Here is a 123,425-nt window from a genome sequence, read left to right as displayed (position 1 = left end):
CAGATAGAGAGTGTGGGGTTTAGGGAGGACAGATATAAAGTGTGGGGTTTAGGGAAGACAGATAGAGTGTGGGGTTTAGGGAGGACAGATAGAGTGTGTGGGGTTTAGGGAGGACAGATAGAGAGTGTGGGGTTTAGGGAGGACAGATAGAAAGTGTGGGGTTTGGGGAGGACAGATAGAGAGTGTGGGGTTTAGGGAGGACAGATATAAAGTGTGGGGTTTGGGGAGGACAGATAGAGAGTGTGGGGTTTAGGGAGGACAGATAGAGAGTGTGGGGTTTAGGGAGGACAGATAGAAAGTGTGGGGTTTAGGGAGGACAGATATAAAGTGTGGGGTTTAGGGAGGACAGATAGAGAGTGTGGGGTTTGGGGAGGACAGATAGAGAGTGTGGGGTTTGGGGAGGACAGATAGAGAGTGTGGGGTTTGGGGAGGACAGATAGAGAGTGTGGGGTTTAGGGAGGACAGATATAAAGTGTGGGGTTTGGGGAGGACAGATAGAGAGTGTGGGGTTTGGGGAGGACAGATAGAGAGTGTGGGGTTTGGGGAGGACAGATAGAAAGTGTGGGGTTTGGCGAGGACAGATAGAGAGTGTGGGGTTTGGGGAGGACAGACAGAGAGTGTGGGGTTTGGGGAGGACAGATAGAGAGTGTGGGGTTTGGGGAGGACAGACAGAGAGTGTGGGGTTTGTAGAGGACAGATATAGAGTGTGGGGTAGAGGACAGATAGAGAGTGTGGGGTAGAGGACAGATAGAGAGTGTGGGGTATAGGACAGATAGAGAGTGTGGGGTTTGGGGAGGACAGATAGAGAGTGTGGGGTTTGGGGAGGACAGATAGAGCTTGAAACTTGAGAGGCACCCGGCTGAACGTCCTTTGTATGCTCAGCACACAGTGCCGAGTGCAGGCAGGGATACTCTCAGTCCTGTTTACACTCTTGGACCCAGTTATATATTCTGCTTGAAATCAAGCCATCACAGTCAGAGGCTGTACGCACAGCAATGACTTCCCCCACCATGGCCCTGTAGCACTGCAACAGCACCTGGGTTCTCCTGCCCACCATGGCAGCTCTGCCCGGGGTCCCATCACCCCGAAATATACTGCAGACAGGCAACATGAACCATAACCACAAATCAGCAGAACCATTATGTTTCCTGATCCTAGCATGCATTGCATGCACACACGCAGACACACACACACATACAGTACACACACACAGAAGTGCACGCACGCACACGCACGCACACACACACGCACACACACACACACGTGCATGCACACACTCACAGCTGCAGGGATGTACGTGCTGGACTAATGCGGACCCAGTGCATGCACAACTCTTAACCCTCTTGTCTCCATGGTAGAAGGGACTGGTTGGGTAAATCAGTGGTTCTCAAAGTGGGGTCCGGAGAGACCCCCAGGGGTCCTTGAAGGGGTTCCATGGGGACCCAGCAAAAAGGGGGATAATTTATTTTCCCTATTAGTTCCATCCAACACAATGACAATGTATGACTATTTTAGTCATGCTGGCTTTCATACACTTTCTGTAATAAAACATCTAAAGGCGAAAATCTTATCAGATGGGGGACCCTGGGACAAAATCTTATCAAATGGGGGTCTGTGGTCTAATTTGTGTCAGATTAGGGGTCCTTGATGATGTGGGGGGAAATTGAGAACCACTGGGTCAAATTTATCTGTAGAAAAACAGACATCATTTGAGGTTTCATTTGCTGGTTGCAGTGGTGATGATGAGGATGATGATGATTATGATTATGACAATTATGATGCTGGTGGTGGAAATCATCTGATATGGTGCAGAGTGATGGCATATCATGGCCTCACTGTCACCAACTGCACTCCAGCAAATGCCAGATTCAGTCAGAGGAAATCACTCAGCCTGATCATCGGGAAACATGAACACAAGTAGGCCCACAGCAAATAGCCTACATGTCCTAATGCTAGCCTCTTTGACTACCAATGCATTTTATCAGCTTGATTTGACCCTTACCTGTGTCAAAGTGGGAACTGAAGGCAAAACTGGGATTGAAAAATGCTGAAGACATGGCAATCACATGTAGGGCAAAGACCATCCTCTTCGTTGTGTTGCAGTAGCCTACACAGCAAATACAAAAAAAGTCAAGAAAAATTCCTGACTCAGGGGCATGTAAGACTATGGTAACCCAGTAGTGCGCAGCATTTTGTTCTGTCACACCTTGGTGAGCACCCCAAAAAAATCCACCTTCAGCTCAAACGGATCTAGAGACAGATGTTGACAGTCATTTCCATTTCCCTTTGGTATTTTCACACCCCCTACTAGTTCACTTGTTTGGCAACGATATCCTGCCTCACGCCTTCTTTCAATTTGAGCAGATAACGTTTAGTGTACCTGGACTTGGTCACTCGGTAAAGCGCATCCGCTATTTATATTTTTTATCTCGACTGCACCAACCATTTGGCAATCTTCCAGTTGCATTCCTTTCAAAATACACGTCTGCTGTGTCCTCGTCCCATGCTAAATGTAACATGCCGAGATTATTAGATCAGCTTTATCGTTTTAGAGATGCGTCGGTCTCTGCGATGCGCATTTGCGTTTCAGCCTCTATCGGTGTCGAAAGACTGAGCGACATCTTGCACCAGTGTCAAAACAGAGAGAATAAAAATAGCTCTTCCGTCAGGACTTTCAAAAGAAAACCCTTATGGGCGAAAATGGCGAAGATGCATTGCAGTAAAATGTTTTACTTTGAAGGCAAAATCGGAATACTCTGGATATCTCTGGCTAACTTGACGCAACTATTTCTAGCAGCGGAATCTGTAGTCTCTGGTCCCTCGATCCGTGTGGGCGGGGATGACAGAGAGAGTGACAGGGGTCCCCGTTCCCTTTTAAAATCCCGTTATTGTTGGTGCCCAATCTGAGTTTTTTCTTGCTGAATCTGATTAAGTAACTAGCCTATAAAGACGAGTTGTTCTACTGCAGTGTCTGGAGGTAGCCTACATTTTAGTAAATTCAATAATTATAAAATCAAACTATTCCTTCGGATATGTTAGCCTACTTGTGTGCCTGCCCTGTCCCCGACTAGTAGCTACTATGAACTGAGGAGGTGGAAGCAACAAGTAAACTGTGCACAATACAACAATTTGCTGTTTAGATCTGTCAATATGCATCAGAACAAACATTAAAATCAATTTCTTCATTCTGCTTTAGCTAGGCAGTTTTATTAGGCTATGTACATAATAGTAATCCAGATATGGTTGAAGCAGGTCTAGAAACCATCAAAAAGAAGATTCAGGGTGGTGATTTGATTATTGCCACTAGAAACTTTTTAAATGCAGGCCACAGCTGACTAAACGGAGATTTTTTTTTGTAGTTGTTCAGTATGCATCCTGAACTGTTCTGATGCACATTGGTCTGGTGCTTATCGCTGTATTGTTGTGTTCTGTCTCATCTGTACACAATCTTTTCCAGTTTTGTTCCCTTTTTCTATACATTTTGTAGAGCCATCTAGTGGTCATACTTTGCATTTGTCACCTGTGAGTTCATTGGCTTTCTGCTCAGGTGTTTGCATTGACATTATCTTGTGTACTGAGGGGGCTACAAAGGCTGTTGTGCTGCTGAGCAGCTTGTATCACAGCTCTATTTTAATATGCACAAGCTGCTTTGTCTGTTTTTAAGAATGTCACTGTGAAAGAATCATCTGAATAAAGGCTTTTTGCCACAAGAGTGCCTTGGACCTTTCTTCTTTTTTCTTTGTAACTTTTGTGTCCTCTACCAAAGCGCACCTTCATCATACCTGTTTGAACTTCCAAACTCTCCAAACCTTTTCTGAAGTTACTTGTGGTCACATATTCCACTGACTACTGGTAGTTCAATTCCCTTACCCTTATTCATCAACCATTGATCATCATCACTATGGAGAAACATAACTCCCTCACCTAAACCTAACCCTCATTCTGACCTTAACCTTAAACTCAAGCCGTAACCCCTTTAAAAGAGGGGAATGGCAAAATGTCACCAACCCTTTTCCCTGATGAGGATATTTATTTTTAGTCTTATAGGAAAACAAACAAACTAACTAACAAACAAACAAACAAACAAACAAACAAACACACACACACACACACACACACACACACACACACACACACACACACACACACACACACACACACACACACACACACACACACACACACACACACACACACACACACACACACACACACACACACACGCACACACACACACACAGTTTGCTATAGCAAGGCCCTCTGCTGGTTGCCAGAGGTAAAGCAGATATAGACTGTAATAGTGAGCGCCACCAGTATTGGTTTGCAAATTGATAATTGTTTTACAAAATGAATCCTCTGATTTTCAGAATTGAAGTGAAGTGAGTAATGAAGTGAAAATGATTTAGTTGCAAAATAGATTGATAACATTTTGAAAAAGAACTCTGGTGATGCTTTGGGCAATGATTTCTTGTTTGGACACTTGGGTGGCAAAGTGCTTTACTTCTTGAAAGTGTTTTCTTTTAAACCTGTGAACACAAAATAATAAATACAATAGAGTGTCATGCTATTTTCCATAGTGAATGCTTGACTGTGTTGATTGCTTTGGAGAATGTCTCCCCTCCTGCAGGCTCCACACTCCCCTTCTTCCTCTTGACAATCTTCCCTCCATCCAGTGATGAGCTCCAGTCCAGCAGAGCCTCTCTGGTCTGTCTGTCTGGCCAGCCTGCCCAGTCCCTCTTTGGGTTCAGCAGATGTTACCTGGACTGCAGCTGTGCTGATGGGAGTCCAGTGAGCATTGGGGTCTCTACCAGCACTGCTGTTCAGCAAGGCCCGACTTTCCAAATCAGCAGCTATCTGTCCATCCAGATGTCAGTCTGGAACAAGGAGAATGTCTACACGTGTAAAGTGTCTTCAGAGAAAACCATCAAGAAGTCAGACTGCCGCACTGAAAAATAGGCTGCCAGAATTATCGTTTCAAATCTTTACTTCTTGCTTGTGCTGTTTGGGCATTACAATGTTTTTAGACATCACAATTATTTTTTCAAGACTGTAACAAATGTTACAGTTGCTGTATACTAGATGGGAGAATTGTTTTAGCTTTGCAAAAGCTGCATTTTGTTTAGATATTCTATAAAAAGCATTGTGATTTAAAAATAAACATCTGTATTTCACTGATACTCCAAACCAAATATTTAAACCCACAACAGAATACACTTTACTCAATGAGTTAACATTTATCCGATTGCTACAATTATACAACAGTTATCATTAAATGTGAACACATTATCCAGTATGTCACTATCCGTATCACAGTATGACAATAGAGATAAATTGACACATGCACAGATGGTACAAACTGGTTGGAAGTCAATTGGTAAAAAAAAAAAAAAAAAAAAAAAAAAGTCAAAGTCATCCAAAACGAGCAGCAACTGCAGACGACTTTGCGTCCCCAGTCAGTGAAGTATCACTTCTCTGCCTTCTCAGGATGCACCTGCTGGCCTCTTCTCCGTATTTATAACTCCATGCAAATTACGAGGTTGAGTCTCAGCTCTCATATATGAGTGGCTGCAACTGGCTGGAAACACACTGAACTTTTATTGATTTTTTTTGCTATTATTTATATTAGCTTATTTGAAGCATAGATAGCATTGATACCATACCAATAACACAAATCCGCATTGCACTGTACAAAGCCATGTAAAGCTTGTTTCCAGCACTAGACAATTGACGAGTATCAGATGTGTTATGCTGACACGTCAGCTGCCTCTAGAGGCGCTGCAGTCCACCTGTCACAGTGTGGAGGGGGCTGAGTCATGAGGTGCCAAAGGCTCCAACAACAGCTGGACTGCTCAAACTGACTGAAAGCACCAACAAGTGGACTTTCCACAACTGTCTTCTTTTATAATGTGTCATAACCACAGTCCTGATAACTTGTGTCAGAAAAAGAGAACATGATGACGACATCAATTGATTCTTTAAGATGAGAGACTCAATGAGAATGTCTCACACTGTGCAGGGCTGTGAAGTAATGAGACACTTGTAAGAGGATGACACAAAGAAATACAGCACATTATCTATTCAATTATGTTACCTAAGGAAATGACGCATGCTGGTTAGCAATACTTGACAAAATATGGGATTACTTCGGGGAATACTTTAAAAATGATAGCAAGAAACGGAGCATGCCATTTAAACAGTGTCAGGTGTTCTATGTATTTATAAAATGTAGCATAGAAGAGGAGAGAATTAGGTTTTGGATGTACATTTTCTGAATTTTGTTATTTATATATATATTATATATGTTATATATGTTATTTATATATATTATATATATTTGTTACCTACCTTTATACCTCAAATTTGGCAAATGAACGTTACACATTTGCGTAATGCTATGACTGATTTCTATTTTGATGAGGTCACTATAGAGATTTCAGATTTTCTGTTTTTGTAAATGTTAAATCATCAAGATTGTCTATGATAAGGTGACAAAACTCCTCCTCCCTCCTTCAGTGATCTTATAAATTGCTCCTTCAGCATCTCTTCTCCTCACACTCCAAACCTCTCAGCAGTCAGGCAACTTTCCACGATACAACGCCATTCTCAGCCCACACTGACGCCATGTTGGGCATCCTCTGCACTCTCATCACTGCTCTAACATGTAAGGAGGCTGACTTACTGCAGCTTTCAGCTCATGTTGGATTCATCAGCCTGTGTGTTTCTCTTGACTCCATGTCATCTTGTTGTTTCTCAGGTGTGAGTGGTGTGACGGTGGTGACACAGAAGCCTCCTGTTGTGACGCTGAGGAGAGGAGAGACAGCCACCATGGACTGTAACCTGGGGACTGTTACTAATAATGCAGCTCGCTGGTATAAACAGGTTCCAGGAGGAGTTCCTCAGTATGTACTGAGTTTTCATCATACCTACGGCAGCACTGTATATTATGGCTCTGGTTTCTCCTCTCCCAAATTCACATCTAATCATCAGTCTGGAACAGATTATCGTTTGATGATCAACACTGTGGAGGAGGGAGACTCAGCAGTCTATTACTGTAAAACATGGGACACCTCTGTTAATGAGTACGTATCACAGTGATTTACACCATGACAAAAACCTCCTCACTAGATACTTCTGCTTTTTGGGGTCTGACACATCTTGACTGAGACTGAAGCCATTCAAATCAATTCCCTCTGTAACATCCTCACATGTAGAATTATAGATCAATTGTTACAAACCAGTAACCTCCACAATGGATTCTCACACATAAATAAATACATTAAAAACAATAATGTATCATCATATTCTGTGACATTTTCATAAAAAATAAATGCTTGCTTTGTTCAACCCTTTGACTGGTTAATACAACACAAAAGTGATTCAGCCTCCTCATGAAACCTTTTCATTTGTTGTTCTGAACTCTTGGTGTCAGGTCGGTCTTCCTTTCTTGGGAGAAATCCTCTGGTGTCTGATGTCATTTTACACTTCCAGCATCGTGCAACAGTTAATCAACAGAAACTCATAAACAGTTAATCAACAGAAAGTTGAAACGCATAAACAGTTGAGCAACAGAAACTCATAAACAGAGTAAAATCAACCAGTAGTTTGCATGAGCAGCAATAGTCACATGGCTGAAGAGATATGAAGAACAATAGAGAAATCCAATCTTCATCAACAGAAACTTGAAGGAAAAAGACTTCAGGTTACTGGTGACATTGTTTGATTGCAGTGTTCTGTGGGAAGTGCAGTGCAGCAACACCACAGCAATAAACAAAGAGGTCCTCAAAGATTTCTCCAAAAACATGAGAATCTCATGGATCAGCACTTAATCAAAAACATGAGAATCTCATGGATCAGCACTTAATAACCAAATCAAAGGTTTCCCCTCAAGTCCTATGTTCAACAATAAGCTCATGAAAATGCTGCAGTCACTCACCTAGAAAACATAGGTCATCTAGATTCCGCGATTCATAACAGACTTCTCATCAAGTGATAATAATAATGATGATAATAATAATAATAATAATAATAATAATAATAATAATAATAATAATAATAATTTTAGATATCAATAGCATTTGTCTCTGCCCTGCTATCTTAGAAGATTAGTGTTTATTAGACATGTACAACCTAAAGGTACGATTACAATATGAGCCTGAAGAGCTATGAATTCTCGTGAAGACGAGAGGTTAAGGAATGACTAGATGTTATCATGTGAAATCAAATACATTATGTAGTTACTTTATTAATGAGAACTGTTCAGTGTTGAAACCCTTCCCCCTCCCCTTCTTCTCTCCTCCTTATAAGCTTCTTCTTCAGTGTCTCCTCTCGTCACTCCAGTGTGCTGCTCATCTCTCAGCTGGACAGTAAGCAGGTCTACACCACACACTATAGACAACATGCTGGGGCTCCTCTGCACTCTCATCACTGCTCTAACATGTAAGGAGGCTGACTTACTGCAGCTTTCAGCTCATGTTGGATTCATCAGCCTGTGTGTTTCTCTTGACTCCATGTCATCTTGTTGTTTCTCAGGTGTGAGTGGTGTGACGGTGGTGACACAGAAGCCTCCTGTTGTGACGCTGAGGAGAGGAGAGACAGCCACCATGGACTGTAACCTGGGGACTGTTACTAATCATCAGGCTGTCTGGTATAAACAGGTTCCAGGAGGAGTTCCTCAGTATGTACTGCGGTTTCATCATACCTACGGCAGCACTGTATATTATGGCTCTGGTTTCTCCTCTCCCAAATTCACATCTAATCATCAGTCAAAATCAGATTATCGTTTGATGATCAACACTGTGGAGGAGGGAGACTCAGCAGTCTATTACTGTGAAACATGGGACGGCTCTGTTACTGAATACGTATCACAGTGATTTACACCATGACAAAAACCTCCTCACTAGATACTTCTGCTTTTTGGGGTCTGACACATCTTGACTGAGACTGAAGCCATTCAAACCAATCCCCTCTATCATCACATGTAGAATTATAGATCAATCGTTACAAACATTAAACCTCCACAATGGATTCTCACACATAAATAAATACATTAAAAACAGTAATGTATCATCATATTCTGTGACATTTTCATTAAAAAATAAATACTTGCTTTGTTCATCCCTTTGACTGATTAATACAACACAAAAGTGATTCAGCCTCTTCATGAAACCTTTTCATTGGTTGTTCTGAACTTTGGTGTCAGGTCGCTCTTTCTTTCTTGGGAGAAATCCTCTGGTGTCTGAGGTCATTTTACACTTCCAGCATCGTGCAACAGTTAATCAACAGAAACTCATAAACAGTTAATCAACAAAAACTCATAAACAGTTAATCAACAGAAACTCATAAACAGAGGAAAGTCAACCAGAAGTTTGCATGAGCTGTGATAGGCACAAGACTTCACAGTAGCTATGGTGAAATTGTTTGATTGCAAAGTGATCTGTGAGAAGTGCAGTGCAGAAACACCACAGCAATGAACACTTGTCCCCAAAGATTTCTCCAAAACATGAGAATCTCATGGATCAACTTTAAAATAACCAAATCAAACGCTTTTACCGTCAAGTCTGCACGTGCAGTTCAACAATGAGCTAATGAAAATTCCGAGAGTCATGACGGGATTCTCATAAATAATAATAATAATAATAATAATAATAATAATAATAATAATAATTATTATTATTATTATTATTATTATTATTATTATTATTATTATTATTATTATTATTATTATTATTATTTGAGATCAATATAGCATTATTCGCTGCCCTGCTATCATAGAACATTAGTGTTTATTAGACAACTTGAAGGGACCATTATAATATGAGCCTGAATAGCTATGAATTCTCATGAAGAGACGTTTTGGAATGACTTGATGTTATGATGTGAAATCAAATACATCATCTATTTAATTTATTAATGGAAAACTGTTCAGTGTTGAAACCCCTCCCCCTCCCATTCTCCTCTCCTCCTTATAAGCTTCTTCTTCAGTGTCTCCTCTCCTCACTCTGGTGCTGCTCATCTCTCAGCTGCAGAGGTCTACACCACATACTATAGACAACATGCTGGGGACCCTCTGCACCATCATCACTGCTCTAACATGTAAGTTATTACTTCTTATTCCTTTTCCAGGCTATAGATTCATCTGTAAACCTTTCACACATGTTTCTGTGTACGTTTGTTGACAGATGTTGAAGGAGTGAAAGTGCTGACCCAGACGCCTGCTGTCCAGGCAGTTTCTCCAAGTCAAGAGGTCATTATGAGCTGCAACATTGAGAGAGATGATGGACAATACGTCTATTGGTACAAACAGGTTCCTGGTGGGGTTCCTCAGTATGTTCTGAGATTTTACCAGAGTCACACATCGCCTAATTCCTTTGGAACAGGATTCTCCTCCAGTCGATTCAACTCTAAATCCTCATCAACTATAGATTACCAGTTCATCATTAAGCAAGCCGAGGCAGGAGACTCTGCTGAGTATTTCTGTCAGACATGGGATACCTCTAATTCTGCTAATGCAGCTGTATCACAGTGAGTCACACCATGACAAAAACCTCTCTGCAGCTTTGATGGATGTTGCGCCAAATCAAACAAAGCCGAAACAGCAAACCTGGAACAAAACAAGACCGGATGTTGAACAAAAGCCTCTATGAGTCAAGACATATGGAATATTCCCATCAACATCTGGAAGAAACTGCTGGATTGTGTGAATGAACTAGACTCTTATCAAGGACAGCATCATCACCATCATCACTATGATTCCAATGATCATATCTGGACTTTAACATTCCCAGGAAAACAAAATGATGCAGCAGAGATTTCAGAGTCAATGTTGAAGTCCAGCGAGGCTTTGGGAATATGGGCTCATGAAGCGAACGAGATGTTGACAGTGGAAGTTAGATTGTTTCTGAAGAGGGAGTTTCAGTTCCACTCGCCTCATTAGTGAGAGTCTGGAGGTTTTTGTACGGCCATGTGTGCAAACTGAATCACTGTGGTATTCGGACAGGGCACCAAGCTGATTGTGACAGGTGAGTACTGTTTAACTGCTCATAATAGATGATACTTCTGTTATTTCTTTAGTGTGTTAGTAGAAGACAGCCTAATGAAGTCATGTGTTAATGATTTGTAATATTTAAATCTCGCATTCAATGACACTTTAAGCTTTTACATCTGCTTTGATATCAAGCAGGTATGTCATGGTCAGGGTCACACTCACAATATCGGAAATGTTTTCTATAGTTTTCTACAATTATTTTATTGTAGTGGAATTCAAGATTGTTACTTCATCATACACACAAAATTCAAATTTTGCAAGATTCAATATTTTGTCACAAGTAATTAACACAAGGAATTAAATAATAATTAGTTTAATTTGGTAAAATAAAAGGTTACACTTATAATTCTGATCGAATTATATCCTCTTTCAAGAAAGGCAAAGTAGCCTAATCACTATGTATGTTGACGTGTACGAAAGTATGTTTTCTTCAATGGTGAATATGCATTGTTTGATATATTGTACTTTTACACAATGAATGATAACATCATAATAAATGGAAAATAATTATGGTGTTTTATAAAGAACAATAATTAAGTTAATATCTTGGTTTGCAAATTGAAACAGTTTTACAAAATGAATCATCTGAATTTCAGAGCTGAAGTGAACTGAGTAATGAAATGGAAATGATTTAGTTCCCAAATAGATTGAAAACATTTTGAAAATGAGTTCTGCTGATGATTTCTTTTTGCACACTTGGCGGCAAACTGGACTGGTTTAGTTCTTCAAAGAGATTATTTCAAATTGTGATCACAATTTATTACAATACTGTAGATCAATAGTTCTCAACTGGTGGATCGTGACCCAAAACTGGGTCCTGCAGCCGTTTTGAGTGGGTCGCGGATGTGTGGATGAAAAAAAAAGTTCTACTCCTTGAGGTCGCTGGTGTCCGAGAGAAGCCAGAGAGAAGATACTGCATGGTATCCTCTGAAACAGAGCTAAGAAATCCATTGGTACCATCTCATCCTAGCTCATCAGGAAGGGGCTAAATAGCCTAATGCTCCAAAATAGGCAAACATTTTGTCAAAAGGAAACAATGGCATGTCCATCACCAGTTTAAACTTTAAAATGTGGGCCGTGGGGCTAGACCACTTGAGAACCACTGCTGTAGATTATCATGGTATTTTCCATACATTCCTGACTGTGTTGATTGTTTGGGTGAATGTCTCCATCTCCTGCAGACTCCACCCTCACTCCTCCTGTCTTGACAATCTTCCCTCCATCCACTGATGAGCTCCAGGCCAACAGAGCCTCTCTGGTCTGTCTGGTCAGCCTGTCCAGTCCGTCTTTGAGTTTAGCAGATGTTACCTGGATGGCTGATGGGAGTCAGGTGAGCAGTGGGGTCTCTACCAGCACCGCTGTTCAGCAACCATCAGGCCAGACCTTCCAAATCAGCAGCTATCTGTCCATCCAGACATCAGACTGGAACAAGGAGAAGGTCTACACATGTAAAGTGTCTGTGGGCTCCAACGCTTCCGAGAAAACCATCAAGAAGTCGGACTGCGGCAGTGAATAGTAGCTGCCATAATTACCATTTCAAATCTGCTTCTTTAATTCTTGCTTGTGCTGTTTGGGCATTACAAGGTTGACATTAGAAATCATATAGAAAAATTGTTAAAACTATTAGGTTTGCTGTATTTTGCATCGATTTATTCAATAAAATGCATTGACTTAAAGAAATTGCTTGTATTTCATTGGCGCTCATGAGAAATTAATTCCAAAGCAATATTATTTTTACCTGCACTAGAATGTCTTTTTAATGGATTAAGTATCATCTTAGGTACCACTTAAATATCCTGCAACGACAGGCCAAGCAAAATATGAAACTTTTTGGCCTACTGTACATTATCAAACAATTTATGTCACAATACAATGGGAAATATAGACTATTTTCACTCTACAATTCAAAGCATTGCTTATTGTGTGTTATGTGGATAAGAGAGTTTCCCATCAGACATCAGATAAATTGAGAAGTGCATCCACCTTGCTTGTGCTTGAAAGTGCTTCTATTTGTGGTTGAAAATGCCTTTGTAAGTAAATACTATTCTCACACTATCGTCAGAAAGAAAATAATGTTCCCTAATTACCTCATTCATTCTCACTTTTCACATCAGTCCTTTTTCCTTGCACATAATTCAAGGTGTTATTATTAAGTTCTTACATAGACAAAATCCAAATAAACAACTTGCCACTAAATTCTGATTGAATCTTGTGTGAAATTACTCCATGCACTAATATTAGTATTATTAATTTGTTTGTTTATTTGTGTGTTTATTTATTTATTTATTTACTTATCATACTTTGGACCTTTATCATCTTGTCTCACTAACTTTGACTTTGTTTTCTCTGGATAAACCTAACCAACATTGTTTTCCTATTTCGGCTTGATAAGTCATTTAATTTATACATTGCAGCCTGAGCCTCTATATGGTAAATGGTAAATGGCCTGCATTTATATAGCGCTTTTATCCAAAGCACTTTACAGTCAGTAGGTACATTCACCCATTCATACACCGATGGCGGCAGGTTACCGCTGGCACACCAACGGGAGCAATTTGGGGTTCAGTGTCTTGCCCAAGGACACTTCGACATGCAGACTGGAGGAGCCGGGAATCGAACCACCGACCTCTTTTATCCAAAGCGATTAGTGGACGACCCGCTCTACCTCCTGAGCTACAGCCGCCCCATTAAATATCTCATTTAATTTCCATAAACGTTGTATCAAACTGATGATTGACTCTTTTACACACATCACTTGCATCATGCACACCAGGGAGGTTTTAAGAACTGGATAAAACAATGTTTTACTCCAACTGGCTGGAATGACCTGAAAATGGTTAACGGGTGACTGCATGACTTTGCATCAATGATCAGTGGAGCATCATCAACCACTCGCTCCTCTCTTCCTCTCAGGAAACACCTGCTGGCCTCCTCTCTTAACTCCTATATGCAAATTGAAATGTACATTTTCTGTTCTCACAAGTGGCTGGGCTTTGGGCAGACATGACTGTCACTAGCCATGATGACTCATCACTTTATTCTTTATCACAAAAGACGAGAAACCCAAACAGCCAATAAACAATTATATTTAAACATCTGTCAATATACTTCCTCATGATTTTATTCTTTTTGCTGTGACAGAGTGGAAGAAGGATATATGTCTAGTGTCTGTGGGCTCCAACGCTTCAGAGAGAACCATCACGAGGTCAAACTGTCACACTGAAGAATAGGTCCAGAATGGCTTCTTAGCCTACAGCGTTTAGATATATAGAAACCATGGAATAAATGAAAATGGGTACAATCATTTGGTTCATTGGGTCATTAGGTGCAGTTTATGTAGAACAATTCAATAAAGAGCATTGTAAAACAATCAAACAAATAAAGGGTGCTTTCCAAAAATATTGGTATTTTGTCCATATGCATGCATGTAAAAACACAAAGCTCTTTTTAATCAGTGAATGGGGCAATACATTATCACCAAATTACCAATCAATTACATTGCAATACTAAGTGTGAAAAAGTGTATACATTCACAAACAGCATTTTTACATTATTCCATAATGCTCTGAGGAGATAAATCACTACATTTTCAGCCATATAAAGACTACTGCCGAATACTTTATACTGCAGCAGGAAGAGTCAAAACAAATTCAGAAATGCTGCCACCTTCTGGTTGAAAGTGACTTTGTACAAACATGATAATGTACTACACTTCCACCTTCCACCCCAGAAATATAGAACAGCCTATCAAAATCTTTTTTCCAGGCTGAAGTCAACTATTACTGGTGTTGAGAAAGTAATTTTCCACCATGCATCATTACGCAATATTCTGACACCATTCTCACTTTTCTCTACCTTACTATTTCAACAATTCTCACATCACACCCATCAATCAAATAATATAACGTTATCATCTTCTTGTGAAAAATATATTCATAGCCTATATCAGTTCTTTTTCTATATTCATACGTCAAGATTGGTCCGAGGACGAGACATTAGATTCTAAGGTCTCCACGGCACTCTCCTGCCCCTTGATGTGATCAAGGTTGCCCCTGGGGCAATTCCCCTGTCTGGAGTCCTCATCTGTGCCCGCAGTGGAGGACTCAGACCCACCCTAGGGGGAATCCTGTGTATGGGCCGATGAGGCAGAGAGAACTTGCCTTCCTGGGGGTCATCCACAAAACCCTCCACCCTGTCAAACTTAGTGGTGAGCTTCCCCAACTCGTCCCAACAAACATTAAAATCAATTTCTTCATTCTGCTTTAGCTAGGCAGTTTTATTATGTATCCTACACAACAGTAATCCAGATATGGTTGAAGCAGGTCTAGAAACCCTCAAAAAGAAGATTCAGGGTGGTGATTTGACTGAAACTATTATTGCCACTAGAAACTTTTTAAATGCAGGCCACAGCTTACTAAATGGAGATTTTTTTTGTAGTTGTTCAGTATGCATCAGAACTGTTCTGATGCACATTGGTCTGGTGCTTATCGCTGTATTGTTGTGTTCTGTCTCATCTGTACACAATTTTTTCCTGCTTTGTTCCCTTTTTCTATAAATTTTGTAGAGCCATCTAGTGGTCATACTTTGCATTTGTCATTTGTGAGTTCATTGGCTTTCTGCTCAGGTGTTTGCATTTAAATGATCTTGTGTACTGAGGGGGCTACAAAGGCTGTTGTGCTGCTGAGCAGCTTGTATCACAGCTCTATTTTAATATGCACAAGCTGCTTTGTCTGTTTTTAAGAATTTCACTGTAAAAAAAAACATCTGAATAAAGGCTTTTTGCCACAAGAGTGCCTTGGACCTTTCTTCTTTTTTCTTTGTAACTTTTGTGTCCTCTACCAAAGCGCACCTTCATCATACCTGTTTGAACTTCCAAGCTCTCCAAACCTTTTCTGAAGTTACTTGTGGTCACATATTCCACTGACTACTGGTAGTTCAATTCCCTTACCCTTATTCATCAACCATTGATCATCATCACTATGGAGAAACATAACTCCCTCACCTAAACCTAACCCTCATTCTGACCTTAACCTTAAACTCAAGCCGTAACCCCTTTAAAAGAGGGGAATGGCAAAATGTCACCATCCCTTTTCCCTGATGAGGATATTTATTTTTAGTCTTATAGGAAACCAAACAAACAAACAAACAAACAAACAAACACACACACACACACACACACACACACACACACACACACACACACACACACACACACACACACACACACACACACACACACACACACACACACACACACACACACACACACACACACACACACACACACACACACACACACACACACACACACACACACACAGTTTGCTATAGCAAGGCCCTCTGCTGGTTGCCAGAGGTAAAGCAGATATAGACTGTAATAGTGAGCGCCACCAGTATTGGATTGCAAATTGATAATAGTTTTACAAAATGAATCCTCTGATTTTCAGAATTGAAGTGAAGTGAGTAATGAAGTGAAAATGATTTAGTTGCAAAATAGATTGATAACATTTTGAAAAAGAACTCTGGTGATGCTTTGGGCGATGATTTCTTGTTTGGACACTTGGGTGGCAAAGTGCTTTACTTCTTGAAAGTGTTTTCTTTTAAACCTGTGAACACAAAATAATAAATACAATAGAGTGTCATGCTATTTTCCATAGTGAATGCTTGACTGTGTTGATTGCTTTGGAGAATGTCTCCCCTCCTGCAGGCTCCACACTCCCCTTCTTCCTCTTGACAATCTTCCCTCCATCCAGTGATGAGCTCCAGTCCAGCAGAGCCTCTCTGGTCTGTCTGTCTGGCCAGCCTGCCCAGTCCCTCTTTGGGTTCAGCAGATGTTACCTGGACTGCAGCTGTGCTGATGGGAGTCCAGTGAGCATTGGGGTCTCTACCAGCACTGCTGTTCAGCAAGGCCCGACTTTCCAAATCAGCAGCTATCTGTCCATCCAGATGTCAGTCTGGAACAAGGAGAATGTCTACACGTGTAAAGTGTCTTCAGAGAAAACCATCAAGAAGTCAGACTGCCGCACTGAAAAATAGGCTGCCAGAATTATCGTTTCAAATCTTTACTTCTTGCTTGTGCTGTTTGGGCATTACAATGTTTTTAGACATCACAATTATTTTTTCAAGACTGTAACAAATGTTACAGTTGCTGTATACTAGATGGGAGAATTGTTTTAGCTTTGCAAAAGCTGCATTTTGTTTAGATATTCGATAAAATGCATTGTGATTTAAAAATAAACATCTGTATTTCACTGATACTCCAAACCAAATATTTAAACCCACAACAGAATACACTTTACTCAATGAGTTAACATTTATCCGATTGCTACAATTATACAACAGTTATCATTAAATGTGAACACATTATCCAGTATGTCACTATCCGTATCACAGTATGACAATAGAGATAAATTGACACATGCACAGATAGTACAAACTGGTTGGAAGTCAATTGGTAAAAAAAAAAAAAAAAAAAAAAAGTCAAAGTCATCCAAAACGAGCAGCAACTGCAGACGACTTTGCGTCCCCAGTCAGTGAAGTATCACTTCTCTGCCTTCTCAGGATGCACCTGCTGGCCTCTTCTCCTTATTTATAGCTCCATGCAAATTACGAGGTTGAGTCTCAGCTCTCATATATGAGTGACTTGCAACTGGCTGACACACTGAACTTTTATTGTTTTTTTTTTGCTATTATTTATATTAGCTTATTTGAAGCATAGATAGCATTGATACCATACCAATAACACAAATCCGCATTGCACTGTACAAAGCCATGTAAAGCTTGTTTCCAGCACTAGACAATTGATGAGTATCAGATGTGTTATGCTGACACGTAAGCTGCCTCTAGAGGCGCTGCAGTCCACCTGTCACAGTGTGGAGGGGGCTGAGTCATGAGGTGCCAAAGGCTCCAACAACAGCTGGACTGCTCAAACTGACTGAAAGCACCAACAATTTACCAACTGTCTTCTTTTATAATGTGTCATAACCACAGTCCTGATAACTTGTGTCAGAAGAAGAGAACATGATGACGACATCAACTGATTCTTTAAGATGAGAGACTCACTGAGAATGTCTCACACTGTGCAGGGCTGTGAAGTAATGAGACACTTGTAAGAGGATGACACAAAGAAATACAGCACAATGCAATCTATTCAATTATGTTACCTAAGGAAATGCATGCTGGTTAGGAATACTTGACAAAATATGGGATTACTTCGGGGAATACTTTTAAAATGATAGCAAGAAACGGAGCATGCCATTTAAACAGTGTCAGGTGTTCTATGTATTTATAAAATGTAGCATAGAAGAGGAGAGAATTAGGTTTTGGATGTACATTTCCTGAATTTTGTTATTTATATATATATTATATATGTTATATATGTTATATATGTTATTTATATATATTATATATATTTGTTACCTACCTTTATACCTCAAATTTGGCAAATGAACATTACACATTTGGGTAATGCTATGACTGATTTCTATTTTGATGAGGTCACTATAGAGATTTCAGATTTTCTGTTTTTGTAAATGTTAAATCATCAAGATTGTCTATGATAAGGTGACAAAACTCCTCCTCCCTCCTTCAGTGATTATAAATTGCTCCTTCAGCATCTCTTCTCCTCACACTCCAAACCTCTCAGCAGTCAGGCAACTTTCCACGATACAAGGCCGTTCTCAGCCCACACTGACGCCATGTTGGGCATCCTCTGTGCTCTCATCACTGCTCTAACATGTAAGGAGGCTGACTTACTGCAGCTTGCAGCTCATGTTGGATTCATCAGCCTGTGTGTTTCTCTTGACTCCATGTCATCTTCTTGTTTCTTCTCAGGTGTGAGTGGTGTGACGGTGGTGACACAGAAGCCTCCTGTTGTGACGCTGAGGAGAGGAGAGACAGCCACCATGGACTGTAACCTGGGGACTGTTACTACTAGTGATGCTCGCTGGTATAAACAGGTTCCAGGAGGAGTTCCTCAGTATGTACTGAGGTTTCATCGTAGCTACGGCAGCACTGTATATTATGGCTCTGGTTTCTCTTCTCCCAAATTCACATGTAATCATCAGTCTCAAACAGATTATCGTTTGATGATCAACACTGTGGAGGAGGGAGACTCAGCAGTCTATTACTGTAACACATGGGACAGCTCTGAGTACGTATCACAGTGATTTACACCATGACAAAAACCTCCTCACTAGATACTTCTGCTTTTTGGGGTCTGACACATCTTGACTGAGACTGAAGCCATTCAAACCAATCCCCTCTGTAACATCATCACATGTAGAATTATAGATCAATTGTTACAAACCATTAAACCTCCACAATGGATTCTCACACATAAATAAATACATTAAAAACAGTAATGTATCATCATATTCTGTGACATTTTCATAAAAAATAAATACTTGCTTTGTTCATCCCTTTGACTGGTTAATACAACACAAAAGTGATTCAGCCTCTTCATGAAACCTTTTCATTTGTTGTTCTGAACTCTTGGTGTCAGGTCGGTCTTTCTTTCTTGGGAGAAATCCTCTGGTGTCTGATGTCATTTTACACTTCCAGCACCGTACAACAGTTAATCAACAGAAACTCATAAACAGTTAATCAACAGAAAGTTGAAACGCATAAACAGTTGATCAACAGAAACTCATAAACAGAGTCAAATCAACCAGTAGTTTGCATAAGCAGCAATAGTCACATGGCTGAAGAGATATGAAGAACAATAGAGAAATCCAATCTTCATCAACAGAAACTTGAAGGAAAAAGACTTCAGGTTACTGGTGACATTGTTTGATTGCAGTGTTCTGTGGGAAGTGCAGTGCAGCAACACCACAGCAATAAACAAAGAGGTCCACAAAGATTTCTCCAAAAACATGAGAATCTCATGGATCAACACTTAATCAAAAACATGAGAATCTCATGGATCAACACTTAATAACCAAATCAAAGGTTTCCCCTCAAGTCCCATGTTCAACAATATAAGCTCATGAAAATGCTGCAGTCACTCACCTAGAAAACATAGGTTATCTAGATTGCGCAATTCATAACAGACTTCTCATCAATTGATAATAATAATGATGATAATAATAATAATAATAATAATAATGATAATAATACTACTACTACTACTACTACTACTACTAATACTGATACTAATACTAATAATAATAATAATAATAATAATAATAAAATAATAATTTTAGATATCAATAGCATTTTTCTCTGCCCTGCTATCATAGAAGATTAGTGTTTATTAGACATGTACAACCTAAAGGTACGATTAATATGAGCCTGAAGAGCTATGAACTCTCGTGAAGATGAGAGGTTTGGGAATGACTAGATGTTGTCATGTGAAATCAAATACATTATGTAGTTACTTTATTAATGAGAACTGTTCAGTGTTGAAACCCTTCCCCCTCCCCTTCTTCTCTCCTCCTTATAAGCTTCTTCTTCAGTGTCTCCTCTCGTCACTCCAGTGTGCTGCTCATCTCTCAGCTGGACAGTAAGCAGGTCTACACCACACACTATAGACAACATGCTGGGGATCCTCTGCACTCTCATCACTGCTCTAACATGTAAGGAGGATGACTTACTGCAGCTTTCAGCTCATGTTGGATTCATCAGCCTGTGTGTTTCTCTTGACTCCATGTCATCTTGTTGTTTCTCAGGTGTGAGTGGTGTGACGGTGGTGACACAGAAGCCTCCTGTTGTGACGCTGAGGAGAGGAGAGACAGCCACCATGGACTGTAACCTGGGGACTGTTACTAATAATTATGCTCGGTGGTATAAACAGGTTCCAGGAGGAGTTCCTCAGTATGTACTGAGGTTTTACCATGGTGAGAGCTCTGTAAGCTATGGCTCTGGTTTCTCCTCTCCCAAATTCACATCTAATCATCAGTCTCAAACAGATTATCGTTTGATGATCAACACTGTGGAGGAGGGAGACTCAGCAGTCTATTACTGTAACACACGGGACACCTCTGTTAATGAGTACGTATCACAGTGATTTACACCATGACAAAAACCTCCTCACGAAATGCGCTCACTTCTGCTTTCTGATCCTTTCACAGAAGTTAACTGAAGCTGAAGCCGTTTCTTACCCAAAGCCCTCTGCAATATGAACACACTACCTGAACAACTGACCATGTGTCTGTCGTGTTTGGAAGTTAACTCCTGAAGGAGGTTGTTGGTGTAAACAGGTTCAGGTGGAGTCCCTCAATGTGCTTGGAGTTGGTAGCATTATGGTTATTCTTCAGTTTTCATTAACATGTTACCTCTCATAATAAACATTTAGTTTTCAGTCCAAATCAAACTGATATGAGATATTCAACTGACTAATATTGTAATACATGGAATTCCGGGAATTGGAGGATCACAGTGATACACAACATTAGCGAAACTGTTGGGATCAACAAATAGAATATTATGCATTCAAACCATATAGGCAGATAAAACGTATTGACAAGCAGCATTATTGTTTTCATAGCCTTACAGTAATACCTGTTGCAAAGCACAGCCCATTACATCTCTATCTGCCCATCCTCTCTTATACTTTCTAATTCAGGTTGTACTGTTTGAAAATACATCAACTAAATATGTCAGAAATGTTAGTGACTTTGAGGAGAATCATCAATGACTTGAAGTTGAAGCCTCCCTGTTGACTTAGGAATATTAAATCAGATCAAATTGTCAGTAACCCTCAACACCTTCATCCTTCTTCCACCGATCCTTCTCCAGATCATGTTCAATGACAACATGCTGGACACTCTGCTCTGTCATCAATGTTTTAACATCAGAGAAGCATCAATACAATTAAAATATTTACCTTTAAATTTGTATGTTTTTATTTATTTATCAATTCATCCAGCAACACCGTGCTTCACAGCACAGCTGGGAGCTTCCCAGTACAGCCAGTCTCCTTCTGTTGGCCAGTGAGCAGCTCCACTGGTGCTTCAATGCTTTGCTCGATGGCTCCTCAACAGTAATTGCTGAGGAATCATTCACTTTCCTAAACCACATTTTCCAAACGTGTCTGAGATGTGATCTACTGACCAATCACAGCCCTGCTTCTCTAACCTCTAGGCAACTGCCACCAAAACTTAGATTTTTTTTCTATAGTTGTCAGCTGATCATATTTCACCAGTAATATACCATCACTGTATATACAGTACGTACAGTACAGTGACTTTTTCTAAAGTTTCTTGGCTAAGACCCTCCCCTTTCCTCTCCTCTGTCCCTATAAGTCAGTTGTACAGTGTCTCCTCTCGTCACTCCAGTGCTGCTCATCTCTCAGCTGGACAGTAAGCAGGTCTACACCACACACTATAGACAACATGCTGGGGATCCTCTGCACTCTCATCACTGCTCTAACATGTAAGGAGGCTGACTTACTGCAGCTTTCAGCTCATGTTGGATTCATCAGCCTGTGTGTTTCTCTTGACTCCATGTCATCTTGTTGTTTCTCAGGTGTGAGTGGTGTGACGGTGGTGACACAGAAGCCTCCTGTTGTGACGCTGAGGAGAGGAGAGACAGCCACCATGGACTGTAACCTGGGGACTGTTACTAATCACCCGGCTTACTGGTATAAACAGGTTCCAGGAGGAGTTCCTCAGTATGTACTGAGGGTTCATCAGAGCTGGGGCAGCACTGTATATTATGGCTCTGGCTTCTCTTCTCCCAAATTCACATCTAATCATCAGTCTGTAACAGATTATCGTTTGATGATCAACACTGTGGAGGAGGGAGACTCAGCAGTCTATTACTGTAAAACATGGGACACCTCTGTTAATGAGCACGTATCACAGTGATTTACACCATGACAAAAACCTCCTCACTAGATACTTCTGCTTTTTGGAGTCTGACACATCTTGACTGAGACTGAGGCCATTCAAACCAATTCCCTCTTTAACATCCTCACATGTAGAATTATAGATCAATTGTTACAAACCATTACCTCCACAATGGATTCTCACACATAAATAAATACATTAAAAACAGTAATGTATCATCATATTCTGTGACACTTTCATAAAAAATAAATACTTGCTTTGTTCATCCCTTTGACTGATTAACACAAAAGTGATTCAGCCTCTTCATGATACCTTTTCATTTGTTATTCTGAACTCTTGGTGTCAGGTCGCTCTTTCTTTCTTCGGAGAAATCCTCTGGTGTCTGAGGTCATTTTACACTTCCAGCACCGTACAACAGTTAATCAACAGAAACTCATAAACAGTTAATCAACAAAAACTCATAAACAGCTAATCAACAGAAACTCATAAACAGTTAATCAACATAAACTCATAAACAGAGTAAAATCAACCAGTAGTTTGCATGAGCAGCAATAGTCACATGGCTGAAGAGATATGAAGAACAATAGAGAAATCCAATCTTCATCAACAGAAACTTGAAGGAAAAAGACGTCAGGCTACTGGTGACATTGTTTGATTGCAGTGTTCTGTGGGAAGTGCAGTGCAGCAACACCACAGCAATAAACAAAGATGTCCTCAAAGATTTCTCCAGAAACATGAGAATCTCATGGATCAACACTTAATCAAAAACATGAGAATCTCATGGATCAACACTTAATAAGCAAATCAAAGGTTTCCCCTCAAGTCCCATGTTCAACAATAAGCTCATGAAAATGCTGCAGTCACTCACGTAGAAAACATAGGTTATCTAGATTGCACAATTCCTAACAGACTTCTCATCAATTGATAATAATAATGATGATAATAATAATAATAATAATAATGATAATAATACTACTACTACTACTACTACTACTACTACTACTACTAATACTAATACTAATACTAATAATAATAATAATAATAATAATACTAATAATAAAATAATAATTTTAGATATCAATAGCATTTTTCTCTGCCCTGCTATCATAGAAGATTAGTGTTTATTAGACATGTACAACCTAAAGGTACGATTAATATGAGCCTGAAGAGCTATGAACTCTCGTGAAGACGAGAGGTTTGGGAATGACTAGATGTTGTCATGTGAAATCAAATACATTATGTAGTTAATTTATTAATGAGAACTGTTCAGTGTTGAAACCCTTCCCCCTCCCCTTCTTCTCTCCTCCTTATAAGCTTCTTCTTCAGTGTCTCCTCTCGTCACTCCAGTGCTGCTCATCTCTCAGCTGGACAGTAAGCAGGTCTACACCACACACTATAGACAACATGCTGGGGATCCTCTGCACTCTCATCACTGCTCTAACATGTAAGGAGGCTGACTTACTGCAGCTTTCAGCTCATGTTGGATTCATCAGCCTGTGTGTTTCTCTTGACTCCATGTCATCTTGTTGTTTCTCAGGTGTGAGTGGTGTGACGGTGGTGACACAGAAGCCTCCTGTTGTGACGCTGAGGAGAGGAGAGACAGCCACCATGGACTGTAACCTGGGGACTGTTACTAATAGTGCAGCTCGCTGGTATAAACAGGTTCCAGGAGGAGTTCCTCAGTATGTACTGAGCGTTCATCAGAGCTGGGGCAGCACTGTATATTATGGCTCTGGTTTCTCTTCTCCCAAATTCACATCTAATCATCAGTCTGTAACAGATTATCGTTTGATGATCAACACTGTGGAGGAGGGAGACTCAGCAGTCTATTACTGTAACACATGGGACACCTCTGTTAATGAGTACGTATCACAGTGATTTACACCATGACAAAAACCTCCTCATGAAATGCGTTCACTTCTGCTTTTATTTCTGATCCTTTCACAGAAGTTAACTGAAGCTGAAGCCGTTTCTTAACCAAAGGCCTCTGCAATATGAACACACTACCTGAACAACTGACCATGTGTCTGTTGTGTTTGGAATTTAACTCCTGAAGGAGTTTGCTGCGATATAAACAGGTTCAGATGGAGTCCCTCAATGCGCTTGGAGTTGGTAGCATTATGGTTATTCTTCAGTTTTCGCTAACATGTTACCTCTCATAATAAACATTTAGTTTTCAGTCCAAATCAAACTGATATGAGATATTCAACTGACTAATATTGTAATACATGGAATTCTGGGAATTGGAGGATCACAGTGATACACAACATTAGCGAAACTGTTGGGATCAACAAATACAATATATGCATTCAAACCATATAGGCAGATAAAACGTATTGACAAGCAGCATTATTGTTTTCATAGCCTTACAGTAATACCTGTTGCAAAGCACAGCACATTACATCTCTATCTGCCCATCCTCTCTTATACTTTCTAATTCAGGTTCTACTGTTTGAAAAGACATCAACTAAATATGTCAGAAATGTCAGTGACTTTGAGGAGAATCAATCAAACATGTGCATTCTCCTATGCGACTATGAATTGAAAAGACAAACAAACCTTGTACATGGAGCTTGAAGCCTTCCTGTTGACTTAGGAATATTAAATCAGATCAAATTGTCAGTAACCCTCAACACCTTCATCCTTCTTCCACCGATCCTTCTCCAGATCATGTTCAATGACAACATCCTGGACACTCTGCTCTGTCATCAATGTTTTAACATCAGAGAAGCATCAATACAAATAAAATATTTACCTTTAAATCTGTATGTTTTTATTTATTTATCAATATATCCAGCAACACCGTGCTTCACAGCCTCAGCTGGGAGCTTCCCAGTACAGCCAGTCTCCTTCTGTTGGCCAGTGAGCAGCTCCACTGGTGCTTCAATGCTTTGCTCGATGGCTCCTCAACAGTAATTGCTGAGGAATCATTCACTTTCCTAAACCACATTTTCCAAACGTGTCTGAGATGTGATCTACTGACCAATCACAGCCCTGCTTCTCTAACCTCTAGGCAACTGCCACCAAAACTTAGATTTTTTTTCTATAGTTGTCAGCTGATCATATTTCACCAGTAATATACCATCACTGTATATACAGTACGTACAGTACAGTGACTTTTTCTAAAGTTTCTTGGCTAAGACCCTCCCCTTTCCTCTCCTCTGTCCCTATAAGTCAGTTGTACAGTGTCTCCTCTCGTCACTCCAGTGCTGCTCATCTCTCAGCTGGACAGTAAGCAGGTCTACACCACACACTATAGACAACATGCTGGGGATCCTCTGCACTCTCATCACGGCTCTAACATGTAAGGAGACTGACTTACTGCAGCTTTCAGCTCATGTTGGATTCATCAGCCTGTGTGTTTCTCGTTGACTCCATGTCATCTTGTTGTTTCTCAGGTGTGAGTGGTGTGACGGTGGTGACACAGAAGCCTCCTGTTGTGACGCTGAGGAGAGGAGAAACAGCCACCTTGGACTGTAACCTGGGGACTGTTACTAATCACCCGGCTTACTGGTATAAACAGGTTCCAGGAGGAGTTCCTCAGTATGTACTGAGGGTTCATCAGAGCTGGGGCAGCACTGTATATTATGGCTCTGGCTTCTCTTCTCCCAAATTCACATCTAATCATCAGTCTGTAACAGATTATCGTTTGATGATCAACACTGTGGAGGAGGGAGACTCAGCAGTCTATTACTGTAAAACATGGGACACCTCTGTTAATGAGCACGTATCACAGTGATTTACACCATGACAAAAACCTCCTCACTAGATACTTCTGCTTTTTGGAGTCTGACACATCTTGACTGAGACTGAGGCCATTCAAACCAATTCCCTCTTTAACATCCTCACATGTAGAATTATAGATCAATTGTTACAAACCATTACCTCCACAATGGATTCTCACACATAAATAAATACATTAAAAACAGTAATGTATCATCATATTCTGTGACACTTTCATAAAAAATAAATACTTGCTTTGTTCATCCCTTTGACTGATTAACACAAAAGTGATTCAGCCTCTTCATGATACCTTTTCATTTGTTATTCTGAACTCTTGGTGTCAGGTCGCTCTTTCTTTCTTGGGAGAAATCCTCTGGTGTCTGATGTCATTTTACACTTCCAGCACCGTACAACAGTTAATCAACAGAAACTCATAAACAGTTAATCAACAGAAAGTTGAAACGCATAAACAGTTGATCAACAGAAACTCATAAACAGAGTAAAATCAACCAGTAGTTTGCATGAGCAGCAATAGTCACATGGCTGAAGAGATATGAAGAACAATAGAGAAATCCAATCTTCATCAACAGAAACTTGAAGGAAAAAGACTTCAGGTTACTGGTGACATTGTGTGATTGCAGTGTTCTGTGGTAAGTGCAGTGCAGCAACACCACAGCAATAAACAAAGAGGTGCTCAAAGATTTCTCCAAAAACATGAGAATCTCATGGATCAACACTTAATAACCAAATCAAAGGTTTCCCCTCAAGTCCCATGTTCAACAATAAGCTCATGAAAATGCTGCAGTCACTCACCTAGAAAACATAGGTCATCTAGATTCCGCGATTCATAACAGACTTCTCATCAAGTGATAATAATAATGATGATAATAATAATAATAATAATAATAATAATAATAATAATAATAATAATAATAATAATAATAATAATAATAGCAATAGATATCAATAGCATTTTTCTCTGCCCTGCTATCTTAGAAGATTAGTGTTTATTAGACATGTACAACCTAAAGGTACGATTACAATATGAGCCTGAAGAGCTATGAATTCTCGTGAAGACGAGAGGTTAAGGAATGACTAGATGTTATCATGTGAAATCAAATACATTATGTAGTTACTTTATTAATGAGAACTGTTCAGTGTTGAAATCCCTCCCCCTCCCCTTCTTCTCTCCTCCTTATAAGCTTCTTCTTCAGTGTCTCCTCTCGTCACTCCAGTGTGCTGCTCATCTCTCAGCTGGACAGTAAGCAGGTCTACACGACACTATAGACAACATGCTGGGGATCCTCTGCACTCTCATCACTGCTCTAACATGTAAGGAGGCTGACTTACTGCAGCTTTCAGCTCATGTTGGATTCATCAGCCTGTGTGTTTCTCTTGACTCCATGTCATCTTGTTGTTTCTCAGGTGTGAGTGGTGTGACGGTGGTGACACAGAAGCCTCCTGTTGTGACGCTGAGGAGAGGAGAGACAGCCACCATGGACTGTAACCTGGGGACTGTTACTAATCGTCAGGCTGTCTGGTATAAACAGGTTCCAGGAGGAGTTCCTCAGTATGTACTGAAGTTTTACCATGGCTGGAGCTCTGTAAGCTATGGCTCTGGTTTCTCCTCTCCCAAATTCACATCTAATCATCAGTCAAAATCAGATTATCGTTTGATGATCAACACTGTGGAGGAGGGAGACTCAGCAGTCTATTACTGTGAAACATGGGACGGCGGCTCTGTTAATGAGGACGTATCACAGTGATTTACACCATGACAAAAACCTCCTCACTAGATACTTCTGCTTTTTGGGCTCTGACACATCTTGACTGAGACTGAAGCCATTCAAACCAATCCCCTCTGTAACATCATCACATGTAGAATTATAGATCAATCATTACAAACCATTAAACCTCCACAATGGATTCTCACACATAAATAAATACATTAAAAACAGTAATGTATCATCATATTCTGTGACATTTTCATGAAAAATAAATACTTGCTTTGTTCATCCCTTTGACTGATTAATACAACACAAAAGTGATTCAGCCTCTTCATGAAACCTTTTCATTTGTTGTTCTGAACTCTTGGTGTCAGGTCGCTCTTTCTTTCTTGGGAGAAATCCTCTGGTGTCTGATGTCATTTTACACTTCCAGCACCGTACAGCAGTTAATCATTAGAAACTCATAAACAGTTAATCAACAGAAACTCATAAACAGAGTAAAATCAACCAGTAGTTTGCATGAGCAGCAATAGTCACATGGCTGAAGAGATATGAAGAACAATAGAGAAATCCAATCTTCATCAACAGAAACTTGAAGGAAAAAGACTTCAGGTTACTGGCGACATTGTTTGATTGCAGTGTTCTGTGGGAAGTGCAGTGCAGCAACACCACAGCAAAAAACAAAGACGTCCTCAAAGATTTCTCCAGAAACATGAGAATCTCATGGATCAACACTTAATCAAAAACATGAGAATCTCATGGATCAACACTTAATCAAAAACATGAGAATCTCATGGATCAACACTTAATAACCAAATCAAAGGTTTCCCCTCAAGTCCCATGTTCAACAATATAAGCTCATGAAAATGCTGCAGTCACTCACGTAGAAAACATAGGTTATCTAGATTGCGCAATTCATAACAGACTTCTCATCAATTGATAATAATAATGATGATAATAATATTAATAATAATAATAATAATAATAATAATAATAATAATAATAATAATAATAATAATAATAATAATAATTATTATTATTATTATTTGGGATCAATATAGAATTATTCGCTGCCCTGCTATCATAGAACATTAGTGTTTATTAGACAACTTGAAGGGACCATTATAATATGAGCCTGAATAGCTCTGAATTCTCATGAAGAGAAGTTTTGGAATTACTTGATGTTATGATGTGAAATCAAATACATCATCTATTTAATTTATCAATGGAAAACTGTTCAGTGTTGAAACCCCTCCCCCTCCCATTCTCCTCTCCTCCTTATAAGCTTCTTCTTCAGTGTCTCCTCTCCTCACTCTGGTGCTGCTCATCTCTCAGCTGCAGAGGTCTACACCACACACTATAGACAACATGCTGGGGACCCTCTGCACCATCATCACTGCTCTAACATGTAAGTTATTACTTCTTATTCCTTTTCCAGGCTATAGATTCATCTGTAAACCTTTCACACATATGTTTCTGTGTATGTTTGTTGACAGATGTTGAAGGAGTGAAAGTGCTGACCCAGACGCCTGCTGTCCAGGCAGTTTCTCCAAGTCAAGAGGTCATTATGAGCTGCAACATTGAGAGAGATGATGGACACTTCGTCAGTTGGTACAAACAGGTTCCTGGTGGGGTTCCTCAGTATGTTGTGAAATTTTACCATAGTCACAAGTCGCCTTTCTTTGGAACAGGATTCTCCTCCAGTCGATTCAACTCTAAATCCTCATCAACTATAGATTACCAGTTCATCATTAAGCAAGCAGAGGCAGGAGACTCTGCTGAGTATTTCTGTCAGACATGGGATACCTCTAATTCTGCTAATGCAGCTGTATCACAGTGAGTCACACCATGACAAAAACCTCTCTGCAGCTTTGATGGATGTTGCGCCACATCAAACAAAGCCGAAACAGCAAACCTGGAACAAAACAAGACAGGATGTTGAACAAAAGCCTCTATGAGTAAAGACATATGGAATATTCCCATCAACATCTGGAAGAAACTGCTGGATTGTGTGAATGAACTAGACTCTTATCAAGGACAGCATCATCACCATCATCACTATGATTCCAATGATAATATCTGGACTTTAACATTCCCAGGAAAACAAAATGATGCAGCAGAGATTTCAAAGTCAATGTTGAAGTCCAGCGAGGCTTTGGAAATATGGGCTCATGAAGCGAACGAGATGTTGACAGTGGAAGTTAGATTGTTTCTGAAGAGGGAGTTTCAGTTCCACTCGCCTCATTAGTGAGAGTCTGGAGGTTTTTGTACGGCCATGTGTGCAAACTGAATCACTGTGGTATTCGGACAGGGCACCAAGCTGATTGTGACAGGTGAGTACTGTTTAACTGCTCATAATACATGATACTTCTGTTATTTCTTTAGTGTGTTAGTAGAAGACAGCCTAATGAAGTCATGTGTTAATGATTTGTAATATTTTAATCTCGCATTCAATGACACTTTAAGCTTTTACATCTGCTTTGATATCAAGCAGGTATGTCATGGTCAGGGTCACACTCACAATATCTGAAATGTTTTCTATAGTTTTCTACAATTATTTTATTGTAGTGGAATTCAAGATTGTTACTTCATCATACACACAAAATTCAAATTTTGCAAGATTCAATATTTTGTCACAAGTAATTAACACAAGGAATTAAATAGTAATTAGTTTAATTTGGTAAAATAAAAAGTTACACTTATAATTCTGAACGAATTATAACCTCTTTCAAGAAAGGCAAAGTAGCCTAATCACTATGTTGACGTGTACGAAAGTATGTTTTCTTCAATGGTGAATATGCATTGTTTGATATATTGTACTTTTACACAATGAATGATAACATCATAATAAATGGAAAATAATTATGGTGTTTTATAAAGAACAATAATTAAGTTCATATCTTGGTTTGCAAATTGAAACAGTTTTACAAAATGAATCATCTGAATTTCAGAGCTGAAGTGAACTGAGTAATGAAATGGAAATGATTTAGTTCCCAAATAGATTGAAAACATTTTGAAAATGAGTTCTGCTGATGATTTCTTTTTGCACACTTGGTGGCAAACTGGACTGGTTTAGTTCTTCAAAGAGATTATTTCAAATTGTGATCACAATTTATTACAATACTGTAGATCAATAGTTCTCAACTGGTGGATCGTGACCCAAAACTGGGTCCTGCGGCCGTTTTGAGTGGGTCGCGGATGTGTGGATGAAAAAAAAGGTTCTACTCCTTAAGGTCGCTGGTGTCCGAGAGAAGCCAGAGAGAAGATACTGCATGGTATCCTCTGAAACAGAGCTAAGAAATCCATTGGTACCATCTCATCCTAGCTCATCAGGAAGGGGCTAAATAGCCTAATGCTCCAAAATAGGCAAACATTTTGTCAAAAGGAAACAATGGCATGTCCATCACCAGTTTAAACTTTAAAATGTGGGCCGTGGGGCTAGACCACTTGAGAACCACTGCTGTAGATTATCATGGTATTTTCCATACATTCCTGACTGTGTTGATTGTTTGGGTGAATGTCTCCATCTCCTGCAGACTCCACCCTCACTCCTACTGTCTTGACAATCTTCCCTCCATCCACTGATGAGCTCCAGGCCAACAGAGCCTCTCTGGTCTGTCTGGTCAGCCTGTCCAGTCTGTCTTTGAGTTTAGCAGATGTTACCTGGATGGCTGATGGGAGTCAGGTGAGCAGTGGGGTCTCTACCAGCACCGCTGTTCAGCAACCATCAGGCCAGACCTTCCAAATCAGCAGCTATCTGTCCATCCAGACATCAGACTGGAACAAGGAGAAGGTCTACACATGTAAAGTGTCTGTGGGCTCCAACGCTTCCGAGAAAACCATCAAGAAGTCGGACTGCGGCAGTGAATAGTAGCTGCCATAATTACCATTTCAAATCTGCTTCTTTAATTCTTGCTTGTGCTGTTTGGGCATTACAAGGTTGACATTAGAAATCATATAGAAATATTGTTAAAGCTATTAGGTTTGCTGTATTTTGCATCGATTTATTCAATAAAATGCATTGACTTAAAGAAATTGCTTGTATTTCATTGGCGCTCATGAGAAATTAATTCCAAAGCAATATTATTTTAACCTGCACTAGAATGTCTTTTTAATGGATTAAGTATCATCTTAGGTACCACTTAAATATCCTGCAACAACAGGCCAAGCAAAATATGAAACCTTTTGGCCTACATTATCAAACAATTTATGTCACAATACAATGGGAAATATAGACTATTTTCACTCTACAATTCAAAGCATTGCTTATTGTGTGTTATGTGGATAACAGAGTTTCCCATCAGACATCAGATAAATTGATAAGTGCTTCCACCTTGCTTGTGCTTGAAAGTGCTTCTATTTGTGGTTGAAAATGCCTTTGTAAGTAAATACTATTCTCACATTATCGTCAGAAAGAAAATAATGTTCCCTAATTACCTCAATCATTCTCACTTTTCACATCAGTCCTTTTTCCTTGCACATAATTCAAGGTGTTATTATTAAGTTCTTACATAGACAAAATCCAAATAAACAACTTGCCACTAAATTCTGATTGAATCTTGTGTGAAATTACTCCATGCACTAATATTAGTATTATTAATGTGTTTGTTTATTTCTGTGTTTATTTGTTTATTTATTTACTTATCATACTTTGGACCTTTATCATCTTGTCTCACAACTAACTAACTTTGACTTTGTTTTCTCTGGATAAACCTAACCAACATTGTTTTCCTATTTCGGCTTGATAAGTCATTTAATTTATACATTGCAGCCTGAGCCTCTATATGGTAAATGGTAAATGGCCTGCATTTATATAGCGCTTTTATCCAAAGCACTTTACAGTCAGTAGGTACATTCACCCATTCATACACCGATGGCGGCAGGTTACCGCTGGCACACCAACGGGAGCAATTTGGGGTTCAGTGTCTTGCCCAAGGACACTTCGACATGCAGACTGGAGGAGCCGGGAATCGAACCACCGACCTCTTTTATCCAAAGCGATTCGTGGACGACCCGCTCTACCTCCTGAGCTACAGCCGCCCTATTAAATATCTCATTTAATTTCCATAAACGTTGTATCAAACTGATGATTGACTCTTTTACACACATCACTTGCATCATGCACACCAGGGAGGTTTTAAGAACTGGATAAAACAATGTTTTACTCCAACTGGCTGGAATGACCTGAAAATGGTTAACGGGTGACTGCATGACTTTGCATCAATGATCAGTGGAGCATCATCAACCACTCGCTCCTCTCTTCCTCTCAGGAAACACCTGCTGGCCTCCTCTCTTAACTCCTATATGCAAATTGGAATGTACAATTTCTGTTCTCACAAGTGGCTGGGCTTTGGGCAGACATGACTGTCACTAGCCATGATGACTCATCACTTTATTCTTTATCACAAAAGACGAGAAACCCAAACAGCCAATAAACAATTATATTTAAACATCTGTCAAAATACTTCCTCATGATTTTATTCTTTTTGCTGTGACAGAGTGGAAGAAGGATATATGTCTAGTGTCTGTGGGCTCCAACGCTTCAGAGAGAACCATCACGAGGTCAAACTGTCACACTGAAGAATAGGTCCAGAATGGCTTCTTAGCCTACAGCGTTTAGATATATAGAAACCATGGAATAAATGAAAATGGGTACAATCATTTGGTTCATTGGGTCATTAGGTGCAGTTTATGTAGAACAATTCAATAAAGAGCATTGTAAAACAATCAAACAAATAAAGGGTGCTTTCCAAAAATATTGGTATTTTGTCCATATGCATGCATGTAAAAACACAAAGCTCTTTTTAATCAGTGAATGGGGCAATACATTATCACCAAATTACCAATCAATTACATTGCAATACTAAGTGTGAAAAAGTGTATACATTCACAAACAGCGTTTTTACATTATTCCATAATGCTATGAGGAGATAAATCACTACATTTTCAGCCATATAAAGACTACTGCCAACTACTTTATACTGCAGCAGGATGAGTCAAAACAAATTCAGAAATGCTGCCACCTTCTGGTTGAAAGTGACTTTGTACAAACATGATAATACTGTACTACACTTCCACCTTCCACCCCAGAAATATAGAACAGCCTATCAAAATCTTTTTTTCCAGGATGAAGTCAACTATTACTGGTGTTGAGAAAGTAATTTTCCACCATGCATCAGTAGCCTACGCAATATTCTGACACCATTCTCACTTTTCTCTACCTTACTATTTCAACAATTCTCACATCACACCCATCAATCAAATAATATAACGTTATCATCTTCTTGTGAAAAATATATTCATAGCCTATATTAGTTCTTTTTCTATATTCATACGTCAAGATTGGTCCGAGGACGAGACATTAGATTCTAAGGTCTCCCCGGCACTCTCCTGCCCCTTGATGTGATCAAGGTTGCCCCTGGGGCAATTCCCCTGTCTGGAGTCCTCATCTGTGCCCGCAGTGGAGGACTCAGTCCCACCCTAGGGGGAATCCTCTGTATGGGCCGCTGAGGCAGAGAGAACTTGCCTTCCTGGAGGTCATCCACAAAACCCTCCACCCTGTCAAACTTAGCGGTGAGCTTCCCCAACTCGTCCTTCAGAGAGTTGAACTGCTTGTAGAGGTCTTGCAGAGCATCTGACAGTGGCTGGATCCTGGACACATGCACATTAGGATAGAGCAAAAGGAAGGAAATAATCAGTGTTAGATTGACTAGTCTAAGAGGTTTAGTATCATAATGTTCTATAATGGCACCATGGTTTATTGGCAAAACATAGCTAAACACGGGAATCAAGTTAATTTGGCTACATTAACAAAGTCAAAACAAGTTGTTAAGCAGAAACAGACCCATCTTCTGCAGGAAACACCAGGATAAACATCTCCAGAAAAACAAGACAAAAAAAAGTTCCTAACTGGTCATTGGACCGCAAATTGAAGACATGTCAGTGAGCCTGCAGTCCATCCGAACATATTCTTGGGGAAGGTTCCTCCTACACGTGTTTGCTGTTGACTCTATGGTAAGGTAAAGTCCCACTGATTGTCACACAATGTGTGAAATTTATTCTCCGCATTTGACCCATCCCCTGGGGGAGCACGCTCATTAATCATATGGTGATCTAACCCCCCAATTCCAACCCTTTGATGCTGAGTGCCAAGCAGGGAGGCAAATGGGTCCCATTTTTATAGTCTTTGGTATGACTCGGCCGGGGATCGAACTCACGACCTCCCAGTCTCAGGGCGGACACTCAGACCACAAGGCCACTGAGCTGGTTAAAGAGCCTAATCTCCAAAGAAATGGGTCAATGACTTGGAGCCTTCTCCAAAACACTCTAGTTCACTGGATCACGAGGCTGAAACATTTCTCGTTTTCACATTCACTTTTGGCGCGTTTTCTACAGTGAGGTCACTGCAAAGCAAGTCTGTCTCTCTGAAATCATCAATCATATTAATGGTTCTGACAGATCGGCCTGTACTACGAATGTTGTATTAGAAGATCCAGGATCTGTCCCTTGATCTGGTTTGTCTAAACCAGATCAGCTCGATTGTAGTTAACTTGTACTACGAACGTCGATTGGCACTCGTTAACTCGAACCAGGTTTTTCTAATCAAGCTGACAGCGCGTGCACATGAAAATGCCCGTGCACTGGAGCTCGTGCCCGCAAAAGAGGCGTGGTTTTTAACAACTGCCAATCACAATGCAATATGGACTGCTCCAACTCCTACAGCGCCAAACACGCCTATTTCCTCATCTGCGTTGGATATTATTACTGTTCCCGAATGACTGTCTAAAGTGACCACTTTTATCCACACAAGTAATTTATTTGAAGAGCGGTTTCGTAGGCTATCTACAGCTCTCTATCTACAGTCTTTTGTGGAAGCAATGTGTAATCTATCTCAGTCCAAATCTAGCGGATATTTAATGTAGCCTGTCAGAATGAAAATCCGCGTTGGATAGTCTGCTGAAAGACTGTCTAAAGCTGACGCTTGTATTCACATCAGTCATTTGATTTACTTTGATAAGCGATTTCTGTTTCCTACAGCAGCTTTTTGTGAGTGTAAAAATGTAAATGTGTAATCTCAGTCTATAAATTTCCACAATCTGTAAGCCTATTTAGACCATAGATTTAGAAACGCATGCTCAATGAATAAAATAATGATATCCTAATAGCCTATAAAAGAGGAAACTGCTGAACTGAATTGAGACGATGCGGGCATAGTTTTCATTGATAAAAACTAGCCTATTTTGTGGTCACATGGCTATTGTAATGTCAGCAGAGACGCATATCTCCATATTTCATATAATGATGCTGGAAATATGAAGTTCAATCACATCATACAGGCCAAAAGCAACACAGTTGCAGCTGCAAAATGCAGGAGTCGCCTAGATATGAATCATCTTAATATGGAATCGCCTGTGTGCAGGTGATCCCATATTAAATTGCTTAGAGGCTATTCCAGCATGTAGGCTATTTCAATTCCAACCCAACGTCAGTCTCAGCTCCGTTGCGCACATGGCACCGTGCGCTTTGGAGACGTTTATGTAACCTTTTTATGCCGGTTTAGTGATATTTCTCCACTCACTATTCAGCTGCAATCGATCAGCGGGATCAAACAACGTATCTAGGCTACTTGAGAGCACAAAAATGAATATATAAAAACATATTCTAAAGTGGTAAGTAGGGCTTAATTAAAATAGCCAACAAGTGCAAGGCTTTAGTCCTTGATTAACATTAACATTGATTAACATTACTCATTCAACATTACAATTCGTGCTCCTTCCTAGATGGGAAAGTCGTCCAGAAAGGGGTTGGCCATTTTTCTAAACTGCTGATTCGATTGGTTCGTGGGCAGTGTATTTAAGGTTTAATCTTATCCTTGCAACTTAACCTGCTGTGGACCAGGTTAAGTGTGAAGCATAAGTTGCTATGGAAATATATGTCGGTAAGAAGTTAACTTGCTTTGTAGTACGGCCAAACCAGGTTTAAACCTGAAGTTACCTCGCTAAACCACTAATCTTGCTTTGTAGTACAGGCCCCAGGGGTTATGTACAGCACAAAGGAAGTGATGTCAATCTTAGGACTGTGAGGAATTACCAACTGACATCAATGACTGTTGTTATTCATCACGCCTTTCTTAGAATCTCTAAATGCCCTCCCTCTCTCTTACTACTCAACCTTTCTCCTCTCTCTTCTCTCTGTCTTTCTTGCGCTTGTTTACTATATACAGTAAGTCATCTCATTACCCCTTTAATGTAGGCTATGTACAATCAGTCCAATCAGGAGACAGTGTGACCTACCTGTTGTATTCAGGAAGGACAGAGGCATGGTCATTGACCAGCATGTCTTTCACCTGGGTCACAATTGCAAATTTCCAGTTGTCCAACACCTGGCTCAAGTTGGAACAAGTCTTGGCCTGGGTGTGTTCTGCTAGAGATGGATATATTCAGTCATGGCCTGTAAGGTGAAGGAGTATGCAAGCCAGTACTCCATTAATGTCATGCTGCATTTCTAAATAAACAAACAAACAAACAAACAAACAAACAAACAAACAAACAAACAAACAAACAACTAAATAAATAAATCAATAGTTCCCCCCAAAATGAAAATTCTTTCATCTACTCATTCTCATGCCAGTTGAAACACTGGTGAAGTTTGTCCATATAACACACTTTGCCAGCACGTTGGCAGCACAACTCGATAGCAGCCTTTTCTAAAACAACTGAAGTCAGTGGGGACCATAGACCGTATAAAAATATGGACGAAGTCACAGTGACGTCTATTGGTTTGTGGACTTACGTTTTGAAGCCTCTAGTTTGACATTTTGGCCGTTGCCATCTTGGGGTTCTTGCACAGCTTGTATGACACAGCACAACATCAGAAGTTTCCCACGGAGCCACAGCTCCACTTGCTATTGGTTCATGAATGGCAAGCTGTGTGATCACTGGACAGGCGACCTGTCAATCATGCCCAAAACATCGTTTTTTTCTATCGTATATTTTACTCTAAACGGGTGAGTTATATATACATTCACCCAGTCTACCTGTCTCCCCTATGACAGTTATCATTAAATGTGAAATTATAGACCAAAACCATGTGTTGAACCAGGCTTAAAACATGTTTAATCCTGTTGCAAAGTCAGACATTTTAACCATAGACCTTAACGGTCTATGATTTTAACATGGGGGTGATCGGGGAACGACTCCCTTTTGGAGCCATCCTCAAGTGGCCATTCAAGGAACTACAGCTTTTATCACTTCCGCTGCACATGGCTTCATCTGTTCAAGCCCGAGCTTGCCGCCTGGTGGGGACCAGTTCTTCATAGTTCCAAAAAGAGCTATATTTACACCATAATTTAGTCCAAATCTGAACTATTTGCAACAAATAATGGTGTATATGTCTTTCTATTCACAGTGAGCTTGTTTGTTTTTGCTTCGGAACTAAAGAACAGGTCCCCATTGACTTCAGTTGTTTTGGAGAAGGCTGCCGCAAAGTTGTGCTGGCATCCTCCCTGTGTGTTCTATGGACTAACACATTTCAGCTGTGTTTCATTTGGCATGAGGATGATAGATGATGACAGAATTTCCATTTTTGGGTCAACTATTCCTTTAACTACCCTCCAAATAAACCGTCTAAATCATTTACAGAATACTTTGGAAAACGGAGTTTGAGAATAGACACATTATCCATGACCTTTGGGGTCCTGTTTCCATTTCTGACCTCCACACAGAGACAGCATGGAGATGAGGGCCAGGATCCTCCCCATCCACATCTTCCACACCTAAGGAAACCAACACTGTTATACGTATCCTGCTGAGAAACTTACAGGGAAGTGCATGGTGCTGGGCAAAGTTGGAACTTGAGTAAGCAAATTTCATATACAAGCCAAAAAAGTTCTAACATTCCATCGTTTATTTAAAAGAATGACTTGGATCTGCACATGACCAACTGTTTCCTTTGTGTCATCCAATAATGTGACTTAAAACTTAAATGAGAGAATTCAAGAGAACACATTTAAGCCCCCCCCCCCCCCCCCCCCCACACACACACATTAGGACACGATTATAATTTTGTGAATACAAGATCAGCTCAGTTGCTGCATACATATACAAATATCTAATATTTGAGATGTATTCTACTCATGCTGTTCCATTCCATCGTCCCTTTGACTGAGCTTTGACATCCATTTGAAATCAATCAATCAATGAATCTAATCAGTGCTATTCTGTCAGCATCACCATACCTTGTTGTGAGGTAGCGGCATTGCGATAGGGTTTTCCAGGTCAGAGCAGCAGACTGCAGCCGGTGGTATGATTCCTTCAACACTGACACACGCTGAGAAAACATGACCTGGACAGCTACTCTTATAACGGCTTCCCTGCACTCCTCGAAGCCATTCCCCCACCTGCTCCCGCCCACTGCAGATGATGTTGTGACCGTCCATTATTTTTACAGTTTATGGTTGTGACACATGCTGCTCCATGCAGCATGCACATGCACACTGTTGCATGCACATAACACGACACATTAACACCACACCTGTCCACCTTATGTTAGCCCCGCCCACTGGACCCAGCTGTGTTATGACTTCCTGTTCAAAACACCGCGTCTGTTTTACCTGGGTCACTAGTACTGGACTGTCACAGGAAGTGTAAACACAATAGGAAGTAACTGGCTGACCCCTGTGTTGGAACATAAGGTGAATAGCGCACAGGCAACATGCAAACCCACCTCCTCGCCACCCGCAATCTCTTCACTCTGGTACGAGGACAAACGTCACAGAGGCATCATGACCTGACCTGTGAGCCAGGTCAGGGCTCCGATCCAGAGGAGGTGTTTGATGTAGCAGAGCAGTATGGCTCAGGCAAAGCATTCCTACTGCCTACTGTAATATAGTCTGCTCAACAGCTGGGCCTTGACAGCCCCAGCCAACCCTGCTGCCTTTAAGTGTCAGGGATGATACACCGCCAGAAGCAATCGTCCTATTTGATCACGCCTCTTTAAAGGGTGTTTGAGACTTTACCAGATGATGAAAATGGGAGAATGATAGATCACACACATCATCGCATGATCTCAATCAGCATCACATGTTAAGGCAAATGATAGCACATGATATGTCAGTGTGTCACAGCTTTTTTTTGGGGGGGGGGGGGACAAGCTTGTTTTTTAAATATGTCACGATAAAACAATTTTGTTTTTGTTAGCGCCATTTGGTTTGGCAATAGTGCTCCCCTTCACAAGCATAATACTAAGTGACCTGAATATGAGCGCACACCAGAAAAAAAACAAGTGATCCCTTCCCAGGCTGGCGCCAGAGCAGGTTGGCTTTGCTGATGAGAATCCAGTCTTATAGCCATGATGTGGTAATGAGAAAAATATACAGCTCCCGAGAGACTCTTCCAATCCTAAACTGACTTCAGCACTGACTCTAATAAAGTGTGCTCTGATTTCATGAGAAGTCAGGCTGAATAAAGCACATCAGTTTAGAGGATCAACTAGAGTTGACTTTAATCCACCCTTCAGTAGATTCATAATAAGTGCATCAGATTGTTGATTGTTGATTGTTGAACACTCTCTTTAGAAGTTTGTTTCATTCGACAGATAGATCATAGATCTATCTGTCGAATCATAGATTTATTCAATCTATGATTTATTCACTCTATGATTTGGACAGTTTGGGATCAGGAACTGCGTGGGGAAAAAAGGTTTGTTCTTTTTAGAGCTGTCATAAAAAAAGGAAAAGAAGAGAAGAGAAAAAGATGGATCATGAAAACACATTTTGAAATGCCAGGCAAAAGGAACCTTTTTCCCCTCATCAGTTCTGAAGATAAACTATTTTTGTCACAATAAATTCCAAAGTCTATCACAATATATTTAAATACCGGGAGTTGGCTCACACTAAACTGGTCTTTGGCAAAGCTAATGTGACATTCAATGACAGAGTTCCTCATTCCAATCTAAGCTCCCTTTTAATTTGAGCGACATGTGAATGCCGCTCCACCCTGTGCTGATATGTGCAGTTACAGTCATATTTTATTTTATTACAGTAACATGATATTACATGATCCCATCATCGCTGAGCAAGGATCTGACTGGGCAATGATCCCTGGCATCTGCACCAACTTACAACTTAGACACCATATCATATGCTTTAAGTAGGATGTGCTCCACATACTATACATCTTCAATACTGACATAGTATGAGCTGGATTCCATTCAAGGAGTAGAACATAAATATACTGTACTTTGAATCCCATCCCAAACAAAAGTGAACAGTGAGATTTACAGAAAGTAGACTGACATCCAAGACATAATCCAATCTGTCAGCAACCGCTCAGTTAATCCATAATAAGTTGATGTTGTTCTGTGCTATCCCCACTGTATCGATTCAGTGCATTATCTATGTGAAAAAGAGAGAGATCTTCAGGGTTGAAGTTAAGTTAACCTAAATTGAGTTTAACCACCTTTTTTTATTAACAGATACAGAATAAGGTTGCACCTTGTTAGCCTGATTCAATCTTTACAAACTACATTCATGGCACACATTTAAGGAAACACACACACACACACACACACACATGCACGCACGTGTGCGCACGCACACACACACACGCGCACACACACACACACACACACACACACACACACACACGCACACACACACACACACACACACACACACACACACATTCATTGATTTGTGTTTATGTTGGTGGTTGTTGTTGTTGTTTACTACAGTAGTAAGAGAAGGAGTGTATCTTGTCTGTAGTGTGGTGGAACAAATACTGGCCAAGGTTCCCATGGATGTTTATTGCTTACAGGCAGTCAAGCATGCAGCAGGCGAATAGAAGGGCTTAGCAGTCACAAACTTATATGAACCAACCGCAGAAATGTATCCAGAATGTTAACGATGACTGACAAGTTTAGACTTTACTCTTCATTAAAGCCCCGTTAATATGGAAACAAATTTACAGCGGGACTATTAGCCCGGCTTTATAGCCCCACCTGTAGTCCAACACTAGTCAGCTCCAGGCTCTCTCTGCAGTAGCAGGATAATTCCTTCCAGCCCAGCCAGAGGAAAGAATGACAGCACAGGACCTATGTGCCAGGGAGGGAGATATCCAGGCCTCCCTCCCTCTCTCAGTCTTTAAGTCCATCTCGTTCTGTTTTTCATCTCAACGTCACTCGCATGCTGCTTGTTATTCACTTACAGCAGCGCATCGCTTCATAACGACTTTATCAGAACGATGAAGATGGTTCTACTGAAATATATGAGGTAGTATTTTGACAGACTGGCGCCAAACAGAAGGAAGGTGCACCATGGGGATTCTGTCAGTGTTCATACAAAGAGTCACAGAGGAAGCTGTGACTCGTATCTTACCTCATCTGCCTGTAAACGGGGTTACAGTATGAATCAGATGTTCCCATTCGTGTTGATATTAGCTGTTTCCATGCCGGTGAAACATGCGTCTCAGTATGGAGAATTAGCTGCAGGTGCATGGGGCACAGACGGACATGCAGGGAAACGTTCCGAGGTTTCTCGGTGCTGCAACCAAAAACAGGACCAAATTTCACAAAGGTTGAAAGTACAGTAACACTTTAGAATACACCCTGTAATTACAGGGCAAGTACAGGGGAACAACATCTGAATTTATGGAATAAGGGGGCAACAAACCGAGGACTACTATAACCTGTTTTTGTAACTACCGGGTACCTATTCTGACTGTAAGACTTTTTAGTGTAAATTTACCACTCTTTTCAACTGAGCATGCAGACAATTAAAATAAGGGTGCAATGCGTGCTTTTGCACCCCTGTAAAACCGGGCCTGATGTAACCTACATGTCATTACTGTATTATTGTACATTTATTTACAACACAATGCTGTGCACTATAGGGTTATGGTTAGGGATTTTGTAACTACTGGGTACCTATTCTGTTGTTAGAGTCTTGATATGAGAAATAATCTTAATTTATGTTTGTGAGGAATTTAGTAGGATACTGTAGTTATTTTTAACTATCGGGTACAGTACCTATTATATTATTACAGGATATGTGCAGCAGACTGATCTAGAACCTATTTTCAGGAGGAATTAAAAGATCATTTATACTGTGGTTATTTTTCTTAATTTTTTTACTATAAGGTAGCTATTGTGGTAATGGTTGTGTAAAGGCTGGACCAAGAATGCAGGAGATGGAGACAAAAAGGTGTGTTTTAGAGTCTTTACTGACTCAAAATGTTCAACACAAATACACGTCCAGGTTAAATTCCCAAATCCCAAGAGAGAAAACAAGCTTTACTGTTCAGAGTCAAACAGGGGTAAAAGTTAAAAAACAAAGAGAACACCTCCAGGCTAACTCTAGGGACAGGTTGGCAAAACGTATGACCTAAAAAGTCAGTTGGTCAATGAAACAGACTGAGGTTGGTTCCACTGCTGCAGACAGGAGGTGGTGAGGATCCGTGGTGTTGACAGCAAGTAGCAGAATCCAGACTCAGCACTGACAGTCTGTGGATCAACAGGATCAATGTGTCGGTAAACAGGTTCATGAAATCACAGATCATTTGCAGACTGATGGCTAACCATCTCCTATAGCCTGCTGACTCCTGCCTGGAGAACCTTCGGATCCCGGGGGAAACTTGACGTAGATTCTCACCCGTGGTGGACGGCAAGTTGGACAGTTGTCAAAACCTGCCGTGGGTTATGCAGTGCAGTGGACGTGGTTTCAGCACCCTGGAGAGCACCCAAGCCTACAGAACTGGACTGCGGCTGGGCAGTTGTCCCAATTGTATACTATTATTACATGATGTGTGTGGCAGACTGACATAGAACGTAGAATTTTGGGAGAAATTAAAAGAGAACTTATACTGTAGTTATTTTTAACTAACCATGTAAGTAGGAGGGAATTAACATTGCTTTAGAATACAGCCCATGCCCCTGTAGTTACCCTGTAATGACATGTAAGTAGAGAATTAACATTGCTTTAGAATACAGCCCATGCCCCTGTATAGTTACCATTTATAATAGGTATAAGTACAGTATAAGTTCTCCTAAATTGAAATTATTATTTATCATAGGTCATATGTACCCTGTGACAACAGAAGTACCCGGTAGTTACAAATATAGCTATGATATAACAATAGAATGTACCCAGTAGTTACAAAAATAGGTATGGTATAAGTTATATATAATTTCTCAATTTGTTATCCCCGCCCTCATTTCATAAATTCTGATTTTGTTACCCTGTACTTACCCAGTAAGTTGCGGGCTGTATTCTAAAGCGTTACCGAAAGTAGCCTACTTGTTGAATCTCTTTGGATGATACGGTAGGATGAAAGACAGGTGTTGAGCGAGAAAACAGAAAATGGAAATCACAGTTTGAGGCCAAAACGCATCAGAATGCTTTGGAATTACGGTGAGATGGAGAATTTTCTGTAGCCTTGAACTCCAACATAGGAAAAGATCTACTGATCCAGCAGATAAAGAGCAGGTGAGCTAATTACCAGCAGGTTGACTTCTGAGTGAAATCATTTACAGGCCTAGTACATGAGTGACGTGTGTGTGTGTGTGTGTGTGTGTGCGTGTGTGTGTGTGTGTGTGTGTGTGCGTATGTGTGTGTGTGTGTGTGTGTAAATGCACTCTGGATTGGCTTCAAGCCTTGACGCATGAAAAATATATCTTGTTACTTCCTATCTGAGCAAGTTTAAGTGTCTCTTATAACACACTATATAAGGTCATCACATGCATCATATCACAGGCAAAAACATTTTTTTTTTTCAATTTTCAATTTGAACAATATACAAACAAAACAAACGAACAAGCTCAGACACAGAAAAGAAAAGAAAGAAAAACAAAAACATAATAATCAACAATTATAATATAGTGCTACCGTCCATAGTGTGCTTATGTGCTTGTAAAGAAACGTTGCACATGGGGTCCCACTCAGGGGGTCAAAGGGAAACCAATCGGGCAAGTCACCTACTGCCCCCAACCTCGTCGAGGTATACCAGAAACCGGTTCCAAATAGTTTGAAACTTTTTAATTGAGTTGGTTCTCAGGGATCTGAGCCTCTCCATCCTTATGACAGAGATCATGTCCGTCAGCCACAGTTGGAAAGAAGGTGAAGAGGGGGACAGGTACAGTTTAAGTACATTGCAATTACATAACAAATCAAACGTGATAATAGAGTATGCATTTTGAATCTAGTAAGACCGACGTTTGGGTATTATTAGTGATATTACCACTGGGACCCTTAAATTACTTATTTATTTTGAAATTAAATTCATAATGAGCTGTGAATTTCTCATTAGTGCACGTGTATCCATGTACTGTAGACTTATTGATTACATCATCTAAAGTCTGTTTTGACTTTAAATTGATTTTAAATTACTTTAAAAGTGAATATGGGATAGTCTGATGACATCTTCTTGAACATCATTTTGCATAAGTTTAACGGCATCATTATAAGTGAGGCATAACACATTGCAATGTGCACCTACTTTTATTATGAGCTATGAAATAATTGTTGCATGACATCATATTGTAACAGACAAGGTTTTGGATGAGGATGTGTGTCCACCTGAGACGCAAAATCATTTGACAGATGGTGGGGCTTCAAACACACATGTTGCCGTTGTGTCACAAATCTCCAAAATGTGCATCCAATTAAACAAATAAACGGTGGCAAAGCATGAGGAAAACAGACTAGGCTACTTGAAAACACAAAAAGAGGGTTGCAGGAACTCTACATAGTTGGCCTTAAATGAGTCAACGTGACCACAAGCGGTGTAGACAACAACCTGGCGAGGAGTGGATGAAGACCCAAGGTTGATATATTGTGGTTGATGATATGATGGATAGCAGGTGAGTGGACTGGTAATGAGCTAATGACAGGCAGCTGAGCCAGAAGAGCAGGGAGACCATGCCCACTCCAAGACACACAAACAAAACATGGGGAGAGACAGAGAGGGGTAAAGACTACAGCACTCAACTTGCTTTGCCCTGGGGGCCACTTTTGTAAAATGATAGGAGGCCAGGGGCCAGTTAATAAACAAACATTAATAAAAAAAAATCTGTAGTGGACTGTAGGTTTTTGGGGTGTCAGCCAGAGTTTAGTATGACAATTTTGTGCAAACAGGGTAGTTAGTTCGGTTAAGTTAGTTAGGTTAAGTTAGTTAAGTACATATAAGTGCCTGGGTGGCGAGCAGACGGCGGTATTTTACAATTTAGCTGGAGCTCAGCCAAACTTTATTTCACATTAGTTTTCATTGTGAATTAGAAAATGATCGGGGGGCCACTCTGCAGCCTATCGCGGGCCACAAGTTGAGTATCACTGGACTACAGGAACATTGGAGGATCAGCAGTGTGTAAATAATGGCCAAGTATAAAATAAGTAAATGTGTCATCCCCCACAAATTATGCAGACTACGTTTGGACCAATCAGTGACAAGGTGTATGATCCTCTCTTCAAGTTTCATCAGAATCAATGCAGCGGTGGAGCAGTTGCTGTAGCAACCTTTCACTCTGAAATGTTGACCTTTAGTTATAGTGCCCCCATCAGGCTAATCTGTGCGCCTGTTTACCACCAGAACACAGTTTGAAGATACATTACACATCCAGGTTTCATCAGAATCAGACCTACAGTACAGTACAGTATGTATCCATAGGATCACAGACCTGATACATGGCCCCAGGATTTGTGTATATAGGCTGTAATTGTTTTTCCTGTTGTCATTCTCCCAAAGCTTTCAAATTAATTTACTCATCATGATTTCATGGCATGCTGTTAAAAGAGGAAGCTACGCGAATAGCTCGAGAGCTTGTCCTATGTAAATTATATAGAGTAATTGATGCCTTTTGTTCATTATGGTGTTAGCTGAGGCAGAACAGAAGTTGTTTTTTGTTGCCTCCATGCATCTCCTGCTTTCACAACAAACATAAATCATCAGAACATATATTTTAGCCTATATGTGTGTCATTATACATTGGCATACAATCATGTACACAGATCTTTTTAGATTTTCTCTGTGAATTAATTCTATTCTGTCAGCTATAAAGAGCTGTACAGGATTTCCTCAGAAGAATAGCTTGCACTTTCCTAACTCTGTGGATGTTTCATGGAAATGTCACACTATAAATATGTTTTTGTTATATTCCTTGTGACGATATAAATTCCATTCCATCATACTAGGGCCAGTCCATTACCAGTCCTTCCATTAAAGCCAAAACAGCAGTAACTGTTTGAGAAGAGAAACTGAGGGGAAAATAGACCTCACAGACTCCTGTCTGTCATTTTTAAATGACCTCACAGACTTCTGTCATTTTTAAATGGTATAGTTTTGTTTACATTACTGATCCCATACGCATCCAGGAATTGAACGAGGGGGGCTCCTTATTACAAACTTTGTCTAGGGGGAGGCCCACAGCCTCACACTTTGAAAACCCCTGCCCTAACCCAACCAATCATCACTCACAATCTAAGTAGGTAGGACCAAATAGTTGTCTCTTCATTTGCCTGCTTGTAAATAGGGTGTAAATAGCTATGCAGTTATGGGTGGTTACGGTGTATCTATTTGTACGCGGGAGCCTTTCCAATAAGTCCCAATATTGTTGCATGTCAGTGAAAGTAATTGACACGTGCACAAACCAATTAAATTGTAAAAAAACATTTACTTTTGCTGCTCCCTTTATTGTGCAGGAATATTTTAACAGTTTCTTGCATCCAAGACATCATAATCACACAGGTAAGCCTACTTGAGCTACTGACACCTGCTGTCCCATTGCAGGTAACTACCACGTGGTGGTACAAAAAGTGTATTACACCCAAAAATAAACACCAAACAAATGGATAAATGGCTCTTACACGTCACTGTAAACTCCATGTAGATACTTGAAAAAAGAAAAAGGTGAACCTGAATTCAACACATGTCAATACAAAATATGATGCACTGTATGGTGGATCAGAAACAAATAATAAACTATAAACTATATTGTTACGTATCCTTGCACATTTTTAAGTGGGTAGACTCAAATCCTGGAGCTTTTCTAGTGGGTATACTGCAGTGCGTATACCTGCGTATCACGTAGACTACACCACTGAATTGAACACAATAAAACTTAAAATGAAAAATAATTCCAGAAATTGAAATTTAATCTAATTTCTAACTTTAGGGTACTGAAGACCTGCGCAGGACAGCTACAGTATGTGGGGTCCTACAGCACCTGGTCAACATCAGCCTGAGCCTAGAGAAGGTTCCGGTGCTGTGGAAGACCTCATGCCTTGTTCCGGTTCCTAAGAAGCCTTACCCAGCTGCCCTGAATGATTACAGACCGGTGGCACTGACATCGCACATCATGAAGGTCCTGGAGAGACTGATGTTAGCACATCTCAGACCGCAGGTGACCCCCTTCCTGGATCCACTGCAGTTCGCCTACCGCCCCAAGGTTGGAGTTGACGACGCCATCATCTACCTGCTTCAGCGGGCCCACTCTCACCTCAACACAGCAGGCAGCACTGTGAGGATGTTTTTGGATTTCTCCAGTGCCTTTAACACCATCCAGCCTGCACTGTTGCGTGAGAAGCTCGAGGTGATGCAGGTGGGCCCCTCCACCACCTCCTGGATTATTGACTACCTGTCGGACAGACCACAGTTTGTCCGGTTGAAGGGCTGTGTGTCCGACCAGGTGGTTAGCAGCACAGGAGCACCACAGGGGACTGTGTTCTCACCCTTCCTCTTTGCCCTGTACACCTCACACTTTCAATTCAACTCAGAGTCCTGTCATCTCCAGAAATATTCTGATGACTCTGCAGTTGTGGTTTGCATCAGGGGGGGGGGGACCCTGTTTTTATTGGGGGTGAGGAGGTGGTGAGGGTGGACAGCTACAAATACCTGGGCGTCCACCTGGACAAGAGACTGGACTGGAGCTGCAACACCGAGGCTGTACACAAGAAGGGGCAGAGCAGACTCTATTTCTTGAGGAAGCTCGGTTCCTTCAAGGTGTGCAGCACGATGTTGCAGACCTTCTACCAGTCTGTTGTGGCAGGTGCCATCCTCTTCGCAGCCATCAGTTGGGGCAGCAGTATCAGAGCCAGAGACTCCAAGAAACTGAACAAACTGATAAAGAGAGCTGGCTCTGTGCTGGGAACTACTCTAAAGCCCCTGGAGATGGTGGTGGAGAGGAGGATGCTGGAGAAAGTGCTCAAAATAATGGACAATGTGACACACCCCCTACATGACCTACTGACTGGACAACAGAGTGTGTTCAGTCAGAGGCTCCGGCAGCTCTCCTGCACTAAAGAGCGTTACAGGAGGTCTTTTGTCCCCACTGCAATAAACATATATAATAAGTTGCGTACATGCAGGGAGAGCAGACTCCTCCTTTCACTCCCTCTCCCTCTCTCCTCCACACCCCTCTCATAGATACATGCAGGGAGAGCAGACTCCTCCTTTCTCTCCCTCTCCCTCTCTCCTCCACACCCCTCTCATAGATACATGCAGGGAGAGCAGACTCCTCCTTTCTCTCCCTCTCCCTCTCTCCTCCACACCCCTCTCATAGATACATGCAGGGAGAGCAGACTCCTCCTTTCTCTCCCTCTCCCTCTCTCCTCCACACCCCTCCCATAGATACATGCAGGGAGAGCAGACTCCTCCTTTCTCTCCCTCTCCCTCTCTCCTCCACACCCCTCCCATAGATACATGCAGGGAGAGCAGACTCCTCCTTTCTCTCCCTCTCCCTCTCTCCTCCACACCCCTCTCATAGATACATGCAGGGAGAGCAGACTCCTCCTTTCTCTCCCTCTCCCTCTCTCCTCCACACCCCTCCCATAGATACATGCAGGGAGAGCAGACTCCTCCTTTCACTCCCTCTCTCTCTCTCCTCCACACCCCTCCCATAGATACGCTGGTGAACCCTCATTTCACCATTGCTGTTGCTGTATGTCACTTTATAATTATAATGATGTTGCACAATGTCCATTTTGGCCACATAGAACATGTGTGCTTGCTACAGCTGTAAATTACGGGTGCAATTTATTTTATTTTCTTATCTTATTTTATTTAACTTTATTGTAGATAGGATAACTTAAATGCTGTGCTTTCTTGACATGTTTCTGACATGGTTTCTATGTCTGACATATTTTTGACATTGGCTTTTTCTTTTGTGTGTTTTTTACTGAGATGTACTGACATTGGCTTCTGCTGTAACACAAGAATTCCCCCCAGGGGATTAATAAAGTACTCTATCTATCTATCTATCTTTATAGGGGTGTCTCTGTTTATACATCCTACACTCTCCCCCTCTTGAAAAATGTCGTCCCGACAATTGAAATACAGGTAACTTACAATCTACAGGAGTTACAATCTACAATTGTATTCATTACCAGGGAACCATCAGATGGTCTTATTAAAGAGTCTACAATTAAAAGGATATATACCTGTCCATAGTACTTATTCAGTACCATAGTTCTCAGTCAGGTCCATCGTGCACCATGAAACCTACTGTAATGACTCTTTGGCATAGTGCCATCTGTGGTATTGTGTCCACACACATGAATACAACTAAAGAGTCTCTGGATTTGGGTTCTTTTGCATCTTCCTAAACCAATTACTCAACATACTCAAATGTCTCTAATCACTGGTACATTACGGCCACCTCTTCATACATATTCCATTGTAGTAATTGATGAATTTGGCTCATTATGGTGTTAGCTGAGGCACAATACAGATAACAAGATTGATTGATTGATTGATTGATTGATTGATTGATTATTTTATTTGGTCTCCCTTAGGAGAAACTTGTTGTGGACGACAAGCTCAAGCTGCAGCATACAGATAACAGTAGCAGTGATACATACAGAAACACCAGCCCATCACCATGGGCATCAACACATCTACTATAACATAAAATTTATCATGACAGTTATCATGACATGTGACATCATCCCCACACACATTTAAGCATCCACCCACATTCCCACCCTGGATGTGCCACTCACCCACACACACACATGCACAGTTGCGCACGCTCTCTCTCTCACACACACACACACACACACACACACACACAGGTCGCAAGTACAAAAAGTATCTGTAGTAGGCTACATGGTCCTCAGGTCCGTCTGTCCTCTTAGCTGCTGATACAACTGTTATGTGTTGATTTTGATTGCCTCCATGCATCTCCTGCTTTCACAACAAACATCAATGATCAGAACATATCTTTTAGCCTATGTGTGTGTCATTATACATTAGCAATGAATCATGTACAGATCTTTTTAGATTTTCTCTGTGAATTAATTATATTCTGTCAGCTATAAAGAGCTGTACAGAATTTCCTCAGAGAATAGCTTGCACTTTCCTAACTCTGTGGATGTTTGATGGAAATGTCACACTATAAATGATATGTTTTTGTTATATTCCTTGTGGTGATATAAATTCCATTCCATCATACTAGGGCCAGTCCATTACCAGTCCAGCCCTTCCATCAAAGCCAAAACAGCAGTAACTGTGTGAGAAGAGAAACTGAGGGAAAGAAAGACCTCGCAGACTCCTGTCTGTCATTTTTAAATGACCTCACAGACTTCTGTCATTTTTAAATGGTATAGTTTTGTCTACATTACTGATCCCATACGCATCCAGGAATTGAACTTATTACAAACTTTGTCTAGGGGGAGGACCACAGCCTCACACTTTGAAAACCCCTGCCATAACCCTAATAGTTGTCTCTTCATTTGCCTGCTTGTAAATAGGGTGTAAATAGCTATGCAGTTATGGGTGGTTACGGTGTATCTATTTGTACGCGGGAGCCTTTCCAATAAGTCCCAATATTGTTGCATGTCAGTGAAAGTAATTGACACGTGCACAAACCAATTAAATTGTAAAAAAACATTTACTTTTGCTGCTCCCTTTATTGTGCAGGAATATTTTAACAGTTTCTTGCATCCAAGACATCATAATCACACAGGTAAGCCTACTTGAGCTACTGACACCTGCTGTCCCATTGCAGGTAACTACCACGTGGTGGTACAAAAAGTGTATTACACCCAAAAATAAACACCAAACAAATGGATAAATGGCTCTTACACGTCACTGTAAACTCCATGTAGATACTTGAAAAAAGAAAAAGGTGAACCTGAATTCAACACATTCCAAGTAATTTCATAGGGCCAGTTCTAAAATGATACTAGTTTCCCCCTGGCAGGTGTCAACTTACACCACTCTGTGAGGAGGTCACGCTCACACATGTCAAAACTAGCAAACATGAATAAATGGCTCAAGCGTCCAGTTTCTGTCGCTCTAGATTCAGCTTTAGGGGGGCCCAGGGCAATTTAGAGAGAGAGTGGCTCAGCGGAGGACCAAAATATGTGACTCATTAGCCAATGAACAGCCAGGAAAGGGTCAAATAAAGGTGATAATGTACAATTTGATTTTAAAAAATCCCTTTCAAAGTACAACACAAACTGTCCATTTTGCTGCAACTCGACAGTGCTGCTTAATCCAGGACCTTACTTCCTGGACCTCTTGAGAGTAAAAAAAAACTGGTCCATTGGAGTGAATGGAGATGGCTCTGGGGGGACCCAGTGACAAAAGGGAAAAAAAGAGAGGCCAAGCCCAAAACACTGTCCGTTCAGTGAAACGTCTATTCTGTATGGATTTACTTGTAGGTCCACGGATCCACTGCAGCCAGTGTTTTCGTTAGGGCGTTTGTCCTCCTGACAAATAATGAAATGAAGCCAGCTCATCTACAGCAGCACCAGAGCACCAAACACTCCGGAAGTCTTGGTACAACGGTCAACTTTTTCAATTGAAATGAATACTGTCCAAATTGTGTTAAAGGGGAGTCATTAAAATGATTTTAATTTCATAATCAGTTGTGTTTGATACTAAAATGTTAATGAATTTGATAGAACAAATTTAGGGGAGTCACCAACACGCATGAGTGAGGGAGTACTACTCGCAAGGCAAAACAGCACAAGGGGTACATAAGATGAAAAAGGTTGGGAACCACTGCACATGTTTGTTGGACAGAGAGAAGCTTGTTCCCCCTGCAGACAGTGGAGGCGCTCTTCAGCAGTTTAGATGCAGCGGTGTTTCTTCAGACTAGATGACTGAGTGAACATTTTCTTACAGCGGTCACACCAGTAGCCTGTTCCAGTGTGAATGCGTTGGTGTCTTATTAGGCTACTTAACCGACTGAAACTGCTCCCACATTGGTCACAGTGGTAGGGCTTCTCCCCAGTGTGAATGCGTTTGTGTCTTGTTAGGTGAGCCAACTCACTGAAACTGCTCCCACATTGGTCACAGTGGTAGGGCTTCTCTCCAGTGTGAATGCGTTTGTGTCTTGTTAAGGCACTTGGAACACTGAATCTGATCCCACATTGGTCACAGTGGTAGGGCTTCTCTCCAGTGTGAATGCGTTTGTGTTTTTTTAGGCAAAATAACTGACTGAAACTGCTCCCACATTGGTCACAGTGGTAAGGCTTCTCTCCAGTGTGAATGTGTTTGTGATTTTTTAGGGTACCTAACAGACTGAAATTGCGCCCACATTGGTCACAGTGGTAGGGCTTCTCTCCAGTGTGAATGCGTTTGTGTTTTTTTAGGCTACCTAACTCACTGAAACTGCTCCCACATTGGTCACAGTGGTAAGGCTTCTCTCCAGTGTGAATGTGTTTGTGTTTATTTAGGGTACCTAACAGACTGAAATTGCTCCCACATTCGTCACAGTGGTAGGGCTTCTCTCCAGTGTGAATCCGTTGATGTGTTTTTAGGTGACTTAACTGACTGAAACTGCTCCCACATTGGTCACAGTGATAGGGCTTCTCTCCAGTGTGAATGCGTTGATGACGTTTTAGGTTACATAACTCACTGAAACTGCTCCCACATTGGTCACAGTTGTAGGGCTTCTCTCCAGTGTGACGTTTGGGTCTGTTGGTGTCTCTCTGTTTCCATAAAGGAAGATAGAAAGAAAGAATCAGTACAGTGTAAATGGACTGGACTGCATTTATATAGCGCTTTAATCCAAAGCACTTTACAATGTTTCTACATTCACCCATTCACACACATTCACACACCAAAAACGGCCAGGTGCCACGCAGGGTGCTGGCACAGCCATCGGGATCAATTGGGGTTCAGTGTCTTGCCCGACGACACTTCAACATGCGGACTGGAGGAACCGGGGATCGAACCACCGACCTTCTGATTAGTGGATGACCCGCTCTACCTCCTGGCCACAGCTGCCCCAGCCTCTACCTCCTGAGTAGGGATGTCGACGGTTAACCGTTAACCGGTTAACCCGTTAACCGCCGAGAACGTCTTTGGTCGGTGAAGCATGTCGGTTAAACGGTCAATTTGCATATTCATTTATATACAACAGTGTAGCCAATCTGGCATTTTTCCACCTCCTTCATTTTCAGCAATGTAACCATAAGTATATTAACACATGGCACAAGGTTTAATAGAGCTTGATTTGGTAATAAATATGGTTGATGTCTATTTTCTAGCGTACCTACTTGCCTGATCAAACGCATTCCGCGCATTCCTCAGCCCAGCGCAGCAAAACACACAAGGCAGCGAGTCCACGTGGAGGAGGAGCGCACACACACAGACAGAGAAGAGTGTGCTGCTGTGCTGCTCACCCCTCCCCCAGTCCCCAGTCGCTCTGCTGACTGTGAGACTGACTGGAGGAGGGAGGCTCTCCCACAAGTAACGTCTGCACGCTGGGGTCCAATGCCGTCACCCAGCCGAATGATTGAAATCGATATGCTGTCAATCAGTACCTGTGTACTTGTTCCCAAACGATGACGACCCACAGAAAACATTTTCAGCATCTAAATAGACAACAAGCAACGTGCGCCGTGAGGGCATGAGCTCGAGTCTGAGTGCCGGACTGAAAGCAGCGCAGCACAGCACACAGCAAAGCCAACATAAAATAAAGGCATTTCCAGCACGCCTTGTTCGGGCATGAGCTCATTGAGTCAATGGAGAAAAAAGAAAAGAAAAAAAAGCTAAACTAACCGTTAGGTTAACCGGTTAATGGTGTCAGTTAATCGAAATTAAAATTAACCGAAAATTGACATCCCTACTCCTGAGCCACAGCCTGTGTGCGTGAGTGTATGTTCATGTTTAACATCAGTGATACAACAGTGATATTTTTCCTCACCTCTTTTGAAGAATTCATTTCAACAACGTTCCTCCCCTCCTACACCAGATGTCTCTCCGCCGACCAAGCAGCTCTGTAGGTACAGCAGGGTTCAATTTCACATTTAGGGTCTCAAACTCTTTAGGAAATTGTTCAAAAGGAGAAGAGAGAGAGAGTGAGAGAGAGTGAGAGTGAGAGAGAATAAGCATGGCTCCTTCGGCCTGGTTTTCCAGAGTTATTAAATGTCAGTCAGTTGAATATGAGAGAATTTAGGATTGTGTCGAAAAATGGAGATCAATAGAGAGAGAAATGTGCACACATTCCCAGTTTTGTCAACTAATCACTTGCCTTCTCAATATAAACAAAGGAAATCATCACAATCGTCCTCAATGATTCTAAGATTATATTCATGTGATCAGTAGCATATGCACTACACATCTAACAATAAGGCTAATCTAATTCTGCCCAGATGATTCAGCCTTACTTGGAGTCTTTGCGTCTCCAGAATTGCTTGTGCGCAGTAGTTGTAGACTGGATCAGAGCACAAAGAAGCCTTGATCAGAGGCCTAGTCCCCCTGGTCAATTGTCCTGGAATTTCTGTAGAAAATGTCTCTGGTGATCACAGCTGCCGAGGTCTAAAGAAGAAGAACAATGGTAAACAGCTGTTATATAGTGGTCACACCTTTGAACTCACTGATGCCCCGCCCAATTGTAGTACAGATGGTTCAGGTGGGGGTTGTGAGGCTTTGTTTGAATGAGGTAAAGGCGGGACTTTGTAATCCTTTGTGTGGAATCATGAATTACTGTATTCTTTTTTTCAGCTGCTGGTATAGATAACAGAGTTATGTGATTGTCCATATTTACAGGGGAAAGCTTCAGGAGCCTTTCCTAACTCATCAGAGTGGGACAATTCAGCAGTTCATTCCTGAAACATGTACATCTGTACAACATGGCTGATGGTCAATGAAGACACATCTGGAAAAAAATATGGTGTACAAGGTTTTACTGTGCTGCTTGCAATAATCTGTCTCACTGGTCACGGTGCTTCAGTATAAAACAGTAGGAAAACAATATATACCGTATAGAGATGTAACGGTATGAAAATTTCACATCGCGATTATCGTGACCCAAATTATCACGGCTATCGTATTATCACGGTATTCGTAAAATATTGCTGAAAATGTTCAAAAAGTACTGACAGACTCACTGAAATCATTTTACAACATGCTATATTGAACACTCATACCCAAAAAGGATTGATACACTCACTGAAATCATTTCTCCAAGGCTGCACGTTTGCATCTGGGATACTGTTGCCAACTTTGGTTGATGATGGACAGTATTTACCATGTTTTTCAAAGCACTGTCTGTAATCACAGTACGGTAATCACGGTACCACGGTTTTAATCATAATGAAAATTTTAAACGGTATGGTTATCGTGAGGAATTCTATCATGTTTCAAGTTCTGTGTTCGGCCACAGCTATGCCGTTTCACGTGCGATCGGACTGAAACCTTCAGGGTGTGTAAAGGGAAGTACGGGTGAGCTGACGGAGCCAGATTTTCTAAATAGGCTAATTAGCTAATGATGTGATGTCATCAGTGATGTCAAAAGTGATGTCATAAGGGTGAACACAAACGTGCGCACGCACACACGGAGGCATTGTGACATCAATGATGCAATAACATTTGGTGAGCAACATTAGACCATTTTCACGCGGGCCATTTTGTGTCGAAAAGGCAGGATAAACACGGGTGCAAGCAAAACACTAATGAGGGTTTCCAAATTCCAATCATGGAAGTTTGAAACCCTCATTAGTGTTTTGTTTGCACCTGTGTTTACCCTGCCTTTTCGACACAAAATGGCCATCGAGGCCGAGCTACGCCTAGGCCTAGTATTGATACAATGAGAAACATCTCAACCAAATAAAATAAAGTCACCAAATGTCAGTCTGTGATCAAGTAAATACCACAACACTAGCCTCCATTTAACACACAAAGCATGTTCTTCCCTATGCCTCTGTAATATTCACAAGCACCAGCTACAACATTCACTCACTGGTTAGTAGTCATGATGCTAAGCAGAGTGAACACAACATGGCTTCTCTCACAGGGTACTGTAATGCTAAATTAGCTGATATGCTAACGTTTTTCTGATCCTTAAATATTTGGAAACAACTCACAACTTAAACCAAATAGTACCTACCCACTCTTAACTAAGTTATTTACCCAATTCCACCATATTGCCCTAAGTAGCTCACCTGGAAAATATGGTTTACAAGGTTTTACCCATAGACTGTAAATATTTTACCTATGGGTTTTACTGTGCTGCTTGCAATGATCTGTCTCACTGGTCACGGTGCTTCAGTATGAAACAGGAAGCGCAAGTCCAGTGACCACACTGCGTCACGTGATCATCAAGCAACAGCCAGAAACGGTGATTATACTGCCACCTGCTGGTCCACTCCACACACACACAACTGCTCTCTACACCATCGACACTATTATTTCTAGACAAACAGAGCTACTGAACAATGAATGAACAGTTGAACCAGTGGTAGTAGTGTAGTTTATTGTAGTGGATATACTGTACATTTCAGCTTGAGTGAGATGTTCCCACGCGGGGTGGAGTGTGTGTGTGTGTGTGTGTGTGTGTGTGTGTGTGTGTGTGTGTGTGTGTGTGTGTGTGTGTGTGTGTGTGTGTGTGTGTGTGTGTGTGTGTGTGTGTGTGTGTGTGTGTGTGTGTGTGTGGTGGGTGGGTGGGTGGGTGCGTGCGTGTGTGCGTGTGTGTGTGTTTCCTTAAATGTGTACTATGAATGTAGTTTGTAAAGATTGAATCAGGCTAACAAGGTGCAACCCTATTCTGTATCTGTTAATAAAAAAAAGGTGGTTAAACTCAATTTAGGTTAACTTAACTTCAACCCTGAAGATCTCTCTCTTATTATTTATTATTATTTATCTTTAAATCACAATCAATGAAAGTCACTGCAACTGTCGGTAATAAATCAGAAGTGCAGTAATAATAACATTGAAAATCTTGATGAATTATTGGTTTATCTGAGGGCACCTTCCATCAAATGGCTCCTGCATTAGAATCACATTACTTTGTCTGTGAGTTTCTGAGGCGTGCTCTGACCAACTAATCCCCTCACTGTGACTCTCACATGATGATGAAATCCCAAGCCTCGCAGCCGGGGGCAACACACTGCATGATTATTCAACTCCAACTCACATGCTCTTCTGTTCCTACTGCAGACGCTCCCTCCATGTTCAATTATAATTTAGTTTGTATCACTTTGACCAGCTAAGAGGAGAGGGAGGATCGTCTCCCAGTGGTTGCAAGTATGAGGGGATATTTGCCCATGAGATGGTTCAATTTGCCCTGGTCAAGGAGGGCCAACACAGAGAATGAGACCAGCCCTCTCATACCAAAGGTAAGTAGCTCTTTCCTGGTTGAAGGGAATGTAGTTCAATGCACTTTGACGTTTTCCAGAGCAATGGTGTTTACTTGCATTTCTGTGTCTGTCTGAAGGCGAAAGAGGGTGCAGAGGAGCTGAGCCATGTACTGACTGGTGACAGCACTGATCTCCAACAAGAAGGAACAAATACTGGACAGGAGCAGCACAACCATGCCTCCAAAAGGTCGCAACCCCACGGCAACTACTCTCTCACTGACTTGTTCCTCAAATACCTCCTGTTCATGAGCAATCTGCTGTTCAGTGTTCTGGGCCTGCTGGTTCTGTGCCTGGGGCTGTGGGGCCTCATCAACAAAGAGTCGTTTGCCCAGGAGAAGATCGGCAGCATAGGTACCGACCCCATGCTCATATTCGTGACTCTGGGCCTGGTGCTGACGGTGCTGTGCCTGTCAGGCTGTGTGGGCGCCTTGAGGGAGAACTGCTGTTTACTGAGGCTGTTCTCTGCCGCCGTACTGGTGCTGATCACCGCCCAGGTGCTGGCTGCCATTATGGCATATAGTCTACATGGTCAGATAGGAGACTACCTGCGGTCGGGCATGTTAGCGGCCATGGTGGGCTACCAGGATGACCTGGATCTGAGGTTCATCACAGATGAGATCCAGTCAGGCCTGCAGTGCTGTGGGGCAGACAACTACCGTGACTGGGAGATCAACATGTGAGTAGAATCTGATTGGTCATTGAGTAATGATGCATTAAAAATGGGGATACAGTAGGATAGGCTCTTGTCTTGTTATAATGGCCCAGGATAGATTTGAGTATTTCACCAACAAGCATAGTCGCATCTCTGCCATTACTGTATCAACAGACAGCATTGTATCTTTTGTCATTGGAAAGCCTATTCCATATCGGGGACTATGGCCCCAATGTCTAGAAAATGGAGGCATTTATACAATCTTGTGGGCACTTAATTTTTTTTTTGCATAAAGCATAGTGTGAACAACAGCGCTGTTTGTGTGCATGTGTTCTTCATCTTCATCTTCTGGCAACCAGCTTGCGGATGCTAAATGGAAATTAACTGCCCCTCGATCACGGTTGTTAGGGGCATTCTGGCTCTGAGATTTCTTGGCGAATTTTTGCCCTTGCCCCCTCCTCCATTCCTACACTGGCTGCTCGGCTCGGTCTAAATATGATCCCTCCCTGCAAAACAACAACAAAATGTCGGCCATGTTATCTGCGCAGCGCAGATACAGATGTACAACATCAACAAGCATTTTCCTTCCTGCAGATATTACAACTGCTCAGCTCCAGGAGTGCTGGCCTGCGGCGTCCCGGCCACGTGCTGCGTAGACCCTCTGGAGAACGGCACGGTGTGGAACTCGCAGTGCGGTGTAGGAGCCCAGCTGCTGGACGAGTTCTCTGCTCAGAGTGTGATCTTCCTGGGCGGCTGTCTGGGGGGAATCTCCCGCTGGATAGACCAGCACACGGGCCTGATAGGGACAGTTGGCATCATCATACTGGGGGTCCAGATTCTGACTCTGTTTATCACTACACGTCTGCTAGATAGCATCCAGTGGAATAAGGCTAATAGCATATAGCCTACTCTAACAGTGGATGATGAACATCACTAAACTAACAGACACAACTGCTCATATGTGTTCACTTAATGAGTAGGCAACTCTACTTTTTGATTTCCATCTTGCTTGTCACCTGTGCTAGGCTAAGGACCACAAGGAAACACCTCGTGAGCTAGATTCCAAAGACCTGGGCGACTGTTGTTTTGCTGGTCACAGTTCAAGCTGACAGACCAAAGTGCATTTTTAGCCTGGCAAAAAAATGGCCAGAAATACAGCTAAAATGTCCCCAAGACGTCAAGCTAAGCTCCATTGGAAAATGCTATCCTATTCTTCAGAAAGGTATGCCTATCCAGATATATAGGATATGATGTATTTAGACAATGCTGAAATCATTGTGAATTGTTTTCATCACTTTTAACGGCTAAGAAAACCCCATGAACATGGTACATGGCCAATGCAATCTGGGCAGCCAGAGTCTATCAGTCTGTAATATGACTCTGGGACAGACAGCCGATATCCCACAGTCCCAGAGTCATATTAGTCGTCAGACTGATTCAGACTCTGGGTTCCCAGATTGTGGCCAACGATACCTTGCCTAAATCTATAGGATGTATTATAACATGTATTATTATAGTGTGCAAAAAATATTTTGTACCCTATGATCAGCCAAAATACATAATAAATCGAGGGCACTGCACTCCAGGCCCTATTTTCCAAAATAATTTGGCTTCAAAAGTGAAACAAACAAACAAACAAACATATTATCAAGGTTTCAATTCAATCAGTGCAAATTGGCATTGTGAGCTTGAAGGATCAGTTTATTCAGATTTTATTCTTCTACCTTACACTGATGGAATGTATAAGTACACAATCAATGAATAAGCACATGGGCAAAAAGATGTTTTAGCAATATAAATTACTTGTGACATGCTGTCTGATGTAATTTATGTGCTGATCAGGTTGTTTTGCAGTTCTATCACACAATCTTATTTGTGCGTGAGCTGTGCCAAGGCACATCATGACATGACTTCAAAGCACCTACCAATTTGGTCATAATAGCTGCGTACTGGACTCATTTCATGCTGCATTATATCGATGATAATGTTTATTGTTTAGGTTTGTTTTTCACCCCATTACCTGACCCTCTTTTCTTACTTTTTTTAAGAAAAGACACTGAGCATGGTTTGAGAGTAGGGATGCACAATGATATCGGCACTTGATCGGTATCAGCCGATAAATGCTTTCAAATGAAATAGTGGCATCGGCCGGAAATTAACATTTCTGCTGATATGACAGGCAGATAAAATTATGATTTAATTTGGCCCAAATGCTTAATGCTTACATAAATAAAAAATATGGAATATTTTATATACTGTTGTTGGTAACCTAAGTTGTAGTAATTTTCTTATTTTGCCCAGTGAATGTGTACATTTTGAATCACACCACATTGTATGTAGGTTATATGTCTCCAGCATCTGCCAGTGGGCCATCACGATAAGAGTAGGTTTAATAATGTGTTAATTCCACTACAGGAGAGACTTGATGTTCTCCAAAATTAGGTGGGGAGAAATGTGTACATATTATCGGCATCTGCATTTGGCCAAAAGAGTTGGAAAATATTGGCATATCGGATATTGGCGAAAAAAAATCCAATGTCGTGCATCCCTATTTAAGAGCACACAAGTTTGTCTTTCTCATAGTCAAATTAGCACTAAGGGAAATTAAAGCTGATGAAAGTGGATGATGACTCATGAGAACATTTTGAATAAAAACATCAATTCCAAGCTTTATTCTTTATTCTATTTACTCCAACATTTCCATGCTGCTGCTAATTGTGCGCAGCTCCAAATACAAATACAAACTCAGACACTGACAAAAAGACACAATCAGCACTCAATGGATTATGGACATCAGTATGAAAATAAATCTGTATACAGTACAGTACTAATTTATATAAATAGCGTATAAAAGACCTAAGGCAAAGAACAGAATCCAGGATCATGGAGGAATAGGCATTTTGTGTGCCAACGATCTGGTGGACGATGCACAATTCAAAACACGCCAATACTGAGGAGCCGGGTTGTTTGGGTTGATCTCAGGAATTTTCCCGTTGCTGAACTTGCCAGATGCATTCCCTTTGGTAGATGTAGCTGATATAAGAGTGGGCAGAGTCAGATGATCCCATACTGAGCCAAATCATGCAGCTCCAGATGACTGTAAGCTTCCCAAGGGCAGACTGTATTAAAGTCTGCAAGAGAAAGAACATAGTGTTTAACAAAAAGGACATTTGTTTTGAATTCATTTTTGTGGAGGTACAGCGGCCTAAGCATTGTGAGATTCCTCTTACCAGTGCCAAGACCTTCCATTCCAGGGATCTCCTCTCCAAAGCTGAAAAATATGTTATTGTGAGAAACTGTAGTTTGATAAAGATGTTTTTTTGTTTTAGTTTTTTTAAATAAAGACAAATCACTAAGCTTACCCAATGATGCCTCTCGTGGGAGGCGTGCTCTTGAACTGGCAGGTGTTCCTCTGCTTGAACCTGGGTTGGCTCTTATGTGGAGATCCTGGGGCGCTGAACCTGGATTGGCTGTTATCTGGGGATCCTGGGGCGGTGAACTTGGGTTGGCTCTTACGTTGGGATCGTGGGGCGCTGAACCTGGGTTGGCTGTTATCTGGGGATCCTGGGGGGCTGAACCTGGGTTGGCTCTTACGTTGGGATCGTGGGGCGCTGAACCTGGGTTGGCTGTTATCTGGGGATCCTGGGGGGCTGAACCTGGGTTGGCTGTTATCTGGGGATCCTGGGGCGCTGAACCTGGGTTGGCTCTTACGTTGGGATCGTGGGGCGGTGGACCTGGGTTGGCTGTTATCTGGGGATCCTGGGGCGCTGAACCTGGGTTGGCTGTTATCTGGGGATCCTCGGGGGCTGAACCTGGGTTGGCTGTTATCTGGGGATCCTGGGGGGCTGGACCTGGGTTGGCTGTTATCTGGGGATCCTGGGGCGCTGAACCTGGGTTGGCTCTTACGTTGGAATCGTGGGGCGGTGGACTTGGGTTGGCTCTCATCTGGGGATCCTGGGGGGCTGAACCTGGGTTGGCTGTTATCTGGGGATCGTGGGGGGCTGAACCTGGGTTGGCTGTTATCTGGGGATCCTGGGGCGCTGAACCTGGGTTGGCTCTTATCTGGGGATCCTGGGGCGGTGAATCTGCTGGCAGTCTTATTCTTCATGTCACGCTTGCTCCTTCCTTCACGCTTGAAAACATTCAGATCCATACTTCTGATGTTCAGACTGTAGCAAGTAGATGATCACCGAGTTGTAAACACAGATAGGGGGGAAAAGAAAAGAAAAACTGGTTGATAATCAGGACTAAAACAAACATTTGTAAATCAATAAATTGCTGAATGAAGACAGAGACATGTGTACAGGTGATGGCGGTGCCTATAATCCCATGGTCACTGGTACTGATAACACTCCACAATGCCTTCACACAGCACCTTGGATAATCTGATTACTGTGAGGACATGCTGAATTTGCTGGAAGAGCTGACAACAGTTCACCAAATGCTTCAATCGCATACCTTGTCTGCTAGTGACAGGTGCTTTGGAAGATGAGCAGGCAGTTCAACCTTACAGCTGCACAACTGTTTTACGAGGAAAGTTTGAAACTCTGAGTGTACAATAATTAGCTTATCTGCAATTAGCATGGTGTTCTGCAAAAACCATTTTTGATATTTCCATAAATTAGAAACTCTCCCCTATATATAACTTTTTGAATGAATGAGATAGCTCTCTCAGATCAAAAGTTATGAGTATTTTAATGTTATGTGTCTAAAAGTAAAATGTGAGAAAAATGGCTTTAAATATTCTACAAACATAATATTTTCTACAGTGGCATTCCACCAAAACCATACAAATAAATACTTTATTTTTTGTTTTATGAAAATAATTATTAAACATGATGTACTGGAGATTAAAGTAATCAAATCACTCAAAATCTGAAAATACCTGCAAAACTCATTTTCAACCTTCTTTGGCTCGTTACCAACAAAGTGTAGCAGGGACATGTGAAGGGTCTCTGGACATATACATTTTGTTATGAGACATTTCAAATAGTGCTAAAAAAAGGACTTGTTCAAAAAGTCACATGTAAATTCAAATTTAGTTTTCATTATGTGAACATATGAAATTATGTCCTTTGAATTGTCTCTTTGCATGTGAAATTAGCTTTTCAGTAACACTTTATAATAATGTTCAGTAGTTAGTAATTTATAAGCTATTAGTTAATGATGAACTAATGATGAACTAATCATTTACAAAACATTAATATACATTTGTAGATTATTAAGTTTTAAGTCATTCCAACCTGTCTCTATACACAATTGTTAATCATGAACAAATGATGAGCAAATCATTAGTAAATGAAGAAAATCATTAACTAATAGCTTATAAATGACTTACTACTGAACATTATTATAAAGTGTTACCAGGTTTTCCCATGTGAAACTAATATTGTCATGTTTATTGACAATATTATCATAGATTGCATGTGATGTCAAAATACATTGCGGAGAAAAAATAACAAAAAGTTCACACGAAAACCAATGTGAACCAAAAGGCACATGTGCGCTGATTTCACACGTGGACTTTTTTTTTGTAAAGGTCAGCTCAGAACCATCCAATACTTCTGCTTTCTTAGTTTTAATGCCAATACTCACCAGCTGTGTTGTTGTATGTCTCAGTTGAGATTATCTTGAGGACACGGATGTTGTGAGTGTCTGATGCATCTCAGTGGAGGCCTCTTATACTCTTGCGACCCTGAGGAGATTATGACGTTATCAGCCAATGTGCCGCCCATCACCTGGACAGACAAAAGTGATTCACATGACATTCTAGGACCGTTACATTGATCAGGTAATGGCAAATATGCCCTTAACTTATTTACTTTTGCCTCTGGGACTTAAAGGAATAGTTAAACCAAAAATGAAAATTCTGACATCATCTACTAACTCACACAGAAATGTCTTCTTAGTCCATAGACAGGACGCAACAGGTGAGGCTGGGCAAAATCATATCCGGCATCCGACTAACCAGCACTGGTGGTGCCCCCCAGGGGTGTGTGCTCTCACCCTGGCTCTTCCTCCTCTACACCAACGACTTCACCTCAGGGGACTCATCCGTAAAACTCCTAAGTTTGCAGACGACACAACGGTCGTCGGCCTCATCCGAGATAAACTGTAGAGATGATAGTAGACTTCAGAAGGTAGGTGAGGTGACGTGGTGATGGAGTGGAGGCCGTGGTGAAGTATCATTCTTAAGCCCACTTCACTGTAGCCCCTTTTGGAACTGTCATTTAACTGTAACAGAGGTACCAGTTACACCCCTCCACAGTCTCTTGCCTTAACGCTAAGTGAGGCACGGGAAAAGTCCCAAGCAGAAGATACCAATGTGCTCGATAAAAGGGAAGTGGGCTCTGTTTGTTTGTTTCCATTTTTGTCCCACATTGGATGATGTCATCAGCGAGTGACATCACTGATGATCTCATAGGCATTGGGGCGTGATTTCTAACCCCACATAGGATAAGCAATAACCACGCCCTGTGGCGCCGGGATTGGCGAGGAGCAACACTGGAGGGCACGCAGCCCAGCGATTTCATGAACCAACTGAATAGCTCTTGAGAACGGACAGCGATTTCGAGAGCGGACATTGAAATGAATTATGGTCACCTACCTTCCTTAGCATAGTAATAATAATAATAATAAGTATAATAATTGTAATCTACACAATGTACACAATCTACAAAAACATGCAATAATATAAACGGTGTTGTGTTCACGTTCATAGCTCATATAATATAATGTATTCATATCGTTAATTTCAAGCTCAATTCTTACCCAGAGAAAAGGTACAGCACTGAAAATGTAACAAACAATAGTTTTTTAAACATCTTTATTTTAAAAGATGAAAAACCCCAGGTGCTTTAGTCCCAAGCTTCAATGCTCCTGGCCAATCCCAGTGCCACAGGGCGTGGTTATTGCTTATCCTATTAGAAATCACGCGGCATTGGGACATCATCAGTGATGTCATAAGAGCAAATGTGTCATCATTATGTTATCCATGAGTGATGTCATCAGTGATGCGAAGGTGAGCAATATAGACAGTCGGCATGTGTGGGAACGCCCACAAAATGCTATACGGCTGGCGCGCGAGTGGGGTAAAACCGCCCATATATCTCAATGTGCTGACTCACCAAAGGACGGTGCTGCAGCTCTAAACTACAGGTTTGGGGATTCTAGAGCAGAACACAAGACGTCTGTTCAGATGTGCGTTTACTGCGGTGGTTAAGTCCCCGATTGTTTCTGCCTGGGCTGGGCTAGCAGCTAAATTCTAACTTTGCTGAATGGAGAGAACAGGGGATTTACCCCCACCCTGACCACGCCCCCAGCCAGGCTGAGCCAGCTAGCCCAGCGTGCGAGCGTGCAAGCTCGCGTAGCGCACTATATATATATATATATATATATATATATATATATATATATATATATATATATATATATATATATATATATATATATATATGTGAATCTATAGTCAAATCTCTGCCATTACTGTATCATCAGACAGCATTGTATCTTTTGTCATTGGAAAGCCTGATGTCCCATTTTTAAGGAGTAAGTAGGGCTGGGTATCGTTCAAAAAATGTTCAATATCGATATCGCTACACGCTCCTCAGTCACTCCCCATCACCTGCAGTATTATATCATGTCTGTCAGCCGGGAACATACTGACATGAACAGCACGTTCTCCCTTCATCAGCAGTCTCGCAGATTGAGCTGCATTAGTGGTTTACTAGTACTAATCTACTGCGTCATGATTGTACATACACTGTACACAGGCACACACGTGCTCATACACACACACACACACACACACACACACACACACACACACGCACACGCACGCACGCACACACGCACGCACGCACGCACGCACGCACACACACACACACACACACACACACACACACACACACACACAGCACATGCATTCTCTTACTCTCCCTTCTCTCTGCACACAAGAGAAGGAAGTTCAAGGAAGGTGCGGGCTGTGGAAATGGAGCTGTAGCTAGGGATAGGAAGGTCGTAGAGAGTCGGGACTTGAGGGGTGGGTTGGGGGAGTGGCTAGGGGGGGTGTGGTGGGAAGTGGTGTCGTGAGGGCCCGTAGCTAGGGATAGGAAGGTTGTAGAGAGTCTGGGTTCGAAGTGTGGGTAGGGGGAGTGGCTGGGGTGGTTTAGGGGTCAGGCCATTTTCCATGATGAAAAAACGATTAGCCGTGTTGTTGTGGTACCTCCTAAACATTGCCTAAAGTGCCATAAGGCTGAATGCCCACACCACTGCGCCATGGGCTTCAAGGTATTTGTGTTTGTATGAGTCTGGCGTCTGTTGTTGGCGGAGGCGTACAACGGTGAGGTGGTTATTTCTACTTTTTCAATTTGATTGTGCTTTTAATAAATGCATAATAGGCACATGTGTCAGTTGAACATTCCTTTTTACATGTATTTTCAGGTTTCAAATGGAATGTCTGCATTTAAATATGTAAACACTAGATTAAACCTCTGCAATTTCGGTTATGATGAGTCAAAATCAACAAGTATTCTATCTGGAACAGCTACAATGTTTACAATGTACAAACAGGATATTGTGAAAGGTATAATGAGGTATAATTGTAAGAGGTCATCGATACGGAAGTGAATTGGGGAAGTGAATTCCCCATTCATTTCCCCATAGAGGTTTCATAGAATTCAGAACCAGGAGAGACCATAGAACATTTCACTCAGAGGCCCCCTCATGAAATCCCTCAGGTCCCATGCCAAACCTGGAAGAGGGTGTGACTCAGGCCTTTGTGTGTGTGTGTGCCAGCCCCCCCCCCCCCCCCCCCCCCCCCCACACACACATTACATTTACATTACATTACATCATTTGGCAGACGCTTTTATCCAAAGCGACTTACAATAACACATTTTTGTCAGCAATAGAGCAATCAACTATGCAACACAGTCTATGACAACTACAACTTCTGAAGGAACAGTGGTACAAGTTTTTTTTGTTTTTTTTTTAAGTTAGTTCAAGAAAGGCCCAGATGGAGCCTGAAAAGGTGTGTCTTTAGTCTTTTCCTCTGTCTTGGTACAGGTATGATAAAGTGAGACTACAAAGGCTAAAGCAGAGGAAGCTGGACAGACAAGAGGACGAGATGGAAAGAGATGTTCATAGGTAAACACTTTTTCCATAATGCAGTGCAAGCGTGCATACAGACGCCCGGTTCAGATGTTGAAAGGCAGGTGTGCTCACCCATAAACGGTGACCACAGAGGGCCGTCATAAACCTGCTGGAACATCAGACAGGCAGCACCATTCACTAGCTACCCAATCTAAATGTAACATGGTTGTTTTTGTGGTCAGTGGGGTTATATATCCCAGAACAAATGTGTCTTTGAATTCAATGCCACCTCCAGAAGACTCAACAGTATGAAACATGAATATACCCTGTAGTCAGTATCCTGTGTAGGCTATACCTATACTTAATTAAGCCTATTCCTAGTTCCCAGCATTACCCAATAATTTCTAAACCCGTTCATGATCTTAGGTGTATCAGCCTTGGGCCTGACTTATTTTGCATCCTGACAAAATATGTGAAAGGTGAGGTATAATTGTAAAAGGTCATCGATACCCAAACGTTTTGGGTCACTGTTGTATGCAAATACATATAAAACTCCTACTACGCCCTCTGGTGGTGGCAGATGGGCGGATATCTGTTCAGCCAACGAGTCGATTTTCCCATATCAAAGATCGTATATTAAAACTGCATCCCCCCCCCCCTCTCAGTCAAACCAAACTGTGGTTAATGGTGCACCATAATGGTAGCTGTTGTGCAATGAGCAGTGGTAAATTGAGCCTGAGCAGATAGATAGACATGTTCTAGAAACGACGATTGTTTTTTGTTTTTTAATTATATACCAGATACCAATGAGACTAGTGCAGTCAGAAACCTTTAACATGTTCAATAATAACGTATCTTTATTATTATTACTCTATACTCAATGGTACTTAAGGATTGTTGGAGAAGGGGGCACACATTTGTGACCAGGCCACCTCTTCTATTTTGTTGTTTTTATGGTCTATAATTCCTATTCTTCTAATGTATATTTTTCCCTACCTTGTGAGTGTGAGCAACTGTAGCATGACTCAGTTTCCCGTCGGGGATCTGCGGTACCACAAACAAATGGGCAGAGTGAGAGCTCTTCGTTTCGTTCTCTCGGGCGGGACTGACTCATGAGGTTGAGGTTCATAGGTTAAAGGCTTTCCATGCTCCACCACACGTGTTGTTGTTTTGGTAACATTAACTGTAATGCCTCCAAATAACAGGCAATAACATGGGGAAGAATCGGCAGAACAAACTGAATAAGTCAGGAAAACAAACTGACAAGACCGGGAAAAATCCAAGGTAACGTTGCAATTTAGTAGTCCAGCTAGCGTTAGCTGTTAGCATGCTATCTGGAACGACAGCTCGCTTGTTAGCATCGTCCATTCAGGGTTCCTACGCAGGTTTGCTGAAAGTATGAAAATGTATTAAACATTATTTTCAAGATCTTGAATAGCGTTAATTGAACAAATGTCTGGAAAACTATGGAACATGTTGTGGTTCAGATCGATACACACATAAGTGTCTACTGTAGACCCATTGAGTCCACAGTTTTTGTTGTGAAGAATAATGTTCAGATAGATAGAGCCAAAGATGCTATCTTATTACCCAGCCACTGTCAGCATCCATTATACCAAATACCGACCCAAATAAATTATCCAGTCTATATTTGTTTTTAGGTTGAATGGAAATCGTGTAGGAACCCTGCCCATCACCTCACTATTCTGATGTGTGGCTGTGAAGAACAGTCTTCATATACATCTATCTATCTATCTATCTATCTATCTATCTATCTATCTATCTATCTATCTATCTATGATATCATATGCCGTAGTTAGCAGGTGCAAGATGTCTATCTGCAGAAATCATATTGAACACCAGACATGTAATTTTTAAATTGAAAATGTGTAGAAACCCCGGTTATTAGACATCTTAATGTTAACACTTTATTTCCTCCCTTCTTGCATGCTATCTGGACTGTGACCTCCCTCACTTCAGTGATAAGAAGCTAAAGCAAGATGGGAAACCTAACAAACCCAAGCAAAAAAAAGACCACCTCGAGCACATTCCCTTCAGGCTCCGCGAGATTATGAAGAGCAAGGAGAGAATGGAGAAGGGATCTGCGAGGACCAAAAAACTGAAAAAAGGTCAGAATGAAGACACAAAAGAACTAACGTTACCTTATATCCTCTTGAGACCCATCCGGAAATTAATTTTTGTCCACTGTGGTGGACATGATTGTCTGGTCTTAATTTCAATAACCATTGATATCATGCTGAAACCTGTTGCAGTGTGTAGATAGTCTGACTCAGAAGCATACTGTGGGTCCAAGCTCTGCCACTGGCTCTGACCATTTCAGTCGGAGTGCAAGGGAAACCCCTTTCTGCTCCCTGCATGTCGCTCTCAAATGCCTCTGCCGCTGTGAAACAACAACAACAAGGTAGCTAGCATTGCTACACGCTGAGAAGGGCACGTTTTGACGAAGACTTAGATTGTGCAATAAAGCAGGCCTGCTTGGTACTTTCGGTGGATGGTTGTAAAGATAACAGCCTTTTTTGCTGCTAGACCAGAGTGAGAGTAAGAGGAGCCACACTCCTGCGCTGGTACAGCGCGAAATGAAGATACTAGTCTGACAAGCGAGACTAGTGTGTAGAGGACATCCTGGGCTTTTCAGTGATATCACATTTGTTGGGTTGTAACCATGACAACACGACCTGTCTCTTCAAAATACCATACAAACCACAACATTTTATGGCTGCAAGAGAGAGATAAGTGTTTAAAATTGTGCAGAAATGGTGTTTCTGCAGCTTGATCTGAGAGAAGGGGTATATTAACGACAGTTGAGTACGTTTTCAGTGGTATACAAAAAAAGTCACCCTCTGAATATGTGAATATGACACTGTTTCCTGGCGATGTCCAGTGTGGTGGACAACAGGATTTGCTACCTTACTTTTTTACTTGGATTTTATAACATTTCTAGGAGACAGGGAACTGACTAAAGCGGAGATAATTGTGCTCAAAAGGAGGCTCCGACAGAGTTTTCAGATGAGGATGAAGTGGGACAGGTTACAGTAAAGGATGCTGCTGAGAGTTCAGAGGAGGAGGCATCAGCTGAGGATGAGCAAGAGGGAGACCATCACAAATGATACCCCAAAATGTAGAGTCTTTTGGGCCAGAAGCATCTGCAACTCCATGTTTTCATCTGCATTTTCACATGAACCGAGTCCTGATGTCCACTACAAGGGACGTTCGATAAAAAACGAATGCATAGGATTTTTGAAAACCTTTCACTGCAACACCCCCCAAGAGACTTGAATAATATCCCAAAAAATAAAATGCCAAAACCGTTTTTCTATCGGCTCTCATGGCCTTTGATGAGTGTATCGCTTGTGAGTCTGTGTCTTATGTCGTCCACATGTATTCTGTCTTCTCAGCCGTCATCCCCAAAGGAAAGCCGGGAGACTCCCAGGTCGGAGACATACCTGTCCCACATTTCAAGAGGGGCAAGAAGGAGAGCGTGAAAGCATACGTGCAGCGCATGGAGAACGCGACACAGCACGTCCTCTTCCTCACCAACAACCAAGTGCAGAGAGAGCCTGAACTGGCCATAGAGAAACAAGAGAAGCCCGCAGACAAGGGCAAGTCTGAGAAGAAGAAAGAGTGAGTACAATTTCACCACAAATATTGACGCGTTTCCTGAGAAAGCTATATGGAGTGCCTCGCGAGATTGCCCATGGGACCTGAGGAAGTGAATTCCCCATTCATTTCCCCATAGAGGTTTTGTAGAATCCATATGAAAAGAGATTAACTTGCACATTCAGCTATATTCAGAACCAGGAGAGACCATAGAACATTTCACTGAGGCCCCCTCATGAAATCCCTCAGGTCCCATGCCGAACCTGGAAGAGGGCGTGACTCAGGCCTTTGTCCCCCCCCCCCACACACACACACACACACACACTCATATTGTATCAATGTCAACATAATTACACCTAAATCAACAAATGCTTTTCTCTTGGAAGTCAGTGGTTGCATTATACCTAATGTGCTTGTAATTGAATTCATGCTCTCTGCTGTCTTGGTACAGGTATGATAAAGTGAGACTACAAAGGCTAAAGCAGAGGAAGCTGGACAGACAAGAGGACGAGATGGAAAAAGAGATGTTCATAGGTAAACACTTTTTCCATAATGCAGTGCAAGCGTGCATACAGACGCCCGGTTCAGATGTTGAAAGGCAGGTGTGCTCACCCATAAACGGTGACCACAGAGGGCCGTCATAAACCTGCTGGAACATCAGACAGGCAGCACCATTCACTAGCTACCCAATCTAAATGTAACATGGTTGTTTTTGCGGTCATTGGGGTTATATATCCCATAACAAATGTGTCGTTGAATTCAATGCCACCTCCAGAAGACTCAACAGTAAGATCTGGTGTCCCAGATCCAGCTCTGCTGCACTCACTCTCAGTATACTTAATTAAGCCTATTCCTAGTTCCCAGCGTTAACCAATCATTTCTAAACTCGTTCATGATCTTAGGTGTATCAGCCTTGGGCCTGACTTATTTTGCATCCTGACAAAATATGTTTAAGAGTAGCGATGTCTGAACACAAGGTGTCCCTTGGCCCGGTCCTCACTTACCTCACTTGTCTTGAGATTTTGGGGAGATGGAAGCACGTCACAGATTGCACCTATAATTAATCTAATTGGGTTTGCCTCCATTACCCCCACAACTCCTTTCAGCGTTCAAGTTCCTTCCTCTGTATCTTCACTCAGTTCCTCCACTGACGAGCTCTTTGCCTGAGAGACATGCTTGGCACACTTTGCTCCTTACTTCAGAAATCTTCGTGTTCCCTGACCTACTTGCCCAGACCAAAGCCTCCCCTCCCCCTTGTTGCACCTGTCCTACAATCTGCCTGTCTGAGCAGTTACTGGGTCTGTTCTGTTGCACCGCTTCTTTTGGGTTCCATACAGTGGTGTTAAAGGAACACTCCGCCCATTTTCAACCAGCTTTGTATCATTAGATCATCAGTAGTATATCAGAAAACTGTAAACAGTTTTGAAGTCTGTCATTTAATTGGACAGTTATTGAGTGTTAAAGTGTGGACCAGTGACATCACTGGTCCACAAATAACTCAAATGAATAACTCATGAACTCAAATCAACTCTCCATAACTGTCAAACTATTCATCATTCATCTAGTTTGACAGTTATTGAGAGTTGATTTGAGTTAATGAGTTATTAATTTGAGTTAGTGTGGACCAGTGATGTCACTGGTCCACACTTTAACACTCAATAACTGTCAAATTAAATGACAGACTTCAAAACCGTTTACAGTTTTCTGATATACTACTGATGTTCTAATGATACAAAGCTGGTTGAAAATGGGCGGAGTGTTCCTTTAAGGTTCCATCAGCGATATTGCCAAACTTACCTTTGTGCATTTAGACTCCTCTGTTAACCAAGCTAGATGCAGGTAGTTCCAAAACCCCTTTCCCATACAACGCCACACTGCTACGACAGTCCCAGTCGTTTCCTAACATAGGAGATAACCAGTCTCTGTAACTTCTCTACCGCTGATATAGGTATCTCCTTTCGTAAATGTGAAACACTGGTGAATATCTTGAATAAACGGTGCTTTTAGAAAGCACTCAACCCCCTTGACCCCCTACCGACCTACATACAATAGCAAAAATGTCAAAGTGGATTTATTTATTTATTTACAAATGAATTAAAAGTTCAATATTTTGAGTCAATAGGTATTCAACCCCCTTGCAGTGACACGCTAAATTCAGTTAACATGCATCTAAAATTCCAAATTCCTTGAGTTTCCTAATCTGTCTCTATATCTTGATTGGAGTTCAGTTCAGTTGATTGGACGTGCATCTGATGAAATGCATATTTCACCTACACACATAGAAGGTTCCACATGCCAGAGCAGAAACTACCATGAAGTTAAACGAGCTGTCATTGAATTGTATTATATCCTACATCAAGGAACAGGAGACTTGTAAACAGAGAACATTAGATGGAGTCAAATGGAGCGAAATTCTTGAGAACTAATTGGCAATAACAGTCAGTTCAATTTTGAGACGTTTTTTTGTAGTTGCAATAATGAAAACAATTACAACAATAATTTTATTTATTTTTTAATCCCATTTAAAACGGCAATTGTCAAACTTTTAAACTTCTAGGTAAATGTAATGTCTGAAATTGCACTGACTGGTTTGATGTGTTTAGCTACTCCAAAATGCCCCCCAGAAAGCCTGTGACAAACTGACATTATATCATTGTTGTAATATTCTATTTTTATTTTATTTTATTATGCAGATAACGTTGAATTTGGTGACGTTGCGATGGCCCCGCCTACTTTCAGTGTCAAACCCAAAAAAGCTGTGGTTAAATCCCAGGTAATTCCATATAATCACACATTTCAGTGCCATTCTGTGTGTGGAAGTTTGATTAAGTAGTGGTCACCTGTGGTTTCTCTCTGTCCCTCCAACCACCAGAATGCACCGAAGCAGCTGCTTCTCAACTCTCTCCTCGGCCACACAGTGGCCTCCACAGCCAAGCCGTCCATGGCCAGACAGAGACTCTTGGAGGAAGAGAGGCAGCGCGTGGTGGAGGCCTACCGCCATCTGAAGAAACAGAAGCAGCAGCAGAGAGAGGCCAGGGCCAAAGGCCTGGACAAGCTCAAGAACCTTCAGTGATGCCTCAAGTCACTCACCACCAGGATTTGCAGCCAACCTTAAAGGGACAGCTCACCTTAAAATCCAAAATACCTATTTTTCTGCTCATCTGTAGTGCCATTTATCCATTCTAGATCGTTTTGTGTTAGTTGCCTGCATTTTGGAGATATCAGTCATACAGATTTCTGCCTTCTCTCGAATACAATGGAACTGGATGGCACTCAGCAATGTTTCTTTCCCGAAATCATGACCCGGTTACTCAAGATATTCCACAGACCCTGTTGTGAGCAATTTCATGTAGGAACTATTTTCGACCGACTATTTTCGACCCATTAGATGCTAGCTAGCTGCAGTTTCATGTATGAACTAAAAAGACTCATAAGATGCCGGCATGCAGAAAACTAGACTTGGCACCACTGTTTGCTCTCAAATGAGCGCACAGTGTTCGTAACTGTGAGAGAAAGAAACAAATGTTCCAAAGCATCTTGGAAATGTCAACATTCACCAGGAATATTTGTTGCTATGATAGGATATTCAAATGATGAATAGCTTACCTGTTGAAGTGCCTGGTACAGTAGACATACCACCTGCAACTAAATATACCAAGGTTCCCACTTCCCACTGTCATGGAAAACCTGAAAAAGTAATGGAATTTCAAAATCTCTCTTCCAGGCCTGGAAAAGTCATGAAATTAGCCAAATCCATGAAAATTTTGGAAAAGTCATGGAATTTTCTTATGTGTAATGCAATTGTTACAGTAATTTCCCTTGGATAACCTTCCGTGTAATTGAACATCTATAACGGCAAGTTTATTTTCTGTAGCTGTTGATATAACATGTCGATGCGTGACAGTTTTATTTTTTATTATTATTACCACACTGGACAAATAGGACACACCTCTTTATATTGCAGTTTGGTGCTGCATCCATCCATCCATCTTCAACTGCTTATCAGAGGTCGGGTAGCAGTTCCAGCAGGGGACCCCAAACTTCCTTTCACTGGCCACATTAGCCAGCTCTGACTGGGGGATCCCGAGGCGTTCCAAGGCCAGCCTGGAGATATCTCTCCACCTAGCCCTCGGTCTGCCCTGTGGCCTCCTCCCAGCTGGACGTGCCTGGAACACCTCCATAGGGAGGTGCCCAGGTAGCATCCTTGCCAGATGCCAGAACCACCTCAAATGGCTTCTTTTTATATTAATGTTTAATCTTTTATGGGAAATTCATGTTTTAATTCAATAGCTTCCGTTTAATGTGATGCAGTGACTCTAAAGCACTAAAATCCAATATAAAGAGATTTAGTAATTTTTGGTATTGATTCAGAGTCAACGCCTCACATTACATATCAATTGTAATATGGATCCTTGAAAAGTCATGGAAAAGTTTTGAAATTGTATCCTGATATACACACTCGTGACTGTTCACTGGCAAGTGTTCATTTATGACTTAGCCTGTGATGTTTTTGGTCTACAGTGGTGTTTGCTGTACATTTACATTATTTTACTATTTGTTTCTGAATCTATAGTGCTTTTGGATGGAATAGACAATAAAACCACATGGATTTTCCTAAAGTCAAAGATGAAATTGTGGCTGTTTGCTGTGGTCCCACTAGATGGCAGTCTTGTAGAAACCTCAATCCACACTATGTGATCCTGTTTGTAGGGAAAGCTGAGGGATGTGGCTATTTTTAGACTTTTTAAGTAAATCTATACTTATTGGAAAGTCCCTCTGTGTTTTGTGTAAGCCTTAGGCTATCACCTTCAACCACGTGCCCTCTGTACTCGTTCAGCGGCAGCGACCAGGTACAAAATGAGCACACTTGAGCTTACTCTTTCAGAACCATGTCCTAAAAACATTTTCCTGCAGGTAAGCGAAATATTGGAAATGGAAATGCAGGAGACTGTTTGTATTTGGCATAACCTCCTACCTTGGACATATCTCTGACAGCTTCTAGCCCAAATAAATCAGCCTTTTAAACGCAAAGCACTTATTAGACACGGTCCCTGGCACAGCTACATTGTAATCCCTTAATGGTTGACCCTCTCTGTTCATTCCAGTCATGAATGAGGCCTTTTGTCTGAGTACTACTGGCTTCCAGGCCAAACAGCACTGTGTTTTTAGACCTTTGCTATTGTTCAGAGATGTTTTGTTTGACCACAGACTGGTTATTTAATCATTCAAAAACATTCTAGCTCTGAAGACAAATCGTACGCTCTTGATAAAAGACATTTGAATAATTGTACAGTTTATTCCACTGAAGAATACATGACATATAACCTCTTAAAAGTGTTGTAGTCAAGTCACTATATATGACGAGTCTCAAGTGCCCAGTGTGCAAGTCCGAGTCGAGTCCCCATCACCTGAGTGCAGACCGAGTTACTGAACATGAATCCACATGTAGGTGGAACACACGTGCCATGCCCGTGCACAATGACAGCTATCAATATCTTAAGCCAAATTATTAGGGCGTATTACAAACTAAAAAACTCAATCAAGTCTGAGTCCTCGTCTCCAACTTCCCACTCGAAATATATGAATACTCGAATCCAAGTCATCAGTGTTCGAGTCACAAGTCCTCCTGAAAATGAGTCTGAGTGCGACTCGACTACAACACTGCCTCAATACTGAATAGTTATTGTCCTGTCTATTCATTCATTTCAGTTTGACTGTGGTGAAACCCTCAGTCGTGTTTGTTTGTGTGTGTGTGTGCGCGCGCGCGCGTGTGCATGTGCGGTTGTCCACACAGGGTTGTCACAGTGACAAGGAAATGTATTGAGTGGGAACAGATGCTTGTGATTGGTAGTGTTGCTCTTTGAGCTGAACCCAATCACACAGCCACGAGCGACCATGTGCACAAGACAGCTATTCATCTAGGAGTTACAGTTGCTGTGTTTCAAAGGTAGTGCTTTTGATTTCAACTGAAGTCACTGACCAGGAACACATTCCTGACACTTCTCATAACAAGGCCATAATAGTGTGGTGAAACATTGTTAAAGTGACGAGTCCCACTTCCCACTTAAATAAGAATTTTGTTCTTAATTGTCTCGCCTGGTAAAATAAAGGTAAAATAAAATAAAAATAAACTTCTCCATAAAGACAACTTATCAGTTCTGCATTCATGAGATACTAGGCATCGATCCCTACTAGGCTCGCCCGCTGCCTGGCCTCGCCCGCCCTGCAGCTCGCATACACTGCGTGGCACTTGAGCAATTGTGATGTCACTGATGATGTCATAGACATTGTGACATCGTCTATGACATCAGTGCTATGACATCATCAGTGATGTCACTTGAGCAATTGTGGTTTACCATGACCAAGGTCATGGTAAGGTTGCTACGGGTCGTTCCTAAGGGTCCCAAAAGCAAAATGGACTCGAACACTTGTTTGTTTAAATCTGTATTGTCTGCTCTACGTTTAATCCATTTCAGAGTGATTTCCTTCTCTGAGCGCGTGTTCCTGGCTGCTGACAGAAGCCTACAGGAGGACAGTGAGTGATTGGGAGAAAGCCTACTCATTCTGCTGCTAGGCAGCCACAGCTCACTCTGAGGCTTTTCGTGTGTGTGTGTGTGTGCGCGCAGCGGCAAATGACATGTGAATAATACCTCTCCCTGCAGAGAGGGGGAGAAGTCGTAACAAGGCAAAGATGCAGTTGTCAGTGCGAAAGCTCTTTTGTTCTGTTGCAGCAGTGTATTGAACATACACGCATCTCAAATCTGAATGGCTGCTATTTAAGTCATTGCAGTCCAAAAAGCATAATATACTCACTATAATACAAATAATTTGTCAATGTGAAAAGATGTGTGTGGTTGTGCTCACAGCTTACTTGCTGCCCACTCGGCTTCTTACATAACCCAACATGTGCACACAGAGCTCCCAGCAGCCCCTCTACCGCTGCTGCCATTGTCAGGTATTGCAGTTTAATCAGAAATTTCATGTGATTCCCTTCCACTGCCCCAAACAACGCAACAAATAATTGTTTTCCCTCGGTGGGACTGAGAGCATTAAGCTCCTAAATTCTAATGAGGAAAGAACATTGTGTGGACTTTTCTGTTGCCGTCAGTGAACGCAGATTTTATTTTTGGCCGGTGGCTTACAGTAAAAGCGAGACTCCCACAAGTTCACCCTCAGCGCCACATGAAGTGGTTTTAAGCTAAGCCCACACACACCACAATAGCAGAGTCTGTCCCTGCAAGGGGCCCCAGGTAAAGCGCTTTAAGCTTATCAAGCCCACATATGTAAATAACACACTGCTGTGAGAGGTGCACACTTTCATCCATGTGACACTGACACTTCCTGTTCCACTATCCCACGCCCGCCTCTTCGTGGAGGCGTCGCCCACCAGTCTCCTCTTTTTACAATACAAAGGGCCAACAGCCACAAATGATTAAATAACGCTTATAGTTTTTAATAAGTTAATAATAAGAAATAATCACAATGTAATTTTACAAGTGAACCAACATAACGTACACTAACCAACAGATTCACCTATTTTACAGCCAGATTTACGAAAATAGAGAAAACAAAAATACATACATTATGAACAGGGTTATCCTAGTGATCATACAATAAACAACAACTTTTAATGTGTTTGTGAATAAGAACTAATATACCAGTTAACTCATGGGTAGGGCCTCCTAGGCTGTTTAACCACTTGTGATTTAAAGACTGCTTAAAGTTTTCAACTAGCCTGTATTTCCAGTTCAATAAAAATAATTTAAAAGCAGGGAAATATTTCTTTTTGACATCATAAATCTGAGAAAGAGAGACAGAGTCCGGGAGGTGTGGACGCAGCAGAGACCATTAGGTACCGTAAACCTCAAACAATTCATCACTCTCTCGCTCTCTGCTGACGACTTACTTGAATACCGCGCCAACGCACGTCCACAAATCCCTAAGAAAACCATGTCAAATGGAAACCTGGTTGAAGGTTGACCACATGTGTGCCATAAGGCCAGAGTGAAGTAGAAGCGGTGTCCATCCCACAGACCGTATAGCCTCTAGGTCTCATCATCCATCTCCCATATCGGCGTTTTGGTCCTCATCTCGTTTTCGACACCCAACCCTCGTGCACACAGACACAGCACAGAGGAGCAGTGCGTGAAAACACCCGGGGAAATGAACCAAAGAGAGAAAAACCAGAAGTCGGCAAGACAGGAACTGGGTGGGGTTACTTATTCAGACCATGTTCCTGAGGAAGAGAGAGGGGAATACAATATCAAATTGTGCATCAGCGTTGTGCAATTCTCATTTCATTTCATCGCGGTAGCAACTGGGTGCATGTGCGATAAGAATGGGACGATATACGCTCATCCCATGATACATTTCGATATGCGATATGCGCTTCAATACAACCACGATACGATGTAATAACGAATAAAAGCTCAGTGACTACAGTGTGACTGTACAGATTTATGTTTCTTTCTGAGCCACGACTCTGTCCAGCAATGGAATTGTTTGTTTTAAACACTATTTAAAATCATATAATTTCAGTGGAGAGCTTGTGAAATTGTGATGGGCCAGCCGTCTCCTTTGTGATTACTACAGCAGAATAAAATGTACTTAATATCACAATTCCTTGTTCTGCATTTTGCATTGCGATGTATCGGCCCATCCTTATGTCCGATGTGCTGTCTTGTCTACTCACACTTCCTTATGTGTGATGTGCTGTCGACTCGCGTTGCCTGCAGCATTGGACAGTCCTGAAGGCGAGTCGGTGGATCGAGGGAGGGAGACGCGAGTTTCCGGACTCAAAGTGGGGGGCGTAGCCCTGTGGAACACTTGGCTCTGTAGAAACCCACAAAGAAATGACGACATCATCATCATCATCACGTTGATTGGTGCAGGGCGTATTATAATGTGTTTTGAACATACTCACGTTAGCCAGAGCCTTGCTAATCAGGGCTAGTTCAGTGGGCTGGTACACAGCGCTGCGTAGCTGCTGACCGTTCAGAACGCCATATGGAGACCCTGTCCCTTTGGATAGTGCTGAAGAAAAGTGGGAGGAGGATTGCAAAGAAAGAAGAAGAATTCTCAAACTGACAAGTACAGTATGGATAACAGAGTGGCATCTGACGCCGTCAAAAAATGTATTTAGTCGACTCTCGGACATGAGATAGAATCATTTTGGAATAGTTCTGGGATGAGTCCAAGTTCTACATCGGCAAGGCCCAGAAACATCAGAAACATCAATGCACGCTAGGTACATCTGCCAGTGTTTGAAGAGGATACTTACTACCACAGTTTCTATGGCAACAGCTGACATTTACTCAAGTCGGCCAGTTAACTGGTTTGTCATTAATGAGACCATTTGCTGCATCTTTCAGAAAGACACGGTACAGTGTCAAGATGCCATAGGATTCTAAATTCCAAAAGTGCCTAAGTACAGTATATGACCCATTTCTGACAAGGGCCAGGTGAGGGACGACGTCCCTGATGTCAGAGGACAGGTGAGAGACGATGTCCCTGATCTCAGAGCCAGCTAAATTCACCAAACCTGTCCCAACATCTCCCTGTTGTCTCTCTAATTGGTTTGTGTTTGTCATCAGGCAAAAGCTCTGGGAAACCTGAGACTGATTGTTTCATCTGTATTGACAACAGTTCTATTGTGTGTATATAAATGATAGTCTGGAGATGTCAGCTTCCCAAGCAAATCATTGCAAATACATTAGATTGCATTCAGATCGTCTTCAGAGATATTATAACTTTAATTTATGATGGCGATTGGTGTTTGAGCAAGCTTTTGCTGCACCTGCCTCATGATATTGGCCAAGGACACAGCCCTAAGTAGATCAGACTTTTGTCCTAAAAAGGGCGTGATGCGTGAATGGCACAGATTTGTCTTGATCCTATAAGTAGATTCTCATGGGCACCGCCACAAAGTAATACACGGGGAGAAAAAAACAATCCATCGTTTCGGTGGTTGGCCTGAGGCCACGGGCATTTAAATAATCGTTTTGGATTTTAATAGGAAGAAATGTGCGTGTTACAGCACAGATCTTATCGGGTCCACTTTATTGTTCCAGGCACGACCTGGCTTCACCTGGAACAGTTTGCATGGGAGGCAAAACCCTCTTGGATACATTTACAAGTCAACAGCTTCACTGGCTGGCATGCTAATTCGATTAAGCATGAAGCTTCTGACATTGTGACAGGCAATTAAGCATGAAGCTTCTAACATTGTGACTCTGGAAACTAAGGATGCGCCGATATGAAAACTTTGGTGGATAGATACCAATAGCCGATATTAATTGGTTATGGCCGATATTTACCAATATCTACATACAGTAGTACAGTACATACAGTAATGTATGAACGGGAAAAAAAATCCTCAACTGCTTTCCTTTGTGAAAAGAATTCTGCTATATTCCTGTTTTACTGCCAGGCGCCTGCTGCTTGTGTAAGCATGATTAGGCTGGCATTTTAGTCTACAGGCAAGTTGCTGTTTGCATTAAATTATATTTGCCATCAAGAGCTTGTTTTCCTGGGTTAGAAAAACGGTTTGACAGTGATGCTTTGCAAAACAGTAACAATCTGCCAATTATTTCCATGACATTTTCTGTTGATGGAAAAGACAACAGGTGTTCAACTGCTAATAGCATACGGTTAATGATAGGCCATAATGTATAACTATACCTGCACTAGCCTCGTCCATAGAGAAGGCCTTATTCTCCATGTATATGTTCTGATGGGGCACGGGCACCTCCTGCTCCCTCAGGATGTTGTCATAGACCAGGTTCCTGGCAGGGTGGATGTGGTCTCCGTCATGGGGCTGCTCCTCCTCCTCCTCCGGGCCCTCCTGGGTCAGTAAGCAGATTTCTGGGATGGTGTAGAGGCTGAGGAACACCCAGGCGTTGAACACCACAGCTATGGCCAGAGTGGGGTCGTCCCAGGTGGGGTTCCCGGCCACCCGGTTCCCGTGGATATACATGACGACCCAGGCCACCCAAACGGCCATGGTGACGACCCCGGTGGCCAGGATGAAAGCTCCGTCTCGACGCCACTGCTTGTGCTTGTGCGTCAGCGAGGGCACTGCCATCAGCACCACCGCCAGCAGCAGAGCCATCACATAGGTCAGTGCCATCACAAAGTCCTGGTTAGCGATTTGGCAGGACAGGTCGGAGACGCCGGCCACGCCTCGGAGGGGGCTCCTGACCACAGTGATGATCAACCACTCGGTGTTGATGATCACCTCCACCATCCAGAGAGCCAGGGCTCCCAGGCAGAGCAACCACCACCTGGGGCCCCGGCCACGCCGCTCCAGCAGGGCCAGCCACAAGCCGTGCATCACCAGGCAGGCGAGGCAGCCCGAGAACAGCACCCCGAAGAGGAACCGCCGCACGGCACAGGTGGTGAAGTCCCGGCCCGCGATGAAGGCGAAGGAGAGGCTGAAGAGTCCAAGGGTGAAGACTGGAACACTGGCCTGTAGGGCGACCATAGCCTTCCTCTTCTTATCCGTCACAAAGGGCAGGCTGGCCATGAGGATGATGAACAGGACTAAGGAAGTCACCACTCCGGCAGCAGCGATGGCCTCCACTACGATCCCCCACAGCGTAAGCAGGTCACACATGTTGTAATATAGGGAGCTGATGGAGGGACCGCACCCTTTCGGAGCCTCGGTAGGATCCATGACCATGGCTTCACTGCAGATGCAAAACAAAAAGCTGCAACAAGAATAACACAGTATGAGTGATGCAAACTCATGGATGGTCAAAAAGGTGACAGATCGGATACCAGGGCAGACGTGAAACTACTCAGGAATCATTCACTTAGGTGCCCAAATTTGGGATGAAACAGGTGACTGCCACGTAAAGGTCACACTAGTTTGCATCCCTGCAGTATGGACAGACATGGACTATTTTTGCATTTCTTAGATGAAGCAATGATTGACATGTGATTGTCATACAAAAGACTCCTATTGACTTTCTAAAAACAGAAAAAGGGGGATGTTTCAGGGATGATTATATCACAGCACATGGTGTGGTGGTGGTGGTAGGGTAGTCTACTGAAACAGTAGGCTGCCTACCACCACGTCACTGATTCCTTGTTCACCCATGTGTGGAACACCCAAGGAATTCTTATACGATCATTTGGAATCACATACTCTGCAACACAAATTATTGACCAAATAACTCCATCCAAGTCTCTAATGAATCCTAGAATATCTCTCTCTCTCTCTCTCTCTCTCTCTCTCTCTCTCTCTACATTTAATATTCAGATTTTGCTGAATTGACACATTATTGCTGTAGTAAATATAGTACAACATTTACACGATTTTGCAGTGAATTGTATCACTTCTTCTCAGCCATGTGCTCACCACACCATTTTGCATACAAAAAAATCTAGTAGCCTATTTAAAGGCTAAAACCCAGTGTAATTCCCAGTAGCAAACATTTTTAAGCTTTGGACATCATGCAGCCCAACATATTTGCTCCCGAGATAGGCTGCCATTCGAAATAGAGGTGAAATAAGCTACAGCTGCATAACCCCTTGCTCAGCTTAATTGCTCCTTATGCAAAATCATTACCAGGTCTAATCACATAATACATTTTAGAAGGGGATACTACACAAATTAAAATAAGCCCATAGGAATATTATGATACATAACGTTAATATTTCTGGGTGTAATTTCTTGTTAGAGGCATCCTATCCTAGCGTCTTACCTGTGCTGATAACGATGAAAATAGTTGCGCCGCTCCAACAGGTGGTTCAGGTGTTCGAGAAAAGATCAATCCGCCCTTTAAAAGAAATTAAGAAAAAGAGAGGGGGAAAAGTTCGCTTTGACCGGGACTGTGTTGTGGACGTTATTAGTCCAGTATATGGGATAATTCGACCAAGTCCTGATCCGCTCAAATGCCCAGCACTTTGGGGAGGCTGGATCCTTGTTCACTCAGTCCTTTTTCCGCCCACACTGCCTTTTCATTGCTGCAGGCTACCATATTATCGTGGACTCGCCCGCACTGCCCGCAGCCATAATCAACGTAGGTTTCCTGTAGTAGCCTCGTTCCTATCCTTGCACCTCAACTGAAACAGCATGCGTTCTGTCTCTTGACCCAACCTCCCGGAGGTTTCTAGTGTTTGCAGCTTTGCATATTCCATGCGATTATTATAGGACCTAGTCTACTTGTCTCAGCCAGTGCAGACAAAGGGCCCACTCACCTCTGAAGTGAGACTACTAGTGCAGACTCAGAGTGACATGGCAACAAAAGTCAAACATCAAGTTCTAATAGTTTTCTCAATTGTATTGATTATTTGAAGTGTATTTAAATTAATGACTTCATCACTTAATGAAGCTGCAACTGGAGGTAAATTTGACCCACTTTCAGCACATAATAGGCCTATATGTTGTGGCCTATATCCTACTTAGTTCATTTTCAGGATAACTCAAGTATTGGCCTACTACTGTCGGTGGCTAGTTTAGTGTGCTTTTGCCCTTCATTTGTAAGCCCTACTTTACATTTCCCAGCACCATGACATAGAAACATAGAACGAGAGTAATCATTTGGTGTAGGCCTACTCCCCCCCCCCCCCATTGGATTATGGCATTATTTCATGTAAGAGAGACCCAGTCTTCATTATAAGGGAGAGACTGTGCATCCAGTTTGGAGAGCCACCTGGTGGGTAGTATTGATATAGAAGAGAAAATGACTCCTGTATTTTCCAATTAAATAACAACAAATCAGATTAGACAACAAAGTGGATCTTGTTATCGATCTTTTGCCGGCCATGTCAGTTAACAATTTGATAAATAAGAGCATTGGACAATGTCATTGATTTGAGGCGTTTAGATTGTCCCTACTCTGTGAGTTAGAAATATACTCTGGAATAAACGTACATACCTCATATGACTGAAAGAAGTATAAGGAACATAATATAATGGCTGCTTGATCTTCTTATATTTATATTGTAAGAATATTTTTGTTTTGTGTAGATTGTATCGGTGACTTTAGTTGGAACAAATTGGTCCTCTCAGATTATGAATAGCTGTCATTTGAATAGCCTATGATGGTATCTGAACAGAATATTTTGAAGATATTTTCATCACTCTCTCCCAGTCTCCCTCCGCCTGCTTGTTTGTCTCAACTGAATCGGTGAGTGTGTACTGTATGTAGTGTGTAACACACACACACACACACACACACACACACACACACACACACACACACACACGACCTTGATCATCTCTCTTTCTTACTCACTCATGTAGCCTAGTTGTAAAAAAAAATTGGAGAATTTGAAATCAGACACTATTCCCTATCGTACAAAAACACCAAAAGCCTACAGAATATAATTGAACTAAATGTCTATAATATGTCACATTGCAGTGCTTTGAAATGAGCTGATAGCAGACTGCAGCATCTCCTACATTATTCTATTATGTTTATGTTGCTTTTTTTTTTACACTTAATGTATTCAGCATGCGGTATTGAATGTTTACATCAAAAGCAATTTGTGTCATGTTTTGGAGGCCCGGTTGACTGATGCATCCCCAGGGTTTCAGCAGCACAACAAGGTCATCTCTAGGACACCTTGCTGATGCTAATCATGCTAACATTTAGGCAGCACTAAACTGTACACAATGTGATGGAGCCCCCTGTGGCGCAGGCGCATCGATCCCTCAATGGATGTCGTCCCGAGGGGAGCTCTCACACAAATTCAGCAGCTTGTCAATCCATCCCCAGTGTCTGTGGTCCGGTTAGCAGATCCTCAATAGAAGCTGATCTCAATGGAGAAAATAGCACAACATTAATGGGGTTCATGCAGAAGTCAGTTCAAATGTTGGAGAGTGTTGGTTTGGGTTACTGGGTTTACATCTGGCCCATATGGCTCTGATTTGGCCTAATGCACGCAACTAGAGTGTTTGGGTTTACAAGCAGGGATGGCATATGGGTCCATGCGCACTGTCATAAATGTCAGTGCATGAGCCCCATCATTTTTATATTGTGTTACTTCCTGCCTTTTCGACACAAAATGGCTGCTTTGGGTTTAAAGTCGAACTGAACCCGTTCGTCACGTGCATATGAGTCCGTTTCAGACTGAAAACATAGTTTGTCTAAGATGACAGGTTGAGAGGCGGGTCATAGTATCATGTCGATGATTTTATTTGACAATTCTGGGGACTGGATTGGGCTTTGGCCAATCCTGGCGTGTTCCGCCTCCAAATTGAGTGGGATTCAGAGTGTTGTGGCGCTCCCCTCGGGAAGAGCCTTTTGACGAGAGGTTAGTGGCTGAGTGGAGCTCAGCGAGCCGCAGGCAGCCAGCTGCCTTCGTGTTGCCGAGCGGAGAGTGCAGCACGTTGGCCTGGAATCTCCGAAGTGCGCCATTTTCTACTTCATTTGGAAGAGAAAACTATCCTGAAATTAAGATTTGATTGACAGCTGCATGTCGTGATATGATTGGTTGAAATGGGGTAGAAATTTGATAGTACTAGGTGACGCCAGCAAACTGTACATTAGCATTGTTATCAATGAAATCTTGAAAAATGAACTTTTGATGTGAAAAAGTGTGAAAAACGAAAGAAATTAGATTGTTGTGATTTTCTTTGCATGCATACATTATTAAATAGGTGCACTGCATACCCAGGTATTTGAACTAAAAGAAAAGAAAAGTCATTTTTGGGTTCAGCTCGACTTTAATGTGAAATAGACCCATTGAGGTGTGTGGGGGGCTGCAGAGAAGGCAGCCAGGTGGCTATGGATCAGGAGGGGCGGGGGACTACACAGGCCACTAGACACAAGCTAGGGCCTGATCAACCCTGGTTGCTGTAACACGTTTCCATGTTACAGCTGAGCTACACAACAATTGCATGGATTGTGGTTTTTTGTATTAACAGTAAATGGGCAAACCCATCTAAGCATACAGTATTGGAGCCCATGCAGCCATATTTTCCACTCACATGACTATCATTCTTATGCAACTGCACCTACCTTCAGAACGTGACTGAGGAGATGGATGCTATAGGATAAGGTACCTTGTCTATAGCAGTATAGTCCAGTTTGTTGTATCTAGCAGCTTCATTAGGACACAGCAGCACAGCTCTCCTCTGAGAACCTGTCAGGCTATTCATAGCTCAGGTAGGGGTGCCCCAGGACACCTCTTCTTCTGCATTTTTTACTGGAGCCTGGCAGCCCTCAGGGCGCCACCACAACCCAATTCCCATCGAAAATGGTGCCTCTCATTGTCTGTAGGTGTCATATCCGAATTTAGATTTTGGACAGACATTTTATACACATTTATTTGAATGCAGCATGTCACTATAAATATTTTAATCGGAGTAATGGCATCTTAGCAGCTTGATGCATTGATTTTCATCTCAGTCAGCTGTTACAAGCTGACAGTAAGCTCATCTCTCTGAGAAGATTTGAACAGGGATCCCAGTATTGACCGGCCAGTCTGTGACAGAAGGATCGATGCTAGCTGAGCTGGTAAATAAAGGCTCATTTAAATCCCCCTTTAGACATTTCTTTGACCTCAAAGTCACGACCACAGGGGTTATTCGCCAATGTCATATCTGCTACAGGACTTGCCACTGGAACTCACTTGCACCATATATCCCAGCTATAGCGTGTTATTTTAGGATGTATGGTTCATCATGTGACTCTTAAGCTCACTCTGAGTAGTTAAAGTGTTTAGTATTGATTGTCAATGCCCCATCATGGAGGTTAGCATGTTCCAACTGGCTGTAGCAGCCCATTAAATGCATGCCCAGCTTGTATTGTTTATTAACACTGAAGTCAAACCGAGCTGTGTTTTGAGTGATGATGTGTTATGAAAGGTGCAAAAGCCTATTTTATATGGTAGAATTTTTCAAGGTGTATATGCCCCTAATATGACTAAATAAAAATTTGATTGGCACTTGAATTGCATAAACAAAACTTTGCCTTCAACTGATGAGCAGACCCAAACCTAATGCACTTAGGCCTATCCTGCCATTAGTGATAGATTAAAATGCCAGAAAGAACCGTGCCCATCTAAAAAAAATAAATCCTATAAACGAATTATGACTTTAGATTGACTGCAGTTGCAGTGGTGACACATATTAGAGCCTCAATTACTTTTTGGACAGATACTCTCCAAGGTAAATTGCTGTAATTAATTGACTAATTATATTGCACAGATTGCCCTCTACTGAGAGATCATAAACCTCATTTTCCTATTCTGAAATCGGCTCCATTAGCATGCCCTTAAAACCTGGAGCACATGAAATATTGATTGTTAATAGCACCTAACCAACCCTAATTTCAAAACTCGAGCCAACATTAAGCCGAGTCCCTGGCTGGCCTGGTGCCACCGATCAATGCCATGTATAACATCCAAAAGGGAGAAATTCAAAATCAAATCCGTCGTCATAGCAACGCCCCTGCCAGATTCCACCAATCAATGGAGATGCGCCCGGGAAAGGCCATGCAGCGTCCTACATAAAGAGTGCGGGACCGGGAGCCGGGCGCCACACAGGGCAACGCACACCCTCCGCACGCACACCACACTAAGGCACCGCCGCAAGGACACGCCGGGGCAGGAGAAGAGTGGCACAGAGACAGGACGAGAGGAAAGGACCAAGGAGGAGCAGCTGTGGGACAAACTCAGAAGAAGATAATGATGATGGTGCGCTCATGTGAACGAAGAATCCCTGCCTGGGTCTATGTGGGCACCCTGCTCCTCTCACTCCACCTCCACTCTATCACAGTTGGAGGAGGTAAGATCACATACAGCATCAGTTTTAAACCGAGTCTTGTCCATTATTGTTCCTTTTTTTTATATAGGCTATCCTGTAAGGGAAGCTGTGTTGTTCTATTTCAGTCTAGCTTCCCCCATACTGTCAGTGGGTAGGAGGGCACACAGTGGCAGTGTGCAGGATGGCTCTCACCCAGCCTTGGGGCACGGGGTTGTTGTATCTGTTCTACTCATCCTGTCCTCATCTATCTGTCTGCCGGGCGCAGGGAAACACAGGCAAGTCCATTTGCTGCCTGCCTGTGCGCCAGCTCCGTGATACAGTACAACGTCTGGAGAAAAGGTTACTTACTTTATCTCTCTAAAGTAGATCAGACTTGTTGACCGAATTAACTGAAGGCCACATTCCCATGTGTTGTCAGATTCTAGATCAGTATTGCTGTTGGGATTCCTCTGGAGCACACATTCATCTAACTGTGGATAATATTTAGGAACCGTGCAGAATGTTTTACTTCGTGTTTTCAGCCCTCCTGAGCTTCAGTTGAAGAGAGACACTTTGTCATTCTTTATTCATAACTGTCATTTTTCTTCTTGGAACTGAATCTCAGATTCCCCCCCCCCCCTCACAGCATCAGAATAGGTAGCATACGAGAAATACATTTCACAATTTTTCAATTGGCTGAACTGTAAAACAAGAATGCCAAAGTCATTTGTCACTGTCCCCCCCCCCCCCCCCCCCAGCTCAGCTGGCTCAGCAGGGTGCCTAGCTAATTGGAAAAAGGGTGACTTTGAAGCCAAGGAGCTTGATTGTGGCGGAGATATGAAGACTGGGAGACAGACCGGGGAGCCAGGAGAGTACTCCCCATGTGTCTCATTAAAAACCCACAGTGCCGGGCCAATAAGGCTGGGCGATGGCTGTGGCAGAGCAGCATGGAGACAGCAGCTTCTCGCTGAGTCTTTCATGTGTGATGTGCCACTTGCACTTACGCTCAGGAGGACCCTAAGCAGCCATCTGTAATGGCGCTGCAAAGTCAGGAAATGGTTCCTGAACACCTGGCGTCTGAGCTTCTCTGAGTCAGCCACCTGGCACCTTACTCTCTTTATCTATTAATTGAGACGGCAAGAATAGGAGGAGGTGCAATTCAGCTTTTCACTGATAGAGGGCATCATTTTGTGGTTTAGTCATATGGGATTATATGGCACTTTTCTAGTAGGACTGGCAGAATACCCATCCCGGTGGGACTGGCCATTTAGTCAGCCCTCGCTCACAGAGTTGGCATGGAGCCTCTCCTCTCTCTCCCCAGAGGGCTTTCATCGTCCTCTTCAGTGGGTGATTACAACTCAGCTCACCCGTGTGCTGCTCCGTTCACTGGCTGATTTAAACTGCGCTCACCTGTTTGTTGCTCCACTCTGGAGCTCTCCACGGCGCTGAAGCTGTGTTGAGGCATTTTGGCCACTAATTTGCCATTTTTGCCCATTTAGTTTTATTTTAATTACGCTACTCAAAGATCCGGCTCGATTAGGTCACCCGCAGGGGTGCTCTTTACACTTCCTGAAAGATTCAGCCCGATCGCACGTAAAATGGCATAGCTGTGGCCGAACACAATTCTGCTCGCTCACTCACTCACTCACTCACTCGCTCACTCACTCACTCACAGACAGACAGACACTTCACATTCTTGTTATAGGATGTGTCAGACAAGGTTGATGCAAGGTTGAACAGCACAGGATTTTTTCTGTGCAAGAAATATCAGCACGCTGAGTAAGGCCAATAAGATCCATTAGGGACCTGATGCAAATGCTGAATAGATCAGGGTCTATCCTACATATCAGAGTCCAGATAAATGAGAACAGACTCACAATTTCAGAAACAGCTTATAGCTATTTGCTAGCCCATACAGGTATACAGGTGATTCTCCCTATCAGGTGTTGCTACTCGTCCACTATTTTGCCCTCTCCTCCACAGCTGCCCTGAAGCCGGACTTGGCACTGGAGAATGGTGCCACGGTATTGAACCACTCCATGGCTTTGGTGCAGCGTATGGAGACGCTGCTGACCATGGGGAACGGGAGTGACGTCACTCTCCGGGTGCAGACCGTCAACACGGACGAGGTGAAGGTGATCCAGGCTCACAGCCTGGTCCTCACCCTGCAGAGTGACGTGCTGGAGGAGTTGCTGCTCAGCCACAACGCCAGCACTCTGCTTCTGAGGGAGCCACCTGACTGTGCTGCTGTCTTTGACAAGTTTGTCAGGTGAGGAGAGCAGGTGGACAGTTCACGGAGAGGAGAGGGACAAAAAGCATAGAGCATAGAGCACTTTTTTTTTTTTTTTTTTTTTACAATTTATTAAATAACTATTATTAGGTTTAATTAGTTAAACCCAAAATACAATTCAGGACATTGTGGGGCTGCTTATAGACGATAGTATTTTCCACAAATATTGCTCTTCATTCAGCACTTTACTTTGTGCTAAGAGAATAAAAAGCTCAATCTTGTGAAATATTTTAAAATTACATCCGTGACTCACAGGCTAAATCGGACTGTGCGTTTTTTCAGTTACTCAGACGTGAGGAGAGAAGACAGAATTATGCCTACCTCCAAATATAGCTTTATGACTTAAGATGACTATTCCATCCTTTTTCCCCTGCAGGTATCTGTACTGTGGTGACATCTCAGTGCGGTTAGATCAGGCCATTCCTCTGCATAAGCTGGCCAGCAAGTACCATGTTTGGAGCTTGCAGCAGGGTCTGACCCAATACATGACCCAACATCTGTCTAGCGATTCCCCCACGGGCCACGTGGTGGGCTGGTACCAGTACGCCCTGCAAACTGGGGACTTGGCCCTGCGGGACAGCTGCCTGCAGTACCTGTCCTGGAACCTGTCCTCTGTGCTGCAGAGCGGAGAATGGGGCTCCATCAGCGAAGACCTGCTGCTGTCTCTGCTCCAGCGCTCGGACCTCATTCTGCAGAGCGAGCTGCAGCTCTACGAGGCGGTGGAGGCCTGGATTGGTCAGAACCAGCCTGCCAGCCTCACGGTGGAGAGTGCCCTGAGGTCCGTGCGATACGCCATGATCCCCCCTCAGCACCTCTTCCGTCTGCAGAAGCAGTCCCCTCTCATGCTGAAGTATTACGAGTCCGTGCGTGAGCTCCTGTACCTAGCCTTCCAGTTCCACTCTGCCTCGCCCATCCAGCTGGCCAAGTACTTTGACGTCAACTGCAGCCTCTTCACCCCCCGTAACTACCTGTCGCCCTCCTGGGGGTCTTCTTGGGTCATCAATAACCCCACGCGTGACGACCGCAGCTTCAGCTTCCAGACCCAGCTGGGGCCAAGCGGCCACGACTCCAGTAAGAGGGTGACATGGAATGCCCTCTTCTCCCCTCGCTGGCTCCCGCTCAGCGTCCGGTCGACCTACACTGAAATAGGCGCCATGCAGCCCACCCGCACGGACGCGGGTCGACCTCGCATCATCGTCACACCGGCCACTTCCAGTCCAGACTTTGCCGGTGTGAGCTTCCAGAAGACGGTGATCGTGATGGCAAGGCAGCAAGGGAAAGTGGTGGTTCGCCATGTCTACAACTTCCACCAAAGCACAGAGGAGGCCGGGGATTTCCTGGTGGATGCCGACCTGCAGCGCCGCGCATCCGAGTACCTTATTGACAGCTCCCTCTATCTGCACATTGTAGTAAAACCAATCTACCATACCCTCGTCAGCGCCAGGAAGTGAGGACAGGAATTCTGTGTCGACCCACCATCGCTTGTCCGGCCTCCACACCCACACAACCACACACAGCACCTGCTTATTGGTTAGGTGTGTGTGACAGCTCCATGAATGATCACTTTGTGCATTTTTATTTGTATTCCGACTATTTAGCAAGGAGGTGTCTGCTACCAGTTATTGACTCACCATTATAACAACAATTCAGTGGCTGAGCAATGATGATCAGAATACTCACAGTGGGTTTTCAGTCTTGTATGCATACTCAGAGGGGGGGGGGGGGTCTTTATCTGTACTGTATTTGTTATGGTTTTTAATGTTTGGCTGTTTCCTTGATTGAATGGTTTTATGAACTCATTAATGTAATGGTTAATGTTGTCTCCATAGGTAGAAGTTCTGCTTTGAATTCAAATGTTTGCTGTTGGTTTCATTTTAGAACATGAACATGAAGTAAAGAAGTAAAGAAGTAAGAAAATGAAGAGTCCACATACTGTATGTCTAATTCATGCCACTAGGTATATCCTTAATTAACATACCCTAGGCCTATATACCTTGCCGTTTACATACCGAAATGTATTTGAAGTACAATCCCATTATCAATCTTCCTTTGTATCCTGCAGCTCACATGCAAAACAGTGTTGTTGTTGTTGTTGTTGTTGTTATTATTATTATTAGTATTAGTATTAGTATTAATACTACATTATTATTATTATTATTATTATTATTGTTGTATTTTGTTTTTAGTATTACACATGATCTATTTTAAAGAAACTACATCTGTGGTGTCGTTTTCTTCTTGAATAAAAACAAGCAAAAAATGTCTATGATTGCCTATAATTCACTTACCAAAATCTAGTGTTAGTAAAGTTGCCAGAAAACAAAAGTAAACGGCATTGTATAATCTATTAAAAGCATTGTTGTAATTAATCTAATCAAAGTATACTCTGTTACATCATCTGTACAAAAAAATCTGTGCTTACGATAGCAACTACACAACCCATAAGCCTTTGCGCATGAGGCAGGAAACACGTCATCACGCAGTAGCGTCGGTGGAACCTTCAGCTGTCAGACTTTGGCCACCCTAAAAGTGCAGTTTTTGTTAGCAAACTAACTCGAACTGTATAGCCCGCGCCTACTTCATTTAAAGTTGTGCATCGATCTGCTAATCGATCCTCACCGCTGCAGGTTGGCGATAGAAGCACGGAGATTGCACGAAGATAAACAATCTTTTTGATCGCTGCTAGTTTTTGCACGACAAGCCACCGATCCTGAGCGGGTGTAAGGCTAGATGCAGGGAGGGAGGGAGTAAAAAAAGGCAAAAGTCTTTGTGCTTCCCTTCCCCCTCATCAAAGCAAAGGGGAAATGTCTCTTTCTAAAGGAGGTAAGGATCTCGTTCTCTCCCGCTTTTCAAACATAATGTTAGCCATGCATGCGATTTCATTTATGCGATGCACTTTGCGTGGAAGTAATTTAGCTAGCATTGACAATCGTAACCTTACCAGGTGGAAAGCTGCATGTATGAGAGGAGGGGGGGAGCTAGCCAGGACGTCGTTCCTGCTTTCTATCATTATGCGAAGCCTCTCTAGTAGCCACACTGGAACATGAAGATATCCCTCCTGCGCTTATATCGCATTATTTTTGCTTTCTGGCAATGGGCATTCGCGTGTCGCTGTTGTGTTTTATTGAGCACATTTTCACGACAAAAGAGGTATTTCGACCAGGCTATGTTAAACAACCCGACTTGCACCCTCAGCTGTTTAGCTCGCTGGAGCGGTACAGATTGGTTTCTCCTCTTTAGGTGAAAGCCCAGGGGGCCACAGGTGTTTTATTTTTCGGCCTCCTGGATTTCATGACTCAATGATTATGTCGGATCCTTCTGATTGGCTAACGTAACCACCACACGTAGCCTATATATATATATGTGTTTAGAGTTAAAAAAAAAAAAAATGGTGAAAACTACAATTTTCTTTCCACCCCTCGAAAAATCAAGGTTCTTCCTCTGCGTCAGCTGCAGAGAGCGCGATGATGTCAATTTGCATTTCAAGTTCACCGCTTGTGCTGTTACACAATCATAGTAGCGTTACCATGGTCGGGAGTACACATTGTTTTGAGAGGGCTGTGTGTGTGTGTGTGTGTGTGTGTGTGTGTGTGTGTGTGTGTGTGTGTGTGTGTGTGTGTGTGTGTGCGCGCTGTTCAGGGCAATCACAGCCTTTGGCCTACCCTGGCATGTTTTGACTTGCAGCCTCAATACCTAGTGCAGGCAGGCGCTCTTTGTTGACACTTCACTGGCTGCAAGCAGTATTGCATAGCTGCTACACAGGTTCTGTTCTGTTGTTGTTACTGTGCAGAGCAAAGGTGCCCCCCCCCCCCCCCCCCCCTGACCAGTACAGTGAGTGCGGTGCGGTCCTCCGTGTTGAACCGGTGGACTGGGCCTAACCGTGCATTCATTGCAATGCAATTCACAGCATTGCTCGGGCATGTTCGGAGATTGGATTCTCCCTAACTGCAAGATAGGGTGGTGTGTGGAAGATTATCTGTGCATGACTCATCATTGTCCATATATGGGCCCAGACTGAGGCCGAAGCTTCCTGATGGTGACTCGCCACCCAGCTATTGACACTTTGATCCCATGCACAAACACAATCCAGAAATTCCTCTTTGTGTATGCGTTGCTGCACTCAGGAGACACTTCTCTTGTTATCGGCGTGTCCGGAAAATCACTTCCTGTTACTGTGTCTCCTTGATATCCACTGACTATAAAGCTATGGCCCATGTCACGGCATCACCGTCTCAATTCGGATCATCGTCTCAATTCGGGGACAAGGCAGGTCTTGCAACAGAAAGCTGCAGGGAAGCTAGCCTCTTCCCAATGAGGAAAGTGAGCAGTAAGCAGGCCAAGTGAAGTGACATCATATGTCCCAAAGGGTCCTGACAGCTGTTGTGTTTTGAGCGGATGTGTCCAGTCTGACTGGGTGTGTGAGTCATATCCCACCCTGCAGTCCGGGCCACGGGGGTACGACACACACCACCTCGCAGCATGCACTGCACTGGGCCTGGTGTTGCTACCTGAGAGCGACTAGTATTTCAAGTCCATTATGACTTCAGTGGAAACATGCAAGGCATGTCTTGCAATTACTCCAACCACTTCATTCAAAAAGGTGATGTGTACACTACAGTATAATTTACTGTATGTGTGTGTCACGTATTATTGTGGTAGTTGTTTTCATGCAGCACCGCCACCAACATGTTATCTCTTTCTAAGCCATGTTCTCTCAGGCTTCATTTCTAGTTTCTAGTTTCTCTAGGTATCATAAAAAAAAATGATACCAGTACCAATACCAGTCCCCTTAAAGATATACCGATACTTCATTCGTTAATCTTTTTTTTAGCCATACTTTTCAAAGTTTTGGTGGCATCTCGGCATGCTGAAATGCCAACTCTGTCACATACACTCAACGCCACCACCACAGACTGTATGGGTTGTAGCTGCTGCGGTAGAAGTGGGCCAGTCACACGTCACATTAAATCGCTTGCGGTGATTGCCTCCCAGCAAAACCATACAAATTCGGGATGCACGATATATCGGCAATCGCATCGGTATCGGCCGATGTTAGTCATTTTTTAACATATCGGCATCGATGTTGCAATGTTAATATCGGTTATCTGCATCAGCCAAAATGTTCACATTGAGAGGAAACAATGCGGTCAATCTATGATCTATGGGCTTTTCCAAATGTTTTTGGAAATAAAGAAATGCATTACCGTACTTTTTCAAATTCATAGTGTTTTCATGTGTTTTACAACACATGTACAACATTGTACAACATTTGCTTCTCATAGAAACTTGTTTTTTTGCAGATCATATCGACATCGGGAAATATCGGTTATCGGCCATAACAGCAATCTTTAATATTGGTTATCGGTATCGGTCAAAATCGGCCACTAATACAAATAGTTGTTTTTTTCTAGATCTGTGTACAAAAAGGATCAAATGCTGGCATTGTTTTTGACTGGAGAAGTTTTGATACTACTTGGTACTGGTAGGTAGGTTATTTCGGTCAATACATTTAAGGTATTGAGTACCGGCGATAGACACGGCCCTACTCGGGTTCGGTGGCATGTTTTTAAACTACGCCATCTGTTTATTTTTCTGCGGCGCACTGTGAAGGGAGAGCCTGGGCTGTGTGTTGTATTGGCTTGCTAGCTAGCTACCCTACTTTTGTTTGCGTGAACAAAAGGCTGTCTTATTTGTCAGGTCAGAGGGAGGTTTTGAATGCTTTTTATTTATGTCACCCAGAGGAAATGCACAGTCTATTTTTAACCGAGCATGTGTGAGTAAATCACACTTAATCTTCCCCAACCACATGAGCCTACTGTAGGCGTAGTGGTTCATAGAAACGCCTGTCTGGCAAGACACTTTGTAGGCCTATTTTTAGGGATACGGCACACAATACGCCTGCCTGAACTTTCAGTTGTAGTAGGCCATCAAATCTGACCTATAGGGTTTCCTCTGTGTACATCTGGCCCCGCCGGTGGCCACCCGCTGCTAAATCTTGGCCCCCGCTGCTTCAAATGAACATGAAATATCATGAAAAATGTCATCAAGTCAGGGTGGCTACTTGAAAGAATATGAAGATAAGATATAAAGATAGCTTTGATTTGTGACTTTTTTGGTCAAAGCATTATTCCATTTGTGTCATTTTATAGTTTTGATGTCTTTACTATTAATCTAAATGGTAAAGAAAAAAAAAGAAGAAGAAGAGAAATATGATGTGTCAAACCTTTTGACTGGTAGTGTATCTTAAAGATGATATATGCAAATGTTCTGGCCTGGGAGAGTATAAATGGTGCAAAACACATACTATTATAGAAAAGTAAAAAATCCTGGAGGAAACATTGTCTTAAATCCTTGTGAGCTGGACTTCCCTAACAGCATGGTTTAGCAAGGAAGTAAAAAAAAAAGCAAGGAAGGGGTTTGCCAAATCATGTTTCCTGCAAACTGGACCAGTATGACTCATAAGTGCACGGTAAATAATTTGAATTCAATAGTAGCGGGCAGCTGGTATCCATGCCTCTAATTAGGGCTGGGCGATTAATCGAATTTTAATCATGATTACGATTTGGGCTGTCCACGATTATGAAAACAAGACAATCGACATACAACGATTTTGCGGCTCTTGTGACTCTCGTTCTGTCTTGTGTTGTAAATCGAGCGCACCCTTTCCTTTGCAGCGGTGTGCTCGGCCCCTCCCCCAAAGCCCAAAACACACACACACACCGCTCGAGTTGGGAATGACTGTCATGTGAACAGAGAGCCACTGCACTTCTCCTCCCCGCTTATTTCTGTGGTAGTACAAGAATAAGATGAGAGAAGTCACAGAAAGAGAGCCGCTGGTCGAGAGGAGAGGTAAAACAACGTATGTGGGGTGGAAACACTATGGTTTCGCCGAGTTTAAAGGTCCACACATCAAGAGCGATGCGAATATACAGCACGGAATTGCGATGCGAGTTTTGACCCACCTGTCAATCACAGCCACAGACTTGGAACAAACAGTGCAAGATATGCGCGGTCGTGGCTGCACCCCGCAACACAACCTATCACTTGAAATCCACTCACAAAGTGGTCTATGACCAAGCAATAAACGCTAAACGAACAAAAATACAAAGCCCCATCTAGTTACTGCCACCGCATACAGTCATCGATTCGGGACACTCTTTACAATGCGACCGCATATTCAACAGCTAACGAGCTCACAGATAAACATTAACAATAGCCTATTATGAACCTAAACGACCTAAGTCGCTTTGGATAAAAGCATCTGCCAAATGAGTAATTTAATGTAATGTAAATGAACGTTACTAGTGTTCTCATTTGGTTAGTTTTGAGGTTTAAGGACTACTAGTTCAGATGTTTACCAACATATTGAATGTAGATTAATAGTTGCAGTTGGTTGTGGCAGTTCACTGCAACATAGTAGGCCTATACTGTATATTTATTTTAGTTTTTATTTTATTTCTAAATCTTTGCACTTTTATTATTTATTTTCACTTATTTATTTTCAATTATATCTAAAATCCAAAGACATCCAATGTTAAATAAAAAGGCAGTGTAAATGTTCAATAAATTCATGATGTTCTCAATGTCAATGAGTAATCGTGTTAAATAATCGTGATCTCAATATCAATCAAAATAATCGTGATTATGATTTTTGCCATAATCGTGCAGCCCTACCTCTAATGATGTTAAGTCATACCAATAAACTGTCCCATTGCAACCTTTTGCTAATTAAAAAAAGGGGCTCCTCCAATCTGCACAAAATACGGTACATATTTTTTTAGTGACTCGCCTGTCAGCTACATGAAACTAACCTCCCAGACTTGAGGTAGAATGAGTTGACTTTGGAGCCTGGCCTAAGCCTGTACATAATCTTAAGAGCCAGGCATGTCTGAACTATTTCTCATCATATCCCTGTGTGTGAAAAGTCCCAGGACAGACAAAGGTCAAGAATGTGTTGTGTTTTTCCTGTCGACCTTGCTACGGGCACAAACACGCTGAGCACCAGTAAGTGTCCATGTCGAGAAGAGCTCAACTGTTTCCCCCGCGTCTTCCTGGTAGGCCCGTGGCCTGTGTCATGCTGGCAGAGACCCACAGCCCCTTGTGGGAAGTCCCATGGCTGCTGGTAAAACGTGTTTATGAATGGGCTGCTGTCACTACGCTAACAGAGAAGGGTCCCAGAGCGCCACGGTTTTGCTGCACCATGTTTGCTTCCAGTTCCAGCTATTGAAAAATGTAATATTTATAATGTCCTAAACTTGAGATAGTTCAACAACATATATATTGACGGGTGATTTGGTTGCAGCATTTGAAAGAAAGAAAGAAAGAAATCATGATGACAGGAAGGAGATGACAGGAAGCACGTCTTGCTTCCCTTGTATTTTACCATCCCTCCCCTTTCTCTGCATCTGAGTCATCATACCAATACCCATTAGTCATTTAGGCCACCGTCTCTCCATTGTGGGGCCTCAGCTTTGAGTACACCTAATCTCCAGTTACATAACAGATGATTGGCAAGAGTCGCTGTCAATGGCAACTGCAAATTGAACGTAACCTTTAAAGTACTCCTTACTTTCCAGAAGCAACAACTCCACGATCCTTAGACTGATGTGGATATTGACCGGTCAATCACGAAGGCTTTTCTCATTTCCTATCTGACAGGGAAGAAGAAGAACCCTGGACTGAAGCTGTCCAAAGAAGTGTTTGACCCGCCGACACAAGCAGTAGCAGCGTAAGGCTCCTCTATAGGGCAGCAAACATCATTATTCTCCTTGGGGGATCTCGAAAAATGTTTTTTTTTACTTTTTTATTATGGAGATACCCGCATAGATTTGGAGACACAATGTGTCTCATGAATAAGCTGTAAGCAGATAATGACATCATTACTATGACCGTTGGTGCTCCATTTAAACTCTGTTCTCTCGTTGCAGCCCCCCTCGAGACCTCGACTCGAAAGCTTGCGTCACTATTGGAGATAAGGTAACGTTGGCTCCGTGTTCTTCTGAGACGTGCGCTTCTATTTTTTGCTGAGCTGAATTACATGCATGAAGCTGACCCGCTCTCTCCGCCGTGCAGAACTTTGTGGTGAAGGCAGATGACTTGGAGCAGATTGGCGAGCTGGGGAGGGGCGCGTACGGCGTGGTGGACAAGATGAGACATGTGCCCAGTGGCGTTATCATGGCTGTCAAGGTAGGCCCGGGCCAGCCGCTCGCTGCTCAAGTTACCTGACTCGGCTGCTCAGTAGATGCACCAGACTTTTAAAATAGCACCATGACTCATAGATGTACCCAACATGTGCGCTCGGCTCGCACTAAGGTTGTCATAATAAAATAAAAGAAATAGACAAAGACAGATGGACGGACAGACGCATGCGTCTCCATAATCTAGGCCCGATACAACTCATTAAAAACTTTGCCCTTACACAGCAGATTAGCCCTGCTCTAGTCATCAGCCTATCAGAACACCTTTAGCTTGTTGGAGCAACAGATACCCACCAATGATAGGGAGGGGAAAATCAGTAGTATGTTTGATTTTTCATTAAGAGAAACCACTGCTGCTATTGCTACATTTAAAATTTTGTAGGATCGATACTTATTGAAATCTGTTGCAAATGAGTATTGTATCCATTAAAAACATTTTTTTATCAATACTTATTGATACTATTGATACTTTTGACAACCTTAGGCCATGTCCACACCATCGGTCCACACAGAGACGAGTTTAGGTGTATCCGCTAAAGTTTTTTCTCGTATAGACGTTTCGTCCAGACGGAACCAGCGTTCTGGGACTATACGTTCTGGGAGTATACGCTAATTTTTTAAACCGGGTCCCAGAGTGAATAAATCTGAAGACGCCACCCTTGCATTTCCGTGTTTACAACCCATACGCATCTTTCCTGAACCGATGACGCCATAGTCCCACCTCTCTCCGCCAGCAACAATTACAGTGCACTAGCGTTCGTGCTACAGCAGCTACTGAGCCTGTTGGGGCTCTTGCAGCAAAATATAATGCTCCTCTATTACCACCGTCAGCAACAAGTGGACACGGAGAACAGCGTGTCCAACATCCTCAGGGCTCCACAGCTGACTCTTCCCATCCACCCCTCCCCTCCCTTCATCGGATATTTCCCAGAAGGCTTAGCGGCGGCTAAGTTTTTACAATAACACAAACAAAATCAGGCTAAACGTGTTAGATAGAAATAATATTTATTTGTAATACAACATGCAATTATGGAATATTTTAATATTGGACAAAATGGAATGAAATGAAATGTAAACCCTGAGTGTAACGGACATACTCGGGATGCTCTATATATATCCCTCGCAAATACAACGTGAATAGTGAAGTGAGCGGTTTGACGACCACACGGTTGTGGCAGCGTTACAGCGCCACTTACCAGCCTGGCATATATACTACAGTGGCTTCAGTGGTATTCAGTGGTTTCTTCAAACGATTCCGTGTTTATGGAAAACTTTTCTTATAGAAAAAAAAAAAGATCGCTTCCGTCTCCGTGTGGACATTGCCTTAGATCGCACTCGTTTAGATCAGATCTACGTATGATGGGTTACATGGGGGGGCGGGGGTAGTTATGGGTTACATGGGGGGGGGGGGGGGGGGTAGTTATATATCTTTGGAAAAGGTGTCATCTGTCATCTCTGGTGATTTGACTGGTGCAACTGTGAAGTGCAGCTAAGTTTCATAGTTTTTTTAAATGCTTTGTTGATCATATTTGAGGACATTTTGGTAAATCAATAGACAGTATCAAAGAGAGGAAATCTCTGCACAATGGTGTACATCAGGTGCGTCGGAAAAGGCAGGATCAAATGAAAAAAGAGGACTCCCGCACACTGACTTCCACTTCAAGGCTTTTAATATTATTGCTGCAACGTTTCGGTCACAAGACCTTCATCTGGCATATCAATAGACCCCATTGGGATTAAGCACCTGTGATGAAACTTGCAGTCCGATCTGTGCGTTTCTGTCCGCAGAGGATCCGTGCCACAGTCAACACCCTGGAGCAGAAGAGGCTGCTGATGGACCTGGACATTTCCATGAGGACAGTGGACTGCTTCTTCACCGTCACCTTCTATGGCGCCCTCTTCAGAGAGGTGAAGGCAATGTCTGCGTCTCACGCATCTACCTGTCGGCATTGCCTTCTTGCTGCATTTTTTACGGAAGTGCTGAGCGTCTTGTTTCTCTTCATTGTCGGTTGACGTCTGTGTTGTCAGGGGGATGTCTGGATCTGCATGGAGCTGATGGACACCTCTCTGGATAAGTTCTACAAGAAGGTTATTGAGAAAGGCATGACCATCCCCGAGGACATCTTGGGCAAGATCACCGTAGCAGTACGTCCACGACTTCTGTGCCATATCTTACTATTTGAGAGCCTTGTCATTGTGATTAGGGATGCAAATTTTAACCAATTTCGACCGATCAGTCACGTTAACGATCAATTATTGATGAATCTCTATGTAAAAAAAAAAACAGCTTTTGACATAAAAAAAAATGTGGGTTTTTACACCTCTATTCATACTCAACAAGTTAATCAACCAAGCAAACTCATGCTGTATACATTGCATTACAATGTTTACAATGAATAGACCCCTTATACAGCTTGTCAACATTGAGCTGCGCGCGCATCGTGTAGGCAAAAAGCCGTCAGCCCAGCATTCACAGACAGTGAAAAAGCCCCGCTGTCAGGACTGCTCTATGCCCATCTGCAACACACAGTTATATTTTAGTTTTAAAATGCAGTTCTCGGCTTACTACCACAGCTTATCGCCTAGTGATAAGCAATGTTATGCATCGAAATTAACGTTGTTTAATGGGATATGTCTTACAGACCCATACGCACTGGCGCTGTCAATTGGCCAAGCCTAGTCATACATATCGTGCATTCCTTTATAACTGGGGATAGCGTAGATAATTATTCTGTAACTTGCAAAGATATATTATGTTGATAATGCACACAACTCAATAATGACATTATGTAACGTTACTTGGTCGTTAACTAACCGAGCGATGTGGCTGAGCAGCCTACAGCTTCAGGCAGCTTACCTGATTATGAAGAGCACTACAAAGTCGGGCATTTTTAATGATGTCCTCGTTCCAATCAGTTCAACTCAATAATGACATTATTTAACGTTACTTGGTTGTTAACTAACCGAGCGATGTGGCTGTTACTAGCAGCCTACTACAGTTTACCTGATATGAAATGAGCGAGCACTGCAAAGTCGGGCATTCTTAACGATTTCCTCTTTCGGCTTGCAACCAAAGACACCTACACCTACTGCATTAAAAGCAGTATGAGTTGACGGGATTCGGTAAAACTTTAGTCCTTGCTTTTAATGCTAACCGTAGGTGTCTTTGGTTGCAAGCCGAAAGAGGAAATCGTTAAAAATGCCCGACTTTGCAGTGCTCGCTCATTTCATATCAGGTAAACTGTAGTAGGCTGCTAGTAACAGCCACATCGCTCGGTTAGTTAACAACCAAGTAACGTTAAATAATGTCATTATTGAGTTGAACTGATTGGAACGAGGACATCATTAAAAATGCCCGACTTTGTAGTGCTCATTTCATAATCAGGTAAGCTGCCTGAAACTGTAGGCTGCTCAGCCACATCGCTCGGTTAGTTAACGACCAAGTAACGTTACATAATGTCATTATTGAGTTGTGTGCATTATCAACATAACAATATATCTTTGCAAGTTACAGAATAATTATCTACGCTATCCCCAGTTATAAAGGAATGCACGATATGTATGACTAGGCTTGGCCAATTGACAGCGCCAGTGCGTATGGGTCTGTAAGACATATCCCATTAAACAACGTTAATTTCGATGCATAACATTGCTTATCACTAGGCGATAAGCTGTGGTAGTAAGCCGAGAACTGCATTTTAAAACTAAAATATAACTGTGTGTTGCAGATGGGCATAGAGCAGTCCTGACAGCGGGGCTTTTTCACCATCTGTGAATGCTGGGCTGACGGCTTTCTGCCTACACGATGCGCGCGCAGCTTGCTTTGTTGTCATTGTGACGTAGGCGTATAATTGGTCTATACGGCTGTCTTTTTTTGGTGTAATTCTCGTGGACTTTTTGCCTGCTTGCTTGACATTCTTTTTCCTCTGTATTGCCCCCTTGTAGTGGTAAATCATTTCATCATAAAAGGGGAAAAAATAGCACATAGCCTGCATTGTCGATTAATCAGTACAGTTCATATATGTTTGATCGATCAAATTCTTAATCGATAATCGAATAATCATTAACATCCCTAATTGTGATGATTTGATAATTTGAGTGTCTTCTCCACCTCTCGGCGTTAAGATACTGATTTATTGATGATAACTGATGATGAATTCAACGTCTTCCTCAGTTCTAATCTCAATCTCTGTTGACTGTACAGATTGTCAAGGCATTAGAGCACCTGCACAATAACCTGTCGGTGATACACAGAGGTAAACAGTGTGTTTACTCACATCAAACACATTGCAATATCAGGAAATTCATACTCAAGTGTTTCCTCTTGTTAATTTGCTGTCCCTCCTCTCATCATACTGCAACACCGTCCCTCTCCAGATGTGAAGCCCTCCAATGTTCTCATCAACACTCAGGGCCAGGTTAAGATGTGTGACTTTGGCATCAGTGGCCACCTGGTGGACTCCGTAGCCAAAACCATGGATGCAGGCTGCAAGCCCTACATGGCGGTAAGCGGGTCCAGGGAAAATCGGGGTAGGGAATCCTGCTACAGGCCAGTTGAGGTGCAGGAGAAGTAAAGTTTGAGAAATGTCCTAATTTAAGGCTGAGTGAGGCCTGCTGCAGCCAGGTGCACCAGCTGATCTCAAGTTAAAATGTAGGCTAGTTTGAACATAAAGTCTCACTAAGTCTAACTTTATGCATTACTAAAACGGTTGCATCAACTGAAATAGTTAAATAGACTAAATTTACAACTTAAAACTTAGACCTACCTCCTACTAGGTGTAAAGTCTTTGGTCAAATAACCGTTGACACAGCGCATCAATTTGACAGTCATTTTTAACTTGCTGGAGGAACAGGAAGGAGAAATCCAGAGCGGTTTATGTCGGCAACGGGTCCTCCATGACGGGTTACATAATTTTGAACAGTATGATCAGGCATCAGATTTAGGCATCAGTGCCAAAATTAGGCTACATTTTATAGGCTTCCCCGGTGGTGCGTTCAGACTCTGGTGACCATGTGTATTACCATGAGTATTAAACACACTTGGGATGATTATTTGTATTCATCTACAGAATACATACTGTTGAAAATAACTGTTAAACCTCTTGATGTCACTCTTGATGTCAGCCATGGTTAGATGATACTAGTTCATTGTAGCTCTAGGAGGTTCTATATTAAAGGGTTCTATATTAAAAGTGCGACAGGGGAAAATGTCAGTGTCGGCGACAATGATTTGGTTAGTGGTCTGTTTATGCTCTACTAGTTCAAACTAACTGGTTTCACTTTTAGTGTAGACTTTAGACAACTCACCATAGAGCTTACCTTCAGCTGGTGCAACTGGTCTTTTAACCCCTTGTGAGCTGGAGCACAGCCAGAGATCCTCAGACATGGCGCTCCCTCGCCATGTTGAAGTCTAGACTACAAACTGACGGTAATCAGGCTTTCGCTATTCAAACCTCTAGGTTTCTGAATATCTTGCCTGGAACTTCAGCAGAACCAGTGCGTTCTTTAAAATCATCACCTAAAGTTTTGTAATTTGTTTTGAACTAGTTTATTCTCATTACCGTAAATTCCGGACTATAAGCCGCGGCTTTTTTCCCGTTTTTTGGCCCCTGCGGCTTATATAACGGTGCGTCTTATCTATGGATTTTTTCAGAAAAAAAAAAAAAAAAAAAAAAAATCTCTCTTTTTTAGCACTCTTTCTAACTATAAATCCACTTCTGTTTTAATTTCCTCTCTTGCCCTCTTTTCACCACACCGCGGACACTGTGTGCACTGTCGAAATAAACAAAGGTGTTGTGTTATGTTGTTTTGTTGAAATGTTACGGTAATACGGTAAATGGGAGCTTCCTCAAACAGCCAACAATCCCCTCTGTGCGTGAACCCTTACATATGGTAATTACGGTAAGCAAAGTTCATCAGCCCGGAATCACAACAAGACAAGCAGTCTCTCTCTCACTTACCATGGGGAAGGTACGCAGAAAGTCACACGACGCAGCTTTCAAGCTGAAAGCAGTCGAACTCGCACTAAAAGAAACAAACAGAGCAGCAGCGCGTATCCTGGGCATCGATGAGTCAATGGTGAGACGTTGGAAGCAGCAGCAGCAGGAACTGTCTCAGTGTAATAAGACAAAAAAGTCCTTCAGAGGCCACAAAAGCAGATGGCCGGAACTTGAAGATTCCCTTGAGGACTGGGTGTTGACCCAGAGAGGAGACGGCCGAGACGTTTCCACGGTGCAGATCCGACTGAAGGCCAAAACAATCGCCACCGAGATGAAAATTGAACATTTCAGAGGTGGGCCATCTTGGTGCTACCGATTCATGAGACGAAAGGGACTGTCCGTCCGGGGGAGAACTACTGAACAACTCCCTCCCGACTACCAGGAGAAAATCACAAACTTCGGCGAATTCACACAAAGGAAGATCACGGAATATTATAGGAGTGTGAAAACATCCACAATCACCAACGGATTCCAAAACGCTGGACTGCTGCGGGATGAAAAGGATGACGCCGCCACAGCTGGCGCTGAGGGCCGTCAGAGGCTTCAGAGGCTGTTCGATGCCGACACTGATGAAGAGGAGTTCGTTGGTTTTGAGTGACAATGAAGGAGAGAGGAGAGTGGTTGACGAAGCCACCCTGAACCTGTTCGTTTCCGACACTGAAGATGAGGACTTTGGTGGTTTCAGTACGCAGGAAGAAGAGGAAGACGAGGATTAGTGACTTGACTTCTCTGGTTACAGGTTTGCTGCACATATACGGTAGCCTATTGTTGTGTGATTTTGTCTGGGGATTAGTGACCTGACTTTTGTTTTGTTTTGTTGAAATGTTAATAAATGGGAGCTTCCCCAAACAGCGATCTCTTTCCCGACATTCCTCTCTGTGCACGAACCCTTTCACATGGTAATTAAACATCAAAACACCCGCGGCTTATAGTCCGGTGCGGCTTATAGAAGAAAAAAATAGTCAATTTTGGTCCCGCGGCTTATACACCGGTGCGTCTTATAGTCCGGAATTTACGGTATATACAGTATTTGCCTTCTTTATTCTTTACGTCTGAGTTTAAATCTGGTATTTTTTTCTTTTTTTGGTCTGTAGCTGTTTTGTAAATCTGTTTTAATGCATATCAAATCAAGTTGATCATAATTGTTTAAATAATTTTGCCTGTTGCTGGCTTCTTCTTTTTTTCTTCTTCTTGATTCAGCCTGAGCGGATCAACCCTGACCTCAACCAGAAAGGCTACAGCGTCAAGTCAGATATATGGAGTCTTGGAATCACTATGGTGAGTCAGGCTCGCTGTCAGAATTCGGCGCCTCCAGGTACTGACAGTGGCATCAATACCGCACTGCACACACTGCACATTCAGTGTCGTTTTTTGATACTTGAAGTTAATAATAAATAGGCACAAAATGAATGTTATTGTCAAGTTGTAGTCAGTGCTCTTATATTCCGCTTTACATGTATTGGGTAAAGCAATAGCATGTGACGCTATTCGCTACATACCAGACATACAGCTTTAAAGTACTTTGATTGCTTTCTAAACTTTAACATCTCGAACATTTTGTCCGCATAAAAATTTGGATAAAGATGTGGTTAAATTTCACAACAAAATACTAGTAAAAGGAAATACAAACTATGCAATATTGGAAAAGTCCAACTCAACTGCAGAGGCTGTCTCTTCGCCAGTAATATGATTGACGCTCTGACTGTGTATTCACCATCTTGCTACTATGAGCTTGTATCAGATGCTGCTTATGCTGTTGGCAAACACAAAAACATCAATCTTTGACAAGTAGTTGCCCCGTGCACAGCGCTGCCAGCCTTTAGTTCCTGGTGCAGGTGATGCCAGGAAACATTAGATGAGTAGTTCACAGTGTTTCCCCTAGAAGACTTTTCAGGCCTGGAGGAATTTCTAAACGTACCCCGACCTCAACAGTGGCGGCCCTCGCTGGCGACGCTAAACTTTTAGCTAACCTGTTCGCATCTATGTTTGCAATGGCATCCCAAGTATCATCATACTATTATGGGATGCGATGCAAACAGTTGTATTATGGGATGTGCGTTTCCCAGGCAACGTCACACGTTGACATGTTTTGGAACAGCGCCGCACGCTGGCACGATGCTCCTAAAAGCAAAATGCTTATTATTTAGATTGATTTTGCATCTTTTATTACTGTCAACACCAGTATTGTTGTATTGTAATAATATGATAGACAGCTTTTGGCTTTTGACAGACTCGCTGTGTCAACGATGATTGACACAAGTGAGGTCGTTATTTATTTATTTGATGCGAGTAAATTTTCAGACGAAAAAAACTGACTGTGTGTAAAGACCTTTCTTTGAACTACACAAAAAAAGCATAAATGTTAGCTTAGCCTTGTGTAGCCAGACCTTTCTCTGTACTCTGTTGGATGATAACTCGTATTCTATCATTCAAGACAAGCCACCCCAGCCGCTTTCTGCCAGTGTAAGTTGAGCCTCTTGCACTTTTTCCACTGTGATCCATTTTGATCCTGGGCAGCTACTGCTGTGATGGGCACAGTGGTAGTGGGAGACCCCGCTTTGTTTGAAGTTGATGATCATAATTATCCCCAGCGTTACTGTTTCTTTTAATTCATCAGATGGTACAGTACACTTTGGCGAAAACCACGTTTACTAAATCATGTTAAAAAGATGCCAGTATCGGTACGAGAAATTTCCACTCACACGATCCAACACTGATGGTGAGTCACCGTCACCCTGGTATGATTGGTATGTTATGACAATGAGGCCAGATTGGTGCAAAATCATAAATAATCCATGCTTTCTTTGATTAATATTTAATATGGCTCACAGGCACCTTTTCTTTCTTTGGCTACACGAAAGTGTCTAATTTATCCCATATTGCTATTTAGCAAATAATATATTTTACAATTTTGAGACCGTGGGAAGCTTGGAAAATGTTACAATTCTGTCAAAGTTTCTGCAAATATTATAATATTTGAAGACTTTTGTTCTGAACTGAAAGGTCCATTAGCTAAAATACATATATACAAAATGATTGGTAGTACAACATTCAAACAAATTATAGTGCCTTTTGGAGATTAAGTAACTTGGATATAAATATTCATACTTTATAAATATTGTGATTTTTCTTTTAAATATATATATTGCCCTTTGAAAACTCTTCGGTGTTGTGAAGGATCATCTTCAGCTAGCGTTATAGTTATACCCAGCTAACATGACCATAACATCATATTGAACCCTGATCCCCCCTTCTTGTGCTATTCCTGTGCTTGTTTTCTTTTTGATGCTGTTTTTATTTATGTAAAGCACTCTGTGCACTCGTGCTGTGAAGGGCGCTATAGAAATAAAGTTTTACTTACTTACTTGATCAAAATCTTAAAATCCAGTCAAGAAATGGAAAGGGAAAAATATTAGATTTTAAATGAACAATGTGGAGGATTCTTGTTAAACCAGGATGTCTCTGCTTCCTAGATCGAGCTGGCCATTTTGAAGTTCCCCTACGAATCGTGGGGCACCCCGTTTCAGCAGCTCAAACAGGTGGTGGACGAGCCATCTCCACAGCTGCCTGCCGACCGCTTCTCCCCAGAGTTTGTAGACTTCAGCACCCAATGGTGAGCCTCTCCATCTCTGCACATTTCTCGCGGTTATGCTGCTTGTCTGCCTTGCTCTAATGCAGCGGCATCCAAAGCCCAGTAGGGGTCAGCGTTAGCCTGAAAAAGAGCCCTGACTATCTCAGAATCAGAAATACTCCAGGAACTCCATCATCCTGTCAACCAGTGTTGTAGTACTCGAGTCCTGAAAATGACTCCAGGATTCGGGTCCTGGACTAATGACTCGACTTGGCCTTGAGCACAGATGACTCGGACATGGACTTGGACTCACCATTCGGACTTGGAAGTTGGAGACGAGGACTTGGACATCTTAATTGATATAGACAGGCACATGTGTTCCACCTACTGTACATGTGGATTCACGACTCAGACTCTTTTTTGTGACTCGGACTTGAACACTGGGGGCTCAAATCTCGACTCGAGATATAGTCACTTGACTACAACACTGCAACAAGACAACATCATCAGATGGCATCATTTGACTATTTTCTATTATGTGGCTATAATTACAGTTGGATATTTGTTTGGCATTTTGTCTTATGTTTGCCTCTATCTTCTTCATCTTTACAGCTTAAGAAAGAAGCCAATTGAGAGACCAGCTTACACAGAATTAATGGTCAGTTTGCTTCTTTGGTTTTATCCCTCTTTTATCCAAAAATGGCATTAGACAGTTGAATGCATTTTGCTCTGTCCCTACTTTGCCACCATCTGTGTCACCACTGTGAAATCTAGGTGCTCCTGCTCTTGTCCACAAGAGGCCAGGCTTTACCCAATTAATGCACTCTCTCTCTCTGTGTGTGTGTGTGTGTGTGTGTGTGTGTGTGTGTGTGTGTGTGTGTGTGTGTGTGTGTGTGTGTGTGTGTGTGTGTGTGTGTGTGTGTGTGTGTGTGTGTGCGTGTGTGTGTGTGTGTGTGCGTGTTATATTGGTGTAAATCCATGTTGTGGTGTTATATTAGTATTTCTTATTATTATATATTATATTTTATTGGTTTCAATGCACCAAATGGCTTCATTCCTCATTATTAAATTGTCGCCTCCACAGTTAGTGACAGGGTGTATTTCGCACCCCCAGTTAACCGGCAGAGTTAAGAAAAGCCTGTGGCAAACACATTTAGGGAAGTAGTTTTCAGCCTACCGTTATCCAAGACAGTAATACTCAACTTGCGGCCCAGGGACCAGATGCAGACAGCCTTTTCTATTATTCTTTATTATTATTCATCTATTATTATTATTATTATTATTATTCATTTATTACTATTATTATTATTGTTATTATTATTGTTATTATATATAAATTATAATAATAAGAAATGATAATATGTGAGTTTGAGGAGTTTTGAGGAGGCTGTAGTTTACTACAGGACAGGGTGTTATAGGTTATCAAATAGATCTCTACAGGGGTGGAATAAGTTATCAGGTCCAGGAACTGATGTCTAAGCATAGATGTTTCTCCTTTTCTACACAGCAACATCCCTTTTTCACCCTGCATGACTCCAAAGACACAGACGTGGCCAGTTTTGTCAAGGTCATCCTGGCTGACTGATGGGGCTCCCCGACTCCTCCCACCCCCCTCCCCCCCGTCAGGGTAGGCGGGACCTCTCCATCAATGAACCAATGTCCTACCTTTTTTTTTCCCTCCTCTTCTTTTTCCTTTTTAACTCACTGGAATGACATACTCGACAGAGTCTCATGCACCCGCACACAACATGGGGTGACCCAAAGACTGAAACCAGCCCAACAGCACTGGAGTGGGATGGTGGCGGTGATAGGAACTTGTATGATCCAACCGACTGGAGAGGTTTAATTCACTCATCCAAGCCTCCTGCCTGTGTGTGTGTGTGTGCAACTATCAATATGACAGATATGAACTGAACTCTTGTTGTTTTTGTCCTGGTCCCTCCCCTCTCTCTCTCGCTCTCTCTCTCTCTCTCTCACTTCGGAACAGACAGAGCCAGCCATTATTTCTTCTGTGATGCATATTGTATGAATACTTTGAATTTCATCTGCAAAAACCAACAGTTAATGTGTATGTTCTTTCGTGAAATGAAAGCTATATTTGCATATGCGTTTTGTATGTTTTCTCATTATACTTTTTTGTTTGTTTGATACTGTATATATATCGACATCAAGTGTGAATTACTTGGGGCCTTATTCGTCAAAAGGCATCAGGTCCGTTTGGCCTGGTCCCGTGTCTCGCCGGGCCGTGGGAGGCCCCAGCGGTCCAAAAGAAACGAAGCACGCTGCACCGTGACAAATGGCAAAGGTCAATTTGGGCGCCGGGAGGGAGTCGTTCCTCGATCTCTCTCTGTGTGAGGCAGGAATGTGAGGAATCCCGCGTCATCTGACCTTCTAGCGCTCCAAGGCGTCTTCATGCAGTGACCCCACAGGACCTCCTCTCCTCTTGTGTATTAGATTAAGAGTTGGCCTCCTCATGTAAACAACCGTCACCGGCGTTACCACCTGGAGCTTCAGGGGTTGCCTATTCAAGCTCACAGCTACCGGTATATTTTGCCCGCTGTGCGCCATTTTTGAAAATTGTACCAATGAATTATATATTGCGTGTGTTTTTTTCTGTTTTGGACTTGATTTTGCCCCCCCCTTTTTTTTTCTTTTTTTTTTTTAAACATTGCATATTCTCCCTTTTGCTTATCTTTCCGAATGCTGGAGTCAGTATCGTCTTTTCATCCGAGGCACTTATTTTTTTTCCAGAGACCTTATTATGCCTTACACATACAGTATGTTAGGGAAATAATTTATGTGTTGAAGATGTAAATACTATCTCTTTTTTTTTTGTAACATTGTAACACTGTCATAACCTCGGCAGTGCAGATGTTCCTAGAGTGGTTGATATTAGTGGTTGATATTAGTTTTTAATGCAGTGTGGAACGCGCACACACACACACATAGACACACACATAGACACACACACACACACACCCTCACACTCTTACTCACAGGGCCAGTTGACTCCTGTGCACCTATTTTGGATGGATGTGCTGTCAAGCTCATCCCGCTCAGGTTTCTGTGCCCTGCTTTATGTGGAGGTGGCGGCCATGTTGCCCCACCCCTTCTTCCCCAGGTCGTACTCTTCTGAGTGCTGGATTGAGATCCTCTATGTGGGCCAGGGCGGGCCGCCATTCTCTCTTCTGTCTTGACTGTACTATGCAGTGGCCCTTAGCTGTGTGGACACGCAGCAAGAGGCCCCCCTCTCCCAGTCCCCACTCCCAAGTGTTCAGAGACGGTCAACGACTGCCATGCCTCTGTTCATGGCGAGCACTCACGGGGCCCCTCTGGTTTACACTGTAGTGCGATCTTTATGGAAAGTCAGTGAGTTTAAGAGTATTTATGATTGTGACTAAGAAGGGAAAGCTAGCAACGCCACAAAGAAGCTGCTGTAATTGTGTTTTTGTTTTTCGAGTCGGCCTTCTTTGGACGGCCATTCCCCATGGTGTGTCGACGTGCGTTTTGACACTGATCACATTGAGAATGGAACACTTGCTCTACCTCTTACACCTTCACTCTGTTTGCCACCTCTTCTTTGGGTGGGACTGACAAACTTGAACTATGGGAAGACAAAAAATAAATAAAGGCTTTATTCTTCAGTAAGAGTGCGTAGAAAATTCATTTCATTGTATCTATCGTTCATTTCACAGTACGTAGACATGACGTCAAATCTTTTTTGTGATTATCAAATGCACATAAATGCAAGAAAAACAACAAAAATGTTGCAGAAAGGATGATAGCTGCAGGTTTAAGAATTGACAAGTACCGTAGGTCCTATAACTGTATCCGCGGGGTCTTGAAAAGTATTAAAAGTTGACAAACCAATTTATGGAAAATTCTAAGTATTAAAAAGTTAATTAAAAAGTCTTAATTGCCATTTGAGAGGTATTACATTTTGTAGCTATTGTGCTGATGGTGTTGGATGGGCATATGATATCATCCCATATCGATCACAGACCCTGCATTGAATCGATATCGTATCGTGGCAGACTGTAATATCGGAAAATATCGTATCTGTGTCCAAAGAAGATATAATATTGTATCGTGATCAAACTAGTGATTTACACCGCTATCGCCGATATGACGAAAGTGCCGTTGAGGTCTTGAAAAAGTCTTAAAAAAGGTCTTAAAAGGTATTGGATTTAACTCCAGGATTTCTGCATATACCGTGTATAATGTACAGATGCATAGAAGACATACAGTGCAGCTCTGACATTTGTGACACGCTCTGGTGAAAGCTGTAAAAAGTAAACAACTGTGAAATTACACAAATCAAGATAAAGGTATAAAAAAAAAAGATGTTGAACACTCAATATAACAAACAGTTTTAGGATCACTATTTGTTAGCAAACTAAGCTTGTTCACCAACGTTCAGGGCGTATACAAACATTCAAATAAGCATAATTTCCTCCAACTATTGTCAGATTTCAATGTATGTGAGACATCATTTGAAAGCTTACAATCTGTAAAGAAAATAAAAAATGGCCGTTGCCTACTCAAACCACCAGTCCCTGTCACATTTAATGAATTCTTGATACATCTGCCTCCACAGTAGGCCTATGTGGTCCAAATTGGCCTTGAGGCCGCTCCTCGGTCAAGCTCTTGATTCCTACTCCCTCCCTGGTCACTAACAGTTTCCACTTAAGAGATTCTCCTTCCTGAAACCACACGCACGCCCTAATGGAGATGAGAGATACTGGAGCTGAGCGATCAGCTGATAAAAGAAATAAAGTCTCTGGGTTTCTACCAGCATAGTGTCTCACTCCCTCAGCCAACACCTGTCAGTGCAGCTCCACCATGTTTTCCATCCCTATTACATGTGATACTGTAAAGCGCCGTAATGTAATGAAAGTGTAATTGAAACAATAGATGAAACGGTACACCTGGCCCAGTGTGCGCCTACAGTCATATGGTAATGTATACCCACACCTTACTGTATGTAGGTACAGTAAGTACCCTATAGAGTAGCTATGAGCTTCATCTCAAATATCTCCCATCACCACTAATTTAACAAGAAATGCGTTGCCAATCTTGAACCACAAGGGGTAAAGGTCTAGCTAGCAGTTTCCATTGCAGGCATTCTTCAAATCCAATTACTGTCATTTCCGTATGTCTTTCTGATAACCAGGCCCGTATCTAGCTATGAGGACAGGGAGATCCGGACCTCCCTAATAATTTCAGAGATTTTTTTTTTTTTTTTTTAACAAATGTAATTAAAAATATTTTGCAGTGCACTATGTTACTTTCTTGTTTAAGAATGTTTCAGGAAATGAAAATGTAGCCTATTTAAATAGAATTATCAACAATAACAATCAAGGAAGTTACATGCTTGTAGGCTAGAGAAGAAGAAGAAGCGCGCATGCACGCACATGTGTTGAACCAACCAACAACCAATAAGAATTGTTTAGTCTGGCAATAAAGAAATGTGAACTTGACATGCTATTTTAATACTACTCAAAAATGCACCTCCCACTATACAGCAAAGAGAGGAGTCAATGTTTCTTGATATATGCCATTCAGATCAGAATAATTAGTCTAGTCATTAAGTTTGCTGATAATATTTCTATCATGTTAAGTCTGTGTCATGTTAACTGGTGTATTCAGAGCAAATAGGGAGATATAGAGCATTATCATCATGCTATATATCTCCCTCTTTGCTCTGAATGAGTGAGAAAAGGAGAAAATACTGAATAATTACATCACAACAGTATCCTAATGTTAATTAAAAATTAGATATTCCTCTAAATATGGCTAAAAAAGGTAAAAAATAAATAAAAAATAAAATGATATATTACTCTAAATATGGCTTAAAAAAAGGGGGGGGGGAAACCTCAAAAAAATTCCGGCGGCGCCCGCCTCCCCTTGCCATGTCTGGACCTCCCCAATTTCGAAACCCTAGATACGGGTCTGCTGATAACACCTGCGCCTGTTGCCAGCAATATTTACCATGTCAATCTCTGAATGAACGTCTTCATGTGCAGACATAGAAATCTCTTTGGCAAACGTCTGATTCTTTAGGGCCGAGTTGTGAATAGAAACATTAGTGCATGATGACACGCCACTTTCTGAGTGCTTTTTCGCTGTGGATGTTAACAGAGATTTACAAAAGCTCACTTGAGCAACCGGACCACTCCGCTCTGAGTGTGTCTGTCAAAGAGCAATGTCTTCATGCCAGGATGAGGAAACTCAATGCCAGGAGACTGCAGGCAGCGGCCCCGAGTTGTTTCCGACCAGTGGATTGCGAGCCAAGGGAAGAAGGCCTCTGATGAGAACTTACATAATGCTGCTAAAAAAGATTGCTGTATGAGGAAAACGGCCAACGTCTAGTCGAATTACGATCCCCGCTCATTTGAGAGGAGACTGTGATGCAGAAGAGAATGTTGCAACCTGTCTGAACTGGAAACAGGCATTTTAGGCTCCCACCGGGGCAGCAGAGAGGGTGAGTGGCTGGGTCATCTGTGGCTCCAGTTCACAATAGGACGAGGGGTGTCATATCATCTATTTTACTCTAAACGGGTGAGTTATATAGAAATTCACCCCATAATGTTGTCATGAAAGGTGAAATTAGCTGCTATACTGTAGGCCAAAACGGTGTTTCGGACCATTCTGTAAACATGCTTAATCACTGCTACAAAGTGTGGCGTTTTAACATGGGGGTGAACGGGAACGCCGTCACTTCCGGGTCCTACCTCAAGTGGCCATTCGAGGAACTACAGCTTTCAGGATCACTTCCGCAGCTTCCTCTGTAAAACCCTGGTAAAACCCCAAGCTAGCCCACCCCCTGGCCAAGATGTGAACATTTTCGCTTGCCTTCGGTTCAGGCAAGAACTTTACATATCATCACATCAATACCATCTACGAAGACCTGGTAGGGAGTAATCTCTAGTCCTCCCTGTGTTCCACACTTTCACGGGATGTGATAGCACGTCTGCATTCTTAGAAAGAGGCAAGAAGTCAGCATGGGAGTCATGGAACTGCTATCAACATGTGACACGTGCTTTTACCAGGCAGCAAGCTCAGGGTTGGACAGATGACGCCTATGCGGAAGTGATGCAATCTGTAGTTCCTCAAATGGCCACTTGAGGTTGGCTCCAAAAGGGAGTCATTCCCATCCAGATAGGTAATAGGTATAGGCTAATGGAGCCAGAGAGTGTCTGCCTGTCTGCTCAGGCAGAACTCACAAAGAGCGAGGACTCAAATCACTTGTGCCTGTTTTTACATGATGAAATAAGACAATAGAGTCGAGTTTCTCTTCCTGCTGTTCCCTCCAGGCACCTAAAGATGGACCGAGGAGTGCTAGACATGGCATGGTACCATGTGCAGTGCAGTGCACTCCATTTTGGAATTATTTACTTAATCATTTGCCAGCTCCCACGATCCCCTGACCTGGCCGTGATGTGAACATCTGATGGTCAGTGTTTTGCGCACCACAGAGCAAGTCATTAGAGACACACACACACACACACACACACACACACACACACACACAACCTTCCACACAACCATCCTTTTGATGACTGTGAAGTGAAGTGCCAATTATAATAATTATGCATTGTGGTTTCTGCATGGACAAAATGGGACTTGTGGATAAGGGAAACGAAGGGGATCATCCCCTATGGGAGCTAGGACTCTCTCTCTCTCTCTCTCTCTCTCTCTCTCTCTCTCTCTCTCTCTCTCTCTCTCTCTCTCCCTCTTTCCTTTGCCAAGGAATGCTTGGCCATCTGAGTGCCCTTAGATGGCAGACCTACAAGCGTCCCGTCTCAGATGACTATAGCCTATCACCACCTCACTGGAATAAACGGCCAAACATAACAGGATGTCCGATGATGGGGGGTTAGAACGGGGTCTCTGTGAGGAGGGTAGAAGAACCCCTGAAGATCAGAGCAGGCGCTGGGCTGCCATTGCCCCATAGATGGCTCTTATTGCACCTTGAAGGTCTAAGAGGGGAGGTGGGAGAGGTAATGGGTGCTGATGACACAGACACACACACACACACACACACACACACACACACACACACACACACACACACACACACATGCATGTAGCCTGTACACGATGACTAAGATTTGATGACTTTGGCTCCAGTATTACTGGAACCAGAATGACCATAAATTAATAACCGTTTACCCATTTTGTTGTTATCTTTGCAAATAATCTGATTGCCCGAGGAGAGGACATGGTCCCTTGATATTCACAGAAACTAGGCTAATATCAAACAAGGTAAAGTCACCTCTATCTTTGAATGAATGAATGAATGAATGAATACTTTATTTTGAACATGTTAAAAACAAAAAGTCACAAACAAATACAAAACAAATCAAACATATATCATATATGTTTGTTTTCCCATACTTAAAATAACATAAAATAATTCAGTCCCAAGGGCAACACTCAAGGTACAATGTGTCCAAAAAGGAGTAGGAAGAAGTAAACACTTATCTAGTCCTACCCCCCTCTTCATCATTTGTCGAACTTAAGTTAATAATATCTCAACTTGGTCTAGACACCAAGTTTTACACCATAGATAAATTAATTAAACAAAACAAAAAAAGCATTACACATAACTCTGTCACCAATTGTATATTCCTTACTGTCCTGCTTCCTCCCTGTACCCTTTGAAAATCTGTTGTTTATACCCTTTTTTTTAAATGGTTTATACTTGGACATTGCTTGAGATCCACATTCATACTGTTCCATAGCTTCACACCATATATTGTGATACAGAAGCACTTTAATCTTGTCCGTGAGCCTTGTGTTTTGAAATTTGTTGAAAAAAAAAATGTTTGAATTTAAAAATAGTATATTAGTGTGATCTCTATATCCAGCATTATTAATTATCCTTATAGCTCTTTTCTGTAGTAGTATTATTGAATGCAGTGAACCTTTATATGTATTTCCCCAAACCTCCGAGCAGTAATTTAGATATGGTAAAACCATGGAACAGTAGAGAATGCGAAGTGATTTGTAATCTAGAATGTGTTTGGATTTACCCAGTACTGATATGCTTCTTGATAGTTTAGTTTGTATATATTTTATATGTGGTTTCCAATTCATCTTTTCGTCAATTATCACACCAAGAAATTTGTTCTCAGAGACTCGTTCAATTTCAACACCCTCTACCTCTATCTTTACTTGAATATTTGTTTTATGGTTACTAAACAGCATCATTTTGGTTTTACTTAAATTTAATGATAATTTATTTCTATCAAACCACCTTTTTAATTGGCATAATTCTTTAATGTCTAAAAGTCAAAATACACACTTAAAAAGTAGTTACTCAAGAAGTCTAGGAAGATAACAATGATCAAATGAAACTTGAACTTGAACTTGAAACTGCTTATATCAGGAACTTTCTAATGAATACTGAATGGGCCGTTCTACAGTAGTTATGGAAGTCTGGCCCTTCTAGAACTAACCTTGCGAGACAGACCATAAATGCCTTCTGTAAACAGCAGGTAGCCGGCTTAAATCATTGGAAACACTCTAGTATTACACACTTTAATCCAATACAGCAGCTCAACTTCATCAATTTGTGTTGAAACAATCCCTATCTGGTAGGGATGTCACAATATATCGTCCCACAATATATCGCGATATCAAAGCGTGACAATATGTATCGTTGAGATTAAATCTCATATCGCGAGAAAAAGAAGCTGAACATGGTGGCACTGATCTGCATCTGATTGCATGCTTGCTCTCCTTTTCATTGCTTTGTTTGAACAGACGAGGGACGGTACAGACACGGAGGATGAAAATGGTGAAATTACTCAAATTAGCGTGGAGGATGCCCCCTCAACTTACAAATCGACCGCAAAAAAAATATTGTTAAAATATCGCATTGTATCGTTATCGTGAACCCAATATCGTGTATCGTATCGTATCGTGAACTGAGTGTATCGTGACACCCCTACTATCTGGGCGTTCCATCTTCCAAGTGTAGGTGTTGAAGGCGATAGCCTGGCTAGATTAATGGATTTGATAGTTGAGCTAGGAGTCACGTGGTAATTACACCCCGCAGGAGTCACGTGGTAATTACACCCCGAGACACTGGTGGCACTCATCCATCACCAATCACAATGCCAAGGCAAAGCCCACGGAGTCCTGCCCCCGTGCAGTCTCATTACTAGTGTCCACAATGAAATGGGTGCGCGTGCGCGGGTGTGTGTGTGTGTGTGTGAGCTGGCTGGCTGGCATGTCACCATATAAAAGCAAATATTTGTGATCTAAGCTACACGCTCATAAAACTAGTTGACAGCCTTATTTCATCACACTGGCCAAGACGAGAGCTGCTGTATCTATTCCACCCTGACACACATGTTGTTGAGCGGTGTCGACGGGGAGACTTCATGACCTTGGAGTGATATTGTTTTTTCTCAGGTCTTTTAGTGCGCCATTTTAAACTGGTCACTTTATGGTTTCAGTCAAATGCAGGGTTTTACCTGGCTTTTTGGAGGGTTTAACGTGCCATGTCACTGGGCGGGGGTGGGGGGATGGGTGGTTAACTTAGGGTAGAAAAATGCAATGTCACATCATTTTGGACCATTATTATTACCATATCTGTGTGCAAACATTTGGAAAAGTCAGAGCAGGTAATAAATAAACAACACCTCAAAAACCTGCTAAAGTAGTCCACTGGGGACCAACATTGATTTTACATTCATTTGGCTTAGGTGGTGCCCAAACATTTTATTTTATTTTATTTCTCCTTTATTTAACCAGGTGAGTGCCATTGAGATCGAGACCTCATTTTTTGAAGGGAGCCCTATCTGACTTGGTTGCTGCGTCTAAGCCTTATAAAGGTAGGGAAAACCCTGAAATGAAGCCAGTCCCAAACAAACAGGTGTGAGTGGCAGCGTTCTGCACTGGTTAGCCTTTGTAACTCAGCACGGCAATGGAAGAACATGAAACCCTCCTGAGATCAGCTATGTCTCAGTCATGTGGCCAGTCTTCCTGGATGCCCACATAGGAAATACACAGGCTTCAGACAGTATGGGAGAGTAAGAGCTCCCATTAGGGATTGGTAATGGGCAGTAATGATCATTATTGCCGTCAAAGGATTAACTTAGCCTAGTGTCCCGTGTCACAAGCAGTTCTTCATCACCAGCTCCACTCTCGGCCCCGAGGCATGTCATGTTTTTACTTTCTGTTTTAACCCAAACCAAACCATAACCCTCAGGCTGGCTTCACACGGTGAAACTTTCAGGCAACAGGTTGCAAACTGCATGAAACATAATTTTCATGCAACTTGACATTTACACAAAGCAATTCGAAAATAATCAAGTCTCATGCAACACTTGTTTCACTAAAAGCTAGCTAGATTGGTAATGTTTCATCCGTCATATTGTTTTTTCTTTTCTCTCTCTTGCTACAGTAGATGACTCTATCAAGTGGGGACGTCATTCATTCATTGTTGCATCTTTGTATCTTATTTTGTATCGTTTTCTAGTTGGACATAATTATCAATTCAGATGTGTTGTATCAGGTTTTCCTCTGCCACTGGCTGGCTACTTTCTTTCATTATGGAGAATAGGAAGAGAGCCATCAGTGCATTAATAGCCTACTTATCAGTGTTTTGATTGGCTGTTGCATGAAACTAGTCTTGCAAAGTTGAGAGTTTTGCAACTGTTGCAGCTGAGTTTCAGATAAGTTTCAAGTCCGTTGCAGAGGGCTTTAGACCATGCAAATCATTTGCAACTTAGTTTCACCTTAGTACTTTCAACCAACTAAAGTTGTGTGAACGTTTCACAGTGTAAAGCCAACCTAACCTTAACCAAGTTGCTAGTAAACCTAACCAAGTTACATTGTTGCCTAAACAGTTTAGGCAAAGGCAACAACTTTGAAGTAAAACAACTTGGTTAGCTTAGCCTAAAACCTAACCAAGTTACTTGTCTAAACATAGCCAACGTTACATGCCTACATATAACCAAAGTTGTTTTTATTTGTTTTGGAAACGCAGCAAGGTTTCTCCAAATGGTTTTGTTTCAAATGGACATTGATATTGTGCACATCCCTGGATTCAGATGTGTAAAATCCTAATGTTTTATTCTGGCGATTGGATTGTGACACTTCAGGGTAAACAAGGATGGCTCGTTGTTTACTGCATGATTGGGAACGTTTCGCTCTATTTTAAAAGGTGGGACCGCCAAAGAAGGTGAAATGTAATATCTCTGTATTCGCTGCTGGAGGAGACGAGCTGCGGGCCGATGTCAGCGAACGGGACAGCTGCTGCGAGGCACCCTCCCACCTCTCATCATCCTCACCACCAAACCCTCCTCAAATATCCTCATCAATGAAAATTTAGCCAGGTCAAATCCTGTATTAGTTTGTTGACCACACAACGGAATTCGATTCACACCTATTTTAGGTTATATGTTTAGCCAGACATATTTGGCCTCAAGA

The 123,425-nt window shown here is 42.2% G+C and overlaps 7 protein-coding genes and 1 gene segment (V, D, J or C); 6 read left to right on the top strand and 2 right to left on the bottom strand.

The window, feature by feature from the left end:
- aatka (apoptosis-associated tyrosine kinase a) overlaps positions 1-2,084 on the bottom strand; it is a gene marked incomplete at its 5' end in the record, with an annotated part of 54,275 nt that extends 52,191 nt beyond the window's left edge. Inside the window, one exon of the mRNA XM_083648785.1 lies at positions 2,003-2,084. Within this exon, the coding sequence (XP_083504911.1) occupies positions 2,003-2,084 (82 nt within the window). The remainder of the gene's footprint in view (positions 1-2,002) is intronic.
- Positions 2,085-2,700: 616 nt separating this feature from the next.
- On the top strand, positions 2,701-4,956 carry LOC310788384 (Ig lambda-2 chain C region-like). The segment is given in 2 exons: positions 2,701-2,719; positions 4,628-4,956.
- A 1,665-nt stretch (positions 4,957-6,621) lies between these two features.
- Positions 6,622-12,712, top strand: LOC310787347 (immunoglobulin lambda-1 light chain-like; the record flags this gene model as incomplete). The annotated part of the gene is made up of 4 exons (XM_083648738.1): positions 6,622-6,661; positions 6,755-7,079; positions 10,981-11,018; positions 12,226-12,712. 4 exons carry the CDS (start codon positions 6,622-6,624, stop codon positions 12,558-12,560), a joined length of 738 nt encoding a protein of 245 aa, XP_083504864.1. The 3' UTR covers positions 12,561-12,712.
- Positions 12,713-27,848: 15,136 nt separating this feature from the next.
- On the top strand, positions 27,849-32,227 carry LOC310788204 (immunoglobulin lambda-1 light chain-like; the record flags this gene model as incomplete). Its single annotated transcript, XM_083649742.1, has 4 exons — positions 27,849-27,888; positions 27,982-28,310; positions 30,583-30,616; positions 31,820-32,227. 4 exons carry the CDS (start codon positions 27,849-27,851, stop codon positions 32,152-32,154), a joined length of 738 nt encoding a protein of 245 aa, XP_083505868.1. The 3' UTR covers positions 32,155-32,227.
- A 37,509-nt stretch (positions 32,228-69,736) lies between these two features.
- On the top strand, positions 69,737-76,840 carry ccdc137 (coiled-coil domain containing 137). The gene is made up of 6 exons (XM_083649159.1): positions 69,737-69,889; positions 70,586-70,734; positions 72,022-72,247; positions 72,675-72,757; positions 74,917-74,996; positions 75,096-76,840. Exons 1-6 carry the CDS (start codon positions 69,819-69,821, stop codon positions 75,294-75,296), a joined length of 810 nt encoding a protein of 269 aa, XP_083505285.1. The 5' UTR covers positions 69,737-69,818; the 3' UTR covers positions 75,297-76,840.
- A 2,903-nt stretch (positions 76,841-79,743) lies between these two features.
- On the bottom strand, positions 79,744-83,897 carry LOC310788012 (G-protein coupled receptor family C group 5 member C-like; the record flags this gene model as incomplete). The annotated part of the gene is made up of 4 exons (XM_083649477.1): positions 79,744-80,459; positions 80,916-81,055; positions 81,147-81,256; positions 82,904-83,897. The coding sequence occupies 4 exons, from the start codon at positions 83,895-83,897 to the stop codon at positions 80,447-80,449; spliced, it is 1,257 nt and encodes a 418-aa protein (XP_083505603.1). The 3' UTR covers positions 79,744-80,446.
- A 5,972-nt stretch (positions 83,898-89,869) lies between these two features.
- btbd17b (BTB (POZ) domain containing 17b) lies at positions 89,870-93,662 on the top strand (the record flags this gene model as incomplete). Its single annotated transcript, XM_083648524.1, has 3 exons — positions 89,870-89,963; positions 91,905-92,190; positions 92,588-93,662. 3 exons carry the CDS (start codon positions 89,870-89,872, stop codon positions 93,660-93,662), a joined length of 1,455 nt encoding a protein of 484 aa, XP_083504650.1.
- A 1,291-nt stretch (positions 93,663-94,953) lies between these two features.
- Positions 94,954-114,648, top strand: LOC310787283 (dual specificity mitogen-activated protein kinase kinase 6). The gene is made up of 12 exons (XM_083648658.1): positions 94,954-95,034; positions 100,870-100,939; positions 101,139-101,187; positions 101,284-101,397; positions 103,197-103,316; positions 103,437-103,553; positions 105,613-105,664; positions 105,786-105,913; positions 108,608-108,685; positions 110,881-111,020; positions 111,591-111,636; positions 112,486-114,648. The coding sequence occupies exons 1-12, from the start codon at positions 95,016-95,018 to the stop codon at positions 112,561-112,563; spliced, it is 1,011 nt and encodes a 336-aa protein (XP_083504784.1). The 5' UTR covers positions 94,954-95,015; the 3' UTR covers positions 112,564-114,648.
- Positions 114,649-123,425: the final 8,777 nt, after the last annotated feature.

This window comes from Poromitra crassiceps (assembly GCF_964638095.1).
Source record: "Poromitra crassiceps genome assembly, chromosome: 13".
NCBI lineage: Eukaryota > Metazoa > Chordata > Actinopteri > Beryciformes > Melamphaidae > Poromitra > Poromitra crassiceps.
The sequence above is the reverse complement of the archived record's forward strand: the minus strand, read 5'-3'. Positions and strand labels throughout refer to the sequence as shown.

Bases quoted from the DNA above. Each gene is read 5' to 3' on its own strand.
- ccdc137 (XM_083649159.1), top strand. From the start codon at position 69,819: ATGGGGAAGAATCGGCAGAACAAACTGAATAAGTCAGGAAAACAAACT. The intron at 70,735-72,021 runs GTCAGAATGAAG...CTGTCTTCTCAG, and splicing joins GACCAAAAAACTGAAAAAAG to CCGTCATCCCCAAAGGAAAG. The intron at 72,758-74,916 runs GTAAACACTTTT...TTTATTATGCAG, and splicing joins GGAAAAAGAGATGTTCATAG to ATAACGTTGAATTTGGTGAC.
- LOC310787283 (XM_083648658.1), top strand. The intron at 103,317-103,436 runs GTGAAGGCAATG...CTGTGTTGTCAG, and splicing joins ATGGCGCCCTCTTCAGAGAG to GGGGATGTCTGGATCTGCAT. The intron at 111,021-111,590 runs GTGAGCCTCTCC...TCATCTTTACAG, and splicing joins GTAGACTTCAGCACCCAATG to CTTAAGAAAGAAGCCAATTG.